General features: G+C 39.3%; 2 protein-coding genes across 5 annotated transcripts; one reads left to right on the top strand and one right to left on the bottom strand.

Annotated features, from left to right (window-relative positions):
* Nucleotides 1-1,275: 1,275 nt before the first annotated feature.
* Nucleotides 1,276-104,126, top strand: tub (TUB bipartite transcription factor). Of its 4 annotated transcripts, none has more exons than XM_052145631.1 (12): nt 1,276-1,442; nt 63,954-64,005; nt 75,730-75,892; nt 83,214-83,348; nt 86,742-86,918; nt 87,766-87,887; nt 96,384-96,575; nt 99,716-99,828; nt 101,182-101,296; nt 101,601-101,699; nt 102,353-102,524; nt 103,245-104,126. In XM_052145631.1, the coding sequence occupies exons 1-12, from the start codon at nt 1,381-1,383 to the stop codon at nt 103,376-103,378; spliced, it is 1,536 nt and encodes a 511-aa protein (XP_052001591.1). In that variant the 5' UTR covers nt 1,276-1,380; the 3' UTR covers nt 103,379-104,126. The 4 variants fall into 4 exon arrangements, with proteins under 4 accessions (XP_052001591.1, XP_052001601.1, XP_052001620.1 ...); XM_052145641.1 differs by having other exon boundaries at nt 103,248-104,126; XM_052145652.1 differs by lacking the exon at nt 1,276-1,442 and adding an exon at nt 53,407-53,866.
* A 4,086-nt stretch (nt 104,127-108,212) lies between these two features.
* On the bottom strand, nt 108,213-113,766 carry ric3a (RIC3 acetylcholine receptor chaperone a). Its single transcript, XM_052145690.1, has 6 exons — nt 113,596-113,766; nt 112,192-112,400; nt 111,470-111,548; nt 110,604-110,691; nt 109,105-109,250; nt 108,213-109,021 (listed from the first exon to the last, which is right to left on the bottom strand). The coding sequence occupies exons 1-6, from the start codon at nt 113,711-113,713 to the stop codon at nt 108,213-108,215; spliced, it is 1,449 nt and encodes a 482-aa protein (XP_052001650.1). The 5' UTR covers nt 113,714-113,766.
* Nucleotides 113,767-144,179: the final 30,413 nt, after the last annotated feature.

Raw genomic sequence — 144,179 nt, forward strand, 5'->3', positions numbered from 1 at the left:
CGAAGCCATGATGGAATAGCAGCCCTTATCCTCCGCCTCGTCATCCGAGATGGCAGCAGTGCGGCCGCTCGGCGGCAACTGCGCATCCCGGGGGGGCGGGGAGGGTGAAAACGATGCTCGAGAGAGAGGCTCCGGCGAGGCAGTCGCTTCAACCACAGTTTCCGGCAGCCTTTGGGAGCGGCGCTTCTTTCTGCGCGGCGGAATGTAAGGTGGCGCGGCGGCTTCTGCTTTGAGCGCTTCGAGTCGAGCCTGCAGGGTCGGCATCAGTAGCTCCTTGCAGAAATCGCATCCGCCCTCAGTGAGGGCGAGCTCTGAGTGTCCCAGTCCCAGGCAGAGAGTGCAGATGATGTGGCGGTCTCTGGTGCTGAGAAGGGCGCGACATGAGGCGCAAGTGGAATGAGGCATCTTGAAAAAGACGCCCATTTTGTCACGCCCATTTTGGCGGGCTTTGATGCAGTGAGCGCGCGGACGCCTCTCATTGGATGCGAGTTCGCCCAAGCTCGTCTATAGGCTGCAGCAGTTGCCGCAGAGCAACCTATGAGCTCGCTAGCTAGCCCGCTCAAGGTCTGCAGCTGCCACACTGCGTTGACAATGGATACAAAAATTAAGGATAAATTTTGGCTTCAATATCTCAGAAAAGATGAATCTTTCCCGTAGCGTAAGCTAGCTTACGCAATACGAGAGAACCTCTCGTAAGAGAACTACTATGTTGTATTTACTAACCATTTTATATATACCATAATTTATTTTTCATATTGCAGTTATCAGAAAATAATAACGAGGCATTGAGGGGTAAAATGTGCATAACTGCAATGAAACAAATAAATAAAATCACAATGTCATCTAAAAATAGACATCATTTTCTATTTGTAAAACAGGACCCAGGCTTTTTCTGGTCCTGAAAATCACTCTTTTGATGATTGGTATTAGAGTGTTATTGAAAAAAAATTGTAAATTTAATTAACAACAATTTTACAGCCAATGTGCTCTATCTGTACTAGTCTAAATCTGTTCAATGTATTGACCCCTTTACCTTCTAGCATATGGAAAGATCTAAACAAAGAAAATAAAAAAGCGCCTCCCACCGTAACTCTACCAACAAGGATGATTGAAATATAATTTCCACACAGAAAATATCCTTAATTCCAAATGTGCGCTCATGGTGAATTTAGGAAAATGGAATGCATTCCCCTCTCGCAACCAGTGGTTCAGTCCACCTATTTTATACCCCTCAACAAAACCATTTACTAAGACTTCGCAGTTACGCAGAATAAACCTCTGAAGACATACTGTAAGCGAAGACGGAGGATTTAACACAAGACATCAACAATAGCATACGGTTCCGCATCGCTGTACAATCGAAGATTTTTAAGTCCACGGATGGCCATGGACGGACTGGGCAACAATAAGAGCATGTCATACAGCCGATGGAGTTATGACAGGTAAGTGGACCGTGCTCTTGTAAACAGATTGCTATAATCTGTCTTGATATGTGTGTTTTCAAGTGATCAGAGTAAATCGCGGCGAGAAACGTCAAAACGCTCGCAAAGTCAAGCAAACAGCTGATAACGGTAACGGAAATGTAATCATAACGACTGAAGTTGAGGACAAAGTGGAGTTCGTGATTCCAAAAAAAATTATTTGTTTATGTCTTTGTTTTGTTGTGGTTAAAATGAATGGCATTTTGAAAATCTTCTGACCCTGTCTTAGCCTTCACTTGTTAAAATGCATAACGACCAAAGTAAATTCTGTGATTTGACAGCTGAATGGAGAACTGCAAACAGGTCTTCAGTCAAACAGCTCATAAACGGTAATGTAAAAACTAAAATAAAAATAGCGGTTATTCCGGATATTATGCTTTACGAAATCCGAATGTCACGGTTCTATATTAGCAAGTGCCCTCTAAAGTGCATATCTTGTATATTTATTATCATGGCTTCAGCATCATCTCATCTCCACTCTTAGCATCCTTATTCTCAACAGGCATCATCATATATGCCTCACTATTTTGAATCAGTGGAAGATCCTGGAGTTCATAGTGTCTGCTGAAGATGATACATTTGAGGATTCAGTCAAAACTCACCTCTCTCACTACTCCCCTACAGAACTACAGAGATCCTGTGGTACAAAGGAGCAGGGATAGCATGTCAAGACCCCCCTTCTCCCCCTGTAAACAAAGGGAATACATTCATCACTGAGCCCTGTCTCTGATGAATGGATAACATAGACAATACCACAAGCACTGACAGCACATCAGCCTATAGTACATCCCAGCTCATAGTTATATCAGTATGAAACAAAGAGTGCAAGACTGTGCCATGAATAAAAACAAACCTTTCAACTGATTATAATCGCTTTTAACTAGCACTGCAGTAAGAACAGATTTGTGTTCTCCGCTTAAGACATTTTCATCGCCAATTTATTTCACCCTCTACCTGCAGTTATATCAGCTCCAGAATGATGCCTTGAGCTGGTTTTAAATTTAATAAACCTGGTGCTGATTACAGGTTTTGTATATGCACAGCTCATGCAGGCATTGCAACTGACAACTGTGCTCATCAGGACTGAAACTGCTCTCAGACTGTCTAATCAACAATCATGTGTCCCCATTAACAAAGCTGAAAGACCCAGATCAGTAGCTTCTGTAAGGTGTTTGCCACAGATAGTTTTCAGTACAGGCACACTTTTATTGCATTTATACAATGTCATATTTTTGTAAAAGAGGTGGGGGAGTCTTTTCCAATTATCCTAATAAATGTCAAATTATCCTAATGCCTAATAAATGTCAAATTATCTTATTAGGAGACTGAAAAAGTACCTCCTAATTGCCATAAGACAGCACAGCAGCTTTACAGGCATGATGAATCAAATCAAATCAAATCACTTTATTGTCACACTACCTGTACACAAGTGCAACAGTAGGTGAAATTCTTGTGTGCAGTTCCGAGCAACATAGCAGTCATGACAGTGACGAGACATATACCAATTACAATAAACAACATACTTGCACAACACAATTTACATATGAAATGTACACATACTTACACATGACAATAATTATATACAATGTACAGTAAACAATACACACAATATAGAATACACAATATACAATAAGTGGGAGTATATGAAATATATATAAGTAGTTGAATTGAGGAGAATATGTTGACAGTCCAGTGTGAGATTATAGATTAATAAAGTGCAGTGCTAATTATTTATCCTGATAGATCAAGTGTTCAACAGTCTGATTGCTTGGGGGAAGAAGCTGTCATGTAGTCGGCTGGTTCGGGTCCTGATGCTGCGATACCGCCTGCCTGATGGTAGCAGTGAGAACAGACCATGACTCGGGTGGCTGGAGTCTCTGATGATCCTCCGAGCTTTTTTCACACACCGCCTTGTGTATATGTCCTGGAGGGAGGGAAGCTCACCTCCGATGATGTTTCTGGCAGTTCGCACCACCCTTTGCAGGGCTTTGCAGTTGTGAGCGGTGCTATTGCCGTACCAGGCGGTGATGCAGCCAGTCAGGATGCTCTCTACAGTGCTGGTGTAGAACCGTGTGAGGATATGGTGGTTCATTCCAAACTTCCTCAGCCGTCTCAGGAAGAAGAGGCGCTGGTGAGCCTTCTTCACAACGGCCTCAGTGTGGACGGACCATGTGAGTTCCTCAGTAATGTGGACACCGAGGAACTTGAAACTGCTGACTCTCTCCACCGGTGCTCCATTAATGGTGATGGGGCTGTGTTCTCCGTCTTTCTTCCTGAAGTCCACTACAAGCTCCTTGGTTTTACTGACGTTGAGGGAGAGGTTGTGCTCCTGACACCAGCGTGTCAGAGTGTGCACCTCCTCTCTGTAGGCTCTTTCATCATTGTCAGTGATCAGACCTACCACCGTCGTATCGTCAGCAAACTTAATGATGGTATTGGAGCTATGTGTTGCCACACAGTCATGCGTGTATAGGGAATACAGGAGAGGGCTAAGAACACAGCCCTGCGGGGCTCCAGTGTTGAGGGTCAGTGATGAGGAGGTGTTGCTGCCCATTCTAACCACTTGACGTCTGCCTGAGAGGAAATCCAGGATCCAGCTGCACAGCGAGCTGTTTAAGCCCAGAGCCCAGATTTTCTCATCAAGCTTGGAGGGCACTATGGTGTTGAATGCTGAGCTATAGTCTACAAACAGCATTCTCACATATATGTTCCTTTTTCCAGGTGGGAGAGAGCAGTGTGTAGTGTAGATGCAATGGCATCATCAGTGGAGTGGTTGTTACGGTAGGCAAACTGCAATGGGTCCAAAGAGGTGGGCAGAACAGAGCAGATGAAATCTCTGATTAACCTTTCGAAGCATTTGCTGATGATGGGAGTCAGAGCAACAGGACGCCAGTCATTTAAGCAAGTGATTGTGGATTGTGGTAAAAACACCAGCCAGTTGATTCGCGCACGCTCTGATGACTGATTCATCAGAGCGTGATTCATTCCTGCTTTTTTCCTTTCCACAATGGACCTTATTCAGAGTAGTGCCATATATAATGTTTTGACAGGCTGTGAGGGATAGAAGTACAGTCTCTTCAATGGGTTGAACTGTTATTGGTGTTGATCTTTCAGCTGTCGAAACATTGAAAAACAACTTTCCAAAAATGTTTTTTAAGTAGACAAAAAAAAAATATATATATATACATGGAAGATTCTAATGTCAATATGGACACCTGATCAATGACAAAAAATGTATTGCTGGTCATCATACAAGAATTAAAGCATTATTCATGCTTGTTTACTCCTTGTTTGATATGTAAATAACCACATATGCATATAATTCTATCAAACAACATTACTAAATCCAAAATATTTTAGCCTATTTTTAAGATATGCATTTCAGTTTCATAACAATTTCATCAAAATAATTTGTGTAATTTTGAACAAAATTAAATAAAACTTTTTTCTTTTTATATATATATATATATATATATATATATATATATATATATATATATATATATATATATATATCATTTTTTTATTAGATTTAAATTTATAGACTAAATTTGACTCAATTAAATTTTATGGAATTTTGTTAAGAAATTAACAAAATTAAGTAAAAAAATCTTCAAAATTTTAAGTTTTACTAATTTAATGTAGTTAAGGATCACAAAATTCAGTTTGATGGAAATTTGTTATGAAATTGAAATGCGTAAATCTTAAAAATATGTTTTGTTTTTGTTTATTTTGTGTTTTGTTTGTTTGCTTTAAGAATAACCCCAAAATACATTTTGGGCATTATGAACCTAAGAGATTGTACAGTAAAAGGAAGGGCATTCCTTTTTTTGGGCATGTTTACCAGGATATAAAGCATTAAAGTAAGTAGAGTAAAGTTTAAAGAAACATTCACACAAAAGAGAAAAATCTCAATCAGCTGAACAAAACAGTTCAAATTAATCAGACTTTTATGATTCATATGAGAATGTGTTCTCCTCCTTGCATAATGTGCTTATTAACAAGGTTTATATGTGTGACCATTTTGTTATGTTACAGCCTTGTTCCAAAATTGATTAAATTCAATATTTTCCTTAAAATTCTGCAAACAATACCTCATAATGACAATGTGAAAGAAGTTTGTTTGAAATCTTTGCAAATGTATAAAAAAATAAAAAATAAAATCACATGTACATAAGTATTCACAGCCTTTGCTCGATATTTTGTTGAAGCACCTTTGGCACCAATTACAGCCTCGTCTTTTTGTGTATGATGCTACAAGCATGGCACACGTATTCTTGGGGAGTTTCTCCCATTCTTCTTTGCAGGGCCTCTCAAGCTCCGTCAGGTTGGATGGGGAGCGTCAGTGCACAGCCATTTTCAGATCTCTCCAGAGATGTTCAATCGGGTTCAAGTCTGGGCTCTGGCTGGGCCACTCAAGGACATTAACAGAGTTGTCCCGTAGCCACTACTTTGTTATCTTGGCTGTGTGCTTAGTGTTGTTGTCCTGTTGGAAGATGAACCTTCCCCCAGTCTGAGGTCCAGAGTGCTGTGGAGCAGGTTTTCATCAAGGATGTCTCTGTACATTGCTGCATTCATCTTCCCCTCGATCCTGACTAGTCTCCCAGTTCTTGCCGCTGAAAAACATCCCCACAGCATGATGCTGCCACCACCATGCTTCACTGTAGGGATGGTGATGACCAGGTGATGAGCGGTGCCTGGTTTCCTCCAGACATGACGCTTGCCATTCAGGCCAAAGAGTTCAATCTTTGTTTCATCAGACCAGAGAATTTTGTTTCTCATGGTCTGAGAGTCTGGCAAACTCCAGGCGGGCTGTTGTGCATCTTACTGAGGAGTGGCTTCCGTCTGGCCACTCTACCATACAGGCCTGATTGGTGGAGTGCTGCAGAGATGGTTGTTCTTCTGGAAGGTTTTCCTGTCCCCACTTGGTTACCTCCCCCCTCTAAGTCCCTTCTCCCCCAATCGCTCAGTTTGGCAGAGTGGCCAGCTCTAGGAAGAGTCCTGATGGTTCCAAACTTCTTCCATTTATGGATGATGGAGGCCACTCTGCTCACTGGGACCTTCAATGCTGCTGAACTTTTTCTGTACCCTTGCGTCTGTGCCTCGATGCAATCCTGTCTCGGAGGTCTACAGACAATTCCTTGGACTTCATGGCTTGGTTTGTGCTCTGACAGGTGTGTGCCTTTCCAAATCATGTCCAATCAACTGAATTTACCACAGATGGACTCCAATCAAGTTGTAGAAACATCTCAAGGATGATCAGTGGAAACAGGATGCACCTGAGCTCAATTTTGAGTGTCATGACAAAGGCTGCGAATACTTATGTACATGTGATTTTGTTTCGTTTTTATTTTTAATACATTTGCAAAGATTTCAAACAAACTTCTTTCACGTTGTCATAAAGGGGTATTGTTTGAGGAAAATAATGAATTTAATAAATTTTGGAATAAGGCTATAACAAAACAAAATGTGGAAAAAGTGAAGCACTTTGAATACTTTCCAGATGCACTGCATATCTGGATATTTTGCATCCCGGAATGGAATTACATTTTTCCAGGGCAGATGGCTAAAAACCGGATAGTCCTGGAAAATCTTGGATTGCCGAGTGGCAACCCAATAGAGAATCCAGTCAGAGAACAACAACAATTTTACAGTAAGTGCTAATTAGAGTAAAAATAAGTTTAGGGTCAACTTGTGCAGTTGTTGGCTGTCATAACATCTTGAAGTAGTTAAAGATATCAACGTAACCAATCTTGGACATAGCTTCACGTCATCCACCCACTCCCTAAAGTTTGATGGGAGGCACTGTCAAAAAAACAGTCATTGCAACTCTCTAAAGTATCAGCACTATGGAGCCACATGCTTTTTGTGACAATTTGTATAAATTGAATACTCTAAACATAACATTATCTATTAAGAATATAAGCCGATGCGAGTGAAAACACTTGAATCTGGAGACCAGAAAACGGAAACAGCCGTCTGTTATGAATCGCAGAAAACCTCTGCGTTCAAGAATAAAGTAGGTACAGCTTTAAGCCCCAGTCGCACTATATTTGCGCTCCATTCATTCCCATTCATACACTTCTGAATGCGGAAGACCGGAAACGCTAGCTCATACAAAGAAAATTTGTGGCTGTGATTTATTTATCCTGTCTGTTGCGGTGTCCAAAATAACTTTGCATGCTCAAAGCCTAGGATGACTGTGGCATTATACAGAAAAGCCATTGAATAGACTGCAAGTTTATCCCTCACAGCCTTTTTTAAATTCCTGTGAAAAATAAAAAATGGCACTACTCTTGAAAAGGTCTATACTAAACAGAGGGAAAAATCAAGGCAAGAGAGAACTACGTACTATATAGGTAAAGAATATAAAGGTACTTTGTACCATAAAACTTACACATATCTTAGTAAATGAAAAACAAGAACACCGCAATGCTGGGGCAGAACTGGTGGTACAGTGGACATTTTGTACATCATTTACTGCACTGAATTCCAGTAGATTTTGGATAGCTTGGTGAATTACACAGAAAATCTACTGTGTTCTTCTGACAGATGAGTGGAACCACTGAACAGCTTTTATAAAAAGCACCATACTCTCTCTATTTCTGCTCGGAGAGGTGCAGAGTCAGTATGATTGTTGAAGTTGCTTGGGGGGAAAGGTATCTGATAAAAAAAACTGTATACCTTGAATACTTGTATACCTGTAAGTCACTTTGGATAAAAGTGTCTGCCAAATGCATAAATGTAAATGTAAATAGATGACATCTCAATTTTCTCACCAAATGAACATTGAGAGTTGTGGAGCCATTCCCTTTAAGAATGGGAGTTGACTGAGAGGTATACAGTAGTAGGCCCACTTAATCATCAGAAGGGTTCACTGATGTCTCACTACAATTGTATTGATACTGATTTCCTTTTGGTACCTGCTGAGGTAATCATAACAATCCAAAAACTGTAGACATTTATGGGGCTTTTCCACTGCACGGTACAACTCGACTCGACTCTGCTCGCTTTTTGGGGGTTTCCACTGTGGATCGTAACTGGTACTTTTTTAGTACCATCTCGGTCAAGGTTCCAAGCAAACTGAGCCGATACTAAATCTGACGTCAAAAGCCTGCAGATCACTGATTGGTCAGAAAGAATTGTCATTACCAGCATCACTAGATTTGCGACACTGGACATCAACCTGCTAGTTTTAAAGTTAGCTACAGCGATATCTGTATTATTTGCTCACGCAACATTCAAAGTGTAATAAGAAATGTCTGTGCTTAAAACCACGGCATGGTCAATAAACGAGGTGCAGACGTTCCTCTTGTTAGCGACGAACGAAACAACGCAAAATGATGAAGTCTTTCGGGAAGTATCTCAGCTGTTGGCCGCACATGGCTTCCACCAGATCTACTAACAGTGTAGGGAAAGTAAAAAAATATATATTGTTTTTAAAAGTGACTACAGAATCATCAAGGAAAAGTGAAAGTGGTTCTGCCAAATAGATGCTATCTAGACCGGCGAGCAATGGAAGGGAGAGTGCCCTGGCTTCAGCCACGGCTGGAGGTTGGTACTTTATACTCTGCTTGAAAGCTTCACTTTATTTAGTTGACCAGCTACTGGAAAGCTTGCTTCTAAATCAACCAGGCCAATTTAACTGTTACATTTGTGTAAAATTACCATGCAACAACTGAATTATGCAGCACAATGAGCTAGTAGCTAATGGCTAGCGGTCATGTTATTGTTTATTGTTTAGTGTCACGTTTAAGATGATGTCACGGCAGTAGAGGCAGCACAACTGTAACGATCAGCCTATATTCCCACCCACGTTGAGGTGGCACTAAACAGCAGTGGAAAAGTAAGCTCAGAAAAGTAAACGAGTAGAGTCAAGTCAAGTCGAACCATAATGTGCAGTGGAAAATGACATCCTTGCAGGTCATTGATTGATACTAATTGGATTGACAGACATCTACCAACAACATGACTGAAAATGTCGAAAGCTCTGGATTACATTTAAATATTAGACCTATCTTAAAATCAACTTTTGGATTTTCAGGATCTAGCCCCACTTTAATTAATCTGATCTTTTGTTCATCAGATCAATTTGAGGATATCTATGTCAGTCAGCAGTTAACCATGGCAGACAGATGGCTTAACAGGACAATTTATGTAAGGCTAAGTAAATAAGAGAATCCACCCCTAATCGAATTCTTGGAGCTTAGAGACCTTAGTCTGGCACAAGGGAGCTGATTTATAATGTTTTTGTTGCTTTTGCTCTCAATGCAATGCTGATCTGCTGCAATAACAGCACATGGTTGTGTGCGCGTGTATATCCCATCTTACATAGTCTCACCCAATCTGAATCATTTGGCACCCGTTTCTGTCTTAACCATTCACTAATAGCTCAATCTAAGTAAACCTCCCATTTACTGGGAAGATATGAAGGGAAATATGCAGCTTGAAGAGACATGCTCCGGCCTGATAACTTTTGGAGCTGGCATATGCCTTGGGGCCTTGATGATGATTCAAGGGTTGATTCAACATACTGTACGTGGCCAAAGCTCATGATTCTGCTGTTGGTGCAGATGTACGATGAGTTTGGTGCTGATCTTACTGGGCTTAAGTGCTTGCCAATCTTTCATATTTTGTATATTTTTACAGGTATTGATTTGAAAGTTTACACAGAAGAACTAGAAAGGAAAATATCATTTGCACAGGCCTGGATCATGATCTCTCAAGACCCCTGGGAAAATGTCAATGAAGGCCCCAGCATCACCCCTTTATCTTACATTAAGTGTCAATGGTGATTTGGCTAAACAAAATTAGGAAACATTTGTAGACCAATATTACACCATTAAAAAAAAAACAGCGTACACAAATCTTAAACATTCACTGTAAAAAAAAAATATTGAAAAGAATGTAAAAATGCTACAGTAAAAACACTTTTAATTAGTTAACTAGTATTTTACTGTAGGCTACCATGTACTGTGAAAAAAATGACAAATGACATATACGTGTATTTTTACAGTAAAATAAGTTTTATAGGAAAAACAGTTCATTAAACAAAAACCGAAAATGATCAAATCTTTTCAAAGTTCCTTTCAATTGTTCTGGAGTGTAAACGTTATTTTTAAATGCTGGTAACCCGTTAATAACCAGTTAATTTCAATTCGGATAATTTTTTTAATGAAACCAGAAACCAAAGACCAAAGGGTTTATCACAGTACATTTTCAGAATTACACCCCTTCCTGTTGCTCAAATAAATGGGGCTTTACTATTTTTAGTAGAACAAAGCATGTGCTTTTATCCTGAAGGAAACCACAGCATCACATATTTCTTTTCCTACTGTAACACGTTGTGGATTCAGCCTTCCTTGACATGATGAAGACCTTTTTGGCTACTATATACGTATAACTAATACATGCATGATTAATAGAGATGTAAGGAAACATATAGGTAAAAAGTAAAAGTATTCACTGAATTATTGTTAGGCATGATACATTAGGTTAATACAGATTTGACACTGCCTGGTATTTACTGAGAAGCAGATCTATAATTAAAACAAATAATTAAAATGAAATAAAGAAAAATTATTAAATAATTAAAATAATTAGCATAAAATGACATATTTAATATTAAGAATACATTTATTGAAAAGACGTTATTTTATTTAGGCTGCTTTTTACAATGGTTGCTATAATTTCTATGCTGAGAATTCTCAGTTTATTTTTATGGTGAATGTTTGGCAAGCACAGATGCCAGTATTTAAAAAAATACAAATAATATATATATATATATATATATATATATATATATATATATATATATATATATATATTACAGTGTTCAAACCTAGATTTTTGCTGTAATATTTGAACATTGGAATAGTATTGGAATAACGCAGAACTCCAAGCTCTGCTTACCTTTGATTTTGATTAAATGTGAGATTCAGGGCTAAACAATTTGAACACAGTGATGAAACTTAGTCAACAGGTGGGTATTGGACAATTAGTCAACTTATTAATCAATTAGTCAACAAATAATGCAATATTCTACTACAGGAACAATTAATTGTCATCGAAAGCCAGTAAATTCTGAAAAAAGTAGTATATGTGATGAGGGGCCCCAGGATCTTTTGTCCTGTTTCTTTGGCCCAGTCCTTACTCCAGCCCTGATTTCCCACCAGGTTCAAAGCTCTTTAATGGAATAAAATCTATGGTGTAGCTATATCTGTGGTTGTATGGACTGATATAATATACTTTAAGCTATAATCTTAAACCATTACTCAACATTTACACATGAAGAATGTTGAAAAACCTTGTAATGCTATTATTTTCTATCAACATCTCATGTGAGCATAAGTCTTTCTCCCTAAAGGACAGATGAAAGGCACAGAACAGAGGCTACTTGCACTGCTCTAATTACTGTCTCAGAGATGTGGATTTCGCCCTGGGAAATGCAATGGAATATGTTAAAACAGATTACATTAACAGTAGCAAAGAGTGATATCTCCAGTGACACTGGCACACAAAATATGAGGCATGAGCCTACTTTCTGCTTCTTCAAAATCAGTTCTGATTTTCTGAATGCTTCTGAAATGCCACTTAACTACATATACTCTGGGAGTGATTATGTTTTTTTTGTTACTCATCCACACATTACCTCCAAGACAAAGAAAAAAAAAAGACAGAGATGATAATTTTGGCAAATCAAACTCAAGACAAGTTGCAAGTAGTGGTAATTTGATTTCTTTCTTTCAGCATCGTGATGAAATCTGAATTCCCTTATTAATATTCACGGATGAGTGGAAGTCAGTTGTGTGGGAGTAAATTATTTAATAAATTAGCAGAGAGTAGCTTTGGAAAATAACCAGGGTGTCAGGTTATTATTACAAATTATATTAGCTTTAGAATTATTTTTATTTTTTTATTTTTTTTATTTACATTCTTCATTGTTGTTTTCTCTCAAGAGAGTGTTGGGTTCCAATAGCAGAACTATTTATTCACAACAAAAATGAGAGAAGAGGATGAATGAAACAAACATGTCGCTAAGAAAGAAAACTAAACATTACAGCAGTAGGCTGGAGAAATAACATAACATGTGAACTCACTACCATACAAACAATAACCGACAAGAGGAAGTAGAACAAGAGGACTATATATACACATGGGGACCAACATTGCATTCAACAGATGGAAACAACAATCAGAAGAAATGGTGAAAAGGTGTGCGTAATGATAATGTCTGGAAGGTGCATGATGGAAAATGTAGTTGGGTGGGGTGAGTGGGGATTTTGGGGGCTTCAACATAAAAGTCTCAGAACACTATTACACTTCTTTATGTCTTCTGTTAAATTTGTACATCATTGGCCAATATATATTTTCAATCCAAAGATTTTTATTTTATTTTTAAGTGGATAGTGCTGGCCCTACATTCTGACTGGATCAGTCCTTGCCATTTTATCACTGTTTTGGATGAGAGCACTCTTTCTGTCACACGTTCACAGTGAGCGGGGAGAGAGATTGAAGGCATGTTAAGATGGTCAGTATGAAAAGTGATAATACCTTTGTCAACCATGCATTTCTACACTCCCTGAGCACTTTATTAGGAACACTGTGGTCCTAATAAAGTGCCTGATGTGATCTATTATTGTAGCCCATCCGCCTCAAGGTTCGATGTGTTGTGCATACTGAGATGCTATTCTGCTCACTACAATTATACAGAGTGGTTATCTGAGTTACCATAACCTTTCTGTCAGTTAGAACAGATCGGGCCATTCTTCGTTGACCTCCCTCATCAACAAGGTGTTTCTATCCACAGAACTGCCGCTCACTGGATGTTTATTTTTTTGGCACCATTGTTGTGTGTGAAAATTACAGGAGATCAGCAGTTACAGAAATACTCAAACCAGCCCATCTGGCACCAACAATTATGCCACGGTCCAAATAACTGAGATCAAATTTTTCTCCATTCTGATAAAACAGATCAAACATTTAGTTAGTTATTTATTGATCAAGTTTTTTTCATTGGAATTGACATGACTGCCATTGGCTACTTTGGACATCATTTTAAATAAAAAGTAACTTTCATAATGTTTCATAAATTTTTGAATCACTTTTTTTTATTTATTTATTTTTTATATCAAAATGTGTAGGCTATATCACCATATATCCTTACTGACCAAAAATGTCAAGAATATCGCTATATAGATTTTTAATGATATTGCCCAACCCTATCACATATTATTAATTAATTATAAAAAGGTATTTAATATATAAATCTTTTTTTGTTGATTTTTCATGAAAAAACAATTTTGTCATGTATGCCTTTACTGTGATATAAAACTACTCATGAAGTGATATAGAATTTTGGACATATCGCCCACCCTTACATTTAGGTATAAATGCTGGACAGTGAGATTATAATACTGAGGATATGAATGTCCACATGCCAAGGCCTATTTGCAAAATTAGCCATCAGTATGTTGAACAAAGTGAGAGCAGCTTAACAATTCTTTTTGTACCACTCCGTTTATTTGAGGATTTAATTTTCTTTTAAACTCAAAATATCCCTTGAATAAGATGCATTTGAAACAGCTTTTATTGGATAAATAAATCTCAGAAAACTTTGAAAAAACTGCTGAGTCATGTTACTGCAGGGGAAAAAGTCAGGTAAACAATGAGTTAAAGGGAGACATTGGAACGCTTATTTCATATCTTTTACAATTATTAAAAATGGTGAAAGCCATGCATTTAATAATGTAAAAAAATGCTCAAATAAGCCTTGTGGGATTTAACTTTAAATTACACTGCTTCTCATTCATCCATCTTCTGAGTTATACAAGATGCTATTGACATTATTGCTTTTTTAAGATCTCAGCATTGTATTAGTAACCTCTTGGCCAGTATTAATTTTACAATTCATCTAATTAGTCAATTTTGACCATTGTACAGCAAGATTGACATGCTGAGGGTTCTCCTTGGAAAAGAAGCAAACAGAATATTCAAGTTGTCACAAACTATTCTGTTTCCCCTGTCTTCTTCTAGAGACTCTTATGTTGAAATCACCTTCTTCACTACATTTCCCAAGATGCAGTTATCATCCTCACCTGGGCTCCATCATCATTGTGTTCAGCTGTTCTGTGTTAACCATCATTTGTACCTTTATTTATACCCTTCATGTTAATTTATTCAATGTCTAGTTTTGTCTATTGTGCCTTGAGCAAAAGCCATTCTTATCAGCTAAGTTATCATTTTCAGCATTCCTAGTGCTATTTCTGTTTGTATATTTGTCTTCATCTTGAATAAGCCCTGCGTTTGGGTTCAAGAGTATCTCTATCTGGATGAATCTGCAAGTTATTTGTGCTTATGCCTCCTATTGGTTTGAGTTTGTTTTGTGGAGTATTTCTTGCAGGACATTAGAGTGATTAGATCATTTGTTGCACTCCTGTAACAGCCGGCTCACTGAACATTCATTTGACCGCCTGAGGAAACTGAATGGCATTTTTGCTGGTTCCACCTAGTGGCTGAAGATTTTTTTGTGGGGGAACGCTTATTGGCTGGAGTTGGTTTTGTAATTCTGTCTCACAAAATTGTAGAGAAACACCAGACTTGATCTGAAGGCAAAAAAACAAAAGGGCTCTCGTAGGTGTACATGGACCGTTTGAGTTTTGAGGGATGGATGTCTGTTGGCGCTTTCATGCACTGGGTTAATGCACACGTTTTTCTTTTTACTGTTTGTTTTTTCTGGGGGAAGTTTGGGGTTTGACTGTTACCCTAATGTTGGAATGTGATCTTAATAATTTTGTTTTTGACACAGAATCAATTTTTTCTAATGTTAACATTAGTGGATTTTCTCTCTCCATGTGAATGGTTTGGGGCACCCCATGAAAAGGAAGGTTATTTCTTAAGCGTAAGGAATATGATGGTGTTTCTTCAAGAACTGCATCTTTCCCCAGAGGAAGCTGAAAAATTTGTGAAGATATGGGCATGCTTTAGTGTTGGCGAGAAGGAGCAGGTGAGTCATTTCACTGATAAGGAAACTTCTACAATTCAAATAGATTAAAGATAAATTAGGAAGAGTCATTACTGTTTTAGCACAAATTCAGGGGTAAAGGTTGCTTTTACGCTCCTAACGCTGATGATCAGAGCTTTTTTTTTTTTTTTATAGATCTTGAAGGGATGTTGCAAGCTGCTGGCATCCCTCATGATATATATTTGGGAGGAAAATGTAATCTTTTGATGGACTTAATTCTTGATCATAGTGAAGCAAAAGTGTGTAAGCCTCCACAACAACATTGATGCTTCACAGGATGTATAAAAAAATCTTGGTCTTACAGACTTTTGAACCCATCTCGTAAGGACTAAATACATTGTTTTCATCAGTCCATAAGAGGTGTGTGTGTGTGTGTGTGTGTGTGTGTGTGTGAAAAGTACACCCCTCACATTTTTGTAAATATTTGATTATATCTTTTCATGTGACAACACTGAAGAAATGACACTTTGCTACAATGTAAATTAGTGAGTGTATAGCTTGTATAACAGTGTAAATTTGCTGTCCCCTCAAAATAAATCAACACGAAATCATTAATGTCTAAACCACTGGCAACAAAAGTGATTACACCCCTAAGTGAAAATGTCCAAATTGGGCCCAAAGTGTCAATATTTTGTGTGGCCACCATTAGTTTCCAGCACTGCTTTAACCCTCTTGGGCATGGAGTTCACCAGAGCTTCATAGGTTGCCACTGGAGTCCTCTTCCACTCCATGACGACATCATGGAGCTGGTAGATGTTAGAGTTCTTGTGCTCCTCTACCTTCTGTTTGAGGATGCACAATAGGGTTTAGGTCTGGAGACATGCTTGGCCAGTCCTTCACCCTCAGCTTCTTTAGCAAGGCAGTGGTTATCTTGGAGGTGTGTTTGGGGTCGTTATAATGCTGGAATTCTGCTCTGCGGCCCAGTCTCCGAAGGGAGGGGATCATGCGTATGGTCTGAGCACTGACAGGCTGACCACCCCACCCCTTTAACCTCTGCAGCAATGCTGGCAGCACTCATACGTCTATTTTCCAAAGACAACCTCTGGGTATGACTCTGAGCATGTGCACTCAACTTCTTTGGTTGACCATGGCGAGGCCTGTTCTGAATGGAACCTGTCCTGTTAAACCGCTGTATGGTCTTGCCCACCGTGCTGCAGCTCAATGTCAGGGTCTTTGCAATCTTCTTATAGACTATGCCATCTTTATTTAGAACAACAATACTTTTCTTTCAGATCCTCTGAGTTCTTTGCTATGAGGTTCCAGGTTGAACTTCCAGTGACCAGTATGAGGCAGCGTGAGAGCGATGACACCAAATTTAACATACCTGCTCCCCATTCACACCTGAGACCTTGTAACACTAACGAGTCACCGGGGAGGGAAAATGGCTAATTGGGCCCAATTTTCATTTAGGGGTGTACTCCCTTTTGTTGACAATGGTTTAGACATTAATGGCTGTGTGTTGATTTATTTTGAGGGGACAGCAAATTGACACTGTTATGCAAGCTGTACACACACTACTTTGTAGCAAAGTGTCATTTCTTCAGTTTTGTCACATGAAAAGATATAAACAAATATTTGTAAAATATTTACAAAAATATGAGGGGTGTACTCACTTTTGTGAGATACTGTATATGTCCCTTATTTCATCTGTTGACTGCTCAATTGGAAATATCTTTGTCTGAGATCATGCCCTGGTGAGTTTAGAGGTGTTGCCAAATACAGAGAAAAAGAAATAATTTAGTTGCCGCTTTAATGTATCCCTTTTGCAAAATTCTGAATTCCAACAAATGTTAAAGGCTGAAATTATTGCTTATATGAAGACAAACTGGTCCTCAGTCTCCTCTGTGGGCATGGCTTGGGAGGCACTTAAGATGGTTCTTAGGGGTCGGATCATACAGTATGCCTCAATCATCAAAAAATCCAAAGCACGAGAAGTTTTGGAGTTGGAAGGGAATATTAAAAGTGCAGCGCTGAAGCAGAGAATTGACCCGATTGAAATACAGATTTAATACTATTTTGTTGCAGAAGGTGGAGTTTTGGCGATTCAGGGCAAGACAGTCATACTTTGAGTCAGGGAACAAAGCAGGGAAGCTTTTGGCTAGATATATAAAGCAGAGAGGGTATTTTTCCACCATTCCCTCAGTGAAATCTGCTGGTGGTGAAATTTTTACCTCTGCCATTGATAATAATTATGCTTTTAAAGAATTCTATCTTGATCTCTAAAGTTCCTTGTATTCGTTTACTGATGAAGATATTAGAAACTTTGTGGAACAATTAGCACTCCCTAAACCAACAAAATAATTATCTTGATTCTGAGATAACCTTGGAGGTGCTTGGTGAGGTAATTAAGGCCTTGCCTACTGTTAAGTCTCCAGGGCCAGATGGCTTTGCCGCTGAGTTTTTTTTTAGATCTTATGCTACAGAATTGGCTCCACTTTTGCTAGAAGTTTATGTGGAAACATTAAAGCATGGTAAGCTTCTGCCAACCTGTATCAGTCTGATTCTTAAAAAGGACAAGGATCCAAACAGTATCTCTCTCTCTCTGTTCTTGTGCTGATAGAAGACTAGACCCAAATATGTACCCAGCAGAAGAACCAGCCGAGGACAGGGATCTGGTGGATGCGTTTATGGAGCTGTTCAGCTCTTCTGGATTATTCTGCAAAAGTGTTATCGACACTGTCAACCACAGTAACTGACACCTAATTAATCTATAGTATGCGACTTGACTACCACTTGAGTAAAGCTCTTCTGAAGATGGTTAACCTTTCATTTCAGGAATGTGCAAGCAACGCTGGTGAGCCATTACCGCTCTATGAAGGCCCCTCCGCTTCCCTCTCCGGTGGCCCACTCTCTTCATCTTCTGAACCTGCCGTCACAGTCCATAAACCATATAGCAAACTGGCATCCACGGCCCCTTCCTCAAGGCCTGCCACAGCCAATGAGCCAGTTCCTGAAGCTGTGCCCGTCCCAGAGACAGAGCTGTCCTCCATTTTGCTCAGCTGTTTTGTGTTAACTATCATTTGTTCCTCTTCCTACATTTCATGTTCAGTTATTCGATGTCTATTGTGCCTTGAGCAAAATCCATTCTTTGTTATCTTCAGCATTAGTAGTGCTATTTCTGTTTGTATATTTGTCTTCATCTTGAATAAACTCAGTGTTTGGGTTCAACAGTATCTCTCTCCATGTTCATGTGCTGACACAAGTGACCATTTGAAGACTCTTCACTCATTGGAATTTTAAAGGAGTATCATTAAATTGTCATATTGGCTGCTAGAATACATAAATAATTTTTTGTAATTTCTTAAGTTAAATACTTCCTTAGTTGTTTAAACTTAAGCTGAATCATGAATGTAGCTGGTATTTAAAAAAAAGTGAAAAATGGCTATATTTGGACAAATTACAGAATACTTATACATCTGTGATCTGCTTATGTAATTAATCAGACATTGTTACAAGATTTTGCTGTGACACCCTTTAGAATTAGGTGGTGCTGTCATAGAAACATGAATAATATCCTGCATTTGAATGGATTTCATTACACACAATGACAAGCCATTCACTCTGTTCTCGTTTGAGTTTCACTTGTTCTGATTTTCTAGTTTTACCGGAAAAATTCTAGTCATGAAATTTCATTGCAGATTCAATTTCAGAGCAACAAGCCTTGAGTGAAATGTTGAGGAGGCTGTTTAGTCTTTTTGTTAACATAAAAAGCTGCATTACATTTCTTTTAAAACAATCCGCACATTCGGTTTTCTCTCGATGATGCATCACCTCTTAGTAACTGAAGGGTCATCAGTGGTGGATGTGTACTCCATGGTTACATTAATTAACATGTATTATTTGACTTTAAAGTTTTTAAAATTGTCATTTTTACAGTCATTTTAGGGTTTGTTGACTTTACATCGTCATGGCAACGAAGTTCTACTATTGGATGTTGCCAACTGTTGTAACTTTACACAGAAGTGGTTAGTAAACAATTTTATCACACTGATATCCTGATAACACTCATATTGTTTATGTCTTGTGACTATACTTAAACTGAAAACTATACTGAAATGGTGACTATTTTAACATTTACATACTGGCCCCATTCACTTCCATTCTTAGTGTCTCACTAAAACCAAGATTTTTTTTTTCCACTCTGAAGGAGATATATATATATACATATATGTATATGTGTGTGTCTGTGTTTGTGACAGGGTGGCGGGCGTTATCCTAATGTCTTTTGGATTCCGTTTTACATTAAAATATTATTTATATTGTCTAGCCGGTTCTCGCCGCCTCCTTTCCATTGTTCCCTTTACGCTAGTGCCGAAACCCGGGAAGAAGGAGGGATATGCCGTAGTGGAATTCTCACCGCTACCATCCACCCCAACGGAGCAGCCGTGGCTGTCTTCCGGATGACAGAGCAGCTCGGCCGCCTAGTAGCGGAGGAATTGGTCGCCGAACGCGAGGGTAGAATGGGCTCTTAGCCGATCACCTGGAGAATAACACTAAAATTACAACAACAATAATATATATTCTTTTTTTTTTTTTTAAGATAACCGACACTAAGTAGAGAGAGGTACTGTGCAAAATTAAAGTTGCTACATCACGTGGCAACACAACAAATTTATATCAGCACCTGAAACGGCACCGAGAAAAGTAGAAAAGAGAGATTTCAGAAAATGATCCACACACTGTACAAGAGAAACCAGAAAGAGGATTTGGTAATACCAGTTAGTCATTTAAAAAAAAAAAAAAAACAACAATAACAACCGTTTTAGTGGTTTGAGTGAATCACACTTTTAATTTGAAAACACTGTGCATTTATAGTTGTTGTTGTTGTTGTTGCTAGTTTGTATGTTTGAGTTGAGAAATACACATTTCAGCATGATCAGTAATCTATTTGGAAATTTTCCTTGATAACCAAGCAAGTTGACTCATGATACCATTTGTTTATTATATCGCAATCACATATCGCAATATTAGCTTCAATAATCGCAATATGACATTTTCCCCAAATCGTGCAGCCCTATTCTGCTCTCATCCACTAGAGGGTGGAGGAGTGGCTGAGGAGCAAGCTACGGCTTATCGGAGAACCTGCGAGTAAGTGTTTTTTTCTTTCACTCTCTCACCTCTCTCTCTCTCTCTCTCACACACACTGCTGCTCCGCATTGGCCTTTTCCCTCTCTTTTAAATTTTAATGTTTTTTTTTTTTTGTTGGGGGGTACTGCACTGTTACAGGGAGTACCCCCTTATTTTTCATTATTGTTTCCCTCCCCCAGTAATTTTTGGCTTGTTTTCCAAAAATAATTTACAAAACTCCTTTAAAACAAAGTACATTTACATTAGTAGCTATACTGCAGAAGAAAAAATTGTGATTTGAGAACGTTGAATACAATATTTAAATATTTTAAATATCTAAAAACAGCCTACTTAAAACAAGATACATTTACCTGAGAAGCAACTTATAAGATATTTAGACTTGCTTTTAGATAATATGTGGAACAAAATAGAAAACAAGACAAAAACTCTTGATTACAATAGTTTTTTTGCAGTGAAATTTTTAGTGAATTAAACTTAATTAAAAAGTTTTTTCCCATGGAATTCAGTAAATGGCATTTAGAGAGATTTTTAAAAGATGATTTTGTCCACTTTATTGTTAGTAAGCACATTTGATACAACCTTTTATGTCTAGGCACAAGCTGAATAGTTTGTTAAGAGCTAATGATTAATCGTTGTAATAATCAACCAAATAGTCGAATAATCATTCTAATAATCATTAGATTAGTCGATTATCAAAATAATCGTTAGTTGATGTAGGTAGTATCACCAGAATTGCTGTCTAATGAGTGTCTGAGTGTGAGTCTCCCCTGGATGACAAGCGAAGTTGGATGAGTGACCCCACTGTAGGACGTGTGTCCAGGCAGATCACAGAAAAAATTACCAGCCCGCTGGGCACGTGGTGAGGGCGCAGTGTTTCATAGTGCCGCACAAACTTTAGCCTCCACCTCCCAGGTTACCATACTCACCACGTGAGTGGTGGATAGAATGGTATCCAGTGGAGCGGTGGAGGTCTCGACCTCAAAACATCGAGATAGGGAGACGAGCTAGACATTTTAGAGCCCGGGCTAAAAGACAGAACGAAGTTGAATCAGGTGAAAAATTGTGCCCAGCGAGCTTGTCTAGAGTTGAGGTGTTTGACACTATGAATATACTCTAGGTTCTTATGATCTGTCCAGACTACAAAAGTTACCCACAAACCCTCTAAACAATGACGCCACTCACCCAAGGCCAACTGGACAACCAATAATTCTCGGTTTCTAATGCTGTAATTCCGTTCAGCTGGTGATAAGTGGTACGGATAAAAAAGCACACGGATGATTCTTTCCATCCGAGGGGGAGTGCTGCGACAAGACTGCTCTGACACCAACCTTAGATGCATCCACCTCCACATCAAACCGACTTCCAGGATCTGCGTAACGAGGAAGGGTGCGGTAGAATACTGCTCTTTTAATTTAGGAAACGCAGCCTCGGCTCACGAGGACCAACAAAATTCAGTGCGTGTGGGGGTGAGGTCCACTCTGCAATGCCTTGCGAGAATCTGGGGTTGGCCCAAATCGGAGACGGCTTTAAACTTAGACGGGTCCATGCGCACTCCCTCGGATGAATCGATGAACCCCAGAAACGGAACCGACTGTGCATGAACAGCACATTTCTTCGCCTTGAAAAACAGCTGATTCTCTAACAGCAGGATGCTCCCTGCGAGAGTTCGAAGGCTGAGGACATCAATGGTAGGGGAAAAGATAGCAATTATTTACTGTGATGTCATTCAGCCCCTGGTAAGCTATACAGGGTGTAAGTTAGCCATCCTTCTTCTCCACGAAGAAGAACCCCACCCTTGCAGGCGAAGAGAAAGGGCAAAAGACACCGGCTGACAGATAATCATTGATGTACCTGTTCATGGCCTCCCTCTCAGGAGCCGAAAGTGAATACCAACACCGCCCGACCAACACCGCTCTCAAGTCATGGTATGTCAACGTTACTCCATATAAGTCCACCGGTTCATCCTGCAATGAAACATAAGACTGGACAGGGGAAACAGCAGAGTTAAGACATGTAATAAGGCTCCAAGCAAGAACCGTGTTGGTTGACCAATCTATGTGTGGGTTGTGCGTTACCAACCAAGGACGTCCCAACACAACCAGTGCCAATGGAGATTGGATAAGGTAGAAAGACAACTGCTTCGTATGTTTTCCAGAAACGAAGGTGACTGGCTTTGTGGATTGAGTGATGACGGACAGCGGCGTGCCACTTAGGTTGTGGGCACTGATGTGTCTTTCCAACTGGTCCATAGGAAGACACCACATAGAAGCCAGTTAGAAAACCATAAAGTTCCCTTCAGCTCTGGAATCAACCAAGGTGGAAACTGTGTGATCATTGGCATGATCAGCGTTCCCTCATGAGCAATCAGTGTTCCCATGGAAATGCCGATCATGCATGCCGTATGTGTAAATATCACCTCCCGCACCATTTGCACTCTAAAAGTCTGACATTTACAACAAACTACTCTATTAGTCAGTGTAACGAAGGTGTGGAATTGCTTTTTTTTGTGCGCGTAACCAGAGGTGGAAATTAACAAATTAGAACTACTCTCATTACAGTACTTGAGTACATTTTTAAAAATGTTCTACTTTTAAGTATAAACATTTTTAAGTAAATTTACTTGAGTTGATTAAAAATGAAGTATTCATCTTCTCTACAATTATTTTTCACCACAATTACAAAGTAAAAAAATACATAATATTTCAGAATTTTTGGGAAGAAGAAAGTTATAAGTGCTAAATCTGTTTATAAGCTAAAACGCACTGTGTGCAACACAACGGACGCCTGCAGGGCACAGCAGCTCACATAAACCGCCGCCGTTGTCCTTTCTTCTATAGCTTCTCCAAGACTTTCAAACGGGCCATAAAATGGCGCCTTGATATGCCGAAGGGTGCAGTGATATGCAAAAAAGGACCCCCCCCCCCCAACATCTTTTGGGCCAGTTTCTATGTAAATTCCCGGGCCGAATTCTCTTCCCAGTCCACCCCTGTTAACTACTGATCAAACTTCATTTTTTTTTTTAAGGTAGACATTGTTTTAACTGTCAAACGTTAACACAATGTAGTTTGACATATATGTGGGGATATCTTTTAAAAAAAAAAAAAGATCCCTTTTTCTCCCAATTTGGAATGCCCAATTCGCACTACTTAGTAGGTCCTCATGGTGGTGCGTTTACTCACCTCAATCCGGGTGGCGGAGGACAAGTCTCAGTTGCCTCACAGAATGTGAAGGCTCATGCTACTCTCTAAGATCCAACTACAAATTACCAAGTGCCCTATTGAGAGTGAGAACCACTAATCATGACCATGAGGTGGTTACCCCACGTGACTGTTCCCTCCTTAGCAACCGGGCCAATTTGGTTGCTTAGGAGACCTTGCTGAAGTCACTCAGCACACACTGGATTTGAACTCGTGACTCCAGGGGTGGTAGTCAGCGTCAATCCTCGCTGAGCTACCCAGGCCCCTTATGTGGGGATATTTGTTTACTTGCTTCTATATGTCTAAATTAATCTTTTAAATATCTTTAAAAGATTAATTTAATTGTAGAAAGATACAATGCCAATAGTGTCGGAAATGAACGGGGACTCAGGGCAAAAATGCCACAGAACTTAACAACAATATCCTAGAAATTCTAAATATGGAGGCAAAAACTAACCACACAACGATTTCCCGTGTTTTATTTATAATATCTGATATAGTTACAATTACATACATTGCGATCTTCTTTTGACTTTTTTGAACATCATTTTTTTCCCCGGTTTCTCGCACCATCATGCATGGGCTGTCCACTTCTAACAATCCGCATCAGTTCGGTATTGTACTCCCACATTAAATTCCATAAGCGTTGGCCCCTCTTGTTCAAAATTAACTGTCCTAGTGGGTAAGATTCACGCTCAAAGTGCTGGACTCACCCGCTTGAGGCCAAAAGTAGCAAGGGATGGATGTTTAAAAATGAAGGTATGAGAAATCATGCTCTGTTTACTTAATAATATCTCAATATGTTAAATAACCATAATGTTAATTAAGAGTTTGCATTATTGTATTACAGTTGTAATAATATAGACATAACCACTTCTCTCACTAAACATTGTGTGAAATGTTTATTTTTGCCTTATTATATTCAGTTGGCATGTAGGAGTTGATAACATTTTGCTCGATAATCTAATTCCATATCTGGATAATTGCTGCAATATCAATATTGGTTCTGTTTCTGGAATTGTGCATTATTGCAGGTACAGCATTGCGAATATCTGTGCAATAGCGCAGTCAGCACAAGGTGCTTTTTATGTCACATTTGACACTGTTAGCAAGGTTGAGCTCATTTGAAGAAAACATTATGCAGCAATTAAAAAAAACAGGTTTCTAGTGTGCTAATAAATGTGAGTGAAAATTACTGCTTGTGAATGTGGAAAATTATTTGGCAGCTCCGGATGTCTGACACCTGTCATCAAAGCTTATGAACTTATACCATAAGAATCAAAACCCCCTATACATCTAACCTTAAATACAAATTAAGTTTTAAACTGCGAAAAAAATTAAATAACAAATAAAATCGTGGAAGACTGACATGTGCGAGTCTGGAAAAACAGTGAAGTACTAATTTGACTTGCTTTCACTAAGCTACATCACCTAGCAGTGTGCGCTGGGCTGGCGAAAAAAGATACTTGTGTGAAAGTACAGTAAATCTCAAAATGTTATTCGCGTACCCCCATTGTCACCTCATGTACATCCAGGGGGTACATTTCCTCCTGTATGATATTGCATTATATTAGTTTTGTAAAGTATGTTAACTTAATAGCTAAAATACTTGGACATTTAGAGACATTTAGAATGTTACAAATGGCTATTTCTTTTTAAATAAATGTTGTATTCTTAAATATTTCTGTTTGTCCAAGAATCCTCTTGCAGCACTGTAGCTCTTTGTCATTTAGAAACTGCTACTTAAGGACCTGTGAGGAGTCTGTTTCTAAAACTAGAGACTGTGATTTACTTGTCTTTTTGTTGTGCATCTGGCCATCCACTTCCTAATCTATCCTTGTCCCTCTAAAACAAAAGACTTTAGGAGAAAATCGAATTTAAGGAGAATTTAAGCCTATTTTTAAAACCAAAATGGGTAAAAAACACACTATATTGTGATTTCTGCATGGTAGCATACCCATTTTTAATCGTTTTAATAATAAGAAAATGTTCTTGAGTAACAAATTAGCACTTTAGAATGCGTTTGTAAGGAATAGGTGATGTTTGTTATCACAGATAAAGTAAACATTTTATAAATACCACGAACCACCCAACCCCCGGGACTCTCGCTTGCTTCCGTCCGAGCTTGGGATGAGTGTGTCTCGCCTCGCAGCCAGCTTGCATTCTCCCTTGAGCCCCCGGAATTGGATGACGACATCGCCGCTGCATCTGAGAGCATCACATTGGCGTCTGATGCTGATGACTCGTCTGGGCTGCCACCTTCGGGACTGCTCGGCGGATGTCTGCTATGCTTTCCTGGCCCGCCGCGAGCGCGAGGCTGGACTGAAAAAGTTTTTTCACAGGTGCTGTGCAAGATCAGGGAGGACGAGGAACAAGTCACCTCAGTGGCTCCTTATTGGCCCACCCGGACTTGGTTCTCGGATCTCACGCTCCTTGCGTCAGCACTTCCCTGGCAAATTCCCCTGAGGATGGACCTTCTCTTTCAGGGATGGGGCACCCTCTGGCATCTGCACCCGTATCTCTGGAACCTCCAAGAGTGGTCCCTGGATGGGATGCGGAAGATCTGAGTGACCTACCACCTGCAGTCATAGACACAATCAACCAAGCCAGAGCTCCCTCCACCAGGCAACTTTACGCTTTGAAGTGGCGCTTGTTCGCGAATTGGTGTTCTTCCCGATCTGAAGACCCGCTGAGATGTGGAGTTCCGTCAGTGCTCTCATTCCTGCATTTCTCCACCTTGAAGGTGCATGTAGCCGCTATGGCAGCCCACCACGACGCAGTGGATGGCAAGTTGTTGGGTAAGCATGACTTAGGTCCCTTAGAGGCGCCGGAGGCTGAATCCTCCCCAGCCAAGCCTGTTCCCCTCCTGAGATCTCACTGCTCCTCTTGGGCCATCAGAGACCCCCCTTCGAGCCGCTTGACTCAGTTGAGCTCAAGGCACTCTCCTTGAAGACGGCCCTCCTGATAGCACTAGCTTTCATCAAGAGGGTTGGGGACCTGCAAGCGTTCTCTGTCAGCGACACTTGCCTGGAGTTCGGTCTGGCACATACTCACGTTATCCTCAGTCCACGACCGGGCTACGTGCCCAAGGTTCCTAAGACCCCTTCATGGACCAGGTCATGAACCTGCAAGCAAACTGCCCCGGGAGGAGGCAGACCCAGCCTTCTCATCTCATATCTATTTGGACAGCACGCAGGGAATGCCATCTCCAAACTGAGGCTGCCCGCTGGGTCATCGATGGCATTTTCTTGGCCTTCCAGACTCGGGCCTTGCGGGTTCGAGCACACTCGATGAGAAGTGTGACATCCTTATGGGCACTGGCCAACGGCACCTCCCTAGCGTCCTGTGTTTTGTCAGGTCCGAGCTGGTAGAACTCGGTAATGCGGAATAGTCGACCAGGTGTTCCGCTTGCACCCAGCGCCCTTTACCAAGTTGATCCAGTGCGCTTTCTCTCCCAGGTTAGCCAATAATCGTCACTTCATGGATGTTCTTCCTTCCTAGCCTTCTGGCCTGCGAATTCAGTGGAGCAATTTGTGACCAGACCCACTACGAGCCACAAGACCCACTACGAGTCCCCTGTCGGCAGACCCGCATCTCCTTTTGGCAGTCCATTGCCCCCGGTCGGCATGTTTGTAGAGCTCCTCCCTCAAGCAGGACCTACCACAGCGATGTTCCCACGTGCGGCTTCACAACCCATGTGGTGTATTTGGAACATGTCACCTCCCCCTAGTCTGGACAGGATATGGTCTCCGCAGGGTCTTTTACCCCTGAAAGAATAGGATCGGCAAAGACCGCATTCCCCGGCATATATCATAGCATTAAGATGGCCTTAGCTGCTTCACACTCTATGCGAGAGACATAGAGAGAGAAAAGGCCCCGGCTGCCGGGCTTGCTCCCATGCTAGTCATGTAAAACCTGTTCCCCCCTCAGGTGTGCTGAGAACCTAAGGTCTGTATATGACACCTTTTCTGGGGGCATTGGGGAGGGTTACGTGCAGCCGATAAAGTTGCTTGTATCACACAGCAGCCTGCTTGCACCTGTGTCAGCAGTTCACATAACATGGTCTAGTGCATGCCACTTTTGAATGGGACCCCTTGTGTCACTTAATTCGACACAACGTCAAGTGAGTGACAGAAGGGGAATGTCACGGTTACTGTTGTAACCTCCGTCCCCTGTGGGAGGGAACGAGACGTTGTGTCCCTTCTGCCATGACACTAGACCGACCACTGTAAACGGCCGTACCTTATTCTCGGCTCCTCAGTGCAAAAACCTGACTAACACACGCACGCCCGCTTCCCTTTATATCCGTATGTCCGGGCATATGACATGCAAATTCTTTCTGCCAATTTCTCATTGGCCTTTTCTCAAGTTCAGAGGTACGCAAGGCTCTCAAGAAAGACCCTTTGTGTCACTACATTCGACACAATGTCTCGTTCCCTCCCTCAGGGAACGGAGGTTACAACAGTAACCATGACGTTATAGGCAATGCACAGCTAATACAGACAGAGAACAAACCGCTCATACCCAGAGCAGACAACAACACAAGATGAGAGAGCATGTTCTTGTGTACAAACACAGCTTGCTGTAGCACAAATCTGAAGGCAGGGATCTCAAGATAATTTTGTGGTTACTATGATTTTACTGCAAAATACAATGGTAATACTATGGTTACTGTAGTAAAGGCATGTTTCATTTTTGTTAGAGAAGGTTAGGGGTAGGGTGACTGTGGGACTCTAAAAAAACACAATAAAAATACACAATTTTAGTATTTGAATAGGGGCGCAAAAAGTATCTGCCACAGCATAGAACACTACTTACACTAGTCCAAAAAAATATGCTTTTTTTTGCTATTTACACTTAGTGTAAATATAACATACATGCATTACTATTAGATTATTATCAGCATTTACCTCAATTTAATACAATGTTTTACTGTAATATTATGCACAATTACATGGTTTCCTTTTGACAGACATGCAGAGGGAGTCTTAACAGTGAAGGATAGCTGTTTACCAGTTCTACATAGGATTAGTTAGCTTCTCATTCTTTTTTCTTATTATAACATTCATTAACTTGTTTTTCAAGTCAGTTTTAATCATTGGATCAAGAAATTGCTTGAGATGTGCCAACCTTTTTGACACATGCTGGAAAAATTTTGTGAATCGCTCATTCATTCTCAAGAGTAAATCTGAAGAAATCCTGTCTATGAATTCCAAAGTAGGAAAAATAGACAAAAACCCAGAGGTCCAGCCTCTGAAACAACTGGCAGTATAAATTACGATCTCATTTATTCAATTCACCAAGCATTTTTACTCTTTTGTTCCTGTGTCCTGAAATGATTTGTTGCTTGATTTGTTGCAAATCTCAGTGATTTGGACTGTGGCACAATTGTTGACAGAGGGGCTGGTTTGAGTATTTCTGTAACTGCTGATCTCCTGGGATGTTCACACACAACAGTCTCAAGAATGTACTAATGATGCCAAAAACAAAAAAACATCCAGTGAGCGGCAGTTTTGCAGACGGAAACACCTTGTTGATGAGAGAGGTCAACAGAGAATGGCCAGACTGGTTCGAACAGACAAAGTCTACTTTAACTCAGATAACCGCTCTGTACAATTGTGGTGAGAAGAATAGCATCTCAGAATGCCAATGTAAGATGCTGGTTGGCGTCGTTTTTGCGGCATGAGTGGGGCCTACACAATATTAGACAGGTGTTTTTGATGTTGTGGCTGATCGGCGTATATAGGGTATTCTCTGTTTTCTACACTCACTGAGCACTTTATTAGGAACACCTGTACACCTACTTATTTATGCAATTATCTAATAAGCCAATTGTGTGGCAGCAGTGCAATACATAAAATCATGATTTATGATTGTTGCTCGTCAGACTGTACGATAAGATCCCAGTGACATCTTGGGTAAAAGATTTGGCACATTGGGCGACATTATGTCAGACTGTATGACAATTATTCTAGCCAAGACTTTGGTCCAATCATGCCAATTGACAGTGTTGTCTGTGTGTGGTATCTAATCTGGTCATAGTAAGAGCAGTCACAAGGCATGCGACATTTTTGACACTGCCAGAATGGAGGCTCAGATTAATCGCAAAGACAATTAATCGGCCAGCAGTGATCATATCACACATATATCAAGTGAACATATCAAGTGATCAAAGACTGTACATTTTACCTAATGACGAGAAATCTTTTGCAATTCCTGAAATTTGTCTTAGATGGCAAAATAGTGGCCGAAAACATGTACGGGAAACCTGTCTGGCTTAAATCAGTAAATTTAAAATGGTTTGTTCTGGTATGTCTCAGCACATTTGTGCTGGTACGGTAAATGTCTCATAGGCTAAGAGCATGCAGTCATCTTGTTAGAACACAATAACAGTCGTATAATTCTGCTTAACAATATATTTTAACCCCAGCAGTAGCAGTCAGTAAAGGGTGGGTGGCAGTTACAGTGTTATTTAGCTTTCTCTCTTTGATGTGAAAATGATGGAGACTGGAAAACTGGACAGAGCCTTTTGGTTATTCTTGAGAAAGTTACTGTTCTGAAATTTCTGATGTGTTGATTCATTCACATTTCCTGATGATTTGCATCAAGAAATAGTGTGGTATTTTAAGTACTGTTCAATATACATTTGAGTTAAGCATTTTAGCTGCAATCTCACAGATAAGACTTGTTTGCTAAAAATCGTTTTGTTTGTGAAGGTTTAAGATTTAGCTATGCCATCTGTTTACATACTGTATACTGTGGGTGTGTCTTAAACAAATACGTAGTCTTCTGAGATTGGAAGGCATCAAGGCAAGTCTGAATCAAATTTTCACATAACATTGTTTCCCCTTCTGTCGCTCTCTCCACGTTGTGTCGAAGAAGCGACACTAGGGGGTCTCTCTTGAGCGCCGATATTCACCTCTGATCTATTGAAAAGGGCCAATGGGAGTTGGCAGTCAGTATTTGCATACCCCGCCCCCGGACATACGGGTATTTAAGCGGGGCAAATACGGGAGTTCATTCAGGATTTTTCTGAGGAGCCGGAAATGGTCCGGCCACAACAGTGGCTCGGTTCAGCGACATGGCGGAGGAAAGACACAACGTGTCATTCCCTCCCTCGGGGAACGGAGGTTACATACGTAACCAAACGTTCCCCTTCTGTCGCTCTCTCCACGTTGTGTCGGAGAAGCGACAATAGGTACATACAATAGGTACATACGTAACCAAACGGTCTCCTGAGATAGCTACATTGAGGTATTTTTAAGAAGAATCCTTTCTAGGTAGCCTATGATAACCAAAAAATACTGTGTGTGCAATTCAGCAGTTGATTGATATCATAAAAATGCAATGTGATGGAGTGGTTGAAAGTCAGTTTATATATACTGTATTAATAATAATAACATTTATTGTAATGCACTTTTTCTCATACCAAAAGCACTAGAGTGATTTAAAGTCAGTTTATATATAAATTTCCCATTTCCTTTTTTCTTTTCTCATACTAATAATTCTATTTCCTGTAGAAATAAGCATTACCTATTGCCATTAAATATTTACTTGGTTATTTCTAAGGTCAAGCCAACACTAATCCATTTTTGTTTGAAAACTTTATTTTCAGTTTCCAAATGTCATTGTTTTCCAAAGTATGCGGTACTAGCCTCTATTTTTGGTAGAGGAAAATGCTGTTCTAGTGTGAATGATCAGCATAAACGTATACAAATGTATGCTTTTTCAGCTGAAAAAACAGTGTGGACATGAATTACTGGCGCTTTCACTCTGGCAGTTTGTTCAGGAAATAAATGTACTTGCACTTGTGTTTTTGCCAATTTTAGTATGACGATATAATCTGTTGCACAAAACGCACACAAACACACACACGTGCACCATGAGTGACAGGGGAACATAAGCAGTGATGCAAATATATTGCTTGCAACCAGCTGTTTTCTCAAAAAAGACCATTTGTGAGCATCAAATATAGTCACTTTCTCCCATAAATATCTGCTGAATTATGGAGTGCGACAAAGAGTCACTCTGGTGTGTATAATGCAGTGGGGATTTCTTTAAGACGCCAAGGGAAGCTCAGCTTCCCCTATAATGTCAAAAAAATAATGGTCAAATATGTACTATTGTGTAAACAATTTATTGACTAAAAATGCGTTAGAACACGTTCATCTCGAAGACGAGTTCGTTCAGAATCAGCTACATTACATATAGCAGGTCGGCTGACTCGATTTACTTCTCATACATTCCCGTAGCGTCACAGTGCATTTCCCTGTTGAAGCCCAGCGTCCATTGACTTCAATGGGGCTGCTCTGAACAGTTTTTTTCAGTACTCCGAAAATAGACGGTCATTGGATAAATGCTGCGATTATGTCCGCCCACGGACGCTCAGCATCTCTGGGGGTGAATGAGGAGTGGGCTGGCCCGGACTCGGGCTTCAGCGTGATGATTGGAGGATCTGTCGAAAGACTGCATCTCCTTTTGATTGACAGCGAATCTGTACTATAAGAAGTCACTGAAGCTATTTCAGCTCAGTCCCATCGCGGATTTCTCAAGTGTAGTCGAAAGACAAACTGCTGCAACCTATTTCTTTATATTTGTTTGGCGAAATTGCTAGTCAATTTGCATAATACATTTCACACAATTATACACCACATTCCTTGTTTCAGTTTTACCAAGTTTAATATATTTTGTTTTAGAGCGTTCGTTCGTTCGTTCGTTCGTTCATTCGTTCGTTCATTCATTCATTCATACAGTAGGCTAGGCTAGCGTAGTACGGGTGAAACTGCGCACGATGGCAGACGGTGCTAATATTGTTGACCTGATTTTGGCGAAGCCATTTGAAAGTCTTCCTTACGAGGAGAAAATTTGAATTAAACAGCAGGGCAGATCAACACCTAAGATTGATTTAGTGCAAAAAATAGGGTAAATAAGTTTATAATGTAGGCCGAAAATGAGCTTCCCCTCTTTGAAAGACCAGCAGCCGCCACTGGTATAATGACACCAAATTAATAATAAAAATACATAAATATAGCGACCCTCACTATGTTTTCCATCATGTGTACATTTGTGATGATGCAAATTGATGATGTAAAAGCACCATGGTTTGACAGAATCTGAAACACTCTGAAACCAGACCAACGCTGCCAGGGGCACCAGGAACAATCTCACTTTTCAGACCGCAGTATACTTGCCCAGTATGAAAACCACCTAAAGCTCTGTGAAACTTGTTCTTGATCATCCAATCCTACATAGTGGTGTCTTTTAATTAAATTCAGAAGTTTGATTTAAAGATACTTTCAAACATAAACACAGTCTGTTAAGCAGCTAATTGACTGGGCAGCAATGAAGCTTAATTTCTGTGTCCAACACACAGTAAGTAACAGATTACTATTTGTTCAATCATTACATGCTCATTATTTGGAAAAACATACTATTATTAAATTTTCCTAATTTATTATTGATGTTTATCTGTTTCTATTCTGCACCACAGGCAGCAACAGTTAATTTAGTATGATGTGACAAGCTCTTTGAAGTCAGGTGTTGTTTAAAGTGGTCTTAGTCACCGATAATCTCTGATGGAGCCATTCATGTTCTGTGTCATCCACCATTCACCACCACCATTTAGCTTAAACTGCACTTCAGAAAACATAGCAGCTCTGGCAGTTTAAGACCGCAGACCATCAGTGCCTCTGGGTCTGCTGATGTGTGAGGACTTCATGTGAGTGGCAAGTGACATCTCGTAACCTTCAATGGAATTATGAAATTTCTTGGGAAATTTTAGTTGCTGTGTATAGACACTGAATGCTTTGGTGTAAAGGTTATCCTCTTGTCATCTAATTGTCATCTTTTCCTCATTATCTTTAAGTCCTCCAATCTGTCCCTGCAGAAACATGATAATGCATTCATATGCAAGAGAACAATGACACAGACCGTAGCGAGGAATATTACATTGCACCTTTAAAAAGACACAAAGGAAACAAGCGCTCATCTCCATTTGTTTGTCAAAGCACAAAGAGGTTCTGACATTTGGGATCCTAGCGAGCATGTAGCTTGACCGTACATGAAGGGTCGGTCTAATTAATAGCTAAAGCTTGTGTTTCAAAGGTCAATTTTCCTGGCCCATATGTGTCTCCTCCCTGGGCACTGATTAGATGTACTTTGTCAGCAAAACCTCCACAGTAACAACCTTTTCAGTGGACAGTGTGCTCTTCATTTCTTGCCAGGCACCCTGAAATGAGCCATGTAGGTGGCAATGCAATTTCATAACTCTGCTTTTATGATGAATAAGAGAGGTATGAGAAACGGTTAAAAGGAGAGCTGCACTCTTAGGTCTCACCAGTTCTGGTCCACATTAGGAACCCATGTGGCTTGTTGCTATGGTGAACAATAATGGTTGAGATAGGAGTTGACAGGAGGATGCATGGCTGTGGGCAGTCAGACTACTACAGTAATTACCAGAATCCACTCTCTCAGCAGTGAGGTTTATAGTAAGATGGATTGTGACAGTTTTATGGTTGAGGTTAACATTGCAACAGTGTGTTAATAATTGATTTATGATAGGCTGCTGTTGAGATATTTTCTGAGATATTTGCAGGCGTAAAGTCCAAAAAATTGTTAGAAGCCTTTATAACTGTATTAGTTCAACTGTATTATATATAGCTGTACATTATTTGTTTTTTTAATAGAAAGTTATTCAAAAATGTTTCCTACTCCCTAAAATATATCAATGAAATAATTCTCTGTGACAGCACTAGACTCTGTAAACAGCAAACAAAAATGTGTCTGGTGACCCCGATCTCTAACTCTTTCTGTCAGTCCTGTGCACATGCCTGTGCATTCTCACAGTATTGTAGTTGCTAAACATTCTCACAGTATTGTAGACAACTAAAATCATTTACAGCACCTTTAAAGTTATTTGGTTTAAGTTTAGCTTTGGGGACAAAGTGCTGACTTAGTGCTGACACTGTGTTACCCTGTTGAAAAAACAACAACAGCATAGTCAACATAGTCTCATGACAACTCGTAATAATTTGTATGAGATGGCAAAATCGAAAGATATCTTATGATTTGGCTCGTGCAGAAAGGTTTTATTTCAAAAGACACCAACCAATCAACAAACAGAGTTTTAAATCAATACAATATATAGGTATTAAAAACTCATTGCATCCGATGTTATTTCTTCCATGATACACAAAAGTTATTTTTAGTTAAAGTTAAAATCATGGTAAGGTTTAGGGTTTGGATAAGGGATTAGACTTTATGGGTAGGTTTAGATTTGGTGTTATGGTTTAAATTTAGGAAAAATATTTTGTTTGTTGTTTCATTTATTTTTCTTAATAGGAATAATAGTCATATGTTTTTGTATGAACCAACTCATACAGTTTCTTGCTATTTTGCCATCTTGCACTATTATTATGTTTTGTCATGAGACCGGATTGGCATAGCTGGTCTCCAGTTGTGTTCTGAATGTTGGTCCACAACACAGGATTCTGGTGTGCTAGTGTTCCAACAAGGCTTTTTTGACTAGCTTAACCAGCAAGATGTCCTTTAACCAGTATTACCTGAAAAACATACTGGTTGACCAATTTCACCTGCTTTTGTAAGGTTAAAATATGCAACAACATGACTATGCTAGTACACCAGCTAGACCAGCACAAAACCACCACTTAACCAGCATAAACCAGCACAGGAATAGCACGCTGGTTAAGCTGGTGTTTTTTAATCAGGGTCAAAACTGGTGAACCCTGGATGTTTCTGTTTTTTATATAACATTTTTGTGCTGTAATATTAAGAAATTATTTTCTTTTCTTATTCACACTTTTTCTCTGTTTTGTTTGTTGAATATGTAGACACCCATTAAATGAGTTGTGGGATAATGTAGCCTAAGATAATGCAGCACATTTTGCATGATCTTTTTTGTTGTGCATTAGCAGCTATGAATAGATACCACTCACCTTTGTCGAATTCACTGGCCCTCACCGAGACAAACACCTTGAAAAAAATAAATAGAAATGGAAATGGAGAGGGTTGTTGGCAGTTTTTCATGTAACCTATTTGCACATTCTGTGCAGAGAGAGCAGCTTATAGACCGGCTTGCTTCCCCATGAATATAAATGAAGGAACTACACAGGTGCAGTATTGAGTAAGAAGGCGTCTTGCAAGCACATTTCACTGTGAAGGCATGAAAGAGTGATTAATGGATGTTGATTGAGTAAAGCTGTATGCAAGTGTGTCAGTAGGCTTACTGATCAAATAAAAGGACATAATTTCTCTAAAATATCACGTTTTCTCTGTGGCGAGATGTTCTGATATTAGGTATGTAAATTGAGTTAAGTTTGCTTAGTGGCACTGTGGAGGGGATTCCTTTTTTCTGATCTGTCTTTTGATTTTCGCTTCAGAGTTTTAAATTTGAATATCAAATTGCATGTTGTAGTAATATACAGTCTATATATACATCTGTATTTCTGAATGAAAAGATGAATAGTGTCAGATATGTTTCCTTATGAGTATGCCACAATGTGTTGAAACAGAAAAACTGCAGACTTTCATCTTACAAGGCTAGTCCTCCATCTTGTGGTACGATCTCATAAACACATGGTCATGAATACGTGTTTTAAAGGGATTGTTTACCTAAAAAATAAACTTCTGTCACAATTTACTCAGTATCAGGTTGTTTCCAACCATTATGACATTCTTTCTATTGTGGAACACAACAGTAGATTAACATTAGGGACTGACAGGCTTGGTCACCATTAACTTTTATTTATATACCTTGTGTTCCATGGAAGAAAGAGAGGTTTGGTACAACATGAGGGTTAGTAAATTATGAATAAAATGTTTTGGGGAGAAACTATCCATTTAATGTAACCTGGTCAGTTGTAAGTCTAATTTGTATATTAAGGTAGAGGATTTAATAATTTTTCTATATTTTAGAATTCATCGCCAGAACTCAGAAATTGCATGTGTGTAAAGACCGGAAAGTAGCACAAGCTCCTGTTTGGTTTTATATACATTTTTATTATCTATCTAGCTAATCTAGTCTGTCTATATGTATTGAGTTTTAGTATTATATTATATTATATTTAAAACATTATTTAAACAGTTCTGAAATTAATAGAAACATTTTTTTTAAATGATTTTTCTGATTTTCTGGCTGAAATCATGCCTAAATATGATCGTGTTCTTATTGTTGGGGATTTTAATGTTCATGTGTGTTGTCCTGATAAGCCAGTGACAAAGGGTTTTCTAAACCTCATTGATTATTTTAATCTTGTGCAATCTGTGTCTGGACCCACACAAGAACATGGACACACACTTGATCTTGTTTTATCATATGGTTTGCCTGTTCTTAATCTAGAGATATGTGACGCAGTGTTTTCTGACCATATGCCGGTATTATTTGAGACTGCTCTTGCCTGTCATACATTTAAACCTCACGCTGCTGCAAGGCGCTGTCGCATGATTAACCCTTCCACTGCTGCTCAGTTCTCGGCTGCTTTCAGTCAGAACACCATCACCCCTGAGTCTGTATTGCACACAGAAGAGCTTAGCTCATGGTTTCACTCCACCTGCCAAACTGTTTTAGACACTGTGGCTCCATTAAAATCCAGGCAGCCTAAAACTAAATCTGAGCCCTGGTTAAATGACATAACTCATGCTGCCAGACGTGAGTGCCGTAGAGCTGAGCGCAAGTGGAAGAAGGACAAACTGCAGGTGTCTCTTCAAATGTTAAGGGATTGCTGGCGTCATTTCCAGGAAACTGTGAAAGATGCCAAAAGAAAACATTTCACAGATATTATTCTGGCAAATAGTCGCAAGCCTCGTGTTTTGTTTAACACCATTGACTCACTTTTAAATGCACCACAGAATGCTTGTATGGAGGCATCCCCTGCTATGTGTGAAAATTTCCTTTGCTTTTTATTGATACGGTCACTTCTATTAGGTCTCAAATTGCGCCTTTAGCTTCAGACCCTTAAATCTCTGTCCCTTGCTCGGTTGTTTTTGATCATTTTGAGCCGGTGACTTTTGACTTCTTTTCAGTGGGTGGGCATCAGTGGCATGGCACTGGAGTGGTTTAGGTCATATTTAGCGGATCGAACTTTTTGTGTCAGCATAGGTGAATTTGTATCCTCCACTGCTCCTCTCTTGTGTGGGGTCCCACAGGGCTCAGTCCTCGGCCCTCTACTTTTCTCTTTGTATTTGCTTCCACTTGGTTCCATACTTAGAAATTACGGCATTTCATTCCACTGTTATGCAGATGAGAGTCAGATTTATGTACCCCTTAAAAAGAAAAATGATAACTCTCTTGGACAACTACTCAATTGTCTCGACGACATAAAGGCCTGGATGGCTCTGAACTTTTTAAATTTTAATGATAAAAAAACAGAAGTGATGGTTTTTGGAGGCACCACTGGGACCCCGCCTGTAGATCTGGGCTCCTTGGCACCCTATATTAAATCTAACATTACAAATCTAGGAGTTTAACCCTGAGCTTAAATTTGACAGTCACATCAAAGCTGTTGTCAAATCAAGCTTCTTTCATTTGAGGCAGCTGGCCAAAATAAAGCCAATTCTGTCAAGACAACATTTTGAAACTGCAATCCACACCTTTGTAACTACACGGCTGGACTATTGTAATTCCCTATATGTGGGGGTTAGTGGGTCCTCCATCACCCGTCTCCAGATGGTACAAAATGCAGCAGCACGTCTTTTAACAGGCACACGTAAACATGAGCACATTTCCCCTATTTTAGCTGGATTACATTGGCTGCCTATTCAATTTTGGATCCATTTTAAAATTCTGTTATTTGCTTTTAAATCTTTAAATGGTCTTGCCCCGCCATACCTCTCTGAGCTTCTGCACTCTTATAAACCCGTCCGCGCTCTCAGGTCAGATGATCAGCTGCTCCTGACTGTGCCTAAAACTAAGCGTAAGCTCAGAGGGGACCGTGCCTTTGCTGTGTCTGCCCCTAGACTATGGAATGATCTGCCTTTGCATGTAAAGCAGGCCTCTTCTTTATCTGTTTTTAAAACCCTTCTTAAAACCCATCTTTTCTCTGTGGCTTTTAACACCTAGTAAGAGGTCGACTTTATTTACTCGATTTTATTTACTTGATTGTATTTGTTACTTTGTTTTTATTGTATGGTTATTAATTGTACATATGTTTATGTATATTTTTCTATATTTTTATGTACAGCACTTTGGTCAACTTTGGTTGTTGTAAAGTGCTTAACAAATAAAGTTGGTATGGTATGGTATTTTTTTTACATTACGTTATGTCACAAGGGAGGCATGAGATCGTATTAGATTTTTTGCCACAAGATGTCAGTGTACAGCATCTTATTACTCTCCGTTGGCAATGGCCAGTGAATTAAATTATATTGTCCATTTAGTTTGATCCATATGATTATATAGTGCATAGATTTTTTTTAAGACACATTCATATCAGGATAGACAGTTAGCAAACTCATTTTGCACTGCATTTATTTTACTCTCTCTGCTCTCACGTTGCCTCTCTGCAGTGTAGCGATAAGGCATCCTGCACTGATTTCATAACACATCACTGCATGTGATGTAAGTACATATACAAAAGCAGATCTGATGGCTGCAGATGATTAAGGCTGACACTGTGTGCCATTTTCTAGTACCATTCTTTTTTAAAACATTTTTTAGCAATTAGTCACTTGTTGCCATGGTTGAGGGGGCTACAGTGTGGCGGTGAAAGTGTTAGATGAGGCAGCCAGACGTGGCAAAGACGTCATCTCATTAGTAGCAGTCGGCAGGGCTGGATTGGTAATCTGGCATACCGGTCATTTTCCCGGTGGGCCGACGCACTTTGGGGCCGATTAGGGGCCAATAATGTGCCGATAAGCTGAAATGAGCTACCGCGTAAGAGAGCAGTGATATGCAGAAAAGGACCCTGGCAGTCAGTGAGAGTGTGACACACACAAACACGCACATATACAAGCACACCTAATATTGCTGCTGTGGTGAAGTAAATGGGATTCTTTAGGTTAAAACCCAGATTTAGTGAATTTGAAGGCATAAGTATTGATTATCTAAAAAAAGGGGTCAGATTTATAAATGTATGATGACATTTCTGCCACAGTTATAATGGTAGCTATGCCCATGTGTGTCAGTATTTGCATTTTGAAAATACATTTCACTGAAGCTGTCAGTGCAGTAAAGCTGGGCTGTCACAGTCCACTGGGGAGCTAAAAATATATTTACATGAGGAGAGAAACAGGATAATAGTATGGAAAAGGAAAAACGTATTTACAGTTAGTTCTGGTTAGTGTATCAATAGGGTTATGAAGGTGAAAGCTGATATGAGTACCTTGTTTTCCAGAATAAAAAAAGATGCCCATTGTTTAATGTCTAACCACTCATGATAATGTGATCAGAGTGAAAATAAAAATAAAATCTGCATAAAAAATTGCTAATCTTTAACATGACATCCACACTTGTTTCAGTGAAAAATCTGTTTTATTGAATGATCAATATTAAAATGTATTTTCATTCTTTTTATTTCTTGATTTTTACATTATCAGGACAATTTAATGTATTCCCATTTGTTGTATTTTCAAATCGTAAGTACTTTTTGTTCTCCTACTTTGTTTGATGCAATAATACTACCTTGACAGCCATGCACCCATATGTTACCATGGTAACTAAAATTAGTTGAACCTTAGAGTGGCTCTTCTTTGTACTTGCCAAGTCGGAAAAGAAAAGATTGGGCTCAACAAGGTTGAGAAGGAAGGGCAGAGACATATACCTTTATATTTTCTCATTGCTTTTGGGAAAATGTATGGAGCTTGACCATCAATTAGTTACAGACACTTAAAATACATCAATTCTTCAGGGAACATTCATTTCAGTTTAAGTTATTTTGGTCAGTTGTTGGCACCTCTCCATATCACTCATTCATGACACTTTTTATTAGGTTTGAGGTGTAGGCCATTTTTAAGAAATGTACTGTATGAAAGTTCAGAATTTAAATGTTTTAAATCCCACAGTTTACAGTCTGTGTGCTTTGCACTGAAAATGATAAAAGCTGATTTTAGCTTTGCTATTTCCAAAGGCTTCTGTGGAATTGCTGCAGTTGTGTTTGGGTTGTCAGATCACTAAGGGAGATTCTGGTTCAAAGGCTTTTGTGGGAGTTTGCCATCTAGATAGTGTCAAGCAGAGTCCTGCATGGGTTCTGTTTTGTAAAATCGCACCGCAGTACTTAATAGAACACCCCACCCGTTATCTGAGAGCAAAAATTATTTAATTCCGTTCCCAACCTGAACCGTTTAACATGAAGACCGCGATCTGAAAAGCATCCGCATCTACTACATCAGGTAGACAAAATGTTTTATTTGCTCACATCACACAAGCAATAATATTAACATTAGGCACTCTGAGTTGGAGCATTTAAGGAAAATAGACACATAGCCGAACATTGTGGTTACAAGGGCGTAGATTTGGCTTGAACATTGGGGGTTGCAGCAGGAAGCATTTACCCATGTTTCCATTGATCATTGTATAAATAATGTAGCCTTTTGTTTCAGTTGATTGTAGGTAAATGTCCACGTAAATATCCAGATACTATTTGACTGTGTGAGAAACTTCTCCAAATGATTCAGAGAGTGCTTCAAACGATTTGTACTGAATCACGAATTGATACAAATCGTTTTGCAAGCCCAATTCAAGTTGGCCAATTCACTGAAAAGAATCAACTCAAAAGAATTATTCATTCACCAACAGAAATACTGGACACACCTCATGATTGATGAAATATTGTGAGAGTACATGTTTTTCAGTCGGAGCGCGTATGGTACGCACAGTGCATACAGATGCTGGCGTCACTTGCCTTTGCTATTTGACCCGCAGTTCGGCCCGTGCCTCTTGATTCCCGACCCTCATCACAAATGACAATATAAATATTTTCCCAATCGTTACATCAAATATTAGCGGTTCACCCGTTGGGTACCTGCCCATGTGTCAAGAGTTATGCATACTACAATGCTCATCATATTCTATAGCTACTCTATATCTAGAAGCTTGAATTATAAGCTATATTGTAATACCCAACATCTTTTAGATTTGTCACAAAGGTCTTTAAATACTACTTTCAACCAAACTACAGATCTTTCCAGAAATTACTTGTATATAGAAAACATTTGGATCTGCTTTGTTTAGTCAATTGAAGCTACTGTTATCAGAATTCCAGATGGAATCTCTCCAGGTTTACTGCCAGTAGGTTGACCGTGCTGACATTTTCAACCCCTCATTTTCAAATGCAGACATGCACACATTTCAGTCTGGTCATAGTCGGAATTTGTGGACTGCAATGAGGCTGTAATGTTTAAAAGTGTGGAGAGGAGACTGGGAGACAAAGATTATATTGTGCTCTCTGGTTCATGCATCTGTGCTTTACAGCTGGCATCTATGTTATACTGATCCATTGATGAACTGGAACGCAACTTTTAAATTAACTTTCTGAGGGTTCTAGACACTGTTAAGAGAGAAGAAAGCCTAGTGCTGTTACAGTTATGGTTGACTTTATAAAATATTTTTCAGCTGCTGGAAATAGGATGGTTGGTGTGACAGGCAAACTGAAAATGAATAAATACATATAGAAATGATAAAATAAAATAAAATACTTCCCTGTTCAACTAAAAGCAAAAATGTGTTGCTTAAAGTTTGCTCTTCCATAATACATTTTCCCAACTTGTCCTCCATCCACCCCAGCCTCCAAAGACATGTAACTGTGCAAAATGATTCACAGGTAGAGGACATTTCTGACTGGCTTGTATTCAAAGATTTTCTGGCTAAAAATGTGTGTTGTTCCCCTGACTTTGTTTTTTTTTTTTTTTTTTTGCTGTTTACACACCCTAAGTCTGTGTAAACAGCAAAACACCTACTACATTGATATTTGTTGGGAGCAATTATAAAATAGCTATTTTGTTTTATTTTATTAAAAGTGGTTAAAATAAACTACTGATGACAGTATCTGACACTCAGAACTGTATTACAACGTTTGCATTTTTACATGGGCTCGAGACATCTGGCTCTTCTTTGTATATGCCTATGTATATGGACATGACATGATGCAAGGATGTATGTCATAAGCCAGCGATTTTGCGCCAAATCGAACCCAAAAGCTCAAAATACAAATAATCTTTGTAGACTTACCTTAGTTAATTGGGGTAAGGTAAGAACATTGTTTTGAACACTGATTGTTTATGTACTAAATCAATAATGGCAATTTGTTCATTTTAAACCAAAACAATCTTACATAGTGCAGCTTTAACCCATTGTAGTTGGGACTACAAGAATACTTTTTGTGGTTGTAATGTAGTATTGAATAAATAGGACGGGATTTCAATTTCAAGCATGCTTTGCATGGGACTTGAAAGGGAGAGTAAATGTTAAAGTGTTATTTTATGTGTTTTTGTACAAGATTAATATAAATGGGATACTTGTTAGGGTTTAATGTTTTGTTATGCTGAGATTTAGAAGAGTATCTGTTATGTTTTGGGGGTTACCATTACGGTGAAGAGTGGAGCTTAAGCTAATGAGGACAGGTAGATGCTGCACATGAAATTAATTGTTTGGTTCATTGAGCAATTGCTGTGCTAACCATAGAACGGTTACTAAACTACAACTTGTTGTGCTTCCAACCAGCATGTATTTAGCATGCTAACATGCACCTTCACTAGTTCCCTGTCTGTCACTCACTTCGACGTTGTGATCAGATCAGACAGCACCACCGCGGTAGCGTACATAAATCGCAACTCGCCCGTCGTCTTCTCTGGACTCAAGTCGCTGCGTGCCACACACATATCCCCGGCAACCTCAATGTGGTGGCGGATGCTCTATCACGACAACGCTTGCCCAGTGGAGAGTGGAGGCTTCACCCCCAATCAGTCCAGCTGATTTGGGAACGGTTCGGCAAGGCTCAGGTAGACCTGTTCGCCTACCAAGAGACCTCCCACTGCCCGTTCTGGTATGCCAGAACAGAGGCTCCCTTCGGGGCAGACGCACTTGCACACAGCTGGCCCATGGGGCTGCGCAAGTACGCATTTCCCCCAATGAGCCTTCTTGCACAGGTGCTGTGCAAGGTCAGGGAGGACGAGGAACAAGTCACTCTAGTGGCTCCCTATTGGCCCACCCGGGCTTCGTTCTTGGACCTCGTACTCCTCGCGACAGCCCCTCCCTGGCAAATTCCCCTGAGGAAAGACCTTGCACCCGCACCCACCTCTGGAACCTCCATGTCTGGCCCCTGGACGGGACGTGGAATATCTAGCTGATCTACCACCTGCCGTCATAGACATGATCAACCAAGACAGAGCCCGTTCTACCAGGCAACTTTACTCCCTAAAGTGGTGCTTGTTCGCGAATTGGTGTTCTTCTCGGGCCGAAGACCCACAAAGGTGCACAGTCAGGTCAGTGCTCTCATTTCTGCAGGAGCGGTTGGAGGGGAGGCTTTCCCCGTCCACCTTGAAGGTGTATGTAGTGCTATGTAGCTGGCAAGTCTTTGAGTAAGCACAACTTGATTATCAGGTTCCTAAGAGACGCACAGAGGTTAAATCCCTCCCGGCCAAGCCTGTTCCCCTCCTGGGATCTCTCAGTGGTCCTCTCGGGCCTTCAGAGACCCCCTTTCGAGCCGCTAGAATCTGTTGGACTCAGGACCCTCTCCCTAAAGACGGCCCTGCTGATAGCGCTCGTCCCCATCATGAGGGTCGGCGACCTGCAAGAATTCTCTGTCAGCGACACTTGCCTGGAGTTCGGTCCGGCAGACACTCATGTGATCCTAAGACCGTGGCCAGGCTACGTGCCCAAGGTTCCTACCACGCCCTTCAGAGACCAGGTAGTGAACCTGCAAGCGCTGCCCCAGGAGGAGGCAGACCCAGCCCCTTAGTTGCTGTGTCCGGTACATGCTTTTGCGTACCTATTTGGACCACACGCAGAGCTTTAGACGTTCTGAGCAGCTCTTTGTCTGCTTTGGTGGACAGCGGAAAGGGATCACTGTCTCAAAACAGAGGCTCTCTCACTGGGTGGTGGATGCCATTTCATTGGCCTATCGCACCCAGGCCGTGCCCCCCCCCTTGTGGGTCCATGCACACTCAACAAGGAGTGTTGTGTCCTCATGGGCCCTGGCCAGAGGCATCTCCCTGGCAGACACATGCAGAGCAGGTGGTTGGGCAACACCTAATACCTTTGTGAGATTTTGCAATCTCAGGGTAGTGTCAGTTTCGTCCCGTGTTTTCTCAGGTCCGAGCCAGTAGAACTCGGTAACACGCTGACGGACTGACCGGGTGGAACGCTTGCACCTAGCGCCCTTTCCCTCGGTTGAGTTAAAACCGTGCTCTTTTTCTCCCAGGCGATCCCAATCACTCCCTGGATGACTCCTCCCTAGCCCTCTTGGTCCGCAGAGGAATTTCGCCGACCCAATCGACTGCGGGTACTCAGATCTACCCTGTACTGGAATAGGTGCTCCACAGGTCAGGGCTCCTACTTGGACTTTCCACCTGTGTGTATTTTCCACGGTATTGTCCCCTTATGAGCGGACCCGCGACTCCCTTGGGCAGTTCCCACTGCCCCCCTGTCACCGTGTCTGTAGCAACCCCTCTAATAGGCGGGATCAACCACCGCGCCATGTTCCCCTGTCTAGGGTAACTATAAGGATTCCGACGAATTTATGGGGCATTGGAGGAAGGGTACGTGCTGTCTGATACAGCTGGTCGTTTTGCCACGTCAATTACCTGCCCGCTCCTGTGTCAGTAGTACACGTACATTGCTCAGCTCATGGTGTGATTTAAATTGGACCCCTAGTGTCGCTTCTTCGATACAATGTCAAAGTGAGCGACAGACGGGGAACGTCTAGGTTACGGATGTAACCTCCTTTCCCTGATGGATTGAACAAGACGTTGTGTCCTCCCGGCCACGTCGCTGAGCCGAGCCACTGTTGTGGCCGGACCATTTCCGGCTCTTCAGAAAAATCCTGAATGAAACAGACACATTTCACCACCTTTATACCTGTATGTCCGGAGGCGGGACATGCTAATTCTGTCTGACAACTTCTCATTGGCCTTTTTTCATAGATCAGAGTTGTATTCGGCACTCAAGAGAGACCCCTAGTGTTGCTTCTTCGACACAACGTTTCATTTCCTCCATCAGGGAACGGAGGTTACATCCGTAACCTAGATGTTAGTACATAAAGGTTTATTTGAAGATATTTATTTCAGTTACAAGGACGTCTAATTTTGTAAATAATAAATGGATAACAGGCCATCAGAGTCCTTGGCATCATACTTGCCATAAGCATTAACTCCTCATTAATAAACAGTCATTAAGCCTGAGGTTCCAACCATCCATGTGTGTCTTGTCCTCTCGTTTGAACTACTAAATGTTTAAAACATTTGTAAATTGTCATGTGTCTTGCCTGGGAGGATCTCAGGCTCTGTTCCTTCTTAGCATGAGTCAATTTCATTGGGTTAGTAGGCTGTACATTACCTGAATCTCATTGACCTTCATAGAGGCTCAGTTAGCTCAGTACTAATGTCACCAATGACTCTTCCCAACATTCAAAGCATTGTGCCCCCAGGGAACTGAGAGAGAGTGAGTGAGAGAGTGAGAAAGAGCAAGCATTTGTTGACAGATGTTAAAATCTTTAAAAGGGTTCATTCACCCAAATATGATATCTTCATTTGCTCACCCTCATGTACTTTCAAAACCATATAACTTTATTTTTTCATCTCAAATTTGCTTTTATTACACCATCATTTAGGTTTACTTTTAAGTGATGGGGCAGAGAGGGATGTTTGGTTGATTTGAAAAATTAGCAAAACCTAAAAAAAATATATAATAATAATTCACTTTTAGCACTACAAAGTGGATATTTCACCTAAATACCACGATATTTGTAAGGAACCATGAAATATAATTTTGCAAAAATGTGGCCACAGTCATGTACTGTATATTTCATAAGATCAGACTGCTTCTGAAGCTATACGATAGCTTGTGAAGGAGCAGACTAAGGTTGCTTTTCACTAAAATCGACCCCTTCACGATATATTAATTTTAATGCTTTTAACTTTAATGCATAAAGCTCAAAATGTGTTTCTGGGTCAAAGTAAATCAAAATGATAGAGCAGGTAACATTTGTTCTTGTGTGACACGTTGGAATTCACCAAAGTGTGAATGAGGAATGAGAGCTACGATAGAGGGGAAGATTATCAGTTATACAGGTTTAGAATAATACAAGTTTGTGCAAATATGGACAGAATTTTCATTTCATTCATTTTTGGATGAAAAACATTCCCTTAAAGGTATATTGTAGGTTCAATACAAGTTAAGCTCAATCGACTCACCCCTCCTTTTCTCCAAAAAAAGTAAAAATCAAGGTTACAGTGAGGCACTTACTATGGAGATAATGGGACCAATTTTTGGGGGGTTTGAAGGCAGGAATGTGAGGCTAATAATTTTTTTAAAGCACTTACATTAATTCTTCTATTATAACATATCCATTATTTGAGCTGCAATGTTGTTTAAATCATCTTTTCTGGGATTGCTGGGTTTACGGCTTTGTGTTGTCATGGTGGCGAAGTTGTAAGGCATATTGTGTGACCAGTGTGTCTTGTGGCTATACTTTTAAAACAGTGAGTATTTTAACTTTTACGGATTGGCCACATTCGCAAGAGAGAATTATTAAATTAAGAATTATTAAATTAATTGCCTCGCTATAACCCACATTTTTGCTTTTTTAAAGAAAAGAATGGAACAAGTTTAAATAATTTTTTGTGGTAATCAACATATGCCACAAATGCTGTCAATTTAAGTTTAATTTGTATTGAACCTGGAATATTCCTTTAAATCCAGCAGTGCATGTTAAGTGTCCCTACTCACTTCCATTAGGACCATCCCTGGTGTAATAATCATGTAATATCATTCTCCAGAGTTGAGAACCACATTTCTAATCTAGGCATATTAACCTCAAGCTCTGTTCCACTACATGAGCTAAAGGAGGGAGCAGGTGATTTGGGATAAGGCCTTGGCCTCGTTAAAAGAGTTAATGTAGATACCGGCGGCTTGTGTACACCTAGTGCTCAATTCAGATTTATTGCTCAGATCGATTTTTTTGTTTGGCTGTTCACATTATTTTTTAAATGTGGCCAATATCAGATTCCAGTGTGAACTGGTCACGGTCCTGAACTGACCCGCATGTGCAAAAGAACAATAACAAAGATGTCACACGCAGCGCTGTCATACGGAAGTAAGCATAGAGGCTACTGAAGTATTCATTTACAGGGACGGATTATGACTTGCAAAGGCACTGGGGCCAATTATCTCCAAAGGCCCCCCTCCACCCAAAAGTTGTTGAGCTGAGGGGGGGTTCGTTCATGCCCAAAAAGATTTTCAAGTGCGGGGGATCACCAAACTAGATCACGCAGCCTTAAAGCCCAGGGCACCCACGGGCAGTCAAGGGCCCCTGGGCACGGGCCCCATTGGCCCAGTCGGTAATCCGTCCCTGTTCATTTATAAAGTGATGTGAAGTGGAAGCCAGCAAATTTGTGAGCAGGTGATGATGAGGATGAGGAGAAAGAGAGCTAAATTTTCGCTATGTTCTCAAACACAGACAAGTTACGATACGACCCCTCAAGGTTTGCTCGTATAGAGCTGTCACCCCAAATATTCTAGGTGTTCTAACCACCCTAGTGGTCTATCCAAGTTCTAACACCTCACTGTCCCCCCACTAACTATATTCCACTAACCGGCATTATTGTGACAAATGTAGAGAGTGACTTGAAAATTGCATGAATTGCAATATGACTGTTCAGACTGAGGTCGCATGTGGTTTGTGTTGTTCACACTGTTATGAAAAAAGCAGATCTGAGTCACGTATTTAGCAGATTTGGGCCAATTTTGCCTACAGTCTGAACGTAGCATAATAAAGGAGAGAACTCAGTCACTCGAGATGGGTTGACTATAGTGTGTACTGTGTAGTATTCAATTTATCATCTATAGATTATTGTCATGAATTCAAACAAATGTCTGTCTGTCATGTATTGTGGAAAGTATTGTATAATATTGCTGATGCCTTACACCTCCAGTGACTTAACCAGAATCATTGTTCTTTCATGATGAGTAATCCATGAATGAGATCTAAATGTCACCCTATAGGTGAGTCTGTGCAGGCAGTTATTTACGTCACATAGAATCGATGCAGATCGTCGGCCAGCATTTATGTCCACTCTCGCACTTCCTCTTTTGCTTTCCCTCTCTCCCTTCTTCGCCACATGAAGATTTACTCCTCAGTTTGGAATAAAGATTCCTCTGTTTTCATAGACCCTCCTCTACAAGCTGCCAGCTGCCCATCTGGGACTTTAAGCCACTGCAAATGAAAACTTAATTAGATGTCAGTAAATATTTATCCTCACAAATGCGGCCGTAACAAAAGGTCTGTATCTCATTGAGAACATTTTGCCTTCTGGCTTGTTTTTAATTAAGAGGTCATCGTATTGTTTCAGAGATTTGTGCTTCTGTGATCCAGTTCCTGCTTAAAGAAATAGTTCACCCAAAAAGTTAAATTCTGTCATTATTTACTCATGCTCATGTCATTTCAAACACATATGACTTTCTATCTTGTGCAGAACACAAAAGGACATATTTTAAAGAATTTCTGTACATTAGCACTTGATAGAGTCTAAATTTTACATGTTAAAATTCCATGAAATAATAGTCCATGAAACTCTTTGCTCTTTGAAACGTCTTCGATAAAGCTTATACTCACTTAGTATAATAAACAGACCAAAATTTAAGTCATTATTCACTCTCAAATCAAATAATTGATCAACTCATGTATTGTATACAGAGCCCAAATCAAATATGGCAGCATATCAGTAGCATCAAAGCTAATTGTTTCTACGTGTCTCGTGACCAAAGCTCATGAGACAAGTGTTATTATCCTAAAATGAGGAAACAGAAAGCCTTGAAAGACTATCATGGTGTTTGAGTTTCTCTGTATTGGTTTCATCTGATTTAATGTTATTTTGGAACTTAAATCCCTGAGCTCATTAAAAGGCAGACTTGGACAGGAACATTGATCAGCAATTAAAATGGAAAATCCTGCGATTGATTTTAGCGAGCATGCAGAAGAAGGAATATATAATGTAATCAAAGAGATCAAGCAGGTTCTGTCGTCAGCTGTGCTTGGTGTAAAGACGTCACTTCAGTAGCTCTGAAGATGATAAGAGAAAGACTTTTCACCTCTCCATGTGTATCTTTAGTCTTTCTTCACAGTAACCACTCTATCTTACTCTAGCTCAAATCATTGGTTCATGGTTTGAATAAGACCCTTGTTATAGCTCTTTGTCTTGTTGGTGGAACCATATTTGGAGAAGACCTTTTCTTAAGGTCACAATAACAGAACATGCACAGTTGGATACTTAAAAAAAAAAAAAAAAATTGTGTCCAATATTTTTGCATTTTGCAATATATATATATATATATATATATATATATATATATATATATATATATATATATATATAAACAAGTCATGGATTTGCAGCAACATGAGTGTGAATTAACACCATTTTAAAACAAGTTACATTTACTTGAGAATTACAGTTATTGGATAATAAACATTCCTAAATTGTGTTTGATTTATGTTTAAAACAAGAAAACATCAGGCAAGAAAAATCTAACTTCGAGTTATATTCTCTAAAACCAAGTCTTATTATTTTACACAATTTTGCATTGCAACAAGTACATTTATTTAGTTTTAAGGGTGTTTAAGTAATTTTATTAGAAAAAAAGACAAAAATACAGTGCACATACGTACTTGTTTGACAATGACTGGGTCACTTGTTCTGAATATTAAAGAAGAGCTGATAAGCGCAACACACTGATATGCACATACTCAGGCACACAGAGGGGTGTAGATTTTATGTTAATTCATCAGCAACCGTTGGCACCTCATGTCTAGCATGGCTGATGGAGTCTCTGCATTATTAACAAAGCTCTTCATACTCTGGTTCTGCAGCTGCCCGTGTGCTGCCCTTGGCAATGCTAGCTAGCACCATGCTATACAGAGACCCCCTGTTACAGCAATGAAGCTCCACAGTGCATCAGTGAAAACAGCCAATATCTAATTTCTTCAACTGGTCACACTTTATGGACTTTTTGAGAACAGATCTGTCCAGGCTATGAGCTCAGCATAGTGTGACTTCAAACAGCTTGCGACACCATCAAATATTTACTAGCCATGCTGGTTTTCCACCTGCTCTTCCTCTGCTTGGAGCATTGCTGAGCATGTATGATCCAGCAATAGCCCACCATGTTTTCTGTGACCCCTGCTAAGACAAATGTTGACCTCTGTCCCCCTGCAGGGAGGTGTGTTGACTTTGGCCATTGAACGGGACATGAGGGTTTAATTTTATTATTATTATTGCCCACCGGTTGAAAGTTTGTCTGCGCTAAACTTGGCTTTTGATTCAAGTGATCTTAGATGTAATATCTAAGTGCTGTTTATTTTGTCTGAAAGCAAGACCAGCAGAGACTGTTTTTTGAGAGTGATTTAATGTATTTTTTTCTTGGACTAAGGAAAAATAATAGCTTTGAATTGGCAAAACTGCATTTTTTTCCGTGCTCCTTAGTTAAATGTTGGAAATAAGACATGTTTTAATGTGTCAATGGTCTCTTATTCTGCTAGCGGTCTTCAGCATTGAATTGGCAGATGCAAAGCTGCCGTTCCCTACATGAAAATCAAGTGTAAGCTGGTAGCTGTGTTGGAACATGGGAGCTGGTCCAGGCTGGTATTGAGCCGGCCCAAGCTGGTCATGAGCTTGTCCAAGCTGGTCATGTGCTGGTCCAGGCTGGTTCGTAGCTGGTGAATCAGCTATCCTGAGTTTACCAGAGCCTGATCCAGCTCCGGTTCTGTCCGACTCCGGTCCTGCCTGATGTCGGACTCCCACTACTACAGTACATGTTACTTAGTGATGACAACTAACTGCAGCCTGTGCCAGCCATATATCACTTCAGTCTACTATGATGGACTTCACAGAGGATGAACTGATGTCATCACCAACTGTCAGACATGGGATACTTCACTGGACACTGCCAGAAATGAATATGCCACAAAGAAACACGACGGCTCACAGGAGTGCGCTTGACACAAATACAGAGGGACAAATAATAAAACCAGAGATCTGAAGGAATTGTTTTTCACCTAGTGCAGATTAATTAACCACAATTGATTAATTTGTTTCAAATTTTGATTTGCAGCAAGAATCATGCATCCTTTGAATTATGATTATTATCTTGAAGTTTTAGCATTAAAATACAATGCACACAATGGCGATGATTTATTTTGCCTTTGTACATGGTGATAGCTGATGATGATGTTGATATTAAAATTAGAGATGTCAATCGAAACAAATATTTAATCAAATTAATTACATGGTGTCCCGATTAATTAATCGTGATTAATCGCATTTAATCGCATATACAAATATTTTCTGAGAAAGCCCCTCATAACAATAATTCAATAAATAATGATGAAATTATACATAGTTATCTTGAAATATAAATAAAATTAATATATATAAATAAAAAATATTCAGATAATTAAAATGCATTACATTCTTGTGGCAGAAGCGGCTTTAGAATACAATGTATTGTTTACTACCATATTATTGAACATAAGCCAATCATTGGCATACAGTTCACAGCAATCCATTTCGAAAGTGAATTTGTCAATCAGTTTAAGATTTATTATGAGGGCTTGTTTAAGGACCCGTCAATGTACACCTGCATCAGACATGCTTGTGTAGCGTCTTGGGTGCATTGTGTCATAAACATAACATTTTTAGGTCACTGTGTCAAGTAAAATATAGTTTCATACTTAGAACACATCTTGAGATGTTTTGAACGCTAGAACGTAATGCACAGTCTGCTGGATGGTTGTTTTCTTCACTGTATAAACTGTGAGTTGCCCATACAGCTGAAATTTCAATTACTGCCCTCTGGAGTAAACTGGTGGTACTAAAAGCTTGCATTTCTCAGGAATCTTCCTTATTACAGTCCAGTGGCATTGCGATTATTTGCGTACATTTTTTAACGCGTTATTTTTAATAAAATTATTCGCACTGAATTAACCCGTTAAATCGACAGCCCTAATTAAAATATGTATATGAAGTCAGCTTCTCATTTAGCTGACTGAAGTACTGTATCAAGGGGACCAAAAACAAGAAAAAGCCATTAAACAAAGACAGAATGGTGTGCTGAGTTTGGATTCAGCATGTTAAATCAAAGACAATTACAACTGCGCTGCTCTGTCCCATGTTAATGAGCCCAGCACTGAATGAAGGGATGAATAAATCATGGCTCAGAAAACGCATTTGAGGCTCCCGCTTTTCACAGCCTTGTGTGTATCTGTGTTGATAGACCAGCAGAGTATTGCAACAAACATCAAAGCTGCTAGACAAAAGGGAGCTGTAAGGTTATAATGATAGTATTCAGAGAGAGAGAGAGAGAGAGAGAGAGAGAGTGAGCAGGAGGGAGAGAATAAGAGAAAGAGAAAAGGGAAGGAGGCAGTCAGTACGAGGCGCAGTTGAGAGAGAAAGCCACAATACACAGATGTGTTTATAAGATTGAACAACCACAGATGTTGGCGAGCGACAGACACTTAGGGTGAATGAAAATAAAACAGACAGAAGGTGACTGCGAGGAAAAGACTCAGGGACAAAAAGAACGGAACAAACAAATTAGGAGACAAGAAGGAAACTGGGAAAGGGGGAGTGCAGCTGCAGCGAGGCAGCCTAACACGGCTCACTATGTAAAGAGGATCTGTCGTGGACTGCAGGCCAAGGCTGTATGAATGGACGAGGCAAAGGGTTTCTAGACAGCGGAAGAAGAAGTGTATGTATGTGTGTTCGTGCAGGGCATGGTCGGGCTGCAAGGGCTCTGTCGCTGGCATCGCTGCTGCTGACCTGCTCGGCTGCCTCAACCCTCCCCCTGTGCTCTGAACCCATTCAACATACACAGAGATGAGCTCCAAACACTCGTCTGACTGGATCCCTTACAGGTACATCTAATGTATCCATTACTCATGTAAGCATGGAGTTTATTGCACAAATGAGCAAGTGAGGTTTTGAGGGTATGTGTACAGGGTTGGAGAAGTGTCTTTGACAGGAAACAGTGTGTAATGAATGGTTTCTGGCAGGGCTGCAAAGGTGAACCTCTTACCCTTGTCTTGTTTCTGTTACACTCTTGACTCTCTTGTGCTGCTAGTGATGGTAGTTACACTCAAAGCTGCATAGTAATCCTGTAATCCAGACTTTTATAAGACAGATGCAACTGCAGTTTGAATGTGAGCATGCGTGTAATGTGTTTGTGCAGTTTTGAGATCTTTATTGAGATTTCTAGTAATATTATTTCTGTATTAGGAAGTCTCCTTTAATACCTCTAAATAACAGAGGTGTTCCTGATATAGAGGAGACTTGGGCTAGTCACATGGGGGAGTTTTTACAATGGCTTTATCTCAATTACGATAAGATTCAAAGAGTCAAATGTCAAATCATGCAAATGTGTGTTTTATTTAGCAGTCTTTTTGTATGTTCGTCTCAAACACCTAGTTCAAAACCCATTTAAATGACAATAATTTGAGTCAATCCTTCCATTCAAAGTACATTTTTAATATCATAATTTTGGTAAACAAGTGAACTTAATCAAACCACACTGGAATATATTAAGGCAATAGTCAGCTATATTATAAAAGCATATTTTTACTTTAAGTTTTAAATGTGCTCTATAGGACAAATTTATTTTTCATAAAAGTCAGGTCAGGGTAGATTGATAAATGTGTTTTTCCCAGTAACTGAAACCCTGTGACTGGAAAGAGATAACTCCAAATAATCTGTCCTCATCCTCCTTGACCTTTCTGCTGCCTTTGAAACAGTCCTCCTCTCCACCCTCCAACCTGGGCATCACAGGAACCACGCTTGGCTGGTTTGAGTTGTACCTCACAGGCATATCCTTCAATGTATCCTGTAAAGGAGAGGTGTCCAAGTCACACCAGCTAACCACTGTTGTTTCTCAATGTTCAGTGCTTGGACCCCTCCTCTTCTCTTTCTAAACAACATTACTCAGACTTATCATAAAGACACATCGCAGCTCTACCTGTCGTTCAAGCAAAACATCAATCAACAGTGCATTAGTAGCTTCACAGTAAATTATGCTTTAACAGTTCAAGTCATTTTTATTTGTATAGCGCCTTTCCAACACACATCAAACATTAAACAAAGATTTTTTAAGAACTTTAAGTTCAATGACTAATGTCTTTGAAGTTCATCCTGGATTAACTGCAGAAGTTCAACAGAAAAAGCTGTAAGATAGTAAGTTCTTCGAGTCATAATAATAATAAAAAAACATGATTGTAAATTGCGTCTTAAAATAAATAATAGAAAATAATGATATTTATATTTAGTCCCTCAGTGAGCAAGCTTAAGGCAACTGTGGCAAGGAACACAAAATGTCATGGTTACTGTTGTAACCTCCGTTCCCTGATGGAGGGAACAAGACGTTGTGTCGATTGTAGTAACACAAAGAGTCTTTCTTGAGAGCATCGCGTACCTCTAGATTTGAGAAAAGGCTAATGAGAACTTCCATGTTCTGCCCCAGAACATATTGGTATAAAGGGAAGCAGACGTGCGCCTGTCAGTCAGGTTTTTCCAATGAGGAGCCGAGAGTAAGGTTCAGCCATTTACAGTGGTAGGTCTAGTGCCATGGCAAGGGAGACACAACGTCTCATTCCCTCCATCAGGGAACGGTTACAACAGAAACCATGACATTCCCCTTCTGTCACTAACTCGATGTTGTGTCGATTGTAGCAACACAAGGGGTCCTATTTAAAAACGGCATGCACTAAACCGTGTTAAGTGAGCTGCTGACACAGGTGCAAGCAAGCTACTGCGTGCTAGAAGCAACTGTATCGGCCACACATAACCCTCCCCAATGCCCCAAAAAAGTGTCATATACAGTACAAGTACATATACTTAGGTTCCCAGCACCCCTGTGGGGGGAACAAGTGACATGACTATCACGGGTGCAAGCCGGCCAGCTGCAGCCTTTTCTCTCTCTATGTTCTCTCTCATAGCGGCTGGTGCTATCTTAACGCTATAAAATGCGCCGGGGAAGGCCTTCTTTTACATTCCTATTCTTTCAGGGGGAAAAGACTCTACGGAGACCACATCCTGCCCAGGCTGGGGGGATATAACATGTGGCCAATACCTCACATGGGTTGTCAAGCCACACATGGAAGTGGCGCAGTGGTAGGTCCTACCTAGTAAGGGAGGAGCTCTACAAACATAGCGACCGGGGCAGAGAGACTGCCCAAGGGAGACGCGGGTCCACCAACAAGGGGACCGTACCGTGGAAAATACATCACAGGGTGTTGCCTGAAAAGGGAATTAGGCCTGTGGAGCCTTACCCCAGTAAAGAGCACTTGAAGCTCGTAGTGGGTCTGGTCGCAAATTCCTCCGCTGAACTCACAAGCCAGAGGGCTAGGGAGGAGTCATCCAGGGAGCCGAGTTAGTGGGATCACCTGGGATAAGAGCGCACATGTTTGTCTGAGTAGAAGGGAAAGGCGCTGAGTGCAAGCGGTACACCTGGTCAGTTGTTCCACGTTACCGAGTTCTACCGGCTTGGACCTGATAAAACACAGGACGAGACCGACTCAACCCTGAGATTATAGAATATCGCAAAGGTATTGGTTTTTAAAAAGCACTTGCAGGTTCATGACCTGGTCCCTGATGGGGGTCGTAGGAACCTTGGGCACATGGCCCAGTCGTGGTCTTAGGATGACATTAGTATCTGCTGGACCGAACTTCAGAATACTGTTGGCTTATGTATGACAAATTGCTTATCTTCCTCGTTTTGTAAGTTGCTTTGGATAAAAGCGTCTGCTAAATGACTAAATTAAATGTAAATGTAAATAACTAAGTTCAGGCAATAAAATTTGAAAGGCGCAAACTGATAGGTTCTTTAAACTTGTCACTAAGCCAATCAACTTGCTTATATGTGATATGTCAAGCTAATCAGCTCACATGGCATAAGCCGATAGATCCTTTAGCATATAATTGGGTAGCCAATCAACTTGCGTACTCTTTCTTTGCCTAACATTTAAATTTGCTCAGTTTGCAAGTAAGCCAGTTTCACTACAGCAGTGTTTCCCACAGGATTTTGTGAGACTGTGGTGGGTGAACCTCGGACCATCTAGGGGGTCCGGGGGCATGCTCACTGTGCGAAAATGTTGTACATTTTAAAGTTATATACATCAGTCTGGAGCATTTTGAGAGCAACATTAAGAGGCTAGATTTATGAAGATCCTTGTGCACTTGTCAACAATTGTGTGCTGTAGTAGTAATTTAATCATAAACACTTTGGTTGTATAGATATGCAGGGCGCAGCATAAAGCATTGTCATGTGCTTGTCCTTCGGACAAGTCCGAGTGCAAAAATTACTTGTCTGGAGAGAAAAACAAAAGAAAAGCCTCCATCATCATCATATATGCTTAGTAGGGGTTAAGATCACAAGACGGTAAATCATTACTTACCCTCAAGCCTGTATGAATTTCTCTCTTCTGAGAAACACAAAATTAGATTTTTCACAGTTGCTATTCACTGTCACTGCATCTTTTTTTTCTTCTTCCATAAAATAAAAGTAAATTGAAAATGAAACTAACATTCTCCCCAACATCTCCTTTTGAGTTCACAGAAGATGTAAAGTTAGACAGGTTAAGAACAACATGAAGGCAAGTAATTATGACAGAATTTTTGGTAACGTTTTAAAAAAGGATTCATTTATTAACATTAGAAAATGCATTAGCTATCATGAACTAACAATGAACAATATTTTACAGTATTTATAATTCTTAATATTAGTTACTAAAAAATGTTTTTATTAATGTTAAAATATACTTCTTTTTATTTTAATGTATGAACATTTATTAATATATTCTATTTTGGAATTAACATTAACCAAGATTAATAAATTAAATGAAAGTGGTGCTTATTGTTAGTTATTGTATGTTAACTGATGTTGTTAACTAACATTAAAAAATTTAACCTTTTTGTAAAGTGTTTTTGGGTAAATAATCTCTTTGAGTGGATAAGTGAGTTCTCACCAGTTGCATTAAAGATGGCCGTTTAACATTGACAAAATGCATTGAAAATGCTAACAGAGGAAATTAACAGACGAAAGAGACCCTTGCTGCTAAATCAGTTATGTTGATTTTTTCAAAACAGATATGCATGTTAAAGATAGATAATATGTTTTCATTGTGTGTAATTTATTATTAATAAATGACTAAGGGGGGTTGTTTTGTTTTGTGTATGTGCAGCTTCCCTGATTAGTAGGGGGATTTAATTAATTTCTAATTGTACAGCAGCATGTCATACATGCTTGATGCAGCATGCCTTGTGTTTTTATAATTGTGCAGCAGCAGCAGCATGTCTCTATTCTTAACTCAATATGTCTGTGTATGTTCTAGTAGAAGCAAGTCTACATACTTGCTCTGCAGCAGCAGCGTAGCAGATCTAGTCCTCCTAGACCAATATCTTTTAAATATGTTATACCCACATTAACATCTTTTAGAGAGCTGTCATGACTGAAATGCTTTAAAATAATACAATTGATCAATTATAACATTTGCTGGCCAAAAGAATATTGTGATACCTTTTCCATTTTTGTTGTTCCATTAATTGTTTTAATTTTTACATTTAGCTGAAAAGGCTATAATAGACTGTTTGATGCAGGCATTGATATGAAGTGAGGCTTGGATTTTGTTTTGGTGGTGGTTGGGTGACTTGGGAACGTGTCCTTACCAATGTTTAGAGGAAACCTACATCACTTGTTTAATGAAAGGTTCCAATGTGACAACTTATAGTGCGACAACATGTCCCGCTATTAGAGCAAGTTTTCACAAAAGGCCAAAACGTGTTCAATTAACTTTATCTTTTTCCTGGGCATTAAGAGTGAAAATGTTCAGTAGCTTTTTTGTAGTGAAGACTAAGTTATGCGGCTATGCAGAAATTGACTTGAGAAATATTAACTAGAGTAAAAAATGTGACAACAAGCCATGGTCTCCCCTTCCTCATCAGGTAAATTTTTCATCATCTAACTGCTTCTGAAAGTACTTCCTTCTTTGGTAACTTTTGCATCATATTTATTCAAATCCTTGTCATTTTTATGTGGTTATGAACAGTGATTATCAGTGTAAATCAGCCATTGATATTCCCAAGGTTGAGAATGATTTGCTATATGAGGCCATTCTGCCGCTGCCTTGTCTATTGTACAAAGGTGTCTGGAATTGTTCCCGGCAGGCAGCAGAAGCCCTAACCCCACCTCCATCCCTATTCCTAACATTTATAGAGCCTGTAAGGCTGAGTAGACTGCCAAGAATAACGTCAGTCATGTTTCTCCCATCGCACGCTGCCTATTGGAGAAACATTATTGCCATGGCTGCTCATGTCTCCTCCACTCTCTCATTCGCTCTTGGTTGCTATAAGTTACAAGCCCACTTGCCTCCACTCTAATATTAAAGGATTGCTTCAGGGAACACTTACCTCCTGTTGCAGAGAGCTGAAGGTACAGTTGAACCTACCCGAGAGAGTGTACAGCTGTCTCTATGGACCATATCCTGTTTGTGAATATCTGCCCTCTCCCACACCCCGATTTCCTGTGTGTGTGGTCTGTGATTGTGACTGAATTTCAGAAATGTTACAAAACACTCTCTTAAGAGATTTGTAGATGCTTGAGGAGCTGATGGAAACCAAAATGAAAGGTATCACTCTGATAGATGCATAGATGAGTCATATTCGTTTTTTCTGTCTGTAGGAAAAAAATCACAAATGAGATATCTTTAATATCTCTCTTGTTAAAGTTAAATTAAAAGGGGAGCAGTTTGAGACTTTTGCTTAAGTCTCCTGAGGAAATTACTACAGTATTCTCACATGTGTCTCCTATAGTTTCCAAAGAAGAAAATAGGTCAATAATTAGGGTTGCAACACTTGGGCAGCCTGGAATTGAGTGTCTCACTTATAGGCAGAATGGTAATACTGCAAGATTCAATCTCAGCCTTTGTGATAGCAGCCCAGATCCTTGTGTTAACCAGCCTCTGTTTCTGATTAAGGACTAGAGAAATAAACAGCAGTGGCAGCAAATGGGTCTGTCCTTCTCTGATGTTCCCTTCAGGCACCAGGGCTGCTGGGCCTTTTGTGCCTGGTTTCTTGATGAGATAAGCATCTCCTCCTCTATATAGTAGATGGGGCCTTTTATGACAAATGTATGGAGCCCAGAGATCATGCTGGCAGGGCAGAGGTTGCCTCAGCTGGACATTCTGCATTGCAAACACTCATTTAAGAGCATTGGTCAGTTTATTAGACAGCCAGTCTGTCCTGGTCGGTCACACACACACACACACACACACACACACACACACACACACACACACACACACACACACACACACACACACACACACACACACACACATGTTGTGTTTCCATGTTTTATGGGGACTTTCCATAGACATAATGGTTTTTATACTGTACAAACTTTATATTCTATCCCCTAAACCTAACCCTACCCCTAAACCTAACCCTCACAGAAAACTTTCTGCATTTTTACATTTTCAAAAAACATAATTTAGTATGATTTATAAGCTGTTTTCCTCATGGGGACCGACAAAATGTCCCCACTAGGTCAAAAATTTTGGGTTTTACTATCCTTATGGGGACATTTGGTCCCCATAAAGTGATAAATACACGCTCACACACACACACACACACACACACACACACACACACACACACACACACACACAAACACACACAAACACAGGGAGAGGTTAAGGACCTCTATTATCCACAAACATGGGAAGACAAGTACCATTACCCATGTTTTTAATTTGAACACTTTCATGTTGGCATGTACGTACATAAAGAACACATGCTGTTTATTACACAGGATGAACTCACTATGTGTACATATTACTCAGTCTGTCAATACTCTGACCATTTGAGTCAAATGCTCTCTAAACAACATCACCATTTGATTTTGATGTAGATTAATGTGAACTATCACGAAGGAAGAACTGAGTTCCTCTTTCAATGAAGAAAATGCTATTAAAAATAAGTATTGATAATTCCATCTTGTTACAAAAAAATATTTATGGATTTGTTCCTATCAAAAATGTCTTTGGAGACACTGAAAATTAACAATTTAAGTAATTTGAAGCACATCACATGACTCAATAAATTGTTGCAGAACCTTGTTTTTCATGAAAAGAGAGAATCAAAATAAGAGGAGCAGGCACAAAGAAGATGAGAAAGAAAGATTTGGAAAAAAAGACGACTTGCATAACTCTATAGAAACGCTTTAAAACCACCACGAAATTGACATTGACCTTTTCAATTCATAAACCAAAATAGCATGGTGTAAAGAACACTATGAAAATCACTGATTCAGTCTTAAAGGGCTAGATCACTCAAAAATGATAATTCTGTCAGCATGTACTCATCCTCATGGCGTTCGAAACCTGTATGAGTTTTTTCTTCTGTGAAATGCAAAAGGTGACATTTAAGATATTCATGCTGTTCTTTTCCATGTTGTCAAGCTCCAGTGCGCTATATTGCAAGTCTTCTGAGGCCATACAATAGCTTTATCCGACGAACAGAATTAAATTTATGTTGCTATTAGCTCAAAGTCTCACCTTCCACAGAGAAACATCTTTATTGGCATATAATTACTGTGCATAAACTTTATTGGTTCTCATATGTATCGTGATGTGCCATGTTTGAATTAGCATATGCTTTGAAGCAGTTAAAAGTACAATATGGATTCCAACACACACATATTGCTATATACAGAGTGAATTGTCACTGTCGTGGTGGCGAGGTAGAGACATTTTAACACACATTTCAGGTAGCTGTCAGAACATCTCAATTTATCTCTCATACCTAATTTAATGAGATTGTTGACCCTCATTATAACAGCTCTGTTTTATGTCATTATTCTGCAGTCTGATTGGAAATGACACCATTGACTGCTAACACTAGGTGTGCGTGTGTTCATTTATGTGTTTTAGCTTCAGCAGGCAGTTTATAATTGTATGCAAAAGAGTGTGACTATTTCTGTATCCTCAGGCTTGAGTTAGTGTGAGTGCATTGAATGAGTGTGTGAGGGGTCATGTATGTTCGTGCCAGTGCACTTGTGTGATTAAAAACTATTGGTGTCAGTGTTGGCAATCCATAAAGAGTGATATTTCTCAGGTTTAAATAGGAATGGAGAGAGTTCTGTTTTCTTCAGCTGGGTCCTGGAGTCTTCCTTTGAGAGAGATTGTGTACTCATAAAATCATGAAAAGATAAGCATAGACCAACTGGTTGGTACTAATTTGGTGCTGGTCTAGCTGGTGAATCAACACAGCTATGCTGTTCACTGGCAAAAACTAGCTGTTAAAACTGACCAAGATGGTCTTTCTGGAGAAACTAATTAACCAAGAATGTCTATTTTTATGGAACAGCATACAGAAAATGTCCCTTCTGACAATTATTACTGAAATTGGTGTCCTGAGATATCACACCTGTTTTTGTAGCTTGGTTTCCATCCACATATTTGTATGCATATTTTGTGATATTGTATAAAATATGCTTAGAATGAAAATGTGCAAATACATCTTAGGCACTTGCTTGAGGTGAATAAATGTTTTATTCATTAAGAAGACTAAACTATAGAAACTATGATAGAAACATATTTATAGAATATTTCTATAATATTTGTATAGGAATATAGATGTGCATAAAAAGTCATAGTCTTGCTGCCTTGTTGGAACACTTGGACACCAACACATGTTGAGTGCCAGTATTCGAAACAAAACAAATGCTAGTGACCAGCTAAGCTGGGTATAGTAATATAATGTGCATTACAGAAACCCTCATTCACACCACCCTTGATCTCTCTCTCTCTTCTGCTCCCCCACATGACCCACCACTTCTAAAGAGGAAGCCCTCCATTGCCATTTAATTATCACAGTTTTTGGCTCAGCAATATCAGGAGGCACAAATGCATAAGGGGATCTGGAGTGAATGTGTCATAGCTGATTAAAGCAATGGAGAGGGACAGGCAGAGTACAAATGCCTCACCAAAGACCTCTCTCCTCACAGGACCTGAAAGAGGACAATGAGTCAGAGGCATGTTTACTACTGCAGCAGTGTCTCTCTCCTTTGAAAAACTGTTATTTACACATTCTGTTTTATTTATTCTGTTCTGTCCATATGCTAGGCTTTAATTAATGGGGATTTATGTATTTTTAACTTGGACGTTTTGTCCATGGAGGCAATGAATGGGTCTGGTGGAAATGGACAAACTAATTACAAAGTAAACAACTCACTCACCCGGACAGACATACATTTCGTTCATCAAAATTACCTTGATATAATCTGTGAATGAGCTTATTTTTAGCGACTACTCAGTTAAATTAAAGAAGCCAGTAGTAACATATTAAAGCTATACAACGCTTGGTACTGTATGGTATACCATATTCCTTTAACTCAAAAACATTTATAATTATATGTACTTTGTGTAAATAATAGACAGATATCCAGACAGACAGATAGATACATACATACATACATACATACTGTCTATAGATATTCAGACGTCCAACACACACTACTGATTTGAAGTTATGTTGAGAGATATTTAGAGAAGTTAGATGGCCAATGTATGTATGTTTTATTTTGAGATTTTTCAATGATATCTCTGATGCATGAATTAAAATACATTTGTTGATAATTGATGTCATGCCCTGTGCAGCAAATTAGAGACTTAGATTCTTGTTCTGTTTAATGAAAGACTTGAACATGAGGGAATTGTTTGTGTGAATATTGCCTGTTTTAAATCATTGATAAAGGCATCATATTGATGCATTATGCTTTTGTTTAATGGTTTTCTTGACACTGGATTATCTGTGTGTACACAAATTGACCTCTAGTGAGACAACCACAGTTTGCTTTGAATTGTATATCTGTTGGTGCTTATCTCTCTGTGGCATTCTGAGGTGTAATCTTTTTTGCTAGTTTTTCCCATTCATATTTTTTTTGTCATTCTGCAGCACCTTGGATGATGAAGGCACTAACCTGCGGCAACAGAAGCTGGACAGACAGGTGAGTTTTCTTTCAAGAAGAGCCTTCAGTATGCACTGCTTAAAGAAACCATTGAAAATGATAAATAGAAGAATGACCAAGAGATAATGTCAGGTTGAAGACAATGAGAAGGAAACCACTGAGACTCCCTAACTTACACAAACATATTCTCATGACATGGCCAGCAGCCATATCACCCTGTAGGTCTGGACTGTTTGCCTTCTTAAGTTAAGCATGGCTGAACCTGGTCAGTAACTGAATGGGAAGCCTCCAGGGGAAAACTGAGGTAACTGCTGGAAGAGGTATTAGTGAGGTCAGCAGGGGTTGCTCACCCTAAAGTCTGTGTGGTCCTAACACCCCAGTGTAGTGACGGTATACTATACTGATAAAAGCCACCATTTTTGGATGAGACGTTAAACCAAGGTCCTGACTGAGTTCTCTGTGGTCAATAAATATCCCAGAGTACATCTCGTTAAAGAGTAGGGGTGTAAATAATTATGGCCTCCTGATAATCGCAAACCATGAATTGGCTCTATCTCTGTACTCTCCTCTCAACCAACAGCTGGTGTGCGGTGAGTGTACTGGCGCAATTTGGCTGCCATCGCATCATCCAGATGGATGCTGCGCACTGTTGGTGGTGGTTATGTAACGCGTTTTGAGTGTAGTGTAAGAAAAGTGTAATGTTAATTCATTCAATGTATAGAAAATACTTGAAAACTTTCTGTACACCATCCCATTGCCTTCCCTTTATGTGCAGTCACTTCAATAGAATTCCTCCAGACAGCCTTGAAGACTAATGCAAGCTTTTCATTCTTTCAGTAACTGTAGCAAGACTTGATTCTATGTGGCCTTCATTATCATAGTGGGGTTGCTTTGGGCATGTGGAAAATCTTTGTTATTAAACACACAGGAGACTAATGAGAATAGAAGGGGTCTTTTGAAACATTCACACATTTTTAGACTTTCCATGTTGGTTAATCAAAATTCTTCAAAATAAATACATAAAAATAAAAATAATAATAATTCTATGCAAGACTTTGTGAGTTGTTCTTATTATCCACAACCATATAATGTGAGTTTCCACAAATTTCTTTGGAAAGATTTTTTGAACAAAGTGTTATCGAAAGATATTTTCTTCAAAGATAGACCCAAAAGGCCAATCTTCATAATACATTCATTTTGAGATTTATTTAATAATATAATATCATTAGAAATACATCTTCAGTTTTAACTAGTAATAGCCAGACTGGAGTTATTCATGCAGATTTAGTTGATTAGCTCTCAAATTTCATACAGATATACTGTACCAAGATTCTGTGATACATTCATTGTTAAAGCATCAGAGCTAGGTGTTACATATACCTTGTCTTGTTTCACCGCTGCCCTTTGTTTACCATTTTTGTCACTTTTGTAATTCCTTAGCTTTCACTTTTGTCCCTTTTGTAGCTCCATAGTCTCCCTGTTAGCTTTCGTGTTCTCCGTTCATTGTTTTCACCTGCCCTCGTTAATTTACCATTGGTTTCTGTCTATCACCTTGTTATCTTGTTTTGAGTTCTGTTTGTTCATTGGCCCCTTTGTCCCATCTTTATGCATTTATACCCTGGTTCTTTGTTCAGTCCTTGTCTATCGTTGAATGTTGTTTAGCCTGGTATGTTTTCCCTGCCCGTGTTTTCAGTTTTATGTTTTATGTTTATTTCCCCATTGAGGGTTTTCCTTTGTGTTTATCTATTGTCCACTTAATAAAGTAAGCTGCATTTGGATCTCCTCGTCTGCCTTCGCTGCTCATTCGTAACACTAGGACAGATTTGGGATAGTGTTTGAAGAGACAGGAAAGCATCTTTCTTAGCCATCCTGTTTTTTCTTAGACAAAACAGAAATCTTAAAATCTTAGCCTGTCATAGTCCTGTCTCTTTTCAGCTGTCCAAAATGACTAGAGATGGGAGATTCAATTTGAATGAGCTGCAAACTATAGGAACACAAGCCTCTTTGTTCCTGTGAATCTGCAGTGAGGAGATCACTTTGAGGGTGCTTTGCATCTGTTTGTCTGCTGTTGTGCTATATACACCAGAAATTATTGCAGCTGGATAGAGGGAGACAAGGATGATTTGCTCCATATCTCAACTTTAGCAAATAGATTGAGCCCACAACACTTGGATGCTCTTTAATGAACCTCCCACACTCTTCAGAAGACCACAGGGCCAAATTACCATGTTTATTGCCTGTCTGCTTTGCATAATAACCTTGAAGGAGCTGAGACTGAAATTGTTGAGCATCACCATAGCCAACCTTTTTGCACTCTCTATGGCTTCAATGTATTTTAAGGTGCTGTGCAAGCACATATTAAAATTTATCTTTGTCAATAATACAAAAAAATGTTATGGCTTATTTAGCAGGGCTGTTTAGCATCAGCTCTGAGCATAGAGGATATGAAATGAGCGCAGTCGTTGAGTGTGCTCAAGCAATGCGTTCACAGATAAACAACTTTTTATAAGGACGTCAATATAGAGATCTTTGTATGCTGCACAAAGGCATGTTTCCCTAAGCAACAAGGTACCACTAATAGGACAAGTTGTGACCAGAAACCCATGCGAGATGCAATCATATAGAAATATGAAGCATTATTAAAAACATCTTGTCTACTGTCGTAACCTCCATTCCCTAATGGAGGGAACGAGACGTTGTGTCAATGTAGTGAGAAAAGACCAATGACAAATTGGCGAGTTGAATTTGCATGCCACTCCCCCTGACATACGGATATAAAAGGGAGGCCGCGGTTTGCGGATTCATTCAGGTTTTGCACTGAGGAGCCAAGACAAGGTCCGGACATTACAGCGGTGCAGTTCAGCCTGTGGCAAGAGGGACACAACGTCTCGTTCCTTCCACCATGGAACAGAGTTTATGACAGAAACTGAGACATTCCCCTTCTGTCACTCACTCAACGTTGTGTCAATGTAGTGATACTAGGGGTCCCTTTATGAAACACCACAAAGGGTGAACGGTCACGTGAACTGCTGATGCAGGTGTAGACAAGCTGCTACTAGCATAAGAACAGATGCATTCGGACTTCATGGAGCCTCCCCAGACGACCCATAACGTTGGGTGCTTCCCCATAGCCCTGAGGTGGGGGATGGAGACGTGTCCAGTATGGGACTAGGCCGTGCCTGCAATGGCTTTTTCTCTCTAAGTCTTTCTCTCTATTTAGAAATTACAAAATTAAATGATCATAAAATGGGAAGGTATTATTTTCTGTTCCTATTCTTTCAGGGGGAAAAGACCCCATGGAGGCACACCCTGCCCTTCTTGAGGGGGAGGGTATGAAATGGGATGATATGTCATATGGGCCCACCAGGCCACACATGGGAGAGGTGCGGTGGTAGGTCCAACCCTTCGTGGGGGAGGAGTTTTCTACAAGCACAGCAGCCGGGCAGAGGAGACTCTGCCAAGGGAGACGTGGGTCTACCAAAACAGAGAAGGGAGACTTATCACGGAAAATAAACCAAGGAGGCCACTAGGGTAGCCGAGACCTGTGGAGCACGGGTATGACTATGGATTCCTCTGCTGAATTTTTGAGTCAGAGGGCTAAGAAAAAGATCATCCAGGGTTCACAAGTCAGGAACACGCATGGGAGAAAGAGCGCATGGCTTCATCTACCTTGGAGGGGAAAGGCGCTATGCACAAGCGATTCACCCGGCCAGCTGTCTGTGTAACGAAACTTACCTGCTCGTACCCGAAAATTGTAGAATCTTGCAAAGGTATTGGGTGTTGCCCAGCCCGCTGCCCTACAGATGTCTGTTAGAGAGTTGCCATTGGCCAGTGCAAACGAGGATGCCACACTTCTCATGGAGTGTGCTCAAGCTCGCAAGGGGGCGGGCACGGACTGGACCCGGTATGGTAGTGCTATGGCATTCCCTTTCCGCTGTCCGCCAAAGCAGACAAAGACCTGCTCAGAGTGTCTAAATCTCTAAGTAGAAGTCCAAGTAGATGCGCAAAGCAAGCACCGGACGCAGCAACGATAAGGCTGGGTCTGCCTCCTCCGGGGGCAGCGCTTGCAGGTTCACAACCTGAACCCTAAAAGGGGTTGTGGGAACCTTTGGCACATAGCCCAGTCTGGGTCTCAGGATCTTGTGAGAGTTACCTGGACCCCAAGCCTCTTGATGGAAGTGAGTGCGGTCTTCAGAGAGATGGCCTTCAGCTCAACTGACTCAAGGGGCTCAAAGGGAGCACTCCGTAGGACCGAGAGGAGCACAGAGAGGTCCCAGGAGGGAAAGAGGCACGGTCTAGGGGGGGTCCCTCCTGTCGCCTCTCAGGAACCTGATAATCAGGTTGTGCTTACCGAGGGACTTACCTTGGATTTCGTCGTGATATGCTGCTATGGCAGCTACATAAACCTTGAGAGTGGTCGGGGACAGCTGCCCGTCCAGACTCTGTTGCAGGAGGGAAAGCTTGTCCTCCCTAACTTTGCACAGAAACTGTGCAAGTAGGCTCGCGAGTGGCGTGCCAAACCCTGTAGACTGTTAAGGGGCGGGGGAAATGTTCCACTCAAGCCCAACTCTCGCAGTTGCCCGGGCAAGCATAGTGGTCAGCAAAAGCGGTCTCTTACCTGTTGCTAGGAGGAGCCGTGAGGGGGAAGAAGGAAAGCCGCAACCGCAAACCAAAATCTGCAAACCGAAAGCCGCAACCGAAAGCCGTTGCCGCAACCGCAAAATTGCCATGGTCATGTTCTTCGAGTGAGAACATGAACCATCCACGAACACTTCCTCAACATGACCGTCAGAGGCGGAAAGGTAACGACCGCATCCAGGAATGGCACAGAGACGGAAAGGCATCTTTAAAAAGACATGTCTTTAAAAATACGTTCAACTTTGTTTATGCTCTTATAGAGGAAACACACTCTTTTAGAGGAAAAGCTCTTTAAAGCACTGTCGAATCGCCCAGGGGTGTAGTCTGTAGCGGAGTGCAGAGTGGAGAGAGAACCGCTGGAATGCGCCATACATCCAAAAGCAATGCTTGTAGAGTGTGGTGTATGGAACTCTATAAGAGAGATCCAAATTGTAGAATTATAACCACCAAAACAAGCCAGATGATAGCGTTGTCTATTTGCACACACAATGTGCATAGTTTTAGCACTTGATTCACTTAATGGATTATGCTAATTAGGTTAAGGCACATACAAGTCACAAAAAAATCAGTGCTAAAGACACTTCGTTTGATGCAATTTCCCCTACTTGCAGCCTAGTTCTAGGTGTTGGACGATACTGCAGACTACCGCATTCTGGCATACTTTTGTGGGACTTTATAGCATCACTGTCAAGCACCACTGTGATGCTAGCACCTATATTAACTCTTTAAAATTCCGAAAGTGTGCTCAACTACACTGTTTGTCTGGATATATGCCAGTTATAACACTCATCACCATCGTGTGAGAATCTTTTGATAAATTACTCCTGTCATGATCAAACAAATTTGTACATATACTTCCTTTACAAATACAGTAAAATTCAGTTTCTCACCTATTTTCTGCAGACAGTAGCCTAACATTAACTGCGGCAGGAAAATAGCACTGACTTTAGTGAATGAAATGCAAGACAAGGTAATAAACAATAGAATTAACGCAGAAAGTAGTAATCTCATCTGCGTAACATACAGAGTGCATGCATTTATATTTTGGTCTTTATTTCCATGATAGCAGGTATTTTATAGAGGTTAATGCTTGCATAATCTGTGGTAATGTTCTGGAGGCTGTATTCTTTTTAAAGGATTTTCCATTAGCACACTCAACCAGTGTTATTGAAGTACTGAGTGTTTCTGCCTGACTGGATAGCCACCATCCAAAGCAGACTCTCTTGGCACAGGGATTCCTTAAATGTACAAAGGATTTCAGCTCTGGGATCACTTCACCACTCTTGACTTTAGCTTTACATAATGTCAGCTTGCTGCCAAAGTGAAGAATGTTGTCTGGGGAAACCCATGCTGGGTTAAACATGTGTGTAAAGAGCAGGCATGTTGTTGTGGCTGGTTTTGGCTCTGGGATGCTGAAAGTTTCATGAGGGAGAGAAACAGTCCCTGTGCTCTAGATACTTCTTTATTTGGCCCCTGTGATGTTGAAGCTCAAAGATTTCCACGTCCAAAGATGTGATGCGTTACATCTCACTTCAATCATTATTTCAGTGCTCATCAATTATTGTTACAAAAGAAGTTAAAATATTTTTGTCTTATTCTTTTCATAGATGAATGCTGAAATCTCATTTATTGTAGGGAATAATAATGTTATAATGTTTATACTGACCAGTGCTAGGGACAAATTATAAATAACAACAACAACTTACATTTATATAGCGCTTTTCTCAAACTCAAAGCGCTTTACATAGTATAGGGGGAATCTCCTCAACCACCACCAGTGTGCAGCATCCACCTGGATGATGCGACAGCAGCCATAGTGCGCCAGAACGCCCACCACACACCAGCTATTGGTGGAGAGGAGATGGTAGAGTGATGTAGCCAATTCAGGGATGGAGATTATTAGGAGGCCATGATAGATAGGGGCCAATGGGGGAATTTGGCTAGGACACCGGGGTTAAACCCCTACTCTTTACGAGAAAGTGCCCTAGGGATTTTTAATGACCACAGAGAGTCAAGACCTCAGTTTAACATCCCATCCGAAAGACAGTGCTTTTTTACAGTATAGTGTCCCCGTCACTATACTGGGGCATTAGGACCCACACAGACCATAGGGTGAGCACCCCCTGCTGGCCTCCCTAATACCTCTTCCAGCAGCAACCTTGGTTTTCCCCAGGAGGTCTCCCATCCAGGTACTGGCCAGGCTCAACCCTGCTTAGCTTTAGTGGGCAACCAGGCAATAGCCGCAGGGTGATATGGCAGCCGACAACGACAATTTTTTAAACATTAAAAATAATTATGAAATGTGACAATTATTAAATAATTACAAAAAGAAATGTGGGACTATTATTTAAACAGTGCAAAACCTGTTTATTAATTTATGCAACACTATGAAATTGAATTATTAAAGGCAATTTCATGTATGTTTACTAACATTGCTTATTGTTCTCTTTCCTTTGTGAAGAGCCGAATGTCTTTGCTAGAGCAAATGTCTGAGAGTTATTTGTTAGACTACTTAAGGTCAGTTAGGCCTTAGAAAATAATGGCAGGGAAATATCTTCTGTCATGGAGTCATGGAGCTTCAGTTATTCCTTGTTGTTTAGTTGTTCCTTGTAAACAATATTAAGGCTATGTATGTAACTAGCCATTTTCTTATATGCTTGTGCCAAGAAGAACATCTGTATAGTTATAGATCATAGTGTACAGTACCTTACCAACTTTATACACAATATTAGGGAACTGTAAAACGGTTGAGGTTTAAGTATTTATTATTTTTTCAGTAAAGATACAATGTAAAATCAAATCAATGTATCTTTATAGAGAGATTACAACAAAAACATGCATTCCAGAAGTTAAAACTTTCAGTGCATCTCTGGTTCACCAGTATTTGAAAATCAAAGATTTTCAGAAGATGGGAATAAGCTCAATAATATCATGGCAGAAGTACAGAAACAGTGCTGTGCTCATGAAACCCTTTTAGTAATTAAAATGTTTGCTTTAATTCTGCTGTAATTTTGGTCAACGTTTTGTTTTACTCACGTGCCGGCAGGTTGGTTGCCTTTGGGATTCTTCTTTTTTTTGTTTTAGTTTTAGACTGTAACCATTAGAGGCAGTTCTCTCATAAATAAATATATCTGTGCTTACATTTAATTGTGTTATTTATTTAATGTCATTTGACAATTCATATTTAAAAATAAATAATAAATAAGAAAAGTAGTTGCATAACATGTAGGGGAAGTGACCCAATTAAACCCAAATCTAGGTTTTACAGTACATGCTTTTATAAATGAATAAATAGATAACAGCCTTCCAATAAAGTTTGTATTTCATCTTTTTAAAAGATGAATCACTCATCTAAATAATTGGAGAAACTGGAAAACTCCAGAGTGGGCTTATACCATATAAGCTCACAAGTGTTCCTAATACAGTGGGTATGGAAAGTATTCAGACCCCCTTAAATTTTTCACTCTTTGTTATATTGCAGCCATTTGCTAAAATCATTTAAGTTCATTTTTGTTCCTCATTATTGTACACACAGCACCCCATATTGACAGAAAAACACAGAATTGTTGACATTTTTGCACATTTATTAAAAAAGAAAAACTGAAATATCACATGGTCCTAAGTATTCAGACCCTTTGTTCAGTATTTAGTAGAAGCACCCTTTTGATCTAATACAGCCATGAGTCTTTTTGGGAAAGATGCAACAAGTTTTTCACATCTGGATTTGGGTATCCTCTGCCATTCCTCCTTGCAGATCCTCTCCAGTTCTGTCAGGTTGGATGGTAAACGTTGGTGGACAGCCATTTTCAGGTCTCTCCAGAGATGCTCAATTGGGTTTAAGTCAGGGCTCTGGCTGGGCCATTCAAGAACAGTCACGGAGTTGTTGTGAAGCCACTCCTTCGTTATTTTAGCGGTGTGCTTAGGGTCATTGTCTTGTTGGAATGTGAACCTTCGGCCCAGTCCAGTGGTCCAGAGCACTCTGGAGAAGGTTTTCGTCCAGGATATCCCAGTACTTGGCCGCATTCATCTTTCCCTCGATTGCAACCAGTCGTCCTGTCCCTGCAGCTGAAAAACACTCCCACAGCATGATGCTGCCACCACCATGCTTCACTGTTGAGACTGTATTGGACAGGTGATGAGCAGTGCCTGGTTTTCTCCACACATACCAAAAAGTTCTATCTTGGTCTCATCAGACCAGAGAATCTTATTTATCACCATCTTGGAGTCCTTCAGGTGTTTTTTAGCAAACTCCATATGGGCTTTCATGTGTCTTGCACTGAGGAGAGGCTTCCGTCAGGCCACTCTGCCATAAAGCCCCGACTGGTGGATGGCTGCAGTGATGGTTGACTTACTACAACTTTCTCCCATCTCCCGACTGCATCTCTGGAGCTCGGCCACAGTGATCTTTGGGTTCTTCTTTACCTCTCTCACCAAGGCTCTTCTCTCCCGATAGCTCAGTTTGGCCAGACGGCCAGCTCTAGGAAGGGTTCTGGTCGTCCCAAACAACTTCCATTTAAGGATTATGGAGGCCACTGTGCTCTTATGAACCTTAAGGGCAGCAGAAGTTTTTTTATAACCTTGGCCAGATCTGTGCCTTGCCACAATTCTGTCTCTGAGCTCTTCAGGCAGTTCCTTTGACCTCATGATTCTCATTTGCTCTGACATGCACTGTGAGCTGTAAGGTCTTATATAGACAGGTGTGTGGCTTTCCTAATCAAGTCCAATCAGTATAATCAAACACAGCTGGACTCAATTGAAGGTGTAGAACCATCTCAAGGATGATCAGAAGAAATGGACAGCACCTGAGTTAAATATATGAGTGTCACAGCAAAGGGTCTGAATACTTAGGACCATGTGATATTTCAGTTTTTCTTTTTTAATAAATGTGCAAAAATGTCAACAATTCTGTGTTTTTCTGTCAATATGGGGTGCTGTGTGTACAATAATGAGGAAAAAAAATGAACTTAAATGATTTTAGCAAATGGCTGCAATATAACAAAGAGTGAAAAATTTAAGGGGGTCTGAATACTTTCCGTACCCACTGTATTTATGCTACTTTTTGAATAATGTATTGGGTTCACATTTTATGAAATAAACGCAACCATTGTTTTATTAAATAATTATAAGATTCATACACCAAAGCATAACCAATTAAAACATTCTGGTTGAAACTGGGTGAATACGGAATATAGCTAAATAAATATACTAACTATTTATTTACTTAATTATTCATCAACTAAAAATAAAATGGTTTGACATTTTTCAGCATCCATTCAACAGTAATTCATCAGTCTTTAAATATTTTCAGATGCAGAACAATTTCATTTTTATGAACATCAAAACATCACAAAATAGTTCAAGATAACTTTTTCTGTCCATATGACTTATCAAGTTTAAAAACAAAATGGCAAATATAGTGAATCCATGCATCACAATAATTATAAAAATATAATCTAAAACTGTGGATGCCATGTATTTAATGTTATTTCAAAGTTGTCTTTTTTCACAACTCTGCACTCTCTAAAATAGGATATTCTCATCAATACCGTATTTCATTTCTATTGCAGACAGCTTTTAAGACACCTTATATATATATATATATATATATATATATATATATATATATATATATATATATATATATATATATTTTCCCCAGGATGCCTATATTTTCACTACAATGAAAATGAAAATGTAAGTGGTTTAAGTTCATGAACTTAAAAAGTGTATTCTGGTTACAATCAGTTAATGCTATTGAGGTACAATGTGTTCTTAGCTTAGTGGGCTTAATAGGAACACTGGGGGTCAATAACACTGTTCCTTGTGACAGTAACAAACATCTGAATTTAATGTAAATCAAATAATTTTGCTCATCTGTCCTTATTATATTTCTAAATAAAACAACATGTGGGCTTCTATGGTGCATGGGCTTACAGTATATGATCACATCCCCATCCACCTTATTTATCAGTGAATCTAGGGAACTGCCATTATCAACCTTGAATGTGGGGACCCCTTCCGGTATCAGCCACTTCCAATTATTTTAGCGATACAAAAATACTACATTAAGTTGCTTTATTTTACAAGCTGGCAATATATGTCGTCATATTATTATCATTAATTATGATTTTCATAAACTCATTGGTTTTGAACGCAAAATTTTTTACTGTATATCGCGTTTTGCCATTGCTGTATCACACTGTTGCTCCGGGAGAATGAATGAAATCAGACGCTGACAGGACAGTACTCCACGCCGTGTGGCATGCCTCCACAAACTTTACACAACCAATAGAGAGCAGAAAGCTGGTGGCTTGGAGGAAGCCACCAACTTTAACTTTCTTTGCACCAAAACGGCATCTTGTTTCATCTTGGTAAATGAATAAAAACATTTTACTTTCCGTTCTTGTCAGAGAGCATTCTCTTTTTCTTTGCAGTGTATAGTAAACTGACATGGAGATAAGGTATTCAGCATGGCTTATAAAAACCTCGCCGTTGGAAATAAACAAACAAAAGCATCATTGGAGGTTATGCAGGTACATACGTATAAATGGAGATTTACATAGAGACAAGAAACATTGCATTGTCACAATCTTGGAAGAGGTTGTGAAAGCAGAAAAAAGAAGCAGATTGTATTACTGTTTCTTCAAAGCATTACACACCAACAAGTGAATGATTTAATTTTTTACTATAAATGCTGAAGTTAGAAAATTATCTGACATTAGGCCATCATTCTGCAGTACATCCTGTGGTTGTGTGATAGTTTATAAACTTATATCACAAAATTCTGGTATTATTATCCTTCTATTTATTTACAATGAGGTCAATAACTGCAGAACGTATACACATTCGCCGGAAATACTGCCGCTGCTTACATCCGCATTGGATAGTCATCAGTGATTTCACTTCACATTGGGAATTCTACAAAACTAGTGATACATCAGTTACAGTATTTTATTGCAGTTACAATAATATGTTCTTTGATTATATTTAGCAGAGAGTATCAAATAAAACAAGCAGCTTAACTCAAGTCTCTGATCTTCTTTGACATAGATGCAATGTCTAACACCACCGGCTAATAAATAGTAATATGCTTTTGAGTGTGTGCCTGTTAATGTGTGTTTGCAGAGAGCTCTACTGGAACAGAAGCAGAAGAAGAAGCGTCAGGAGCCGTTAATGGTGCAGTCTAATCTGGACGGGCGATCTCGTGTCCGCAGGACCCGGCAGTCAGAGGAGCAGGCTCCCCTAGTAGAGAGCTACCTCAGCGGCAACAGCAGCACCATCTACCATGGTACAAAATGCAGTTCAAAGCCAGATTGCATGATTTTCCTTTACAATCATCCTGCCTCAGTCTTCCCTATAGCCTTGTCCTTAACTCAACAGTACTAGCAGATGCTAGTTGGCTTTTGATAAGTTCCAAATGGAACCCTCTAAAATTCCAAAAAAACACAATGACCAGAGAGACTTGAGCTTCACATTCACTCTTGAGGGCACAAGGCATTATTCCAAACTGTCACTATGCTGACATGCCAATATTGACCCAAGCTGCTCTAACAGAGAAGCTCACAAAGGCCAGTGATTGAAAATGGAAATGCTTGTTTACTGATTGTTCAGCAAACAATGCTGCCATTCTTCCCAGTGCCAGCAGTTCTGGCTTGAGTTACTCTATTGATCTCTGTCCCAGACTGCTCACTGTTAAATAAACCCTTCCTACAGTGTCACTGCAGACTTCAGTCATCTATATTAAGACCTTGAACAATGTCAGAGGTTCTTCCTCTAAGCCACCAGAAGCTTTATTTTGGATGACTCGTGAGGAAACATCTTATTCATAAAGTATTATCATGCCATATTTCTGTTTGGCATTATGATCAAGATCTACACAATGAAATGACCTGGCCTGCATTTCCCAAAAACATTGTAAGCCTAAGTAGATCGTAGAAACCATTGGCGGCCTCTGCGATCAACATAAGCTTACAATGTTTTTGGGAAATGCAGCCCTATTGCACAGGCAATAAATAGCTATTGTTTGAGTTATAAATCTACATCAAGGTCTTTAACACAGCTTAATCCATATGCTCTGTACCAAGAGCTCAGAGTGAAACCGTTGTTTTACAGCCCTTCTTCTTCTCTTCTGTTCCTGACACAGTTTTAGTGCCCATCACCTTGCATGGTAAAGTGCTATAGTTGTAGTTGCTTAAACCTACAGTATACCTCTGTGAGTCTTTCTTTAAAAGGAATCTTCTGCAGTCAGTACTAGCTAAGCTCTATCAACAGCATCAGTGATGATGTCAAGTACCACAGAAAATCATTTTGACTCATTCCTCAGTTTGTAAAAAACAATAAAAACCTCTTGTATACAGTCATGCACTTGGTGTAATAGTTAACATAGATACTGTTTCTATGATAAAATCATTTGCCAACCTTGTCACGACTATGTAAAAATAGTAAACCAACACAGTAAAAATTTGCCTAATGTGGCAATAATGTGTATTATTATAAAATAGTATACTAATGTGTATACTAATTTCTTACAATAAAATACTGTTTTCAGATTTTTACTGTAAAATTAATGCAGGCTTGGTCATTTTCTGTCACAACACAACAAATTACTTTGAAAAAAGTCATTTGAATATCGCACTACATCAGGCCCTGTTCCAGATCAAAATCACTGGTGGTGCTTCTGAAAATAGTGGGGGTGCTCTGTATAAAGTGGAGATGTATCGTAATTAATTTTTAAAAAAATATATTAAATCATGGTTAAATGCTACTAAAACAACATAAATAACAGTTTATTTATATACAAAACATATATTGCTTCATTTTTTTTCACGTGATCTATTGCTGAAAATGACAGCAAAATGTTGCGCCTGCAGATTAGGACATACTGATTTGCACAATCATACACGTTTATGAGTTTTGATGCAGCAATTGTGTGTTCACAAAATGCACAGATTTTTGTGTGTTTGCTGGTATTCAAAGAAATCTGCTTGCCAATTTACAGTATTAGTCTTACATATTAAATTGAGAAGGGGTGTGCAATTGTTTTAGTACAGGGGCCACATCAGTGGTTAAGTAGAACATGGAAGAGAGAAGGTAAAGTATATTGTCTTACTGTACTGGCAGAGTTTTTATAGTCAAAACTGGTGAAAAAAATCTACCAGTGCTGAATAAGTAATCCAAAGTATTTAGAATACGTTACTGACCTTGAGTAATCTAACGAAATATGTTACAGATGACATTTTACAGCATGTATTCTGTAATCTGTAGTGGAATATATTTAAAAAGTAACCCTCTCAACCCTGAGTATTAATCTCTGACTGGGGTGTTGCATCTATTATCTGGCAACCCTGAGCATATTAAAAACTTATGGATGTGCGATTGGTCCCAAAGCCAGATAAACGTAAGATCTAATAAGAAACTTTCATAATAAATGGGTAAGAAAGTTGAAGCAGTTTGCCCTGGTCTGCAATTGAGGGTGCTCTAAGGTTCGTTTGATGGTGCTTAGCACCCTGAAGCACCCCTGTAGAACCGGGCCTACAATGCATTATGGGAAAACCTTGTTTAATTTGAAGTCAGCACTATTTTAAATGAACAATGAGGAAGGGTTGTTTGCAAAGCTTGGCTATAATATGGTTGGTTTTATCACTCATTAACTTTTTTCATGAGTTGTCAGTCAGGCACGCAAGATATCAACATACAAAACATACAAAACTCAATGATGGTGACAATTACAAACAATATTGATAAAAAATAGAGATGATCATTGTGATCTACAACACAGAGCTGCTACATTACAGTAATTTATTGGTCTTGTTGACTGTGAAGTCACAGAATACAGTTGTCTTTTAATAGTAATAAAAAGTCGAAATGCTATTATAAAATATACTGTTAAAGTAATGCAACAATTTGTTTAGTTTTTTTACTGTGGTTACTTTTGCACAATATACGCAAGGACACCAGAAAAGGACATACACTCTGAAAAGCAGAAAATATTAAGTAAATTCTACATTCAAACATGTACAAATTAATTCTGTAGCTTATAAGTAAATATTATTTATGTTTGTTATTTTTACAATGTGCCATCATGTATTAATTGTGAAGTATTCATTTGTATGGTCATTTGAGTAAATTTCGAAAGTAAGTTTTGAAGCTGGTTTTCTCAGCATGTATTGGCCTTGCATAATTAATGAGCTTGCATGTTGTCACTGGTTGCATATTTATTTACATAGTTTTTATTGTTAATTTTGTCATTACATTTGGTAACTTACTAAAAATTATCTGTTCATGATCAAAAAAATTATCTGTTGATTGTCACCATCATGGTGTTTTGTGCGCCATGTGTTGAGGTCCGCATGCTCTGTTTCTTGTTTTTAAGGCCAGTAGTGCAGGGTAAAGTAGCCTCATAGAATACATAGCATGCATTAAGCTTCTCTTTGGGAGGCTTACTTATGTGTATACATGATTAAACGTGATTTTAAATCATGTAATAAAAAGTAAAATCTACAAACTTGACATGTTATTAGAAAATGTTCATTTAAATCTTACCAAGTTTATTCATGTAAATCTTATTTGTAAGTAAAAGTTTAATAATGTACTAAAATCTTCGGCCCGGCCAACCAGGAAAAGTCCCGGTTCTCCATATGGTCAGTCCGTCCCATAGACTACAAATAAGTGAATAGCTGAAAATGTATTTTTCATTGATGGATGAGTCAAAATATCCTTTTTTGTGGTGTTCAACAGCATGGCATAGATGCTATTGCCAGAAGTGAAAGGAATAGTTCACCCAAAAATCTCTCATTATTTTCTCACCCTCATGCCATCCCAGATGTGTATGACTTTCTTTCTTCTGCAGAACACAAATTTAGATTTTTAGAAGAATATCTCAGCTCTGTAGGTCAATACAATGTAAGTGAATATAAATCAAATAAGGCAAATATTGATGCTCCAAAAAGCACATAACGGCAGCATAAATGTAAATATATATTTTCAGAAGTGATATGATATGTGTGGGTGAGAAACTGTTTAATATTTTTTAATATTTAAGTCCATTTTTGCTAGAAATTCTTCTCCCTGCCCATTAGGGGACATATGCATGAAGAATGTGAATCACCAAAAACATAAGAAGAAGAATGTCAAAGTGAAAGTTAAAGTGGGGATTGACTGAGCAGGGAGGAATATTTATAGTAAAAATTGACTAAAATATTGATCTGTTTCTCACCCACACCTAACAAATCGCTTCTGAAGACATTGATTCCACTGGATTCATATGGATTACCTTTTTGCTGACCTATGTGATTTTTGGAGCTTCAACATGCTGGCACCCATTCACTTTCATTGTATGGAGCAAAAGAGATGAGAAATTCTGCTTAAAACCTTCATTTGTTTTCTGCTCAAGAACGAAAGTCATTCAGATTTGGGATGGCATGAGGGTAAGTAAATGATAAGCGAATTTCCATTTTTGCATGAACTATGGGCTGAACTTTAACCTCTATTGAACCTGGAAAATTCCATTAATTACGCTGACATTTTTACATTTAAACAGACATCACTTCAGTTGATGCTGAATTTGTGATCTGTACTGTTTGTGTGTAATAATATTTCAGATTCCTCAGCAGATTGTGATGATGTAAGAGAAGAAATCTGTTGATACTAAATAAACACCATTATGAATAATTGACAGTGTTTCCCTTAATGTTGTGCTCTCTCATCAAAGAGAGACTACCCTTGGATCTAATCTACCCTGAGCTTCAGTCAGAGAGATGTAAAACAAAGTATATGGTCATGTTTCTTTCTTTGTGTATTAAAGGGCCTTAGTCTCTCAAAGGGTGACTTAAAAAAAAAAAAAAAAACTTTTAAAAAATAGCAAGCCATGATCTCTGAGTTCCCCTTCTGTCACTCACTCGACATTGTGTCGAATGTAGTGACACAAGGGGTCTTTCTTGAGAGCCTTGCGTACCTCTGAACTTGAGAAAAGGCCAATTAGAAATTGGCAGAGAGAATTTGTATGTCCCGCCCCCGGAGATATGGGTATAAAGGGAAGCGGGTGTGCGTCTGTCAGTCAGATATTTTCTTCAGAGCCGAGCGGTTGTGCAGCAGCAAGCTGAGTCTCACTACTGTTCCACTCACCTTTATCAGAGCATTGCTGTTGGATCTACGGCACGTTACCAGCGGCTTTTTCCCTCTCTGCACACTGTGCAGTCCACGCCCCTGGGGGCTTCGACAGCGCTTCTGTAAAAGAGTGTATACCTCTAAAAGAGAAGTATCTTTCCCCTATAAAAGAGAGTATTTTCATTCACAAAAGAGCAATACACAGCAGGCGTTGAACGTCCTTTTCAGGATGCATCTTTTTAAAGATGTCTTTCCACCTCTGTGTAGTTCCTGGATGGAGCTGTTTTTTCTCCGCTCATGAAGGTCATAAGCGCTGTCTCGCGTGTCTGGGCTGCGATCACACAGAGGCAGCATTTATGATTTTTTTATGTTCTCATTGCGAGAACATAGACATGGCAATATTGCAATCGCGGCTTTCTCCCTACCAAGGGAAAGCCACTTCAACCCCACGAACCCCCCAGCATGCTCATTTGCTTCCGTCCGTGTCCGATGCAAGATCGGCTCACCTCACGGCCAGTCTGTTGTCTCATTTGGACACTGCGAGTTGGATGATGAATGCGCCGCTGCTTTGTAGAGCGTCACAGCGGCGTCTGGTGCTAATGACTCGTCTGGGCTGCCACCTTCGGGTCTGCTCACCCAGTCTGAGCCTGACGTGCGGATGTCCGGTATGCTTTCCTGGGCTGCCGTGAGCGAGAGGCTGGACTGGAAACTTCCTTCTCACCCCTCAAGGCTAGTCAATTGATTCCTCGGGTCAGGGCGAGCTCATAGCCACACACATTTTACTACCCAGATCCGACCTCCTCGCTCGTCTGGTCTCACTACCATTGATGTTGGGGCGGCCCACGGGTACACAGGGATCCCCCAGGTGGATAGGGAGGTTGCGTTCCACCTCTGCCCCGAGAACACCGCCACCTGGTGGGATCGTCCGATACACCCATCCGCCCTGCATGTCATGGCTCTCCTGTGCTCTGCCACCGACCTGTGGCAGAGCACTGCTTTTCCCCCTGAAAGAGTAGGAATGGAAAAGATCAACTTCACCCAAGCATTTCATAGTGTTAAAATAGCCCCAGCCACTTTATGCTCTATGAAGAGAAACATAGAGAGAGATAGTCATGTCGCCTGTTCCCCCCCTAGGGGTGCTGGGATCCTAAGGTCTGTGTATGACATCTTTTTCTGGGGGCATTGGGGTGGGTTACGTACGTCCGATACAGTTGCTTCTAGCATGCAGTAGCTTGCTTGCACCTGTGTCAGCAGTTCACGTAACACTGTATAGTGCATGGCGTTTTTAAATGGGACCCCTTGTGTCACTACATTCGACACAACATCGAGTGAGTGACAGAAGGGGAACGTCATGGTTACTGTTGTAACCTCCGTTCCCTGATGGAGGGAACGAGACTCTGTGTCCCCCTTGCCACGACACTAGACCTACCACTGTAAATGGCCGTACCTTATTCTCGGCTCCTCATTGCAAAAACCTGACTGACAGATGCACGCCCGCTTCTCTTTATACATGTCTGGGGCGGGACATGCAAATTCTGTCTGCCAGTTTCTCATTGATCTTTTCTCAAGTTCAGAGGTACGCGAGGCTCTCAAGAAAGACCCTTTGTGTCACTACATTCGACACAACGTCTCGTTCCCTCCATCAGGCAACGGAGGTTACAACAGTAAACAGTTCTTTCCATAGCTAAAACATTGATCATTTTACGTCACTCTACGTGACAAGCTTTCTATTTCATGCCTTTCAATTTTAATGGTGTGTAGCTATGTACAAGGTTCAAACCAACAGTGATGTCAAAGTACAGCCACTCTTTCTGCACTTGTAAGAGTGCATTGACTCTGAGGAATTCGTACAGATCTGTTTCTTAAAGAAAGCATAGCAGTGCATGGTCTTGAAGTTATAAGAAACTGTCTGTGAGAAGGAATATATTTTGCTTCATAGCTTCAGTTTCAAAGCTTCAGTTGCTCTGAATTCTCTTCAATAATATTGCATTTAGGGACACATACAAATAACGGGTTGTTTTGTTTTGTGCTTGCAACCATCTCATTGGGAACACTGACAACTTAAAGAGATAGTAAGTTTACCCAAAAATTGTAATTCTGTCATCATTTACTCATTCTCATTTTGTCCCAAACCTGCATGACTTTCTCTCTTCCGTGAAACACAAAAGGAGATTAGCCTCTGTCACCATACACTTTCCTTGCATCTTTTTTAATGCAGTGAAGTGAATGGTGACCAGGGACAGAGCTGCTTGGACTAAAAAATAGTCAGTTGGGTTTGGAGCAATGTGAGGGTGAGTAAATGACAGAATTTTCATTTTTGGATAAACTGTCTATTTACTGTAAACTGTGTATCTGCTTTGTGAGGTCCATGTCTCTTTCCTCTCTTCATTCATTTTAACCCTTTTCATAATTTTCTTAAAAATGTTTTTTATTTTTTTTATTCTCTCATACTATCTTCTCTGCTGCTCTTCATCCCTGGCCTTCTCCTGCACCTCCTCATTTAGTACAAGAAGCGGAGCATGAAGACGTTAAAGCTGTAGCAGAGGTTCAGGCCCCTCGCTCGGCTAAAAAAACCAAGCTACCTACCTCCACTCCTCAGACTGGCAGCTCCAAGAAGGAGAAAAAGGGCAAGCACAAAGGTCAGCTGAGCAGCCTGTTAACAGTCAGGCCCAGCATGTGCACGAAAATCTGTGTGTGTGTGTTCGTGTGAGGGATGTTTGTGTCATCCAGCATGTTAGTTTGTGTTATGATCAGCATTACCTATTCTATATAGGGGAGAAGGGTACAATTTATGTTCCTTTTTAATGCTTTTCACAAGGATTTCTTTACATTTGCCCATCTCTGTTGCCACCAGCAGTTCCCTTTTGCAACGCACATTAAGGTTGTGCATCATGGCATTTGTCAGTTGGCACGTAAGGGCACAATTCCGTCAGCATTTTTATTCTTTTTTATTTTTTTCAAAAGTGCTGCTGAATAGTTATTCCATAACTGCCCTAAAGCTGAAGTGTGTTATTTTTTTTCTTCAGATTTTAAACGTTCTCCTATCCCAGTTTTATTAGTAAGCTATTTGTAGGTTAATTTCCCTGAAAAGCATCTGTGATAAAATAATTTACATTAAAGTCAAACAAAAATAATCAAACTGCCACAGCCTGCAACATAGTATTTTTAACCAATGGGAAATGCATAATTAAAAAAAAAAAAAAAAAAGGCATATACAGTACATTCATGAATTACAGAAATTCTGCCTCTCTGTGATTGTAATGCACTGACTAATAGACACATGGAGCTCAGTTAGATAAACTGTGGCAGGTGTAGTGATGCTTTTGGGTAAATTTCAGCACCAGTATGATTCACATAAGGGAGCATGTGTATTTCATGGAGAGCACACATTAGTTCATTTCTTTAAACTAAACACTTTGACTTTTGCTGAAGGTATGAGTTTAGGTGGCATAGCTGACAAGGCTGCAAACTAGACTATACCATACAACAGAGTAAAGCCAAGAAAATATAGTTTCTGTTTCAGGTTACCCAGCTAAAACCAACCTAAGCAGGTTGACTGGCCAGGCTGGTGCTCTGCTGGTTTAGCTGGGAGTCAAGCTGGTGGCTGATAGGTAGCTAGATACTGTCGATAGATAGACAGACAGACTGACCGACTAACTGACAGATAGACAGACATTTAAAGCTGAAATAGTATCTAAGTCTTTCTAGCAAGTCAGTCCACTGGCGGTCATCTTTCGAACACACTCGTTCAGCAATTTTTCTATGTAAACAAGCAGCATACTGTACGTAATAGCATAAGTGCAGCTCATATCTACATGAATGGGGATGGACCAAAATCTACAAAATGGTTGATCAGGATTACGATCAAATAACATAATTCAAGTCAAGTAAAATATGACAACATTGTGCGTCTTTATCTTAGATTACAATAATAAAAAAAAAAATCAGGTTTGCATAGCTAATGCGAATGCGCGTTCTCGAGTTGAATTTAATCTAAATTGTGATTGGCTCTTTTACCTGTAAGGTGGGAATTCCTTTCAAAATCCATTGGACATTGGGGATTCCCATTTCTCCCATTCATTTTAATACAAGTGTCTCTGATAGTATTTGCCATTTTTATATTTCGGCAATGTACGTCTATGCAGAGACTATTTAGCAGAGATGGGCCACTTCTATTAAAATGAATGGTTGTAACTGGAACACCAGTCAAATGATGTAGAAAGGAAAACTTACTGTAAAATTTACTCTTACAGGTAAAAGAGCCAATCACATTTTGGATTCAGACATCACCTGTCAATCAACTCTAGAACTTGCATGTGCATTAGCTATGCAAGCTGGTATTTTTTTTTATTTTATTTTTTCGTAATCAGAGGTAAAGAAGCACAATTTATGATTCCATTTTTGTCATATTTTACTGCTGATTTGAAATATGTTTTTTGATCGTAATCTTGACCAACCATTATTGAGATTTTGGTGTTTTGTCATTCAAGTAGATAGGAGCTGCAATTTCATGACTGGAAATAGCTTCCCGGGAGCATTCCAAAGATGGACGACAGTGGACAGAATTTGGTCTATTGTATTTCAATTTTTTTTTTTTTTCTCGATTTTTGCTGTGCAAAAACAGTAAGTAAAAAAAAAAAAATCATAGTTAGAAATACATGGCACACTAAGGGTCTGTTCCAAAACTTAGTGAGCTGCCTTTTATGGGGCGCTATCTTCAGTGAAATCATACTGAAATTATGCCTCTTAAGACAGCGATTTTGAACCCTCTACATAGACAACACCTCTGTGCATGGTTCAAATAGTGCTCCTCACTAGGTTTTGGAACAGACCCTAAGTCAAAACAGTCTGAAGGTCTGTTCAAGTTTGGTGGATAAGGCTTGAGAGCTCTAGGAGAAATTACAGTTGACAATTTTGTTCTAGATTTAAACAATATCTGCAAAATAAAAGCATCTTGGCTTTGTCAAGCCAACATAATAAATGTCTCTAGCAACAGTTTAACAGAAACAGTTACTTACTCAATGAAACAGTATATAAACAAACTGTGTGGTAAATAATAAGTATTCCACACAGCTACATAATACCATATTGGTAAAAAAAAAGGAGAAAAAAAGAAGGTAATTGTGGGTTTCCCTTACATCCCACAAAAACTGATCTCTGACTAAAAATGATGGTATGAAATCCAACTAATGCTTTGAAAGAATAAGCTAATACAAACTGTTTGTTCATGCTATGAAAACCCTAGAGGGTGATCCATGTGCTCTGACTGTTGCTTCTCTCCGCACCCTTTATTCTTGATAGACTGATCAATATTTTTGGTCCCGTGTTCATTCTTCCTCTGGCTCTTCTGAAGATTTCTCACCTTGTAAAGTTCTCTCTTGGAAGCAGCCCGAGCAAAGGTCACTTTAACTACAATGACAATCATAGACTAAATGCAATGCTGATTATTATCTTAACCACAAATATCTCTCACCTGTCTAGCCAGATCTAACTCACTGACATTGTGCAGCAGAGCAGACTCAGGAGGCGGGAGATTGATGTTACTAAGGGTTTCTGTAGCTATAATTAATTTTTTGGGCCTGGATGGATGGATGGATGATCGATGAATGGATAGGAGCTGTAATTTAGGGAGTTGCATGTTGCACTGCTTGGCTGGGACGCAAAGGACAGCATGTTCTCACCTAGTGATGGTGACTAATTGGATGAAATACAAAACCCAGGCTGACATAAGAGCATTTATAAATAGATGCAAAGCAAACTATTGAAATCCCAGGGGCACTTAAAATCATCACATGCATAGTTCACCAAGAGGTCTATAGACCTTGTAAAGCTAGGTGTTATCACAAGATTCAGAGCACAATTCTGGAAACAGAATTTTTTGGGATAAATTCCTCATGCATTAAAAATGTGAATGTCTGTCTCCATACTTTCATTACGTCTTCTCAGTACACCATTACTTTCTGACACCAAAGTAAATGTTTAGGTTGATACAGTGGAGTTAATGGTGTTACTGTGTTGTGGTGGCACCATAGGGATTGATGGGCCCGCTGCCTTCCAGGATGAAAGTCAGGAGCTGGGCAACCAGATTCAGATACTAACAGTGGCCCACTCACCTGCCCAGGAGAACGAGGCTGAGGGCCAGGGTGAGGCAGTGGGCAGCACACAGTCACAGGGCAAACAAGACCTACGGGTCACCATGCTGAAAAAAGGTACAACAGTGATACTCCTCAGAGTAAATCGAGTGGAGAGAGAGACAGATGGAGAGGCTTCTACAATCAAGATTAATTCATCTAGATTTGCAGATGGTCTCTGCTGATAAGACATTTACCCGTAATTTGGTATTAATGATCACCAAACAAGAATTAACATCATGTTCCTGTAATATCATCATCTGGCAACTAACACTATCAGAGTTACTTGCTGTAACATTAAGATTAAATGTCTGCCTCTCTCTCCTCCCTTTGGGACATATTTTGATCAGATCATGTCTTTACTCTCTGCATTACTTGTAAGAACACCTCCGGGATGTGCAGTTCTGGACCATGGACAATAACTTTGTCCTTTTCTGTTAATTTGTTGAACAGATAAGGGGACATTTAGACTGAACCATAGGCCAAAAAAACAAAAAAAAAAACAAGACACAGATATTTGAATATAATAGAATGCACATGTTTTCAGATACGTTCAAACAGTTGAAGTTTTTTTAAACTTGACACAGAATCTAAAATCACAGGGCTCCTACGTGAGATGCAATTCAGTAGTCAAAGATGTCCGTCTAGCACAACATTTGAAAACAGCGCAGACAGAGTGAATGCACGTTTGGAGTGAACGGCCCCTGAGAGTGAAGAGCTTTTTTTTAAACCCAGATATACTCCATTTATTGATTCGACTACATATCTGTCATATGCTCTTTAGGCATCAGAGTGCAATTATTTACAGTGTTGTTTGGGCTGCATAACGCCTCATGTTTACTTTATGCCTGATGCTGATCTCTCCATGTGTTCAGCTATCAACACGCTATTTAATTAACACCTCAATATGTTTTCTTGTTCAAAGGAATCTCGAGTAGCATGAACTTTGATGAGGAGGAGGATGAAGATGATTTGGTCAGCTCAAGCTCATCTCAGCTTAACAGCAACACAAGACCTGGCTCTGCCACTAGCAAAAAGTCCAGCAAGGTAGACAACATTCTACTGTGCTCAGTTTCTCTATTCAGTTAGAGGCTGTGGTTAATTTTTCATTTTCTCACACTGTGACCTATAGATACAGTCGTCAAGGAGGCTTCACCCACACATTGAAGCTTGTTTTATTCAATAGAGTGCAACAGTCTGGTTCCAGAAGTAAAAATCTAATAAAATGTTTTCATGACTTAGTCTCGCTATACAAATATATGGACATCAGTTTTTATGATTTTTTTTGCATGTTTTTAGGGGCTACTAGTTACAAATCAAAAAGGGGAATGGAAAATGCACACAGCAGTCACGCTTGAGACTCAGGAGGTTAAAGACCGACCTACCGTGAGGTTGTTAATTGATGGTATATTCTTCTGTTGAACTATTAGTCCATTTTTACTAGCTTCATGTTAACTAGCTGAATTTCTGGTGAAGAACAACACTACCCATGATTCTGAAGGGAAACAACCACAAGTCAAAGAATTGCAGCTAAAAAGCATGCCAAACAAGCTCTGTAGCGACCACCAACTTCAAAATCAATAGTTTTATATTTTTCTATTGTATTTAATTTGATGACATCATTTGCAATGCTTCAAGGCATTGTAGTTAATTCCCTCATGAAACATAGTTAGTCTTGTATGTTTGTCTTTTAGTCTGATTTTTAAATACCTTTTTGATTTAAATTAAAATTTGTAATGTTGTGATTCACCTCAGAGAGAGTTTATTTGGATCATGGCTTAGAACTCTTTTCTGAAAAATTATATGTAATCTTTATTGACAAAATAAATGAGAAAAATACTTCTGGAACCAAAAAGGCTGGAAAAGGGTACAAAAATCAGACAGAAATTTTTTAGACTGTTTTTCATCCTATAAATCAGTGGTTCTAAACAAGAGGGCTAGGGCCCATAAGGGGGCCTCAGCAAACCTATGCAAGATGACTAAAATAATTGAATATAGTCAAGGCAAGTTTATTTAATATAGCACATTTCATACACTATGGCAATTCAAAGTGCATAACATATCAATTTTAAAGAAAATACAAGATACATAAAAAAAAAAACAATAAAAAACAATTATGAACATTAAATAAGAATAAAAAGTAATACACACATTGAGAAAAGTTATATTAAAATAAAATAAAAAGAATAAAATAGAATAATTAAAATGAAAGAAAGACAAAAGCAAAATTATTCAGTGCAGCACAATGCTCAGTCAGGAAATGCACTGCTACACAGAAGTGTTTTCAGTCTGGTTTTAAATGTGGCTAATGTTGAGGCACATCTAACCTCTTCTGGAAGCTGGTTTCAACTGCGGGTGGCATAATTGCTAAACACTGTCTCACCTTGTTTTGAGTGAACACTCTTTATGTCTAACTGACTTGAACTCTGAATCTGAGAGGTCTGTTAGGTTTATATTCAACAAGCATATCTGAAATGTATTTAGGTCCTAGGCTATTGAGCCATTTATAAACGAGTAATAGTACTTTATATTCCAAATAGTAATCAATTCCAAATGTAACTGGAAGCCAGTGTATAGACCTGAAGACTGGAGTAATATGCTCAGATTTTTTTGTTAGAGTGAGAATCCTGGCAGCTGCATTCTGAATGAGCTGCATGTGTCTAATGGTCTTTTTGGGATTTTTTTGACCGGTTAAGAGTCCACTGTAGTAGTCTACACTTCTAGTGATGAATGCATGAACAAGTTTCTCTAAATCTTGACTGAATACAATACATCTAATTCTGGCTATATTTTTTAGATGATAGTAGGCTGATTTAGTTATTGCTTTGATGTGACTACTGAAACTAAGGTCTGACTCCAAAATGACAACAATATTTCTTACTTGATTTTTTGTCTTTAGGCCCTTGGAGTCAAGGTATATATTCACCTTTGTTGCCTAATACAATGACCTCTGTCTTGTCAATGTTTAACTGAAGGAAGTTTTGGCACATCCAGCTGTTAATTTCATCAATGCACTGGCACAGAGTGTCTATGGGGCTGTTGTCATTTAGCGATAGGGCTAGATAGATCTGGGTATAGGATAAGTTATATTATAATAATCTTAATTAAAAGGCTAAATATAGAAAATAAAGATTAAGATGTAGACCTACAACTGAAATCATATTTATCATCAGATCAACTCTCTCTCTGGGATTATTTTTTTTATGATTAATTAAATGCCAAAAGTCATCATTGTCATGGCTCTTTGAATATTTGTCTTGGACAATGGGGGGCATTGGAGTCAAAACTGTTGAGAACCACTTCTATAAAAAGCTCAACTTTGTATTTTGTTTAATTTCCCCCTTAGAAATATAAGGGAACTATGGAAACTGGGATTTGTTTTCCTCCAGGGTAAACCACGCCCCCAGTATAGTCCATTCAAGCATAGATATCTATACGTTAAATACCTTATTAGCAGATGTTTCTATGGGCCGCGATACGTCGGTGCATCTGCCATATTGGTTAGGTCAAGAGCCATATGTCATCACATGAATGTAAATTGAAATATATGGTCTGCAACAGTCTATTGTCTTTTCCAGCCAACTTTCAGATTATCAGATTTTCCATAAACATTTAGCAGTATTTTAGATTATACCTAAAACAGTTTTTTCTCCAGTAACAAACTACAAATAAAGTCCTCTACAAATAAATATATCATTATAAACATACTGAAAATTAGCACCCAGTCAGTCAATTTATTAATTGAAGAACTATTTCCACACAAAAGCAATTTATGCAGCGTTCTGAGGCATCTCCTCCTTGTTGACTGTTCCAAGATGGCACCACAGTTCCCAATCTGTCACTCACTTGACGTTGTGTCGATGAAGTGACACTAGGGGTCACCCTTGGGAGCCCGAGACAGCTCTGATCTTTGATAAAAGGCCAATGGGAATTGGCGAGTGGTATTTGCATGCCACTCCCCCGAAAATACGGGTATAAAGGAGCTAGTGTGCGAACCGCTCATTCAGATTGTCTCTTCTGATCCGAACGGTCACATTTCATTGAGCTGAATTCCCATGCCTTCCATTCACTGCTGGATTCTGAGAGCACATTACAGCGGCTTCCCCCCCTCTGCACTGGTTCACTGCAGAGATCGCCCCTGGGCGCTTCGGCAGAACAAACTAAAAGAGTATATTTTAAAAGAGTGGCACACACGGAAACGTCTTTTTAGATGCATCTTTTGAAAGATGCCATTTCGTCTGTGTGTTATTCCTGGTTGCGGTCATTATCTCTTGAATTCTGACGGGCACGATCGTTCTCTTTTGTGCACATCCTAATAGCACCCTACTGGCCCACCCAGACTTGGACCTAACGCTCCTCGCTTCAGCCCCACCTGTCAAATTCCCCTGAGGAAGGACCTTCTTTCTCAGGGACAGGGCACCATCTGGCACCCACAGCCAGACCTCTGGAATCTCCATGTCTGGCCCCTGGACGGGACGTGGAAGACCCGCCGTGGTAGAACCGATCACTCAGGCTAGGGCTCCCTCTATGAGACGCCTGTATGCCTTGAAGAGGCGTCTGTTCGCTAAGTGGTGTTCTTCCCGACATGAAGATCCCTAGTGATGCGCAGTCAGTTCAGTGCTTTCCTTCCTGCAGGAGAGGTTGGAGGGACGGCTGTCTCCCTCCACCTTGAAGGTGTATGTAGCTGCTATAGCAGTACACCATGACACAGTGGACTGTAAGTCCTTATGGAAGCACGACCTGATCATCAGGTTCCTGAGAGGCGCCAGGAGGTTGAATCCCTACAGACTGCACCTTGTTCACTCATGGGACCTCTCTGTAGTCCTTCAGGGTCTACGGGGAGCCCCCTTTGAGCCTTTGGAGTCAGCTTAGCTTAAGGACTCTCTTTAAAGACTTCCCTCTTGACTGCGCTCACTTCCATCAAGAGGGTAGTTGTCCTGCAAGTGTTCTCTTTCAGTGAAACGTGCCTGGAGTTCGGTCCGGGCTACTCTCAAGTGATCTTGAGACCCCGACCGGGCTATGTGCCCAAGGTTCCCACGACCCCATTCAGGGAACAGGTGGTGAACCTGCAAGCGCTGCCCCAGGAGGAGGCAGACCCAGCCTTGACATTGCAGCATCCGGTGGGCACTTTATGCATTTATTTGGATCACACACAGAGCTTCAGAGTCTCTTGAGCAGCTCTTTGTCTACTTTGGTGGACAGCGGAAAGGAAGTGCTGTCACCAAGCAGAGGAACGCTCACTGGATCATTGATGCCATGGCTATGTCATATCACTTCCAGCACGTGCTGCCTCATGCAGGGCTACGAGCCCACTCAACCAGGAGTGTGGCGGCCTCCTGGGCCCTGACCAGTGGTGTTTCTCTAACATACATTTGCAGAGCAGCGGGCTGGGCAACACTCAACACATTTGCAAGCTTCTACAATCTCCTGGTTGAGCTGGTTTCCTCCTGTGTCTTAGCAGGAACGAACAGGTAAGTCCGGGACAGTTTTATCACTTGCGCATTGCGCTTTTCACGTCCACTGAGCTGAAGATGTGCGCTGTTGACTCCCAGTAGTGTTCACAAGATGTGTTCCCTGGATGACTTCATCCTAGCCCTGTGGCAGACGAGTTTGTGGAGAAACTCCCTTGCCTGCTCAGTACACGTGCTAACTAAGCCTGGTACTGGGGTAGGTGCTCTGCATGTGCTGGTTCCCCGTAGGTAACCCTCTGCAACGTATATCTTACACTAAATCGTTTCCCTGTTGATAAACTGTGTCTTCCTTGGGCAGAGGCCCCTCTGCCCCAGTCACCATGTTTGTAGAAACTCCTTCCCCGTTAGGTAGGACCAACCATGGGACTTCTCCACATGACATTCTTCCAACGAAAAAGAGTCGGCAAGACCATGTGACATATTTCCACTCAAAATCCCCCCCAGAGGTGTGGTCTCCATGGTGTCTTCCCAGGGATTGATCCTGGTGGTCCCAGTCAGTTGACAAATTTTCACTCTTTTTGGGGAGAAAAAAAAGAGGGAAACGGCATGACTGGGCTAGCCTGCCCCTATTTTTATTTTTTTGCAGTCCACTTGTCCCTGAAGGGCCGTTCAACGCTCATAACAGCGTTGGGGGAGGTTCCATGTCGGCCTGGTGTGCTGGCTACGAGGCACACGGTTGTCTGCCCATCTCGCACTGCCAGTTCACATAGCACAGTTCTGCTAATTGTGACGTTTTTGTAGGGGAACCCTAGTGTCACTTCATCTACACAACGTCGAGTGAGTGACAGATAGGGAACGTCCTGGTTACTTCTGTAACCTCCGTTCCCTGATGGAGGGTAGGAGACGTTGTGTCCCTCCTGCCACAATGCTTGACTACCTGCTGAAATGGCCGGGACCTTCTCTCTCGGCTCCTCAGCACAAAACCTGAATGCGCGATTTGCACGCCATCTGCTTTATACCCGTATGTTCGGGGCAGTGGCATGCAAATACCACTTGCCAATTCCCATTGGCCTTATATAAAAGATCAGATGTGTCTCGGGCTCTCAAGTGTGACCTCTAGTGTCACTTCATCGACACAACATCTCGTACCCTCCATCAAGTTACGGACGTTATGGAAGTAACCAGGATGTTTACATATCTGAACCAGCTAAATGAGGTATCTATGTATGTATATCTATTTTATTTTCTATTTCAAGGACGTAAACAATAACAAAGAATTCGAATGCTACTGTGCATGTCTGGCCCTAAAACATTTCCAGTAGGGGAATTTTATAACCCAGAACTGTCAAAAAAAATGACTAGCACGTCTTTTTAGAACTATAACAGTACAAATGCTATATGTGCAAAAAATTTTAAATAAACAAAAATAAAGGTTTTTACCAGATCCTATAAATAAGACCCTGAGTCAACGTTTACCTGAAATGACTCTTCCAGCTGTAAAATTATATCGTAGTTTAGATGCTCACAATTATTTCCTCAGTGGGATGATAGGGAATATTGGATCACTCCTGTTATAATCAATGACGCTGTTCAATAAAACTGAATGCGTGACCTGTCTTCTTTTTTAATGTAAAAATAATTTTCTTGTCTCTTTCTTCTGGATAAAAGTGTCAGCTAAATGACGAAAAAAATTTTATGTTAGTAACATTAAATCGTGTTATGAAGGAAGTGTCTCCCGCTGTTGTTTTAAATGAGAGTGCATTCCATTCAGAAGGGATTATCCTTATGCCCTTCGAAGACTTTACCATTCTCTGTCAGAGCTGATTTTTCCTGATTGGAATGCAGTCTCGACAACTAGCAGGAAATGTTCAAGGAACAAAAAGATGTTACTTCTTCTGAAATTGTGTGCAACATTTGACATGTTGCACACTATATCTATGATGTGCTTGTTGTTTTCCCGAATATCAGTTTGACTATGAACTGCCATTTTATGCAGTAGACTATAAATGTGAATTTCTCAGTGGCCAGATGTGTTACATATTCAGTACTGACAAAAGCTGACAGTGTATTGTTCTGCTAGGATGTGTTCTCTTGTGTCTACCAAGGCACAAAGCCCACAATGCTGGAAATGTAGGGTCATGGTCCTGTTGTTTCCTATGGCAACAGTGAAATGATTACTTTCTTAAAATAACTTGGTGACGAAACTGTGCCTTTTTGAAGCCCTGCTCTTGCCAATGTCTCGTTGGTGATCTTTCTCTCTTGTATAGTGTTCTGTAGAAAACAAATATTCTTAATTATTATAGTTATAATTTACAATTTTCATAGATCTTTTTGTGGAGTGTCATGCATACATACATATTTAGCAAATAGGTCAGATGGGGAGAATATGGCAGTTACAGGAGTGTCCTGCTGTGTAGCTTGTTGTACTTTATCTAAAACTATTTTAAACAAAATTTGTGTACATTATTTATGGTCTCATATTAACTGAGAGATTACATGGAATATTTGTACATGGAATACATTTAAAAAATGTATTGTTTACAATGCAGGATTATATTAAAGTGAACTGCAATAAAGCTAAAATATGATTAAACATTGTGGAATGACTTGAACAAATCTACTAGTTACAGCATATAGATATACTCACTGAGCATTTTAATAGGAACACTACACTAATACTGGGAAGCGCCTCCCTTTGCTCTCAAAACAGCCTCAGTTCTTCATGGCATGGATTCAACAAGTTGTTAGAAACATTCCTTTGAGATTCTGGTCCATGTTGATGATTGCATCACGCAATTTTCGCAGATATGTCAGCTGCACATTCATGCTGTGAATCTCCTGTTCTACCACATCCAAAAGGTGTTTTATTGGATTCAGATCTGGTGACTGGGAAGGTCACTGAAGAACACTGAACTCATTGTTATGTTCATGAAACCAGTTTGAGATGACTTTTGCTTTGTAACATTGTGCATTATCATGCTGGAAGTAGCCATTAGAAGATGGGTAAATTGTGGTCATGAAGGGATGCACATGGTCAGCATCAATAATCAAATAGGCTGTGGCGCTGATTGATTGGTGTTAACGGGCTCAAAGTATACTAAGAAAACATTCCCCACACCATTACACCACCGCTACCAGTCTGGACTGTTGGATTCACGTTGTTGGTGCCAAATTCTGGTCCTACCATCTGTGTGCCTTAGCAGAAATCGAAATTCACCAGAACAGGTTAAGTTTTTCCTGTCTTCAATTGGCCAGTTTTGCCCACTGCAGCCTCAGATTTCTGTACATGGCTGACAGAAGTGGATCCCGATGTGGTTTTCTGCTGTTGTAGCCATCCGCCTCAAGGTTAATGTGCATTCTGTGATGCTATTCTGCTCACCACAATTAAAATAGAGTTAATGTAGCCATTCTCTATTGACCTCTATCATCAACATGCCGTTTTTTGTCTGAAGAACTGCCGCTCACTGGATGTTTTTAGTTTTTGCACCATTCTGATTAAACTCTAGAGACTGTTGTGCTTGAAAATCCCAGGAGATCAGCAGTGACAGAAATACTACAGAAACCAGCCCATCTGGCACCAATAATCATGCCACGATCGAAATCACTGAGATCAAATTTTTTCACTATTCTGATGATTGATGTGAACATTAACTGAAGCTCCTGATCTGTATCTGTATGATTTTATACATTGCACTGCTGCTACATGATTGGCTGATTAGATAAACGCATGAATACGTAGGTGTACAGTAGTTCCTAATAAAGTGCTCAGTGAGTGTATATACTATATCTACACTATAGACAGTAAACATATTTTAACCTAAAATATTACTTGTGTCCTAAAACACCCATGTTATTTGTAAATTTACTGAAAGCAGCTTTGATATTTTGGTAAACTGATCAAGATTAGAAGACTAGACTAGAACTTGCTCTTTAACATTTTACTTTTAATACCAGCAGCTTACATTTCATTGACTTATGTATTTATTTTCATTAATTATTACTTGGCCTGGGCCTTAGCTAAAAATGGACCATGGCCATGAATTTATAGTGTATGTACAGATGTATGTTTCTTTCAGTATATACATTTTAAATTGAATGGGATCAATCTCTATCTGCTTAATCAATGTTACAGGAGGCAACCTCAGCTTCCACCCCTTTGGCCAACGAGCCATCCATCGATGTGGATGACCTGGAGGAGTTTACTCTAAGACCTGCCCCCCAAGGGGTGACTGTAAAGAGCAGGATCACTCGGGATAAGAAGGGCATGGACAGGGGCATGTACCCCACCTACTACCTCCATATGGAGAGGGAGGATGGCAAGAAGGTCAGACACACCCAAAGACTGATTATTCCCAGTTTTTCTAAAGAGATTTGCCTTTTTTGGAACTCCTAATTGTTGCGCTCATGCAATCAAGGGTCTAATCAGTGACACCCCTGCTCACATTTCTCCAATTTGCTGAATTTGCTGATTGATTTTGATGAAAGGGGCCGAATGTATAATATTGTTGTATCTGATGAAAGTTGATTAAAAAAAATATCATGACTAAATAACAAACCATACAATAAGTAAAAAATAATAATAAATAAATAAAAAATACATAAAAAAAAAAATAATAATAATATATATATATATATATATATATATATATATATATATATATATATATATATATATATATATATATATATATCTAGGCAAAAGGGTGACTACTTTGAAGATGCTAAAATATAACACAGTTTTTATTTATTTTGGATTATGTTTTATTTATTTCATAATTTAGTCAGTCAACATAATTCCCATTGTTCAATTTATGTTATTCCATAGTTTTGATGACTTACTATTATTCTAAAATGTGAAGAAGAAAAAATATAATAAAAAATGAGTGTTTCAAAACTTTTGACTGGTAGTGTGTGTGTATATATATATATTATAGCTGTCAACCGATTACACTTTTTAATCAAATTAATTAATCGCGATTAATCGCATATACAAATATTTGCTGAGAAAGCCCCTCATATAACAATAATATATAATGATGAAATAATTATACATAGTTATCTTTAAATATAAAAAAATTATAATAATATATATATATAAAATAAAAAAATATTCAGATAATTAAAATGCATTACATTCTTGTGGCAGAAGAGTTAATCATTAATAAGACAAAAAGCAGCTTTAGAATACAATGTATTGTTTACTATCAGATTATTGATCAAAAGTCAATCATTGGCATAAAGTTCACAGATATCCATTTCATAAGTGATTTTTTAATCAGCTGGAGATTTATTATGAGGGCTTGTTTAAGAGCCCGTCAATCTACACCTGCGTCAGACATGGTAGGGTGTGTTGCGTCATAAAAATAAAATGTTTAGGTCACTGTGGCAAGTTAAATATAGTTTAATACTCAATCTTTAAACACATCTTGAGATCCCTTAGTTCGCATTTGCGCTCCTTCAAGTGTTTTGAACGCAAGAACTTAACGCATGTTTGTGTGTGTGTCTGCTGAAGAGTTGTTAATGTTTAGTTCGCTGTAATAAACTGTGCGTTGCTCAAACAGCTGAAATTTCGCTTACCCTCTGGAGTAAGCAGGTGGTATTACAAGCTTGAATTTCTCAAGAAAGCATTACGATTAAATGCGTAAATCTTTTTAATTAATTATTTAAAATGAAATAACACGTTATATTTTGTTAAATTAATCAGTACGTTATTAACGCGTTAAATTGACAGCTCTAATATATATATATATATATATATATATATATATATATATATATATATATATATATATATATATATATCTATTATACAATCCAAAGAGCATTTGAACAGTGGTGAAACACTTTCTTATGATGTGTTACATTCATACGAGCAGACAGAGAAGTTTGAAGCAGAAATAGAAAGTTACCCTCCCAACCCTGTGTATATATATATACAGTATATATATATATATATATATATATATATATATATATATATATATATATATATATATATATATACACACACTCACCTAAAGGATTATTAGGAACACCATACTAATACTGTGTTTGACCCCTTTCAGCCTTCAGAACTGCCTTAATTCTACGTGGCATTGATTCAACAAGGTGCTGAAAGCATTCTTTAGAAATGTTGGCCCATATTGATAGGATAGCATCTTGCAGTTGATGGAGATTTGTGGGATGCACATCCAGGGCACTGAAGCTCCTGTTCCACCACATCCCAAAGATGCTCTATTGGGTTGAGATCTGGTGACTATGGGGGCCATTTTAGTACAGTGAACTCATTGTCATGTTCAAGAAACCAATTTGAAATGATTCGAGCTTTGTGACATGGTGCATTATCCTGCTGGAAGTAGCCATCAGAGGATGGGTACATGGTGGCCATAAAGGGATGGACATGGTCAGAAACAATGCTCAGGTAGGCCGTGGCATTTAAATGATGCCCAATTGGCACTAAGGGGCCTAAAGTGTGCCAAGAAAACATCCCCCACACCATTACACCACCACCACCAGCCTGCACAGTGGTAACAAGGCATGATGGATCCATGTTCTCATTCTGTTTACGCCAAATTCTGACTCTACCATCTGGATGTCTCAACAGAAATCGAGACTCATCAGACAAGGCAACATTTTTCCAGTCTTTAACTGTCCAATTTTGGTGAGCTCTTGCAAATTGTAGCCTCTTTTTCCTATTTGTAGTGGAGATGAGTGGTACCCGGTGGGGTCTTCTGCTGTTGTAGCCCATCCGCCTCAAGGTTGTGCGTGTTGTGGCTTCACAAATGCTTTGCTGCATACCTCGGTTGTAACGAGTGGTTATTTCAGTCAAAGTTGCTCTTCTATCAGCTTGAATCAGTCAGCCCATTCTCCTCTGACCTCTAGCATCAACAAGGCATTTTCGCCCACAGGACTGCCGCATACTGGATGTTTTTCCCTTTTCACACCATTCTTTGTAAACCCTAGAAATGGTTGTGCGTGAAAATCCCAGTAACTGAGCAGATTGTGAAATACTCAGACCGGCCCGTCTGGCACCAACAACCATGCCACGCTCAAAATTGCTTAAATCACCTTTCTTTCCCATTCTGACATTCAGTTTGGAGTTCAGGAGATTGTCTTGACCAGGACCACACCCCTAAATGCATTGAAGCAACTGCCATGTGATTGGTTGATTAGATAATTGCATTAATGAGAAATTGAACAGGTGTTCCTAATAATCCTTTAGGTGAGTGTGTATATATATATATATATATATATATATATATATATATATATATATATATATATATATATAGTTATGTATATTTACTATGCCTGTCCTCTAAACACAAATCTCTGAAACAAAATGTGGAAAATTGTTCCTCTGTTGTCAGGAAGTTTTTTTATGCAAGATCTCCAATCTCTGATCTGGATCTCTTTTGATGTCAGAATCGTGCATGTCCAAGTAAATTCTGTTTTATTCTGTAGGTGTTCCTTTTAGCTGGGAGGAAGAGAAAGAAGAGCAAAACATCCAATTACCTCATCTCCATCGACCCTACTGACCTGTCTCGAGGTGGCGAGAGCTTCATTGGCAAGCTAAGGTATATATTCAAAGACGATTCACCATGTCGTGATTCTTAAGGTAGTGTAACCTAAATCTATACTGTTCTTGTCGAGGCAAGAGACATGCGTCTCTCTCAAAACGTTTAAACGAGATCTTTAATGAGTTTGTGCATGCACGTATGTGCTGCTCACGCAACTGCATGAGCCTATTTAAAACAGTAATTAGATTCACTACTAATGTGTGAGCACTGGAGTGTCCTCATTTGAATGAGTAAGCACCTGCGTGTATGTTGACATCAGAGTGTGGTTAAACCACAGCATATGTGAAAATATATACTGAAACTGTAGTACAAATAAACACAGTATTCACCTTAGACATGGAGTGAGGGTATGTGTAGGTGTGTCTGAATACATGCCTTCATTCTGTTACTACAGAGAAAAGATAACATCTTAACAATAGAGTCAGCAAAAGTGTAGAATCAAAATCACGATGTCCACAAAAAAAAAAAAAAAAAAAAGACTTCATAGAGTTATGTTGAGATTTGAGATATAGTTTTTTATATAGTGATTTGAAGCAACAAATAAATATAAAACCAATCTGCCATTAGAGTTACTTGTAGGCATCTTAGCACTTAAAGCTGATGTATGTAATGTTTTTGATGTTACAATTCTCTTTCGTAATCCATCTTAAAATGCAGAGTAAACTATTAGTAAGCCATTTGTAGATTGATTTCACCTATTGTATTTGCACTATCAAAACATTCCTCTGTTTGTTTGAGTAATTGTAAATTATACATTATTATTAAAATAATATTGAATCATATTGAAACTCAAATTGAATAAAGTTTACTGAAAGTTGAATGACATTTCACATCATTCAGATGTGAACTGACACATTCAATGTTGTTTTCACCCCTCCATTATTATTGTACTGCATCCAGACATTTGATTAGAGATTTTGTTATTTATTATAGTATATTTTTTAAATAAAAATCATCATATTTTCTTTTATTAAAATCAAGCAGTACAACAAGTACAGTTATGTATGAATACTTTACCATTTAAATAGTAAAGACACTGAGTGGGTTTGAATTTTACAGAAAAAATAAAAATAAAAATGTAGCTTTATAAAAGTAATGAGAATTTTGAGGGAAATTTGCTTCATTTTCAAAGAGATTACATCACAATGCAAACAATTTTATAAATAAATACACTTAATTTATTTAATATAATATAATATTTATTTAGTTATTTAATTATTTATGTGGCTCAGGCAAGTTCTTGTACGTCTGTGTGAGATTTGGGGTTCAATGTTTTGTGACTGGGATAGGCTCTAAAAAGGTCTTTTAAAAAAATCACCATTGTAAGAATTCCTTCTTTTATCCCCGCAGATCAAACCTTATGGGCACTAAGTTTACAGTATACGACAGTGGTGTGAACCCAGTTAAAACCACCTCCAGTCTAGAAGCTGGCAACCTACGGCAGGAGCTTGCAGCTATCTGCTATGTAAGTTTATGAGAATGGTCTTAATCAGTGGCCAGCACAGAGCCAGCGCCCAGCCCTAAGGGCACTAAATCTATCAGTCAGTGAGGGCACAATCAGACCATGAACCAAGCCTGACCTCTTGTGGTTATTACTGGGACAGCAATACCTCTGATGGAGGGAAAACAGGAAGAAAGCTCATATCTATAGATAAAGGATTTCTAAGAATTTGTCATCCATTAAAAGAGTCTGTATGTATATGCAATCATAGTGGTAAATGGCCAATTCAGATTTCAATGATTATGTTTGTTCATCTTCTGTTCCACAGGAAACTAATGTTTTAGGCTTTAAGGGACCTAGAAAGATGAGTGTCATTATTCCTGGAATGAACATGGACCATGAAAGGGTCTCCATCAGGCCTCGAAATGTGAGTGCATGGCTTTTTAGAAAATTGCATGTGGGCTGTTAGCATGTAGGCCTGTGTAAGTGGACTGTGTGTTTATTAACCCTTTAGTGGTCTTAAATCCTGGAAGATACCATTTTGAGAGACCGTGAGTAAGTGTGCCAGATTTCTGAGAAAATATTGTAAAGGGGTCTTGCAAATACTCGGGTCAAGAGACTTTGTGTAAAAACTCTGGCATCAACCCAGAATCTATCTGAAAATAACCTGGCAGCAATCCTTGAGAAGCCTGCTGACATTTGAGGTAAATGTTCTTAGATTTTATTGCTCTTAGATGTCGTTTTCATGGTAGTTACACAAATGTGAAAATAAAGGTAATGTTTTGAAGAGAAACATGAAATTATATTATTTTAATCCTAATGTGGTGGACAATAGCAATAAATTAATTTGTTATTTGTATCTTCCTGGTCGTTATAAGGGTTAGTACTGTATATGAGCCAGAAAGACAATAATGTTAAGTATCAGTTATACCAGTTTGATGCTGACCCATATATAAGTTAAGCCTGAGTAAACCAGTAACCCTTGGCCTGTATAGGCTATAAATGTTAGTGTTAGCAACAAGGCTACATGCTTTGATGGAAAGCTAATCCCTCCCTCAACATCTGTCTTTTACTTTGCAGGACCATGAGTCTTTGCTGGCTCGATGGCAGAACAAAAGTACTGAGAATGTGATTGAGCTCCACAACAAGACGCCTGTGTGGAACGATGACACTCAATCGTATGTTCTCAACTTCCATGGCAGGGTCACCCAAGCATCCGTCAAAAATTTTCAGATCATTCATGACAATGACCGTGAGTTAAAATATAATTTTGCAGTGGTTTGCATCTAGGCCCTTTGGGTTAAAGCTGAAGTGTGTAATTTCTGTGCCACTAGCATCACTAAATGGAATTTCAAAAATATTGACTGTTCAAACAGATACCAAAAATACTCCCCACACCATTCATTGGTTGTACATACAGATATAGTTCCACCCCAAACCATTAGCTGGGCCAATGTTGCCATGTCGGGCTAGATGGGCAACCCAAACAAACAGAGGAATGTTTTGATAGTGCAAATACAATAGGTGAAATCAACCTACAAATGGCATACTAATAGTTTACTCTGCATTTTAAGATGGATTACAAAAGAGAATTGTAATATCAAAAATATTACATACATCATCTTTAAGTGCTAAGATGCCTACAAGTAACAATTTTCAGATTTGATATGGTGGTTGTGATGTCACAGTTATTTTATCTCAGTATATGTCAGTATTAATCTCTGCTGGAAAGAATTTTATATTTTTCTAAAATATAATTGAAAAAAAGAAAAACACTTTTCATTAAAGTGTCAATTTATCAATCTAGTGGTAAAATCACAGGTGTTAAGTTACTGTGTACTATACTGTCTGTGCTAGATATACTGCAGCATATAGTGTATGTGGAGCAAATATATTCCAGAGATGGATTTTAGACGGAAACACCATAGAAAACATTTAATTTTACTGTACCTTTTCACCCGTTTATACACAGCAGACTACATAGTGATGCAGTTTGGTCGTGTAGCAGAGGATGTCTTCACTATGGACTACAACTACCCCATGTGTGCCCTGCAGGCATTTGCTATTGCTCTGTCCAGCTTTGACAGCAAGCTGGCTTGTGAGTAAGTTTCTCTGCCAGCCACAACCACAAAAAGACCCAGCCAGTCTGCTTTACAATCAGAAACACTGAGTAAGTGATGCGAGGTAAACTCCACAGCAGCAGAGTCCCTCTCTCAACATCCACCTTTGGAGGCATGAACATGTATGGCCTTTTTTTTTTTTTTTTTTAAAGGACATGACAGTGTCCCAGTGACAGTGTCAAAGCACAAAGACTAAACCACCGTTTCTCCTTTTATCTGTTTAAATGGGGGAGAGAACATCATAAGGTGATACATTCATTTGTATTGGCTGTCAAAGTCTTATCTCCTTTTTCTTTCTTTACTTGACAGGCATTATTGTGTTTTGCAATGCAAAACTAACATTTAGTTCATATTAAATGGAGAATCATTTAGTCGTATTTCTGTTCCTTAGATTACAAGAAAAACGGAATGTTGCCATGGTCATAATTCTACAAGAATAAAGCTTAATGTTCACTAACACTTTAACTATGATTTTTCACAAGAAATGTAACATGTAGCTGTGATTTATAACAGTTTGAAAAATTGGTTTACTTAAAGAGATAGTTAACCCAAAAAAGGAAATTCTCTCATCATTTACTCAGCCTCATGCCATCCCAGATGTGTATCACTTTATTCTGCAGAACACAAACAGAGATATTTAGAAGAATATTTCAGCTCTGTAGGTTCTCAAAATAAAAGTGAATGGGTACCAAATTTTGAAGCTCCAAAAAGCATATAAAGGCAGCATAAAAGTAATCCATACAAATCCAGTGGTTAAATCTATATCTCCAGAAGTGATATGATAGGTGTGGGTGAGAAACAGATCAATATTTAAGTCCTTTATTTCTATAAATTCTCCTCCCTGCCCCCAGTAGGTGACGATATGCACGAAGAATGTGAATCACCAAAAACAGAAGAAGAATGTGAAAGTGAAAATGGAGATTGATAGTGTAAAAGGACCTAAATATTGATCTATTTCTCAACCACACCTATCATATCGCTTCTGAAGATATGGATTTAACCACTGGAGTCGTATGTCTTTTTGGACCTTCAAAATTTTGGTCACCATTCACTTGCATTGTATGGACCTACAGAGCGGAGATATTCTTTTAAAAATCTACGTTTGTGTTCAGCAGAAAGAAGAAAGTCATACACATCTGGGATGGCATGAGTGTGAATGTTGATAGAATTTAAATTTTTGGGTAAAATATCCCTTTAACAAACTGACTTTTGTAAAGTGATTTTGAATGTCACTGTCATATGTGACATGGCTTCAGTTTGACATAAGTCACCTCTGTCATAAAACACTTAAATATGTAATGTATCAGTAATACATGCTTTATGAGGGCTCCATAATTCTTTGCCAGTGTATGAAGTCATATTTATTATTTATGTATTTATATAGATTTACATATCATCTTCTGCTTTTGTCTTACCACTTTGACCATAATTTTCTGTGCTTCAAGCACAATTTTTGACAAGGTCACTTTCACACTCGAGTGCAGACTCATTAAATTCAAATGATGAATGTGTGATAGTTTTACAAAATATATGTAATCAATAGGGGTTCATAACCAGACTGCATTAGTTTCACATCAGTGGTGAACTGTACTTGAAACGTGAAACCCAGATACCATTTTATGTGGACCTTAGTGCTGTCACCAGTAGAATGACCAAAATGAATGGTTTACTGGTTTTACATGCACACCAATAGCTCTAGTGTAAAAGTGCCCAAAGACCTAAATGGTGGCAAAAGTGTATTGTATGTTATTTTATGTGAGGGTCAATATCAGGTTGAGTACATTATCATCTCAGTTATTCTGACCCTCTACATTGTAGGGGAATGTACTGAATGGAGCACTTTATAAAGAGTTTAATTGTGGAAAGCTGTAAATATTGTGCCTTTGGACAAGACACTTGTGATACTTGAGGTTGGTGGGATGCAACATTGTTTTCTCCAGCTAGTGTTTATTTATCATGAAACAACCTGAGCTTCTGTCTTTTTTCTTGAGAACAACCTGTGTATTTACAGTATACTGGGCTGTAGCTTTCCAGAATGAATATGGTTCAGTTGCCTGCTTGTGGAAAAGCTGATTTTTTAAGAACAGAAAAAGAACTATTTGGATTCTTGTTTACAAATTGAGACAGTGACATATGCAGTTTGTTTACAAGCCATCCATCAAATGTCCTACCGCATGCGTATAATATTGCCGTAGTGCAAAATTGACAAGCGTGAAGTTGTGGAAGGAACAAAGTGTCAAAGACTCAATTCAGCATATTTTCCCCCTAATTTTACTAGTTTGTAAATGTACACATCTTTGCTAAACAATGTTGATAAGTGAATCAAGGAAGTAAGTGGTGTTTCATCAGTGTGGCAATTGATTGACAAATCCAACTGTGTGATATTGTACCTTACCTTAAGCCAAATTGTTCTTAGAGAATTTTAGAAGTTAATTTTCATCTATAATTCGTTAATATGGCCTCAATGATTTAGCTCTGCTCAATTATCCAAAAGCATGCCTTGTTTCAGTTGATTTTTATGATATTATTTATCATTCTAGTTGAAAGTCAAGGTCTTGAAAATCGAAATCTTTTGTTATCATCTAATAACGAATAACATTAATGTTCCCCTGCAGTCTCATTTGGTTTAGTGACGAAAATTACTTGATTACTAAATTTCAGTTATTACTTTATTTAAGAATACAAGATACAGACAAGACATGTGCTGTAAATGGCTGACCTTAATTTTCACTCATATTTTAACACCTAGTAGAAAACTGTCAAAAACATAATCTCCTTTCTATTTGTTTACTATTCACTTTGATCATATTAATATTATAGCTTCAGACATAATTTAAAATATATCTCTTCACCAGAAAAGTATTTTTAATACCTTTTTTTTAGCACACACATATATATATATATATATATATATATATATATATATATATATATATATATATATATATATATATATATATATATATATAGAATGTTTAGGCATATAACAATAAATCTGTGATGTTTACTTGTAAGTTATTTGTTTAAATGGTTCATGAAACCAATCAAGCTTTTTTACTCTTTGTCAATGTAATGCTCTAACAATTTTGGGTTTGCTCTGGTAAAAACACTGAAAACTAATGTTTTCTTCTATTTTTATCTTTTTTGAAAAAAAAAAAAGGAACGAAAAAAGAATCTCACCACTCTGTTAAGTGATAATGTATAACTGTTATGTCACATTTTGTAAAATGTTTACATTGGTCAATATACAGTGTTTGTATACAGTACATAAAAACAATAAATCTATACTTCAGTGAACTTTTATATCTCAGATATTTAGGACTGAGTGTGTCAATTTACAATACTTTAAAACTACTGTAAATAGTCAAATGAAAGTCCGTACACAATCATTTCTGTTCACTAAACTTTTATAGGCAAAAGGTGTTATAAACCTTTAAGTGCCTGATGTTTTACAGGTCATCGGATAATCTAACATGTTTTAGCTAATTATCACATCAAGCAAGAATGTTGTACTGAATATGAGGATTGTGATTCAGCCGTATGCACAAAGCGAAAGATAATCACAGCCATGCTTATATTCAGTAATATAATAAATTGTGAGTGTGATATTGTTTTTATATTTATAGTTCTATAAAGAAGAGGTTAATATAGAATAAATAAAATGTTAGACTCAAAATGGCCAACTATTTTGTTTATTTTTGCTTTGCCAATTAAAATAGTTTAGTAACACTGGATCTCATTTACTTACTGTGCATTCGCAAGTATCAATATTTGTGTGTCAAACCTATGCAAATGTTTTCATGCAGAAATCAGGATTTTTTAAAATAAGTTCCTACTTCAATTATTCTAAATTTGCAATAAAACCATGTATGCAAAATTCACAGAACCACTGAGGCCCCCAAAGAATATGTTAAGCCAAAATGTTTTTTAAAGGTTACTAAGTAACCATTCAGTAGCTTGATTCAGAATAGGTTCCGCATACAAATGTAGCTGATCACGTGTAGCCTTGATCTATAAAAAGGATTGTGTCTAGAAGGGAACTGCCGGGCTGGGAAAGTCTTGCGAGAGTTCCATTTGCTGCTACTAACATTAAGGTTAGGGTAAGATTATGAGGTAGGTGTAGGATTTAACACAATAAACAGTGTATAAATCTTGCATATGACTCTTGCAAGACTTTTCCCAGCCAGGCGGTTTCCCTTCTAGACAACTTATAAAAAGGTGCTTAATGTTTCAAATAGTTTTGAAAATGCCACAATTTGCTTTCTTGCTGCATGTGCTCTCAGAAAGCACTTAGATGAATGCCTTTTGAGATTGTTTGTTTATGTTTTATGCATATTACAAATGGTGGGCATAAACTCCCTTGTTTAGAGAAAAAAAATCTGGATGCATTAACAATAGAATGAGGGTAAGATCAAATGTATGTGTGGTGAATCCAGCTGAAATTTTGTGTGAGAACATTTTCTGTCTGCATTAGCACAGAACTTATTCACAATTATTTGTAAATGAGACCTAATGTTGCACACCGAAAAATAAGGATATCTTAACATATAAGCAGAATGATACAAACAAATAAACATTACAAGAAATATCATCAACCTTGGAACTGTTCTTAAAGACAGATCAGTGAAATCTGTTAATCAGAAAAGCAAGAATACTTTTTGTATAATGAATAATGAAGTAACAGAGAACTTGTCTCCATGAGCAAAATAAGCACAAAGATTCACAGTAAAGTACATTGATACAGAGGTAGTGTTCTACAGGAAGAAATAAAGGCTAATCAAACTGAATTTCTTTGATATGTTTTACCAGGTAGGTCACTTCTACACTTTTTGCTTCTTGTGACGCATTCTAAGTGTCCCAGAGGCCTGAGCTTCGGGTGACTGTGACTGACTGGAGATGTCAGTTACTTCAGGTTGGTATGTTTGAAGGAAGTCAATGAGGTCTACTTCCTGCTCTTCAGGATCACATTCGACATCATCATTAAATCCCAGACTCTCAGCCTCCATCAGTGGATCCTCCTCTTTCTCCTCTTTATCACTCTGCCCTTCTTCATTCCACTGATCTTCCTCCCCATCTTCCTCTTCGCAGTCTTCGTCATCACCATTTTCTTCCTCTTCTTTCCCTTCCTCCTCCACCTCCTCCTCCTCCTCTTCTACTTCTTCTCCTTCTTCATGCTCTTCCTCATCCTCTTCCTCAAACTTGCAGCCAACAACACCACCCTTTGGATAATGGTAGACATGTCTGTGATCGCTGAAGGTGATTTGCCGTCTTCTCTTGCTTGCATTTTGTTCCTCTTCCCTTTCACCTATGAACTTAAGTCTCTCATCGTCCTCATCAATACATTTAGGAAGACAGGGCTGGTCCTCTCCAATCTCTTCCTCCTCATCTTCCTCTTCCTCGTCATTTTCTTCTTCCTCTTCATCTTCTTGTTCATCTTTCATCACATTCTCATTAGTACACAAGTCATTGTCAACTGACTCATTCTCATCTTCTCCCTCTTCTTTCTCCATTCTCTCAGCTAGCTCCTCAGCTGTGAATATAACTTGATCTGGCTCCTCTAGGATAACGCTAGGAAACCTGCGTCTGCGGCAGGGCATATCATACTCTGGGTAGGTCTCCTCTGGATAGCCTTTGGAGGTAATGAATATGATTAGACATGGACCCTGGGCAACCGAAACAGCAATGGGCCTTTTACAAAACCCTGAGGTATACCTTCCCAGTCTGCAGTATAGGGGGCCTCCTCAGCCTCCTCTTCTGGGGTTGCTCCCTCTCGCAGTTGTCTTTCCCGCATAATGTGGGTGATCTCCCTCAACTGTTTCAACTTTCTCTCCTCTCGCCTCCTTGTCTCCCTGCGTGACCTGAAGCCAGGAAACAGAACAGTTGGTGAGTCAAAGACAATCAGAACTACAAACACATCACAACTAAAACACATCCTACTGTACAATGTGTGTTAAGTTCCAATATAAATCATAGAGCTGCAAAACAAATTAAAGTAAACCAATACCACGAAGGTGAAACCAGTAGAACTTAAAGGAATGGTTCACTCAGAAATAATATTCTGTCATCATTTTCTCACCCTCATGTCGTTCCTACCCCAAATGACTTTCATTCTTCAGTGGAACACAAAAGGCGATGTTAGGGACTGACAGACCTCATTTACACCTGGTTTTAAGATGCTTTTGGGGTGATCTGATCACATGTGGTCAAGTGAGATACATCACCGTTTACACCTGGTTACTAAAAGCGTCTCCTGTGACCACTTGTTTTCAGATCTGAAGGGGAGGGTCCCTAAATGTACTTAATTGACATAAATCAATAACTATGTCAGTGTGTTACTGTATGATATTAAAAGTGAAAAAAGTCAGAAAAGTTTAAAAAAAACGGTGCACTGTTTCTCCCAGATGCAGTTGAAATTTAATCTAAGCCCAAACGCCACATTTTGAGCTGAATCATCAGTTAATTTAATGGATGTCCTGAATTAACCCGAGCTTCAGATTTTTGTGCTTCTCATCTGTCTCGCTGCATGTTGATATCAGACACATTGAAGAAGACTGGATGGTTATTTCCTTTTAGAGCCGCTCGTAAACAGCAAATTTAAACTCTTGTTTTAGTGCAGCAGTTCATTGACTTGTGATCGGATCACCCGAAACGCATCTTTATACCAGGTGTAAATGGGGTCAATGTAACCATTAAGTTTTATTGTATTGAAAAAAGATGCATAGTTACTTTCAAACATTCTGCCTAACATTTCCTTTTGTGTTCCACGTAAGAAAGAAAGTCACGCAGGTTTGAAACAACATGAGGTTGAGTAAACATTGACACTAAGTTCATCCAAAAATAATTAATTTTAATTTTGGATGAACTTTGAGATTAAAGCAAACCACCCATGGAGTTGTGCAGGGTCAAATAGCAACTAATTACACACTGCAAACATGAGGAGAACAGAAAAGTTATTTGAGCGTAGACACAATAAAAGTTTAATTACCAATCTTTATTAGAATAAAGATTTACATGTATTTTAATTATAATGTGCAGGAAATATTACATTTTTGAACACTTCAGAGATGGAAAGTTCACAAGTAAGGCTGAAATTGGGCCCATTTATTAAATCAAATATGGATTTGTGTCAGAGGCACAAGTGTTACATCAGTTCTCAGTTTATTTGATCAGAGGTGAGGAACAGTGTAAGGAGAGACATCTGAACTGTTTACCTGGCAGATGAGTGGACAACTTTTGATATCCTCTTTTCTCTCACTTTTTCACTCATTTTGGCATGCAGCTGGACCAGCTGACAAGTAGCTGCCAGAAAGACATTAGAAAGGGGGTTAAATTCCTTTTAGATACAGTATATTGATTCACTCAAACACATGTGTCCCACATGCTGCAGTCATTGTGTCAAGGGCCCGAAACAGTCAGCAATAGAACGACAAATAAGCCCAGATTTTTAAAAGCAAAATCTTTCTATGAATTTGTGAACCTGGTGTCTTAAACTTCCAATGAAAGCTCCAAGTTCAGGATGTTATTGGTCATGCCTTCTCATGTGATCATTTAACGCTTGTTCCATATACAAAGCTCTTTTTTGTGTAACAAATGCAGTTGAATATTTAGATATAGCCCTCACCCCAAGATTTGTAAAACTAATTTGTGCATTAGATACACAGAGTGTACAGGGAATGAGTGCAGTACTGATTGCTCTTTCACACTTGCCCCCTACACCCTTTGGTATCCATTTGATGTATAGAGCTAAACCTCTTAGTACTGATCCAAAAGACATGCAGTTAATTGCTATTAGGCGCTGCTAGGCTTATACAACATTACTTCTGATTGCTAATCTGGGTCTAACAAAAGCAGAGAACAAAGCTTCCCAGGTCTTGGACAGGATCTTAATCTACCTTATCTGGAACTGCATGTGGTTTAGCTACTGATATGCTGAAAGCACACACCACAAGAAAGAAACAGAAATATTATGAAAATAGAGTCTTAACTTGTCAATGTGGTGCTATTAAATTGATCTAGCATTATGACAAGGTAGATTATGTTTTCCAACAAGGATTATTAATGTAAATGTGAAACTTACGCATCTCTTCAAATGTGCATTCTGGCTGCAGTATAGGAAATCTGCACACTTGTCGGGGAGGTTTGTCCTTAGATGTCAGCTGTTAAAAGGCAAAAAAAAAGAAAATGATTGCAATTGATGAATTGAATGATTGCCCACTAAGTGCAGGCTAATAATTGTAACTATATTCAAACCTAAGACAACAATAAACAGATAATTTTTGTTACACATTTATTAAAGCAGAAGTACATGCTAAAGATGCAATTAGTATTTTTTTGTTTGTTTATGTTGCACTGGCTGATATGGCAGTCATCTTGGACTAATACTGACACTTCATGCCAAGGCAACAGTTTTCAGTTGCTGATGCAATTGTAGGAATGCACTATTTGCAATCAGCCATGGTTAATTTATTACACAAGACAGTGTCCAATAACAGGGGGTTTACTGATATAAAGTGAGTTTTTGGCTTATCATGTGATCTTAACACGGTGGCCCACTCCATGAAAAATAAAACAGCTTTTGTTAGTATCACATGAGAGTATATTGGACTTTTAACATTATTCAAAAGTACTCTTATTCAATTCTTTAAGGGTAAAAGAGGAAAATATTACTGAGTACATTATTACTACATAATATTACTTTTTTTTTTTACACATCAATCAGATCTCTTCTGTTGTGTCAGTATTGTTCCAGGAGTACTGCTGAAAATAACTGATTTCAAAAGTGCTTCTGGTATGGCTCACCTTAAAGAACAGGTAGATTATATAAAGTAAGATCCCAAAACCATAGACAGGGATCACCTGACCCAGAAGGTTTGGCTTGCCAGCACCCTTGGCTCTGGCGATGGCCTCTGGGTTGTAATGCTTGATGTAATGAGACTCTGTGTCCCAGTTATCTTGATCTCCAGGGAATGAATGGCTGTTTCGCAAGGGAGGAAAATGCCCTGGCCCAACTTCAAAATAAATAGATCAATAATATATATATATATATATATATATATATATATATATATATATATAATACACAGTACTGTGCAAAAGTTTTAGGCACTTCTGAAAAATGTTGCATAGTGAGGATGTCTTCAAAACGAATTACATTAATTGTTTTCATTTATCACAATGTCATACAAGGTCCAGTAAACATAAAAAAGCTAAATCAATATTCGGTGTGACCACCTTTGCCTTAAAAACAGCACCAATTCTCCTAGGTACTCTTGGACACAGTTTTTCTTGGTTGTTGGCAGATAGGATATTCCAATCTTCTTGGAGAAGTAGCAACAGTTCTTCTATCTATTTAGGATGTTTCAATATAAATAAATAAAAATAAAATTGCTTCTGTCTCTTCATGTAATTCCAGACTGACTCGATGTTCAGTGGGGGGCTTTGTGGGGGACATGACATCTGTTGTAGGGCTTCCTGTTCTTCTAATCTTTTCTATTTGCAAAAGTAATGTTTGGGAGTCTAGCATTTATATTTTGTATTGTCACACTAAATAGCAGATATAAATAAACATCTTAAGACAAATACTTTTGTGAAACATCTCATCTGCCTAAGATTTTGCACAGTACTATATACATACATTATAATATATTATAGTTAAAACACAAACAACAAGCTTTTTGCTAGACATATTTTAGCGGGCAAGCTACAGTATATATATTCAAGTTTTACAGGTTACTTTAAAACACACAAACAATTTTCCGAGAAGCTGTTTAAAAATGTATTATTGTCTATAAACATACACAGTAATCAATATTTTACCCTACAAAAATCAATTAAGATAACCATAGTAACAACTGTCATCAACTTAGACAGAAATATAACAAAGATTGTGAAAGCTCCTTATTTCAATGAGACCCCATATGCTTTTGTAGCAGTAACAATAACTGTAGTGACTAAGGTCTTTTGACAGAGGTTTTCATGGTAAAGGGATGAAAGATCATCGGGAAAAAACGAAAGAAAATGGGAAAGTATATTGTGAAAAGGACAAAGAAAAGTGATCCTCACATTATGAAGGCACACACACTTTAGAAACATGAGGTTAATATGGGACCTGGGGAAAGAGATCACAGGGATGGTCAAATCCAGCGCTGACACTATGCGAACAGTAAATCAGGGATGAGGGATTACACATTTCACTGCTCTTACCCTTCGAGTGCACAATTTCTTTCTTCCCTCTGGATAAAAACATTTTGGGTAAGAATAAAGACATACACAGGACGCTGCAAGAGATGAAGGTGATCTTCTGACATGTTGAAATTGCCATAGTGCTGCGAGTGAAAAGATGCCTAAATGCTGAAAAGCATCAGCATCACTTATACGAACTTTCCTGTTGATTCGCACGAACGGAAATGACTGAAAACATTAAACCGTCATCCGGGAAAGGAGATTAATTTTACCCTGACATAAAATCACGAATCACACCGTGCCCGTTATCAGCCTTTTTAATACGACTTTTAACGTGGTTACTGTTGTTTTCTCGTAGCCCTCACATTACTACACATAGCCTAATACAAATATTCAAAACTTATAGAAAACTGCCTTACTATTATTATTATTTTAATAGGTGGTGTTCGTGTTGTTGTTGTTGTTGTTGTTGCTTACCTATTTGTCCAGTAGATGGCAGTGCTGCCGTTATTAAACGCTCGATTTAACACACCGGGCGAATAAGAGAATCTTTGGATTCATGTAATGCACTTTTTGTATCATTTGTCAATAATCCGTTTGTCCTTGTGGAAAAAAGAATGTATGAAAACCGATTTGTACTACATTTATATTGCAAATGTCAAAAGTATAGCATTAAAGGAATATTCCGGGTTCAATACAAGTTAAACTCAACCGACAGCAATATTGATTACCACAAATAATTATTTTGACTTGAATTGGTTTCTCTTTTTTCTTAAAAAAAAATCTGTGTTGGAGTAAGGCACTTACAATTGGGCCAACCTGTAAACGTTAAAATACTCTCTATTTCAAAAGTATAGCCACAAAATGTAAACAATAAGCGTGTTAACATGATTTTAGTGTGATAAAATCGCTTAACATTTTCTGTATTAAGTTATAGCCAATTTTACAACTTCGTTGCCATGACGATGTACTGTCAACAACCCATAAAACCCTGAAATTACTGTAAAAAATATGATTTAAGCAACTTTACTAAAATAACACGAGTTTTAAGAGAACATTTTATATAAGTGCTTTTATAAAATGATAATCTTCATATTTTTAAACCCCCCTTAAAATTGGGCTTGTAAGTGCCTCATTGTGACCTCGATTTTTGCTATTTTAAAGAAAAGGACAGACGAGCCTAAATACATTTTTGTGGCAGCCAACATTATGCCACAAATGCTTTCAATTGATCTTAACTTTTTATTGAACCTGGACTATTCCTTTTAGTTTTACCACATGGCATCTCTGTGCATATGTACTAATATCCATTTTGATGTTACCAGTGGTCTATAAAGCAGAAAGTTGGATGCTGTTATTTGGCCTCACACACATGTCATTTAGCCATGCTATACCAAGTTTTTGTTTCACCTACCTCAGTTCTTTTTTTCCCCCATTAATATTTATGTTAGTGCAGTTGTGAACTGGCTACACAGTCATTTCCATTTTTATGGTAATTGCTGTGTTGTTGAAATAATCCCTTCATGGTGCTCACTAAGACCTGTGAGCACACACCATGCTCTGCCTTTATGTAAAAATACCTTTATTGGGGAGTTGTTAAAATAGCGAAATTAATATTGTACATTTTCAATCATTCCAAAAGTAATACAGTTTGAGTTTCACTACATGCAAGTCTAATGAGCACATGGAAAAAAGTGTTACCAGTTTTCAAAGAAAACTAGTGGAATTGGTATGGCAAATTGGTCCTTAAGTTCAACACAGTGATGCATTGGGGGGAAAAAAACTGTGTGTGTGTGTGCACCCGCACACTGCTATAGCCTACAGTGCTCCAACTCAACCACCAGGCCAGCTCATATTTTATCTGTTTATTGAGCAGCTCGGTTATCCAGTTTAACTACCTAATTATTCTACTTTAGGCTCAATTTAAGTACAACTGATGCATTTCCACAAAAAGTCACAGTGTCCGACACCGGCTCATAGAAACTTAAAAGGCCTAGGCAAGAAGTTGATGGGAGTTTTATAAACTAGGTTTGGAAGGAGCAAATTCATTTAATCCAACCAATCACATATGCCAGAGTAAGCATATATAAACAGCTGCTTACTTTTTTTCATCCCTCCACCTCTTCTCCTCAAATCTATTCTTTAATAACTAATCTATGTCCGGGGTGTTATTCAAGCTCAAAGCAGGATTACACTAACTTGTGAACTATTGTACCTTTTTATGTTTTCAAAATTATTATTATTTTTTTTTTTAAATGCATTGTCTCCTTCTGTATGAAAGTCTTCATATTGTTATGCTAACAGCAAAATATGCCATTGATTCTTACGAAATACACGTGCCCCTTCCTGTTGTGTGAACGATAGATTCACATACATGGCAATCAACATACCTTCACCAAACAAAATTGCTTTCAGAAATAGCAATTGTTTTCTTTCTCTATATTCATGCAAGTGATTTGTTGTGCAATGTCACCTTACTCCGTGGTGGCGGACCAGGCTTGCATCGAACCCTGCTCTCTCTCTCTCTCTCTCTCTCTCTCTCTCTCTCTCTCTCTCTCTCTCTCTCTCTCTCTCTCTCTCTCTTTCTGGCTCTGTCTAAATCAGTCAATTTATTTCCAAATTGCAAGTTGAGTCTGGAAGCAAGCGCTTCTTTCACTGGTGGGGTGAAATATTAAATCAATGCACACTCTCTTAAATCGAGTGGGCTTTAATTTTTATTTAACATTGATGGGAATGAAGCTGTCTTTGAGTGTCGTGAAGGACATATTGTTACAAATCCAGGGGCCTTTATATTCATGGAAGAGAGACAGTGATAGTGAGTGAATGTGCTGGATTAATGGGGACCTGAGGAAGCACGGCTGTGTGGGCCAGGCCTTGAGATACTGCCCAATTGTCATCCTCAATTTATTACCATGATGAGAGCGAGACAGCACATATGAAACTTTGAATAATCTTGAGCAGTTCTGTTACTCATATATTGTCAGTGAGAAACTCAAAGGTAGATAAATAATCGCAGTAAAAATGCGTTTTATTATGGAAAGTGGAAGTGATGCCAGATATGTAACTCTGTGTACAGTATTAGTGTAGTGTAGTAAGAGTAAAACATAACTGGACAGTACTGTGAATGTGTTGATGATGTATTATGCAGTGAAGGAATGCAGCAGATGTGGATCCTGATTGAGGCTGAAATTCAGTGTAAACAGTAATCTGATCTGTATCTGTAAAGTGCAAGTGGGAGAGCAGGCTGGGCTGCAGCCAGAAAGCACGGATCTTCTACCAACTCAAGGAATTATATTACATGAGTCTCTGCTGCTCCACTGACTCATATTTATGTAATAGCTCTTGGATCAATGGCATCATACTCATTTATTTGTACTGCTCTATTAAGGGATTCAAAGATACATAAATGCAATTCACACAAAACAATTATTTGAAAACACCTCTTCTATGATGAAATGATGTATTCAATTACTGGGTTCAAAGTCATTTAGATTTTCTTAAAGTAAAAATGTCATGTGTGTAATATCATCTGGAGACAAAATTATTCAAAAAATAAATATTGGCATGAGTAGTGCAGAATAACTTTGTATATATATATAAACGAACCAGTGAAACAGTTTTGTTTTAAATGATCATGAATAGTAATATTATTAATTTTATTATTAATATGATTAATATTTTAAAACCTTTTGTCCACCAAAATCAAAGTAAACAAAACAGAGAGGACCCCTTTAGACGGTCAAGACTGTGTGTGAAGTTTTATGGACATTTTTATGAAAAGGCATTTTATCTTTTCTTTTTTTTCAGGTAAAATTGAGTATCCCTTACAATAATTCTTTACTCTAAACATTCATGATATTTGTAAATATATAAAAAAAATTACCTTGAAAATATGTTTGAAAACTTTTTTGAAATTAATGAGTTTTAACACATGAATTCATGGTGCAAGAAAAGTATTTTAATACCTTTAAAATATAATATGGTGTAACCATCAAGTCAAAGTCATCATAAAATTTCTTTGTAGAAAATGCTAAAACCTATGAAAAACTTATGAAATCAACATTTCTAAAAATTATTTCTACAAATATTTGTAGGCCAAAACATTGATTTGAAATGTTTTGTTACTTTTTACATTTAGGCTATTAGGATCATAATGCTATTTAATGGAGCCAACATGCCCCTCTGTTTGTTAAATGAGCTGTATATTTCTTCCCAGAAAAAGAGTCCCAGGGCAATAACAGTAGCAGTAATGTTCAATAGCTTTTTGTAGTCATGACTTGATCTAAGAGGTATATAGAAACTGATTTAATAAACATAAACATATCTTGAGAAACATTTACTTAGTGTGAAACTAGCCACAGTCTCACCTACACTCATTGAGTAATTTATTAGGAACACTAGGTCCTAATAAAGTGCCCAATGTGGTCTTCTGCTGTTGTAGCCCATCTGCCTCAAGGTTCAAAGTGTTGTGTATTCTGAGATGCTATTCTACTCACTACAATTTTACATAGGGGCATTACTGTAGCCTTTCTGTCAGCTCAAACCAGTCTGGCCATTCTCTGTTGACCTCTCTCATCAACAAGGCGTTTTTTATTTTTGGCACCATTCTGAGTAAACTCTAGAGACTGTTGTGCTTGAAAATCCCAGGAGATCAGCAGTAACAGAAGTACTCAAACCAGCCTGTCTGGCACTATCAATCATGCCAATGTCAAAATCACTAAGATACATTTTTTCCCCATTCTGATGGATGATGTGAACATTAACTGAAGCTCCTGACCCATAGTGCACTGCTGCCACATGATTGGCTGATTAAATAATCGCATGAATATGTCGGTGTCCAGGTGTTCCTAATAAAGTGCTCAGTGAGTGTACATTGTCCTGTGGACTTCAGATATCTGTAGGTGGTTCCATCCACTACAGACACTTTTCTAGGTGGAACATTTTAATACTAGTAACTAGTGTAGCATTTGCATTCAGATGATTGTTTTTGAAACTAAGGCAAGTCATGGGTGTCTCGCATCAGACATCGGGCCAACTATACATTTGATGAAACTGCTTTGTGACAGACTACTTATTTGGCAGAAATGCAATATAATTAAACAGTGATGCAAATACCTTACGGCAAGGAAATTACATGTGCCCAACCTATCGTTTTAAAGGTATGCCATAACCGATTGTAATGTCACACAGGAAACAAGCAATTGATTGGCTTTGTTTGACATCTAGAGTTGTTTGGTGAACTGCATCTTTGTTGTGGATGCCGTATGTGGTGGAGAAAGTGCAGGCAGACGGAGAGGGCCACTGTGAGGGTGGAGAAGGCGCAGAGGTTCAGATGATAGATGCTTTGATCTCAAACAGCAGGGGGGAAATTACGTTATTTAAGGTGCCTCACCAGCACAACACTTCAGCATAGCGAGAGATGCACTGTGAAATTGCAGGTTCAGTTGCACATGGTTGAAATGCCGGACACACACTTGTGCATAAACACATAGACAATCATATTATCAGGAACCCACCCTCAGACGAGCCGGCATCACAAGCACACACATGCCTCACAGGGAGGAATGTAAATACTTCAAATACATGTGGACTCTTCAAGTGTGACAGAGAGTTGTTTGTTTTTACGTGGGTTGACTTAAAGTGAACACCCGATCAAGAATTCATATCAGGAAGGACGAATGAAGAAAATTAAAGGGATAGTTCACCCAAAACTGATAATTCTCTCATAATATCCTCACCCTCATGCCATCCCAGATGCATATGACTTTCTTTTTTCTGCTGAACACAAATGACATTTTTTTTAATATATTTCAGCTCTGTAGGCCCTCAAAATGCAAGGAAATGTTGGCCGGAACTTTGGCAGCATAAATGTAATACATGTGGTTATAGCCAGTGGTTATAGCAATGTCTTTAGAAGCAAAATGATAGATGTGGGGGTGAGAAAGAGTTAAATATTTAAGAACTTTTTTATTATAGTTTCTCCTCCCTATATGATAATATGCACAAAGAATGCGAATCATTAAAATTAAATGAAGAATGTGAAAGTAAAAGTAGAGATTTATAGTAAAAAAAGCCCTTAAATATTGATCTGTTTCTCTCAGACACACCTATCATATTGCTTCTGAATATATGGATTTAATCACTGGAGTCATATAAATTACTTCTATTCTGGGATGGCATGAGGATGAGTAAATTATGAGAAAATTTTCTTTTTTGGGTAAGCCGGGCATACACGGTGCGACTTCTGACACTCGGGAGGTCGTGAGCCTCTGCACACAGTCAGTATATCTGATAATCATACAGATGCAGTGGTACCATTGCCCAAGTTGATTCCAGTCCCACCCCTTGAGGTTTTGTGTTGGGACGTGATGGTTTATTCTGTTATTTTGTTTTTGTCTCTCCCTCATATCTCGCAGGCAGAGCCAGCATGCATGATCAATATTTCCATGGGACCATTGATCGTTGATCATTGAGGCGCTGATCATGCCACTGATTAACATGCTAGCTACACCTGTTCCACTCGGATGATTCCTTGGCTCTGCCCACATATCGAGAATACGACTGCCCTCCTTCGTCCAGTTCTATGCACCACACAACACTCCAACGGACACTTCCTATGGATCTGCTCCTGACCTCCACAATGCATACACCTGTTTAGGAGCACACTCCTCCTTTGACCACTGCGCAGCCACTACGTGCACACAGACTCCTTCTTCATCTCCTGCTACTGCAGCTGCTGCTGGGATTCTAATAATTTGCCAACACAGTTTATGTTGATATTTGTTGTTAATAAATCCTTTGAACTGTTCTTCTGCTTTTGGGTCTCTGTCTCACTCTCGCGTTGACAGAATAATCTAGCCCCACATGGACCCAGCGAGGAATCTACTCTTCGTTCTGCCCTCTCGCAGCATGAGCTCTGCTAGTGTGTCAACAAGACCAATTCTCGGCTTCTAATCAGGCATTGGAGATGATGGCATCACAGCTCGCTGAACTCACCACGGTGGTCCAACAACTCCACTTTTCTCCCGATCCCGGTCCCTCTCCAGAAACAACCTCATCGGCCTTGACGGTTCCCAATGCCCCTTGGTGCTCAGTGGCTCGTATCCTCCCTTCAGCTCCTGTCTCAGTTGAGGAAGGTTCCATTAGTGCCTTTCTGTCTTAATGTTCATTGTTATTCACCCTATAGCCCTCTACGTTTGCCTCCGACACGATGAAGGTCGCGTGTATTATCCCGCTCCTCTCTGGAAGGGATGGTGAATGGGGAAATGCCATGTGGGACAACAGACATCCATGCTGCGCCACTTATGAAGCTTTCTCTTCTGAATTTTGCAGAGTGTTTGACTGCATCTCAAGGACGGGAGGCAGGGAGGGTCTTGTCCCGACTGTCCCAAGGAGATTGGCTAGTCGCTGTCTATGCGATTACATTTCACACCCTGGCTGTTTCCTGCGATTGTGAACAACCAAGCCATTTGGGACCTGTTATTGCGTGGGCTTTCCAACGATGTTCAGAATGAGATTTATCCTTTGGATCTCCCTACTTGTTTTGATGACTTGGTGGACCTGGCTATCCAAGTCTATCAACGCCTGACCCTACGCGGAGAAGTAGGACGCTCGCTTAGACCCTGCATTGATTATCAGGGGCAGAATGACATCACGGTGAACAATTGTTAACCTTTGTTGTTGATGTCCTCTTGCAGAGGGTGTCTGTCTTTAAAAAGTTTGACCTACGCAATGCTTATCACCTGGTCTGGATCAGGAAGAGGGATAAATGGAAGACAGCCTTTAACACACATAGGAGGCACTTCGAATATTTGGTTATGCCTTTCGGATTGGTCAACGCCCCGCCGTCTTCCAGGAGCTTGTAAATGACATTGGTTAGAGGGTTCGGGGATACCTTTCATGATCTGGACTGACCATAAGAACCTAGAGTATATCCGTTGCGCAAAACACCTTAACTCCAGACAGGCTCGCTAAGCATTAATTTTCAACTCGGTTTTATTTCACCCTTTCGTATTGCCCAGGCTCTAAGTACGTCAAGCCCGAATCATTTGTCTCGATGTTTCGAAATCGAGACCTCAACCATCCCACCGGATACCATCCTACCTGCCTCTCGAGTGGTGGGCATGGTATCCTGGGAGGTGGAGGCTATAGTACGTTCTGCGCTACGAAACACTGCATTCCCAGGGAGCAGGTTATTGGTTCCACGGTCAGTTCGGACGCACGTCCTACAGTGAGGTCACTCGTCCAATGTCACTTGCTACCACTATGTGCATGCGAGAGAGCACTGTCATAGATGGCCATGAGAAATGCAAAAGTATGATTATAATACAATGATTTATGGAACGTGCATTGCCACAGATTTTGCATAACCGTGATAGACATGACACTTGATACATTTCTAGCGGTTGACATTTCTACTGGTCTATTACACATTGGTGCGGAGCCATACAGCTGCTTGATGGTCTCATTGTATGCCCTTTTAAGAGGTTTTTACAGTCCTGAAGACATGACAATTGAAGATCCAAGAAAAAGAAACCCACAAGCATTTGTCTACACGATAGCCAGCGCACCTGCGTTAGAAGCAGAATACTGTACATTTGGTTCGCTTCATCCTCACACAGTTGTGCATAGAGTCTGTTAATGGTAAAGTGACATTTCATTATTTCATTATTTTTATTTATTTTTTGATATTTGAGATTTTGCTTATCACATTGTGTTAGATGAGGACGCTGACATGCTTTTTACTGTTATCGCGCATATTATGGATTTGCACGTTTTAATGTGATTCGCTATTTTTTTCAGAATTAATCTGTCATTATTTAAAATGCTATCTGTTATTATGACACATAAAAAGCAAGCAAGAATCTTTGCATAAACCATCTTAACGTGAACGTGGTACAGCCTATCTCTCCCTCAGTCTCTGCATGCACGTGAAAGAAAGAGAGGGTGGGAGTGAGGGGACAGTGCTCGCAGCCATGTGAGAGTGAAAAAACTGCACTTTCAATACAAAAATAACTGGCACGCCTCTTTTAAAAGAATTTGGTATATGAGGGAAGATGCATTGGGGAGTTTTAATTCTAATGGTAGGCTGCAATAATAAGTTCATAGCTATGGCCGTTAAATCAGTTACTCATGCCGTGAGCCTAAATTATTTTCTGCATTCGTAAACAGTAATTTTCACTTGCAAATGTGAGTAAAATGCTGGTGAGGTGGAGCCCTGATTACTGTAAATAATTAACTAAATTTACAGTATCCTAACTGTGTAAATTAAATAGTATTTTTCCTCATTAACTTCAATAACACATTCAGGGATCCCCCCCGCCAGTGGCGGATTTAGGCAGGGGCTACATGGGCAGTCGCCCAGGTTGGCATCTTGAAGGGGGGGTGGCACAAGGTGGCGGCACAAAGGTCAACTTTGGGGGCATTCTCATTTAGAATTTTTTTAGCTTTCCTGGTCAACAACTTTGGGGGCTTGTTGAAGCAGATTTTGCCCAGGCGCCAAACAAGCTAGAACCGCTACTGCCCCCTGCTATTTATCATTATAAGACATAAAGCCCGAGGAGGACATTGCTTTAATTCCTTGTAGCTTGCGATTTAGAAATAAAAAAGGGCTGTTATCTTAGATGTAGGCTACGTCCTTTTCATCTGTGTCACACTGTCACTGCCTCCATGTTGATAGCAGACATGCTGAGGAAGTCTTATCCATGTAAATGTACTTTAAAGCCGCACATAGCAAAGTTAAAAAAAATCTTGTTTTAGAGCTGCGGTTGATTGACAGGTAGAACTTTCATCCTTGGTTTCACCAGCCTCGCACTTAGGGAGTTGAAAAATATCTCTCACAGTCACATATCCTCTATATATATAATTGTGTATGTACAATTATAACAGATGCTTTACCCCCCTAAATGTCTCCCTAGAACTGAAAGGAATGCAATCATGATGAATAAAAACAGACCATGACGGACATTTTACAACTTTTTCCATTCAGAGTTTGTTTTCTAGCACAACCCTTATGGCAAATGATTTGTTTGAAGAACAGAGAAGAGCATGGCATTTCTATAGAATCCTTCCCAGTGATGTGGTCGTGAATAATTTGTAAAAAACACAGTTTTAACACAACTATTTTCTCCAAAGGTTTAAAAGCTTCATGAACTTTGATGTGTGAGTTGTAACATCTTTTACTGATTGGTATCTACTTAAGGTAGATCACCAAATCTCCTCGTTCAACCACACACACCTCACAAATTCAAGCTGACAGCACATTCATTTTTTAGACAGTTTTAAAAATTATCGGGAGGTTGTGAGCTGCTCGACAGGTGCTCAGCTCTGTTCGTAATTCCTCTCACATGACGCGAGAACGATTTTCACACAATCTCTCCCAACTGAAAAAATTGAAAAAAAAATAAAATAAAATTGCACTCACTTTAAACAAAGTTACTTAAAGGAGACCTATTAAGCCCCTTTTTACATGATGTAATATAAGTCTCATGTGTCCCCCGAATGTGTCTTTGAAGTTTCAGCTCAAAATACCGCATGGATCATTTATTATACCATATTATAAATGCCTAATTTTGGGTGGAATCAAAAACACACTGATTTTGTGTGTGTCTCTTTAAATGCAAATGAGCTGCAAAAAAAATCCGAAATGCTTTGGATACTACAGCAACAAAAAATCAGAACCAATATGACTGACAGTGTAAATACCGGAGTTCAGCCATATATGTATGCATATATATATGTATATCTGGTCTCCGTGAATACAATTAGAGACAATGGTAACTGACAGTAACCGTGTTTGGATTAAAAATTATAAATAAGCACATTCGGAAAGGCGATTTACAAACATTCACTAAATATAAAGTGCGATACTTACATCTTCAGGATATTAAGCTGGAACACGGACAGTTGGTACTGATCCATGCTTGAGAATTTTTTTTGAAAATCCTGCTTTACATTGACACTCATTCACAAAGCAGTCTGGTGTAAAATGATTTGCACAAACATACACACATTTTTGTTTGTTTTTGGGCACATTTCCTTAAAAAACAAAACTTGTCTTCAGTGACTCTGATGCCAGGAATTCATGAAGACTCTTATGTTCAATTTTACAGCCAACAACAGAACACTTATGACACTTACGAAGCTGAGACATTATTCTTCTCACTGTATCTGCTCCAGCGCGGAAAAAATGGCTCACTGTATCTAGATCACAAAGGGGAGGATCTATGATAATAGGGTGGAGCTAGGCCTGCTCTAACGTGATGTTACGTTAGAGCAAAAACGAAAACAATTCATTTTGTCATATTGTTTTTGATTAATAGAAATATAAGAAAGAGGAGTTGGTGGACTTTTAACATTGTAGGGTGGTTGTCTCACATTTATGTACAAACACCATGTAAAAGTGAATTTAGCATAATAGGTCCCCTTTAAGTTGCAATCATTTTAAACAGTATTACTTTTACGGACAGAATCGCAAAAATAAAACTTTTTCAAACAGTTTTCTGAATACTCCCTTTACGTCTTTCATTGGTTGATGAAACAGAATGTCCCGCTTCAAACTCACGCCACTGGTCTTTCCAATGTTGTTGTGTCGGGCTGGATGGGCCACTCAAATCAAAACAATTACAGTTTTAGAGAAAATCAACCTATGGATGGCTTACTTACAGTTGTCTCTTAATATTAAGATGGGATATTTAACATCTCTTTCCTGCTTGACTGTGTTCATGGCTTTCCAAATAGTGGTGGGGATTTTGATTCATAACATTTTGATTTCACTCACTGATTTGATCTGTAACCAATTCTGTTGATTATATCTTTATGCCAGTAGGTGGCGACAAATGAGTTTATTTTTGATTAAGTAATTGAATCAAGTGACTCAACTGAAACTGATTTGTTCATGAACAAATCACCACTAGTTCAAAACTAGAGCAGTGCAGACTCAGAGAATGGTGTGATTGATGCTTTGGCTTCTTTTGTGACTATTTACATTTATGCATTTGGCAGACGCTTTTATCCAAAGCGAATTACAGTGCACTTATTACAGGGACAATCCCCCCGGAGCAACCTGGAGTTAAGTGCCTTACTCAAGGACACAATGGTGGTGGCAGTGGGGATCGAACCAGCGACCTTCTGATTAACAGTTATGTGCTTTAGCCCACTACGCCACCGCCACTTCATTTCAGGCAAAAAATGCTCGTAATTTGTGGTCTTAAACGTAAATTATTTAATATTATTACTTGTTTGTTGAACTGTTGTATTAGCTAACAGTAACTGTTAGCTAATGATCACACAATTGAATGGTACACATGCAAATTTCTATTATCTATTTCTATATATATTTTTTAACACTACTTTAGAGGGACATGTGCTAAATGGAACCTAAGAACAAATTCAAACAACGGCTTTCGAAGGGTCGTTCCAAAGTAAGCAACCGATGGGCCCTTCAACTGGCCGTTAGCGAAGGATACATGCGATGGTCAGTGTGAGAAAGTAATTTCACTGCTTATAATCTGAATCCTGTGTTTCACTTCTGTGGTAGTCATTTTTACCTGGGATAAAAACCCTTTTAAACGCAACGGGAAATATGCAAAGGTTTCCTACAATATATCACAATAGAGCTTTTTAATGTAAAAGCTCTGCTCCAGCATCCATACATGTATGCATGCTTGTTTGATGTTTAATTAATAAAAAGAGTATGGAATGATTGCTTTGGCATTAAAAGTTTACGACATACATCAAAAGTAAATTGCAGCATGAGTCAGAAGAGTGCATGACTCACATAAACGAGCAAATGCATTTTAACCATAAAAGTGCAACATTTACTCTTCGACTTTTATGGTTAAAATGCTCTTGGAACACCATCTTATTCTTAACATACACTTTATCTCTCTTAACATTTTTGTTTGATTGTCAGCATCCTCGTCTAACTCAACGTGAGAAGAAATTATTGTTGTCAAGCATTTTCCATTGATTTGTTTTAAATATTAGAACAGAATATGCAGATTATATCTCTGGTTGTTTTCAAAGTCATCTTTAATTCTGTTTACCTCCTTAAAATAAATCTTGTTGTTGCTTTCATATTACCTAAATGTAGACTTGTAGATAAAATAGATTGTATGGTCTGGTTTGGTCATCAAACTCTGGAGGAGGAACATCAGGAGGACTATTCACTCCAATTACTGTATGCTGATGGATTCCAGTCATCTGTACTCTGACAGAACAGCATTCAGAGGACAGAGGGTCCAACTATCAGTCGCCTGTCCCTGTGTTCAAGGCAGGCACCTTGAATGCCCTTAACCAGCTCTAATAGGTGATGATTAGTGCTCCAAACAATAGAGAGAATGAAAGAAAGAATAAAAGTGAGAGAAAAAGTCAGTGAGAGCGAGGGCGCTTCTTCACTAAATTATTAACAAGTTAACTTTGTTGTAGAGACACTTTATCCCCGAGGACAAACAACCCAAATGTTTGCAAAATATAATTAAGCCGAGCCATCTTTAAATGTCATTGCAGCCTGTGCCATGTTTCAAATTGTTCTGCATCAACAGAATTTAACGAGATGGCGAAGGAATCCATTCCCTGCAAGCATGTGATAAGCCACACATACAGTGGAGTACTTTCATTGATTGCCAAAATAAAGCATTTTGTATGCAAATGGGGGACTGGAGTGGGTAAGCTGATTCAGCCTCATGGACACCAAATAATGGCCTTTACAATTAATACTCTCGCATGCTATCCATTTAAACTTTCATCTGATGTTTAATGGCTCTAAAACATTTACACATGCCCCCTCCCCCCAAAAAAAGAAGGATAGAAAAAATGATGTGGTGTTCCATAGATTAATATGAAAGCCAACAAATAAATACAATTCCAAACACCCTGCCTCCACACAAGCCCCCCTCCAGTTCTTGGCTCACTTTTGCTCTTTTTTTTTTTTCTGCTGTGTTTCGGGCACATTTTGGATTAACTGATAATCTTTGAACATGAAGGAAGGTCTCGGATCCCCCAGAGGGATGTGCTAGGGGGGAGTGAGGTTGACAGGAGGATCGGGGCCAACGTGGCATTGTTTGAATGTAATGTGCTTGTTTTATACTTGTAAACATGCCTGTCTTTATTTTAGTAATACCACCCCCTTCCTGTGTAGATTTTTCTGCTGGAGCAGCACAGGTTTGTACAAATGGAAGCTTGATGCGCTAACAATGGTTTGTAAGCAAGACTTGGTCATATTGTTGGAGGGGAAAGCTTAAAGCTAGTGAGCAATCAAAAAGTCAGGCAATCTTCTGTCCTGATTAAATGGGGAAAATAAACTCACCCCTGATACCATCACTTACTAAAAATACCATGTTCCTACCATGTTTTTTAAGGCTTGTGCTATGGTAGTACTATGACATTATTTGTTCCTAAGTACCTTAGAGTGCCATAGTATGTGAATATGGAAATCATTCAGTGAAGTGTGGGACCTTTTGTAAGTTTCAACAGTGCTAACTCACCAGCTCACCAATATGTTAATTGTTCATATTAAAATGATACATAATTTTAGATGTCAGTTAAAAACAGCAAAAAACTAATCTTAATCTTGTTTTTGGTCAAAATGCCTTGAGTAAGTGAAAAAAGATATATTTTTATTTTTGCAATGTCAGGGTGGTTCCAATTTTTGGGTGGTTAATAGGGCATTACTAGGGTGTTGCTAGGTGGTTGCTAGGGTATTAATAAATGGTGGCTTGGTTGTTGCTTATTGGTCCATGTCAAATGAGACAATTCCCAAGCGGACGATATATAGAATTTCTATATATCACGAACCAAAAAAAATTTGAAACCATATTGTGGCATATCTCGATATTTCGAAATTTGCTACATTTCAACTCTGTTTACAGAGTTCACAAAAGGTCCTTAAAGTGCTTGAATTTAGCTTTTAGAAATGTAAGTACTGGAATACCTGGAAAATCACCTTGTTTTGATGAGATAAATGCTTGAGATGGACACACATGTAATGTGTAAGGAATTTTCCCCACAATAGAATGGTTAAAGGAAAGGTTCACCCAAAAATAAAAATTCTAATTTACTCACCCTCATTTCATCCCAGAAGTGCATGACTTTCTTTCTTCTGCTAAATACAAACAAAGATTTTAAGAACAATATCTCAGCTTTGTAGGTCCATACAATGAAAGTCAACAGGGTCCAAAACTTTGAAGCTGAAAACTGCACATGAAGGCATCGTAAAAGTAATCCATAAAACATCTAGGTTACTGTTGTATCCTCCGTTCCCTGATGGAGGGAACGAGACGTTGTGTTAAAGAAGCGACACTAGGGGTCTCTATTGAGAGGCTCGCGCATCTCTGAACTTGAGAAAAGGGCCATTGAGAAATTGGCAGACAGAATTTTCATGTCCCGCCCCAGGACATACATAAAGGGAGGGAAATGCATCTGTCCATTTGGGTTTTTGCCCTGAGGAGCCGAGAATGAGGTTCGGCCATAACAGTTGCTCGGATCAGCGTCGTGGCCGGGAGGACACAACGTCTTATTCCCTCCATCAGGGAACGGAGGTTACAATAGTAACCTAGACATTCCCCACATGTTGCTCACAGGTCGAACTGGGCGATCCCGCCAGGTGGCGGCGTTCTCGGAGCACAGGTGGATTGCAACCGCTCTGTCCATCCAGGGGACCGCCAAGTAGCCATGGGCCACTCCGCCGTCGAGGGTAGTGAAGACGGGAACGTGGCTGTGGGGGGTGGGGGGGGGGGGGGGGCGTGGCTGTGAGTGGCACCCAGACCCGAGGAACCAGTCATCTAGCTGTGAAGGCTGTGGGGAGAATGGAGGGTTCCAGTCCAACCCCACTCTAACGGCGGCCCGGGCAAGCATGTCGACTCTCTGGGCGTCAGACTCAGACTGGGCGTGCCGACCCGGAAGTGGCAGCCCAATCAAGTCTTCCGTGTCAGATGCCGGAGCATTCTCCGATGCAGCAGTGAGCTCATCATCCAGCTCGGGGGCTCAAGGAGATAAGCAGACTGGCCGTTAAACGAGCTGCTGTCACCCTGAGCCCGGGCGGAAGTCAACGAGTGTGTTGGTGGTGGGTGGTTCGTTGGGATGTACTTGGCGCAACCGAGCCGGCTGCCATCCCCAAATCGCCTCAATCGCCAGTCGGGTCGTCCTCGATCCCGTGGGAAGAAGGAGCGACACAGGGGTGACTGGAGTGGCTTTCCTTTTTAGGAACGTTGGACCGCAACTTTGCCATGATAAGGTTCTCGCAGTGACAACATGAAACATCCACAAAAGCGTCTGTGACTGTCTGGAGCGGAGAGAACTCAACCACATCCAGGAATTACACAGGGGTGGAAGGACATCTTTATAAAGACGCATCCTGAAAAGGACGTTCAATGCCGCTGTATATTGCTCTTTTAGAGAAATAAACTCTTTTAGTGAAAATATTCTCTTTTTAGAAGCGCTGTCGAAGCGCCCAGGGTCAAAGCTGCACAGTTGTGCAGAGAAGGAGAAAGCCGCTGATATGCGCCGTAGATCCAACAGCATACGCTTTTGTAGAGATGAGTGACCAGTCAATGAATACAGCTCACTGATCACACAACCGCTCGGCTCCGAATGATAAATCTGAATGGACAGACGCATTTCCCTCCATTTATACCCATATGTTCGGGGGCGGGACATTAAAATTTTGTCTGCCAATTTCTCATTGTTCTTTTCGCAAGTTCAGAGATGCGCGAGGCTCTCAAGAGAGACCCCAAGTGTCGCTTCTTCGAAACAATGTCGAAGTGAGTGACAGACGGGGAACTCTAGTGGTTAAATCCATGTCTTCAGAAGGATTATAATAGGTGTGGGTGAGAAACAGATCAATATTTAACTTTAAATTCTCCTTCCTGCTCAGTAGGTGGTGATATGCACAAAGAATGCAAATCGCCAAAAACAAAAGAAGAAAAACTCTTAGGAAAGAAGAGGGCTGTTTAAAAAAGGACTTAAATATTTATCTGTTCCTCACCTACACTTATCATATTGCTTCTGAGGACATTTAACCACTGAAGTCTAATGGATTATTTTTATGCTGCCTATAAGTGCTTTGTAAGCTTCAAAGTTTTGGACCTTGTTGACTTGCATTCTATGAACCTACAGAGCTGACATTTGGTTCGAAAATATTTCGTTTGTGTCCAGCAGAAGAAAGAAAGTCAATTATTCCTTTAACTTCTGTAAACCATTTTAGAAGAATGCAGCATAAAAGATAAGTGATTGTGACATATATATATATATATATATATATATATATATATATATATATATATATATATATATGGCCTATATATATTACACTGTAATGGAAAACCTCAATAATTCTTTCACCTTTTGGCCCTAAAATGCTGACTGGAACAGTCCACTTCTTCTGTAAACAAATTATACCCATGCCACTTCCATTAGGACATGAAATGAAAGTGTGCTATAGTCTATAAATGGGTTTGAATATGGGGAAAAATCAGGATGACTTGAAACCCTGAAATGACAGAAACATACAAAAGTAATAATGGATCAGAACGGCTAAGGACCAAAAAACATTACTTCAATTTGTTTTCACTTAGAGGTGGAAAACATGCCAGCATCTGTCTGATATATAGCAACAGATTTCAATTAGCTTCTTTGAAGCCATGTATTCACTGTACTTCACAAAATACTATGCTTGTGTCCTCTATCACATTCTCTCAAACTGATGTTTAAACTTTAGAAGTGTCTACATAATTTGCTAAGTTAATATTGCAGTTGACCTTTGTGTTAATTCTTTATGCAGGTAGGAATTGCTGTGCCTGTCCCTCTGAATATACAGTAGATACCTGCGCTGGAATTATCCAAGATTCCCAGGTATCCTTCCTGCTTTGATTCCTTCATATGTTCTTCCTGATATCCCCTTATCTTTTTGATGTCTTTGTCCTTCAACTCCTTGAGCATGTGAGGATCCTGTGTAAGTCAAGGACATCTGTAAATATGTTGACAGCAGTGTTTAAGGGCTTAGGACCACCACACCAGCAGGGAAGCAAAGAGGAGTCTGTGTATATGCCAGAGAAAGTGTACGTGTGTTTGAAAGTAGTGCTGTTGATAGAGATGACCTCTTGAGGGCCAAAGTGTGCTGTGAGGAGAATGGAATATCAACACTGCTGCCCAGGCTGGAATTTGTGCTTGGGAAGTGTTTAACTTTCTCAAATCCCAATTGCACTCAGCAGGAGGGGTCCCTTTTTTTGCCTACAGCTCTGCTCTCTAGATTGCCCTTGTGTTTGGATCCTAAATATGTGTGTGTTGGTGTGAGTGCTAGAGTATTGATTGGATAATGGCTCTGCTGAGGTGAAAGTTCCACTCCTTAGCCTTATGCAGAGACACCACACAAATGGCTGACTCTGTTTTGTGAAGTGAAGCTCTAGGTATACTGTATGTCATATTAAACTGTAAAAAGTAATTACGTGCAATTGATATCTTAAAGGAATAGTTCACCCAAAAATAACATTTCTCTCATAATTTACTCATCCCTGACATTCCAAACATATACAACTTTTTTCTTCTGCAGAACACTCAAATAAATATTTTGAAGAATGTAGGAGGTGTTTTTGTCTTCTTCCACACAATACAAGTCAATGGGGATCAAACTTCCAAGCTCCAAAAAGCACATAAAGGCAACATTAAAGAAATCCATACAATTTGATTGGTATTTTTCACATTGTATTAACCAATATGATGGCTTTGAGAAAAGACAAAAAATAAAGTCCTTATTCACCTGAAATCTTGACATATTAAAACGCCTTAATGATGTCACTCATTACATGCAAACTTTTTTGCTAATTTCCTCATGTGGGCGGATGCGTTCCATTCAAAAGTGATCACCCAAAGATTTAAATTCTGTCATCAGTTATTAACCCTTTCAAGCTTGAGAAAGGAACCCTAGACTTGTAAAATCTGTAAAACTCTTGAAGCTTTTCAAATGTATGTAATTGCCCTTTATAAGGGCCCAAGCACTAAAAGTGCGAAGACCCTATTGTTCTTCTATGGATTATTATTAGAGCCCAAGCAGTGAAAGTGCATAGGCCCTATTGTTTTTCAAAGGATTATTATTATTTAGGGTCCAAATACTGAAAGTGCAGAGACCCTATTGTTCTTCTAAGGATTATTATTATTATTAATGTTAGGGCCCAAGCACTGAAAGTGCAGAGGCCCTATTGTTTTTCTAAGGATTATTATTAGGGCCCAAGCACTGAAAGTGTGGAGACCCTATTGTTCTTCTAAGGATTATTATTATTTACGGCCCAAGCACTGAAAGTGCGGTGGCCCTATTGTTCTTCTAAGGATTATTATTATTATTAATGTTAGGGCCCGAGCACTGAAAGTGCAGAGACCCTATTGTTTTCTAAGGATTATTATAAAGGCCCAAGCCCTGAAAGTGTGGAGACCCTATTGTTCTTCTAAGGATTATTATTATTTACGTTCCAAGCACTGAAAGTGCGATGGACCTATTGTTCTTCTAAGGATTATTATTATTTTTGACCCAAGCACTGAAAGTGCAGAGACCCTATTGCTGTTCTAGGGATTATTATTATTATTAGGGCCCAAGCACTGCTAGTGCAGAGGCCCTATTGTTCTTTCTAAGGATTATTATTATTATTAAGGCCCAAGCACTGAAAATGCATGCTCTATAGCACCCCATTTTCTCCTACAGTCACCAAAATTGGTGCATATATACAACAACTTGCATACTCACAGTCATTAGCTCCACACAACAGGATCCAGGGAACCTAGGGGATTCCTGTGACTGGCACCAAATTGCAGATGCTAAATTGCAAACTGATTTTTGATTTTTTGAAAGGTGTCACCATAACAAAGCAATACATGTTTGATACTTACTTACTTACTTAGTCATTAGCTCGCCCAACAGTAACTCAACCATTTTGGATTTTATGAAAATCGCAGGCTCTGAACTTTTAATACTCCTCCTAGGGGATTTTTCCTTCACTGCTTGCAGCTATATTTATTATTATTATTATTTTGGTACATTTGGGGTACTTAACAGGCGTGAAAACTCAGTGAAAATGGGCATGTAAGGGGGCTCTGTAGCAACCCCATTTTTAACCTACAGTCACCAAGATTTGTACATAAATAGTTCTAATCAAGCCGAACAACTTTTATACTTGTACTCATTAGCTCTGCCCAACAGGAAGTCGTCCATTTTGGATTTTTGGAAAATTGAACTTTTGAATACACCTCCTAGGAGAGTCATGTGACTGGCATCAATACACTGAAGATGCTAAATTGTGAACTGATTTTTTTATATTTGAATGTGAAACAGAAAGTTCCTTATAACTTCTGTGTGCATTGTATGATTTTGATGAAAATTCAGCTGTATGTTTTGTAATGGGGACTGATCACATTTATGTGCCTGTTATGGGTTATGGTCATAGCACCACCAACTGGCTCCAGGAAGTAAGGCAATTTTATCAGACTTTGAAATAACCTGCTTGTGTTTACATATATTTCTTAAAAATTCTTTAGAATAGTGTCAAGACACTGCTGATGTAAAATCGTAAAAGGATATTTGATATCTTAAATACTGTTGCCATTGCAATTTATTGACAAGTGAAAGCAGTTTTAAAAGAGAAATAAAAAGCTACAGAAGTTTATTGTAATGAAAATGTACTGCATCAACTTTTTATTTTTTATAGAAATAAAATATAATAAATATATCAACTGAAATGTACAAAATACTAGAAAATCTAAATCAGTTCTGTTCTAAATTTTAGATTGAGTGGCAAAGTGATCAGACGCAGTACCAGAAATGTCCAATAGAGGACAGCCAAGCTTCATTGTTCAGAGGATAGCCAAGCTCCAAGAGGACCTCACTGCAGCCTGTAGGATAATGATGTACTGGATTAGATCCAATATGTACGGGATGTTGTAACACTCATGCACCCAAGTGGATTTTGGTGACATCATGATTGTTGTAACACATTCATTTGTGCTGTGTTTGTGCCACTCTCCACCCCTTGTCATCCAATTTGCACCAAACCGATGTCTTTTATTTGTGCTGATTTTGTGCCATTAAAAGAAACACAAAATTATGAAATTATGAAATCTTCCATAGAAATAGCATAAAACATTTCGGGAGCAGTGACGTCACTCCAAATCGCTCCGAACCGGTGTTGTTTGTTTGTGCTCAATTTGTGCTGTTAAAAGAAACATCATAACATATCCCTTTCTTTGTATTTGACAAGATAGCTTATGGGAGCTGTGAAATTGGGCAGGCTAAACCCCATGTCAATCACTCTCACCTGTCTTGATCGTTTGTGCTTGCTTCTGGTTTGTACCGTGTTTGGCATCGTTGAAGCATTTATTTTGTGCCGTTTTGTGCCGGGGACTCACAGGACTGTAATCACATTTAGACAACATTATGCCAAGACATTGAAGATGCTAAATTATGAACAGATTTTTGATATATCAAATGGTGTTTTCATGGCGAGGCATTAAATTAATGGCAAAAATGTGTGATTTATATCAAAATTGAGATGTCTTAGGGGCTAAACACATGGATGTGACTATTTTGGGTCACGGTCATAGTGCCAACACCTGGCAGCAGGAAGTGCGGCTCTTACAACAGTCCTCTTATGTTTACCCAAATTGCTTCAAAAATGTTTAGAATAATGCCAAACGCAAGTATCCTCCCTGCATTGTTATCCAAAAGCCACCGGGTGGCAATTAACCCATTGTGCTTTGGCCCGTCATCGCTGCTTGCAGCTATATTTTTATTTTATCTTTAATTTTGAACTTTTTATATGATTTGTAATATTTTGTACTTTTTAATATGTTGTATTGTACAAACAAAATTGTTTGCCTTCATTGGCTATATATTGTTATCGTTGCAAATGCATAAAAATGCTTAAAACATAAAAACGTTATTAACCCTCATTAAAAGTTAACCGCTAATAACAAACAATTCACCAATCCACTTATATGTAGCTGTGGAAAGTGCAATTCATTTAAGTGAATTAGTTTGTTTGGGAAGTTTTAATGAAGTCATTCAAACAAATGATTGACCGATTCACATGAGTCCACCCTTTAGAAGTCACTGTCTTCTTTATAAGGCAAAACATTTAGATTAATTGCATCTGTTTATCACTGTTTTCAACTCATACATGCTTTATTGATTGTATTCAGTATAAATTAATTTATGATTAATTTAGTATGTTTTATTTAGTTTAAATTCATTTGTTAAGTTTAATGTTGTCACCCTATTTGTTTAATGTCATCCATATTGAGATATTCAGTCTGGCACAAAAATATAAATTATGTAAAATATTTAGTAGATTTCTTTTGTAGAATTAAATAGTAGGCCTATTAAGTATTTTAATAAACACATTTTATTTAATAGCAGCTTCCATGTAGTTAGCTATTTGATATTTGTTAGTAGTCACCATTCACTGTCATTGTATGGAAAAAAGATGCATAGAACGTAAATGTTGATTGAGACAAAAATTTCCCCTAAGATCTCATTTTGCACTCCACAGAAGAAAGAAAATCATATGGAATTTAAACTGTATGAGGATGCGTAAATTATGACAGAATTTTCCTTTTTGGTTGAACTATTGCTTGAAATATTCCACAGTGTATATAATCTTGCAGATTTTGTAGTTTTTAGAATGTCATGTGGCTTGTGCAATACCTTTTAGTGAAACACATTTCCCATTTGAAATCCACTGGACTGGGTAAATACATGTTTTTTGTACACATTTTGTGTAAAAGAGATATCTCTCCATCATATCTAATTTATAAAGAAAAGGTAAGGCACTTCAATCTTCCTCGAAAAGCACCAGCCTATGCTGGTCACTGCCATGCCCAGTGACTCCCTGTTGTTGTTTTTGTATTTCATTTCACTAAGCTGCCTGGGCAAAAGGGTAAGCGAAAATCTCCACTAAGTCTTTCACTCTTTGTGCAAAGCTCAAATATTCTCCACAGAGATAAAGTAAAGTAAAATTGAAATTTTACAAGCGACTAAAAAGATAATACAGTTTTGAAATAATCTTACTGTGCATGCTGAACGGTGTCAATAAACAAGCATACTTAGAACAAAATGCTCCTGCTTTTATCTCAGTGAAAAATCCATAAAGTCTTTACTTCAAGCTGAGACAGAAAGTAAAGTGGCTGTTGCTTTAATGTTTCACCTTGTTTTTCCTCAAAAGTGAGACCCCATTTGGGATTTGAGAGGCATGTCGTCTTATGGTTGACTTTTATCTTGCACATGTGAGGGATGGAGAAAAGAGAATGTTTAAAGAGAATAAGGGTAATGCTAATCTTACAGACCATACAGTTTATTCACTTGCCAGGACAACTATAATCTCATGGCAGGAACAGGCGTGCAATTATGTATTTATAATATTTTCACCCTTTTAATTTGTTTTGGTAATTAAGAGTGTCAAATCCTTTTCCTGAATTTAGTAAAGCAAAAAAGCAATATTTGAAGTTTTTAAAGGAATAATTCACTAGAAAATTAAAATTATCTCACCATTAACTCGCCCCATGCTATTGTGTTTGTGTGTGTGTTTTTTAGCTTCATATTTCTGGCCACCATTCACTTGCATTGAATGGACCAACAGAGCTTTCAGCGGCGCCCGCATTACCTCGGTGCAGGGCAAAAACGCATCCACAGGGACCTGGTGCTCATGCACCTCAGCCGTTTAGGGCTTCGGGTCAACTGGGAAAAGAGCAAGCTCTCCCCGATTCTGAGCATCAGTCTCAATGACAGCGCGCCTCACAACTGCCTGAGCTCATTCAGACTGGGCACAGCGGTCCCACTGAAACAATTTCAGAGGCTCCTGGGGCATATGGCATCCTCAGCGTTTGTCGCGCAGCTCGGGTCGATGCATATGAGACCTCTTCAGCACTGGTTTCAGACTTGAGTTCCGAGATGGGCATGGTGCCACGGAACATACAGTGTGACCCTCACCCCTTCCTGCCGTCACTTATTCAGCCCTTGGACAGGCCTCTGTTTTCTACGGGCAGGGGTCCCCCTACAGCAGGTGTTCAGATGCATCATAGTTACTACGGACGCCTCCCAGTCAGGCTGGGGCGCTGTGTGCAACAGGTACATAGCGGCTGGCTCCTGGATGGGGCCCTGGCTGGGTTGGCATATCAACTGCCTAGAGTTATTGGCTGTAATTCTTGCCCTGCGCAGATTTCTGCTGTTGATCCGCGGCAAGCACGTGTTGATTCGCTCAGACAACACAGCGACACTAGCATATATAAATGTGTCCTCCTTTGGAGTCTGCACGCCACTCATATCCCGGGCATCCTTAACACCACAGCTGGCCCCGAGGGCTGCGCAAATACGCATTTCCCCCAGTGAGCCTACTTGCACAAGTCCTCGTGGCCCCCCACTGGCCCACTCGGACTTGGCTCTCGGATCTCACGCTACTTGCGACAGCACCTCCCTGGAAAATTCCTCTGAGGAAGGACCTTCCTTCTCAGGGACGGGGCACCTTCTGGCATCTGCGCCCAGACCTCTGGAACCTTCACGTCTGTCCCTTGGACAGGATGCAGAAGATCTAAATGATTTACCACCAGCTGCCGTAGACACGATCGCTCAAGCCAGAGCTCCCTCTACCAGGCAGCTTTATGCCCTAAAGTGGCGCTTATTCGCAAATTGGTGTTCTTCCCGATCTTAAGACCCACAGAAGTGTGCAGTCGGGTCAGTGCTCTCATTCCTGCAGGAGAGGCTGGAGGGGCAGCTGTGCCCCTCCACCTTTCAGGTTTATGTAGTCACCATAGCAGATCACCACAATGCAGTGAACGGTAAGTTGTTAGGGAAGCACAAACTGATGATCAGGTTCCTTAGAGCCGCCCGGAGGCTGAACCCTCTTAGGATCTCTCCATTGTCCTCTCGGGCCTTCAGAGAGCCCCGTTTGAGCCGCTAGAGTTAGTCGAACTAAAGGCCCTCTCCTTGAAGACGGCCCTCCTGATTGGGCTCACTTCCATCTAGAGGGTTGGGGACCTGCACGCGCTCTCTGTCAGCTACAGTTGCCTCGAATTCGGTCTGGCAGTCTCTCACGTCATCCTGAGACCCCGACTGGGCTACGTGCCCAAGGTTCCTATGACCCCATTCAGGGATCAGGTAGTGAACCTGCAAGCGCTGCCCCAGGAGGAGGCAGACCCAGCCTTAGCGCTGCTGTGTCTGGTGCGTACACCTGTTTGGATCACAAGCAGAGCTTTAGACACTCTGAGCAGCTCTTTTTCTGCTTTGGTGGACAGCGGAAAGGGAATGCTGTCTCCAAACAAAGGCTTGCCCACTGGATCGTGGTCACCATTGCGTTGGCCTACCAGACCCAGGCTGTTCCCGTCCCCTTGCGGGTTCGAGCACACTCTACAAGGAGTGGCATCCTTGTGGGCACTGGCAAATAGCACCTCCCTTGGGCAGATAGCATGTCTCCCTTGGGCAGAGCTTCCTCTGCCCTCCTGTCGCTTTATTTGTAGAGCTCCTCCTCGTCGAGGCAGGACTTACCACCATGCCACTTCCATGTGTGGCTGGTAAGCCCATGTGACATATTTGCCACATGATAGCCTCCTCTGTTGGACAGGATGTGGTCTCCCTGGGTCTCTTGCACCTGCATCAGCAGTCCACGTAACACGTTCAGTGTTGTGGTGTTTTTAGATAGGGACCCCTATTGTCACTACATCGACACAACGTTGAGTGAGTGACAGAAGGGGAACGTCTCAGTTACTGTTGTAACCTCTGTTCCCTGATGGAGGGAACAAGACATGGTGTCCCTCTTGCCAAAACACTGTACAGAACGCACGCTTCCCTCCTTTTATACCCATATGTCTGGGGGAGGGGCATGCAAATTCTGTTAGACAATTTTCATTGGCTTTTTCTCAAAGATAAAAGGTAACCGAGGCTCTCAAGAGAGACCCCTAGTGTCACTACATCGACACACGTCTCGTTTCCTCCATCAGGGAATAGAGGTTACGACAGTAACCGAGACGTTTCTCACCCACACCTATCATATCACTTCTGAAGATATAGATTTTAATTCGAATTTTCTTCCAGATTTGTCTACATGTTGGAAATAACAGGAAAGCAATAAGCATGGAGTATGAAAAATATAACTTTTAGAAACTAATGATTCACCCCACTTAGCCATTATTTTTATGTTTCCTTTGACTTTTTGGTGTGCACAATTTAATTGGCAAAGAGCACGGCAGACAATAAGCTCATAATAGCCTTTAAAACAGTTTAAAAAAGCTGAGGAGCTCGGTCTGTGACAACACAACTTTCCTCATCACACTTGTTGAATAAAACATCAGTTTGAACGAATGCTAATAGTTGACAGAGGCTTCTTTCCTTTGCACAAACAAAACCATGCTCTCTCTCTCTATTTGTTTTTCAATCTTTTCTGTGCCCAGCAGTTTTACTGTAGCTTTGATGCATTTTACATCAGCCTCAGTGTAGACAGCTATCTGTGACCTGTAGAGAGAGACCCCAAAACAGCAGCGCCAAGAATACATCTTCGTCTTCTTTTTTGCTTTGAATACCAGCGGAGCAAACAAACAGGGCCTAAACAATATGATATATACCACATATCAATTACACTTAATGCCTCAGTATAATACTTCACTGTCTCAACCACACACCGGTTACAAGACACACACGCTGCAGTGGCATGATAATAGGCCGCCATTGTTCTCCACCATCTGGAGCGCTGATAAGACTCGCCTGTGCATAGTTGATAATAGGAGCCAACAGAGGAAAAACAGAGTGTTAAACATTTCCTTGGCCCATGAAAAAGGTTCTATTAAGTCCACTGACCCAATTGAATATTAATGAGCTAATTAACAGATTTATTGTTCTACGCAATTTCTGGAGGGGCCTGTTTTTTTAAGTGCTATTATTTTTTTCTAATTATTTTTTGCACTTTGTATAATTGAATCTTTGTAGCTGCCAGCATCCCAAGCGTGCCTTGGCAACACAGAAAATAATTTAAACCTGCGTGTTGTTTTCTTCTTTCTTTTCCTCCATTCCTTTCGTTTCTTCCCCCAACAACAAAAAACAATATGTTTTCTTCTATGGCAACGTGTTTGTAATTAGGATTTACCCCCCTACACACTCTGCGTTTTCCCCCATCTTCAACAGCAGAGCTTAGTCCTATGAATTTTATATTTAAAGGGGCTACAATGTTTCTTCCTGGAAGGACCAGGGTGAGGTGTTGGATTACAAAACAGCAATCAGCAGGGTTACACTCGACTGCATCACTCGGAGGGTCCGGCAGGGCTCTTAAATGAGCATTGACAGCTGTGGCTGATAGATAGCATAATCAGCTGATAAAGAGGATACACTGCAGAGATGTTCTCAATGGGATCTTTGAATAGTGCTGCACAATCACACACCAGGTTGCTGTAAAGGTTACCTTGAAAGAAATAAATGCAACTAGGAATGTGTATGATCAACACAGATTATAAAGGGGAACTGTAAGCCTTCTGTGGAATCCACCAAATCTGGCTTGTGTTGGCGTATCTGTGATGGATGGCGTACTTGCTTGAATGCTTTGCGTTTCAAAGGAAATGCTTTAAATAGTGTTCGATGCAAGGACACACTCCAACAATTGCTTTTTTGTGAAATTGACATGCGACAGAATTTCAATAACTGTACAGGCATGGCCGCAGGAATAATCACAAATGTTCTGACAAGTGCACCTCTGTTTGAAATATACGAGGAGAGATTGCGCACCGGTGATGACCTTTTGATAACTACAATATAATTATTATTGCATTTTTGCTATCTGCAACTTTACTTAATTCTATTTATGCCCAGAATCCAATTCCACCCAAATATAAGCATCAATTTCTTTTGGTTACTCCACCAATATAACTTAGAATAATGAACTCATTTAGCTGTTATATGGAAATAAGGTCTCATTACAATAATTTTGCCTGATGCACAAGCCAGCTGATATTAGGAACAGGGCCCTACAGTCAGAGAGGTTATTATGCTATACATCACAAACTACATTAGGCTCATAAAACCTGTCACCAAAAAGGTTTTGAAGTTTCAGCAGCCGGCCCTGTGGGTTTACATATCTCCTCTAAAAAAGGAGACTCTAATGTATCAACCATATAGAACTTTATTGAAGAAAATTATTTTTGATGGTTCAGGATTTACATAGGCATTAGTGTTTCCTTTTATTTATTTATTTTTTTTACCTGATTCACTGTTGTATCTTTTGTTCTTATCAGCTATTTAGTTCAGTTTTTCTGTCACAGTTCAGCTGTGTTCCTCTAATATGTTGGTGATATTAAATTGAGAGAGTGTGTGTGTGTATATACATATATATATATATATATATATATATACACACACAAACAAATTCACATACAGTATATCAAATCAGACTGATCACATGGGAATATTGGAGACAGGAGGCTGAATGTTTTGTCAACTAAAATCTGTCTTTGCGTTTCAAATTTTTTAACTGCCCCCCCAGTGTCTGAAGCTGGAACTATAGTTGTGTGCATGCACTTTGACTTACTTCTTTGACTGGATGTGGCATGAAAAGCACAGTGCGTCCAATTTAAAATATACATATAAGAATAGTAACTACATTAATCCTAACCTAATCCCTAAACCTAACCCTAATGGTACAGAGACCAAAACTGGCCACATGGTGTTACTTGTCTGGAATTAAGTACATTGCTTTAGGTGGGAAAACATTCTGAACTAACATGGCAATTTCCAGTATGATCATGTTGACCTAATTGTTCCAGAATAAGCCTGTGAGTGTGTTTATATGCACACCACTATGCTGATAACTTCACAAATCTGACACTGCAAGAAAACAGTGTTACATGAGACTTGAAATCATCAGGGGCTAGTGATGTCCAGTTTGTGACCGAATCGTTCTTTAAAAGTGGTTCTTTTAGTGAACAAGTTGAACCAGTTCACCAAATCGGACTGAATCTTTTGAAACAGTTTGCATCTTGAGTCAACCTTGATACACAAGTTACTCTATCTTAACCTGTTTCTCAGACATGCATGACTCAAAATGTCTGTTTCTGATGTATTGTGCTGAATATCAGAAAGAATAACATATAAAACATACTGGAAAAATGTTTATGATTGATTGTTTACCATTTTATCAATGTATGAAGATGATCTTGTCACAACAGTTCTTGAGTCAAATCAAATCAAATCAAATCAAATCACTTTATTGTCACACTACCATGTACACAAGTGCAACAGTAGGTGAAATTCTTGTGTGCAGTTCCGAGCAACATAGCAGTCATGACAGTGACGAGACATATACCAATTACAATAAACAACATACTTACACAAAACAATTTACAAATCAGATGTACACATACTTACACAAAACAATTTACAAATCAGATGTACACATACTTACACAACACAATAATTATATACAATGCAGAATATAGAACAGAATATACAATACAATACAATAAGTGGGAGTATATGAAATATATATGTGTATATATATATATATAGCAGTTGTATTGAGGAGAATATGTTGACAGTCCAGTGTGAGATTATAGCTGAATAAAGTGCAGTGCTAATGATTGATCCTGATAGATCAAGAGTTCAACAGTCTGATTGCTTGGGGGAAAAAGCTATCATGTAGTCGGCTGGTGCGGGTCCTGATGCTGCGATACCGCCTGCCTGATGGTAGCAGTGAGAACAGACCATGACTTGGGTGACTGGAGTCTCTGATGATCCTCCAAGCTTTTTTCACACACCGCCTGGTGTATATGTCCTGGAGGGAGGGAAGCTCACCTCCGATGATGTTCCTGGCAGTTCGCACCACCCTTTGCAGGGCTTTGCAGTTGTCGCGGTGCTATTGCCGTACCAGGCGGTGATGCAGCCAGTCAGGATGCTCTCTACAGTGCTGGTGTAGAACCGTGTGAGGATGTGGTGGTTCATTCCAAACTTCCTCAGCCGTCTCAGGAAGAAGAGGCGCTGGTGAGCCTTCTTCACAACGGCCTCAGTGTGGACAGACCATGTGAGTTCCTCAGTAATGTGGACACCGAGGAACTTGAAGCTGCTGACTCTCTCCACCGGTGCTCCATTGATGGTGATGGGGCTGTGTTCTCCGTCTTTCTTCCTGAAGTCCACAACAAGCTCCTTGGTTTTACTGACGTTGAGGGAGAGGTTGTGCTCCTGACACCAGCGTGTCAGAGTGTGCACCTCCTCTCTGTAGGCTCTTTCATCATTGTCAGTGATCAGACCTACCACCGTCGTATCGTCAGCAAACTTAATGATGGCATTGGAGCTATGTGTTGCCACACAGTCATGTGTGTACAGGGAATACAGTCAACAGTACGCTGATCCGTAGACAGCAGAACTGCTGATCGTTGTGCTGTTGATGAGCATGTGTGATCGTGGACTTAAATGAGTGGGCGAAATGTTTCAGTCGAGAGAAATATATGAATATGACTATTGAGTATTGTGCTTGCAAATTATATTAGAAGTTGTTATGAGTTGGATGGTTTCTGTAAAAAAAGGATGAGTTTATTAAGACTAGTTTAATAACTTCATAGACATGTAGAACATCTGTGTTTGTATAGCAGTGTAGTATTGG

The sequence above is a fragment of the Xyrauchen texanus genome, chromosome 2 (genome assembly GCF_025860055.1).
Source record: "Xyrauchen texanus isolate HMW12.3.18 chromosome 2, RBS_HiC_50CHRs, whole genome shotgun sequence".
NCBI classification, from domain to species: Eukaryota; Metazoa; Chordata; class Actinopteri; order Cypriniformes; family Catostomidae; genus Xyrauchen; species Xyrauchen texanus.

Coding starts and splice junctions, on each gene's coding strand:
- tub (XM_052145631.1), top strand. CDS start 1,381: ATGGCCATGGACGGACTGGGCAACAATAAGAGCATGTCATACAGCCGA. Junction 99,829..101,181: donor AGCTTCATTGGCAAGCTAAG/GTATATATTCAA, acceptor TTATCCCCGCAG/ATCAAACCTTATGGGCACTA. Junction 101,700..102,352: donor TCTCCATCAGGCCTCGAAAT/GTGAGTGCATGG, acceptor TTTACTTTGCAG/GACCATGAGTCTTTGCTGGC.
- ric3a (XM_052145690.1), bottom strand. CDS start 113,713: ATGGCAATTTCAACATGTCAGAAGATCACCTTCATCTCTTGCAGCGTC. Junction 111,549..112,191: donor TAATCTACCTGTTCTTTAAG/GTGAGCCATACC, acceptor GCCTTTTAACAG/CTGACATCTAAGGACAAACC. Junction 109,251..110,603: donor GTTGTCCACTCATCTGCCAG/GTAAACAGTTCA, acceptor TCCTGGCTTCAG/GTCACGCAGGGAGACAAGGA.